Raw genomic sequence first — 144179 nt, 5'->3', positions numbered from 1 at the left:
AACTCACCATCGCCTCCCTTGTTCTCTTATAAGGGCAATGGCACCCACCTGAGAGGTGCCAGATCTGAGTTCCAGCTGAAAAAAAGCCCTGAATATTCCTAATTTCAACAGTCTTGTCATTCACTTGTGTCTGAGGGAAGATTTTTTTAAATTATTATTTCCACCCATGTCATCAAGCTCAGAGGTTTGGCTGCAAACAATATCCAAAGAAGAAGCCACTTTTGATTTGGGGATGCCGTGGCAATAATGAAGGGGAGGTTGTCTGGCAATACAAAATACATAGCTCATGACGTCATCAAGGGACAGCTGCTCATTTAACAGGACCTGACAACTCTAGATATAAACAAAGAACACGCAGAGCTCCTTTCTGGATCAGGCCAATGGTCCATCTAGCCCAGCATCCTCTTCTCAGAGCAATCAGCCCATGGGAAGTCTGAAAGCAGGACCTGAGTTCAACAGCACTTGGGATTCCCAGCAATTAGCATTCAGAGGCACACAGTAGTGGTGCTCCAGTATGAGCCAGGGGTCACTCCCAGCCCTACCTGGAGATTCAAGAATTCAATCTGGGATCTGAAGGAGCAACTCCACCTCCATTGTTGAACCTGGACACTAAGTTCCATCACTGAGGGACTTCTGGCAGTTCCCTCACTGTGAGAAGTGAAGCTACAGGAAAAGGCAGAGGGCCTTCTCAGTAGTGGCACCCACACTATGGAATGCCCTCCCATCAGATGTCAAGGAGATGAGCAACTATATAACCTTTAGAAGACATCTAAAGGCAGCCCTGTATAGGGAAGCTTTTAATGTGTAATGCTTTATTATGTTTTTATATGTTGGAAACCACCCAGAGTGGCTGGGGTAACCCAGTAAGATGGGCAGGATAGAAATTACTATTATTATTTCTAGTTTTATGACATGCTAAGAAATCCATGAAATTCCTGCTTTTCTTTCTTTTAAAAAAAATGCTGATATAAACAATTGCCTTTCAAGTGCCGTGATGGTATAAATCTTCAAAAATCTAAGAGCTGGAACAGGATTTCCATATGTGCAGAATTCTTTGTGTGAAATGAAGATCACACATTGCAGTAAAAGGAAGGTAAAGACTGGAAACTGTGTAGTTATTGGAATATAGCAAGACAGATTTTTCAGAGATTCCTGGATATTAACTTTAAAATATGGTCTTTAACTAGGGAAATAGACAGTTTAGATTGGAGATTATGCATGGTTCTAATTCACATTTGAACGAAGCCTGGAGACTCAGCACCGTTTTTAATTAAAGCTGAAATGAGTATTCACAGTAAATTTCAAATTTGATTAATTTCATAGATTCTCGTGGCATGGATTCAAGTCTGTGAAACGCAGTTGCCAAACAAACAAGAACACAACAAAATTCTGCAGTGATATCCTCACGATAAGCTTTATTTTATTTTTTTACATTTCACTAGCCTTGGAGCATTACAATTTCAGGGCTTCCTTCTGAAATGCTTTTTCACACGATCCACTGTCATCACTTGGTACTGTAATGTAGGCATGTTGTGTTTATATTCTATAACTGCTGCAGAAATTAATATGATTTCATAAACAAAAGCATTGGCAATCGAATCAATGAAACTGCCAAATAAATAACATCAGGAAGATAATCAGATTGAGGTTTTATGAAAGCTTCCATTAGCAATAAAAGTGAATTAAGAAGAAAGGTAATAATTATATAATGAGCAGGTGCAATCTCCTTTTCACAGCACATTAACACATTTGGCTCTCAAATCTAAGAGCTTCCCTATGCAGGAGATTTCTATTACCCTTTAATTGTCAAACCTTGTGTAACTTAATCAGTAGCCATCGTTTTCATTGGCGTGATGATGCATATATCTCAAAGGTTTGTGTGCCAGTACTTATTGTCTTTCATAAATGGTGAAACTGTTTGCTTGCCTCCAAAGAGTAATAAACACTGTGTAAATAATCTGAAACCTGGGAACACTTTTTCAATAACGAAAAAATAATTGCACGTTATAAAATCAATAAGGCCGGCTGACAAATGAGCCTGGTTGCACATTTTTGACACAGAGAACAGTCTAAATTTCAATTTTGCAAAGTTGTACGAAGTCCTACGTTTTGTGGCAGGGATGGAGAAACTGCGGCCATCCAGATGCTGCTCAGAAGTTGCGAGTCCTGGTAGATCAGACCAAGGATTTGCGTGGCTGGTGCTCCATTTCTGACAGCGTACAAATTTCATAGAATCATAGACTTGTAGAGCTGGAAGGGACCCGTGAGGAGCATCATCTAGTGAACTGCAAAATGTTTCATGGAAGTTTGCAGGCAGCGTGTGGAAGTAATAACATTGCTCCATTGTTTGTCCTCACTACCTGGCATTCAGGCATGTACAGTGGTACCTCTGGATGCGAATGGGATCCGTTCCGGAGCCCTGTTCACACCCTGAGTAGAACGTAGCATGCAACTGCACATGCACAGGCCACGTTTCACTGTTTCCGCGCATGCGCCTGATGTCATTTTGAGCGTCTGCACATCCGCAAGCAGTGTAACCCGGACGTAACACGCTCTGTTACTTCCAGGTCGCCGTGGAGCGCAACCCGGAAATACTTAACATGAAGCTACTTCAACCCGAGGTATGACTGTACTTCCCTCAAACATGATAGTTCCAAATAGCTGCCCTACTAATAGCCATTGATAGATCTAGATTCCATGAATTCGTCTAATCTCTTTTTTTTAAAAAAGCAAATCTGATATTTAAACAACAAAGTAGCTTTGGGAAGTAAACATAAGAGAGTTGAAATGCAGTTCCAATAGCACTACCAGTTTTGATTTCAAATAGTATTACAGTACTGGGAAGAAAAGCACTGATTCAAAGCCCTACAGGGAGAAAGCAGATGGGGACAATTTGGAATGGATAAACAGCAGGGAAAGGGTTAATTGGGTGTGGTTGTGGGTGTGCACACACACAGGCACGCACGCAGACTGTTTCTCCACTCTCAATGCTCCCTTCTCAAAACTGCTGCTCTGTTAGCTGTGAGGTTAGCGGCCACTGCCCAATCTGTTGACAGAGATTTCCATAAGTTAATTGTGTGTTTCCTAAAGAATTTTTTTGCTTCCTAGCTCCTGAACTTTCTTCTTCTTGTTGTTGTTTAGTCATTTAGTCCTGTCCAACTCTTCGTGACCCCATGGACCAGAGCACACCAGGCACTCTTGTCTTCCGCTGCTTCCCGCAGTTTGGTCAAACTCATGTTGGTAGCTTTCAGAGCACTGTCCAACCATCTCGTCCTCTGTCATCCCCTTCTCCTTGTGCCCTCCATCTTTCCCAACATCAGGGTCTTTTCCAGGGAGTCTTCTCTTCTCATGAGGTGGCCAAAGTATTGGAGCCTCAGCTTCAGGATCTGTCCTTCCAGTGAGCACTCAGGGCTGATTTCCTTAAGGATGGATGGGCTTGATCTTCTTGCAATCCATGGGACTCTCAAGAGTCTCCTCCAGCACCATAATTCAAAAGCACCAATTCTTCAGTGATCAGCCTTCTTTATGGTCCAGCTCTCACTTCCATACATCACTAATGGGAAAACCATAGCTTTAACTATACGGACCTTTGTCGGCAAGGTGATGTCTCTGCTGAACTTACCACCAAGCATTTGATGATCCCAAGTTCTGGTATCCCATGGGAAGGAGAAGCAACTACTCTTATTCCCAGCCAAGCTCCCATGAATGGGAGCTCCTGGGCAGCTCCCACTCATTTCAACAGGAGGCTGTGTGGACCGCATGCCATTTAAGCAGCATGATGACAATAAAAATGTATTGTCCCATATTACAGACCTGCTTCTGGCTGCAGCAAGTGCCTTACAACTCCTGCATAGGGAGCACTGCAGGGTGAGAGGCAGGAGAGGCAAAAGCCACATGAATAAAACAGTATCGCAATGTTTTATAATTATTAGCTGAATAATTCTCACCAGCTAGGTGAGGCTGTTAAATATCAGAGAGCAGCCAACTCATTGAAGAGAACATTTTGACTTGAATGACTTAGCTCCTAATTTTCTGCTGGTAACTGGCCTGCTTTCAAAATAATTTATTCACCCACATTGCCTGACAGAAAGAGAACACCTTTCAAAGCACAGTGCTTTAAACACTCTGGATCAGCTATGAGAACCATCTTATTAGAATTTGAGGGGACCCTTATTTTCTCTGTTGTCGTGGTTCCATTTTCATTTCTGGTATTTAGTAGCCAGACACAGGGCACTACTTTGTATAATTCCATTACTGAAAGATCTGCACATGATACAGATACGCAGACAGACAGACAAACAGACAGACAGACAGACAGACAGACAGAGATGATAGATAGATGACAGACAGATAGATAGATAGATAGATAGATGACAGATAGATGATAGATAGATAGATGATAGATGATAGATAGATAGATAGATGATAGATAGATAGATAGATAGATGATAGATAGATAGATAGATAGATGATAGATAGATAGATAGATGATAGATAGATAGATAGATAGATAGATGATAGATAGATAGATAGATAGATAGATAGATAGATAGATAGATAGAGATATAGATGATAGATTAGATTATAGATAGATAGATAAATGATAGATTAGATAGATAGATAGAGATAGATGATGATGATAGATAGATAGATGATAGATAGATAGATAGATGATAGATAGATAGATAGATAGATAGATAGATGATAGATAGATAGATGATAGATAGATAGATAGATAGATAGATAGATAGATAGATGATAGATAGATAGATAGATAGATAGATAGATAGATAGATAGATAGATGATAGATAGATAGATAGATGATAGATGATAGATAGATATAGATAGATAGATAGATAGATAGATAGATAGATAGATAGATGATAGATGATAGATGATAGATAGATAGATAGAGATAGATAGATGATAGATAGATAGATAGATAGATAGATAGATAGATAGATATAGATAGATAGATGATAGATATAGATAGATGATAGATAGATAGATAGATGATAGATAGATAGATAGATAGATAGATAGATAGATAGATAGATATAGATAGATAGATAGATAGATAGATGATAGATAGATGATAGATAGATAGATAGATAGATAGATAGATAGATAGATAGATAGATAGATGATAGATAGATAGATGATAGATGATAGATAGATATAGATGATAGATAGATATAGACAGATGAGAGAGAGAGAGATAGGTATATGCCCTAAATCAGGGGTGAGGAACCTATGGTCAAAGATGTTGATGTACTTCAAATCCCAGCAGCCCCAGCCAGGCTGACCAATGGTAAATTGTGATGGGATTACAGCAACAGCTGGAGGGTCACAGTTTTGCCACCCCTGCTATAAACTGTATGGGGGCTTAGGTATCTAAAGGACCATCTGGATATCTGAGGACCAACCTTCATGAACAGCTGTAGTCTTATTCATTTAGACACCAGTCTAAGTCCATCTTATTCACCCAAGCTTTAGCTTGAATGTTTTTTATTGATTTTTCTGCTTTGCTGCTGGGCTTTTTAAAAAACAGTACTGCTTTTTATTTTAGCATTGCTAGTTTTAGGATGTCTTACTCTTTTCTTTTTCTTTTTTAAACCATCTTCATAACTTTTTATAGTGAAAAAGTAGGGGCTAACCCAGAGTAATAATCCCTTACGCTGGAGAATATGGGGAGTGAGTACATTTATCTGATAATATATGAATTTGAGGTAAAAGGGGTTTTATGAAATTAAGCTAATTACAAAACAAGGCTTACCACCAGCCCCCTTAAGTACTCTTCTATCTATTTGTAATTATTAAAAGACCGCTGTATACTCTGAGGAACTACAAATTTCCTTTTTCAAAGCAGCACTCATAGCAAAAAAAAAAAAAAAATGGAAGCAAGTTAGTTGTTGTTTGATGGGAGGGCAGAACAGCCCAATCTGGATGGTTGCATAAATGGAGAAATTCAGCCAACAATGAGAAATGGTATTGTTTCATAACATACGTGGCTGAAAGGAAGCATGACTGAAGTTTACCAATAGCTTGGGCTTCATTATGGAAATAGGATTTAGGATAATTTTTATGGTACTTTTAAAATTGTACATACCTATAGAATAACTGTGCTTATGACTGTGACTTATATGTGTGAGGTAACACTTGAGAACGTAAAATTGTATGTACGTACTGCACCTCATTATCCTTTCTGTTGTGTATTGCTTTCATTATATTCATTTCTTTTCTTCCCTTATCTTATGTTTGTATTTGCATAAGTATTTCCTGTATTACAACAAGGGGGTGTGGAATCATGGGTAAAATAATCTATATAAGGCGCCCGCACCACTAGTCTACCCAAATGATGAAAAGTGTAACATTAGCTTTCTGTTTTAAAAGTTATTCAAGGCTCAGTTCTCTGTTTCCCACAGCCTCAAATTGTGACTTGAACTGGAAAATCAGTTTGGCAGTGAGGAATTAATGTTGCAGACACAAACTGATGTTTGAGTTTCTAAATCCTATCAAATAAGAAGACACAACATGGGGCTTGGAGAGAGAGAAAGTCAACACAGCCCATCCAGCTTCTATAAAATCAAATGGATTAAAATATTCTGTTGAAATATTTCACCCCATAAATGCATTTTCTCCAGTTATGAGAAACATTTAATAGAACACGACACAGGTACTGTAATGCTTCTGCTGGAATCAGATGAGATCAGGAGCTACAGTATATTCTATTTTGTTTCAGTGTCACGCAGCATAAATAAAGATTTGTCTTTCAATAACTTGGCAGTGTTTTGAAAGCAGCCCATCACAAATTGCTTCCATCTGTTACACACACCCTAAGGCAGTGTTTCCCAACCTTTTTTGGGCAAAGGCACACTTGTTTCATGAAAAAAATCTCGAGGCACACCACCATTACAGCCCCGTGACGTCAGCGCGCAGCGTCACGCCGGGAGGGACATGAATTGCTAGCAAATTACATAATCACCTCCTTGAGGGCTGGCTCATCTTCTCCGAAGGCAGAACCCCATTAATTAACAGCACAGACTCACACCATAGCCAAGACGAGGGGGGAAAACCTCAGTCATGCACAGTCATGCACATGTGGGGGCTAAATGAGGACGAAGACCGGGCAGAGAGCAGGGTTCAAATCACCCCACCTGGCCAGGACAATCCCTGGGTGCTCCCTTGGGCCACTCGCCTGACCCACCTCGCAGGGCTGTTGTTGCGAGGATAACACGGGGAGAACCACGCGCGCCCCCGGGAGCTCCTTGGAGGAGAAAGCGGGCGATGAATGCAATGCACGAAATATATGAGAGGTGACCAGGTTTTGCAGGTGAGGGGCCCCCGCCAGCCTCCGCTTCCAACACCCGGCGCAACGACGCCGAAGTTTCCCCCCGGGCTCGGCTCGGGGAGCACCGGTGCTCCCCCCGCGGCTCCCCTTCGCCCTCCCAGCTCTCTCTGCCGCCCACTGGGCACCCCCCTCACCTGCCAAGTCCGGAGCGCCGGTGGAAGTTGCATGCATGCATGCAGGGCGCCACGTTGCCATTGCATTGCACTGCACTCCATGCAACGCCTGCACGCATGCATTGCCTTGCACGCCTGCCAAGGGGTCTCCCCGCGGTCCGATGCGTCCCCTCCGGCGTGGATGCAGCATTGCAAAAATAAAAAAAACCCCGACGCAGCCCTACCTGGGGGGCAGCCTCCGCCTCCGCCGCTCCGCCTCCGCGGGGATCCCTGGGCTCCATCCTGCCGCCCGATCTCCGGAGGGCGCAGGCAGACTGTGCGGGGTCTGCGCGAAAGAGCCCCTGCCCGCCCGGCTGCCGCCGCTGCGCTCATTCCATGGCCGGGAGAAGAGCGCTTCAAATAAAACGCCCAGCCCGCCAGGCCACGCTGGGAAACGTAGTTCGCGCACCCCGCGCGGGCGCGGAGCCCAAGGGCGAGGGGACTACGGATCCCAGCAGCCCCCGCGCCGGGGACAGAGGAGGAGAGGCCGGGTGCAGGGATGGAGGGACGGGTGGGCGAGCGAGTGAGTGAGTGGCAGCCGCCAAGCCTTGGCTGAGAGCCAGGAAGGGCCTCCCCGGAGGAGGAGGAGGAGGAGGGAGGCGCAGAGCGGGAGGGAGGGAGGGAACCCCAGGGGTCATCTAGTGACGGCGCCCCAATCGAAAATTTGACTTTTAAAAAAAAATCTTTCAATTTTTAAATTTTTCCCGCGGCACACCAGGCAACATCTCGCGGCACACTAGTGTGCCGCGGAACAGTGGTTGGGAAACACTGCCCTAAGGGGAATGTTGGAGAACCTTATGAAGGGCACTTGAGAACCACCCAGATAGAGGTCCTATAGATTTAGATATAGATATAGTAAAAAAAAAAAAAAAAGTGTCAGTATTCCATGTGGGTTTTGACAATGTGTCAGTGATGTGTTTGATGATCAAGATAGTGAGCTATATTTTTAACATGTTCTTGGTTGTTGTTTTTTCTCCCTGTATGGGAAATGTGACCAGCCTCCTAAAGTAGCCATACTACCCATCGTAACATGATAAATAACCATCCATTTTCCAATCACAAATTCTATTCTCTTCAGCTGAAATTTTATCTGAATTCCACTGAAGTAAACAGGACTGAATTCCAGGCAACTGTTTTGCAGAACAGAGCTAGGCATTATATCATTTGTCCTGCTGTTTTCTGTAAAGTTGTGTGTTATTATTTCACTTTATAGCATATATAAAACAGAGAGAACAATTATAACAGACAGAACTTCATTTCACTGGCTGCTGCTTGCAGAAAGCAGAGAAACTCTCAGTTTGATGGTGTTGTACCACACCATACGTTGTATATCTATAGACATGGGAACAAGGGACAGGACAAGATACAGCCTTATGTCAATCATAATATCAATTCTGCCAGGGACCTGTCCTTAAGAGTCAAATGCAAACAAAGGTTCTGACCATGATCTAGTGGAAAGGTCAGTGGATCTAAGAGCTCGCTCACTGCAGCATGGAGACAGTCTACCAACAAGTTATTTTCTACACCATTGTATTCTGTAGATGTGTATCAGTGCCACCGTATCACATTAAGAAACACAACCATTTCCAGCAACGCCCACTGTTGAAGCCATGCCCATAGCTGTCAACTTTTCCCTTTTCTTGCGAGGAATCCTATTCAGAATAAGGGAATTTCCATTTTAAAAAAGGGAAACCTTGACAGCTATGGCCATGCCCACATGAAGTTACAAGTAAAAAATCCTAGTGTCCTCAGGTTCGCAAGGCAACCAAGACAGGCCACAATTGCAAAGAATAAGCTCAGTTACAGATAGGTAGCCGTGTTGGTCTGCCATAGTCAAAACAAAAAAAATTCCTTCCAGTAGCACCTTATCTGAAGAAGTGTGCATGCACACGAAAGCTCATACCAAGAACTAACTTAGTTGGTCTTTAAGGTGCTACTGGAAGGAATTTTTTTTATTTCTAAAGAATAAGCTATTTGACTCAATCAATACGCTTTCCCCATCCTGAATTCACAGTTTCTGTAACCACCTGTCAATGGCAATTATCGCTGAAAATATATCTGTATGTGTTCACCTTTCAACTGGTGAATAAACTAAAATATCTGGTGGTAAGGGGGCAGAGGAATTGACATAGCAGAGTTATGAGATACAGAAGTGTTTTAGACACCGTAAAACCAAAGCAGAGTGCATATTATTAAGTCATATCTACAGAAAAGTAGACATAAATGCTCCAGTGCACCACATTCATATTGTAACTTCTGATGTGGTCGCTGATGCCTAAATCACAGAATTCTTTCCCTTACTAAAAGTGGCAAAAGTCACAGATTTAACTAGCTGTACATGTGAACATGGGACGCGGGTGGCGCTGTGGGTTAAACCACAGAGCCTAGGACTTGCCGAATGGAAGGTCAGCGGTTCAAATCCCCACGACGGGGTGAGCACCCGTTGCTCAGTCCCTGCTCCTGCCCACCTACCGGTTAGAAAGTGTGTCAAAGTGCAAGTAAAGCAATAGATACCACTCTGGAGGGAAGGTAAACGGTGTTTCCGTATGCTGCTCTGGTTCGCCAGAAGGGGCTTAGTCATGCTGGCCACATGACCTGGAAGCTGTAAGCCGGCTCCCTCGGCCAGTAAAGCAAGAAGAGCGCCGCAACGCCAGAGTCGGCCACAACTGGACCTAATGGTCAGGGGTCCCTTTACCTTTACCTTTACATGTGAACATGGATCCTCCATTTTATACATGTTAAAGGGGACAAACACATGCTCACTCCTCATCAACGAGAACAGGATCCTCAGACTGAGTAAAAATCAGAACTGCACCTCCATTTACTGCAATGACCTTATATGCAACGTCTTCCCATCTTAATTTTCTTCATTGGAAATCATACAGAGTTAATCGTCCTTAACCTTTCAAAGCCAACAGGCTTACATGTGCTTAACTTTGTAGGGTTGTGGCAGGAATCATCAAAATTTCTCAATTGCATCCGTGCAATCCTTAGGAAATAAATTGAACAACCGAAAGTAACGCACCACATGGCAAATCGCATTTATACAATAAGGTGAAATGCTTGATAAAAATCAGCATTTGTCATACGCCAAAAGAATGTTTACAAAAGAAGTTCAAAGGTGTGGGATTTATTGAAAAGACATCTGTCTAGTGTGGCATGATAGACTAATAATAAAATAGCAACAGCTAAAATTATTTAGATAAACAAAACTAATCTGATGCTCAGAAAATATGCTTACTTCTTTCAAAATGTCCCCCCCCCCCTCATGAAAGAACAGAGAATTTGTGGCTGCTCTGCTATTCGCATTACAGTCGTACCGCAGAAGTCGAATGGAATCCGTTCTGGAAGTCCGTTTGACTTCCAAAACATTCGGAAACCAAGGAGCAGCTTTCGACTGGCTGCAGGAAGTTCCTGCAGCCATTCGGAACCTGCAGAACCCGCATCGAACGTTCGGGTTCTAAAGAACGTTCACAAACCAGAACACTCACTTCTGAGTTTGCAACATTCATGAGCCAAAACATTCGACTTGCAAGGTGTTTGGGATCCAAGCTACAACTGTATTTTAAAGCTTCTACACCATTTCTAAAGGAAATGCTACTAGTTTCCATCTACTTTCTGTGCGGCAAAACTTTCAGACATTAATGAATCTTTCCTGTACTGAAAGCTGCACAAGGAATCTGTTTATAGCCCTAGCTCCAACCACAGTGGATGGGAATCTGGAAAGTGTGATCATCCAGAATCGAAGAGCCATAAAGTTGCAAGGGGCCACAAGGATGATCTATTCCAACCCTCTGCAATGAAGAAATCTTCCGCCCATTGTTCAAATCCACAATCCTGAGATTAAGAGTCTCATGCTCTACCAACTGAAAGTGTGCATGAAATTTGGGGCATCAGCATTAAGCGGGGATGTATATACTGCATTGTTGAGCTGCCCCTGTGTCATTCTCCATGAGTAGAAAGGCAAGAGGATCTTGTTACATAGAAATGGCCATCAAACTGCAGGAGAGAGAGATTAAGCTTATTCATAAATGAGCACAACTCTTGTCTATAATAGGGAACAAAATGATTGCCCTGATCTTATTTTAGGATGCTAGAAATGTTTCAGGCAGTGCACTCCCAAACACGGTTACTCAAAAGTAGGGTATAGAAGGATCTGTGAAATTTGGTTCTCTCTGTTTCTCATTTTTCCAATGTTAAATTCAGTTTTCTACATTCTGCATCATTTTTCAAAAAAAAATCCCCAAGAAAATCATCAGCATTTCTGTATGAATTTCTCCTAACACACACTTTTTTTACGTAGTTTGACCAATGTGTACGTTTTTACAGGCCATTTCCTTACAATAATGCATTTTTGTATCTTAGTTTCACCAATATCTTCATTTTAATGCACACTTATCCCTGACATACGCATTTCTGTAAACACTGTTTGGTTAGAGAACTGCATTGCAAATCTTGGATGTGTGTGAATTTCAAAGGCTAGCTATGTGTTTTGGTTTGCATCTTGTTTTGGAAGGTGCAGATTTGATAGATTCAACTTGAAACGTGAACTGATTCAAATTTCTCCTCCATCCCTATTCAAAAGCCCTACTGAATACAGTGGGACCCATTCCCTAATAAGTGTGCTACCTTAGAATGCAAAGTGTAGTTCTTAGAGGGAGTGTGCATGTCTTTAAAAATAGCAAACACCTCGTTGTTAATTACCTTCATGGCTGCCTCCCTTCTATTTAGCACCCACTTTGGACAATAACAACATTGGAAAATGACTACATGGAACAAATACTCTTTATTCTCTAAATAATGAATCTAGTTCCTCTGACAGTCTAGGTCTGATGCGCTGATCTTTGGTGCAACATCAAAGTAGATCTTAATACAGCATGGAAGTCTTCCAACTTTGCACTGAATAATTGGAACAAAACGACCCAGGTAGTCTTCATGTAACATCAAAGCAGCACATATAATAACTTCATAAAGCAATGGAGGAGAATGAATATATTCATATTTCACAATTTATACAGCAGGTTATTTTGTTTTGTGGGTAGAATTAAACAAAAAGAATTGTGTGTCTGTTAGCAAATTCTTCTTTTTCTACGTATCTATCCTGGATCCTATAAATATAAGAGTTGTGAACATATATATATATATATATATATATATATATGCTTTCGTAGATTTCGTAGCTCTGTTCCAGTAACAAGAAGCCGAAAGCACCAGCCTGAAGATGACGAGTGAGACCTCGTCAAAACGTCGCCTAGACACCCCAACTTTTACACGGGAAGACACCCGAGGACACCAAAACCTGCATTCCTGTACCCGTGAAAATCTACGAAAGCAAATATATATATATATATACACACACACACACACACATTTTAAAGTTCATGCTGTGAACTGACCAGAAAAAGGATTTAGGGGCACTGTGGGAAATCCTGAAAGCTTGTGATATCCCACTGTATCCCCATGGCAGAGAGAGAGAGAGAGAGAGAGAGAGAGAGAGAGAGAGAACTCCTGGGGGGGGGGGAGAGAGAGAAAGAAAAGGAAGAATGGGGTGGCTTGATGCTGAAAGGCATCAACAGAAAAACAGAATATCAATCCAGAAAACATCATCTTTGGATATGATGAGAGCCGCTGGTACCCCACTGTATTGCCGCAGTACAGTAAAGAACCCAATTGGGGGGGAGCATCAAAAGAAAGAAAGAGCATAAATCGAAAGGAGTAAACTTGTGATTGTTGAAAGTATCACTTGTCAAGTCAACTAATGTGTTCATTTTCAGTCAGCCATCTTTCCATCGGAAAGGCTTTTGTTTTGCCCTGAAGGAGATGTGCATAGATTAAACCAGAATGGCATCTGACATTTTGTTGACATAAGACCTTGAGCTTCTTCTCTGCAGATATGAGAGGATTTCAAGGATAATGGTTGAATTGCGCAATCCTTGTTTGTCAGCGTTTTGCGGGGGGGGGAGCTGTGAAATGAATGTACTGTTCACATGGACAGGGAGAGCAGCCTTCTGCTCATCACGACTCGCAAGGAGCAAAAGCATGCGTGTGAGAGTGAGAAAGTGGACTTATCCACATTTCCTCTTCCCCCATTGGTTTCTACCAGGGAAAGCCACTCTTTAGTGCTTCATCGGCACAAAAGGCAATTAGAGTTTTCTCCAGATTGGTGTTTGCTCCAGTTTAGCGCTAAAGAGTGGCTTTTCCCTAGGAAAGGAGTGAGGCAAGGGGGAAACTGCTCAAACCCATGCGTAGGAAGTACAGATCAAGCAGAAAACCACTTAGACCCGTGCTTTCTAGGCACAGGACAAGCAGAACTGTGGACGAGCCCAGTGTTTCCATCCTGCAATGCCTGGTTGGAAACCACAAGAAACAAAATGATTTGCCTTGAGAGAGTCTTTAAACCTCTTTTGTTGACCACCAGAATTACACTTTCCATTTTTAAGTTCAGAATAGAGTAGTTGCTCTGGAAGACCATAATCAGGCACCCAAACAACACAACCAGTTCAACAAAGTGGATGTTGAAGAATCCTTGCTTCGACAATGATAGTCTTTGCTTGTTCCAGAACACCTGCAGCCAAGTAGGTCATTGTTGATCTGGCAACCGGCCAAGGGTGTGGTCATTCTTAAGATGGGGCTGCCCCTTTGCTTTGCTGCAAAGAAGCTCTGCCAGATTGGTACTGAACTCTGTGCTGCATGTATGCTGTGAGTTGTACCTGCTTTGCATTTGAAGCCTGCACCTTCTACCAGGGATCTAGCGGAAGTCTGTATATAATGAATCTGCCTTAAAAGGTAAAAAAGGTAAATGACCCCTGGTTGCCGATTGGAATCCCTGCAACGGAGTGAGCTACCATTGTTCTGTCCCAGCTGCTGCCAACCTAGCAGTTCGAAAGCACACCAGTACAAGTAGATAAATAGGTACTGCTGTGGCAGGAAGGTAAACAGTGTTTCCGTGCACTCTGGTTTCTATCACGGTGATCTGTTGCACCAGAAGCGGTTTTTAGTCATGCTAGCCACATGACCTGGAAAGCTGTCTATGGACAAACACCGGCTCCCTTGGCCTGAAAGTGAGATGAGTGCTGCAACCCCATAGTCACCTTTGACTGGACTTAACCATCCAGGGGTCATTTACATTTTACCTTTACCTGCCTTAATGCTTTGGACCTGTCAGTAAAGGACTGAACTGGCTGAAGAGCTGGAGTCTGACTGAATTTCTTCCAGCACAAAACTGCACTGCCACAAACCTACAAGCTTGGGGAGCTGCGCATACGCCAACAGTTTTTGCTTGGCATCTAAATACAGAGAAAGGTAGTGTCATATACCCAAAGTCCTACAACTGCATTTCTTAGGATATTTCAAGTGAAAGGAGTGTGGGCACGCTCAAGATTTTACCCATATGAAACTCCTCAACTCCAAATCACACTCTCCAAGCAAACATTGGGACCCTAGTGGAAGAGAATGCAACTGGGCTGCAAAGCTGGAGCAGAAAAGAAGGAAATTGTTAACATCAGCCATTTGACTGCTATTTCACCACTCCAAATTCCCCTTGGGGAAAGCAGGTGATTTGCTTCAGATAGACATATACACGCAACATCCAGTACCAGCCTGAGCTAAATACCTCATTATTTTCTTGTAAGATTTTCACATTAGATGTGTTGTGAGCATTTCAACAATGCAATTCATATTATGTCATACCGTCCTTCTTGGGTTCCCAGACTAAAAATGGAGTATTTTACATCCCGGTGTGGTTCAGTTTGCATTTCCTAAACTAATCCTAGCACTCACACTTGTATTTATTATGAATCAGTTTATATCTCCCTAGTTAATATTTGCTTAGAGCTTATACTGATTTTACAATATGTGCAATTTTCTGGTTTCATCTTTATCTTGAAGGATTAGATTGAACTGAGCTGCCTTGTAGTAATTTAGCTTTATCTTGTGCCATACAGTTTTATGTTCTTGTAATGGCACTTTGCTTCCCCCCCCTTATTTAATTAAATATATCTTATTTCATGAAGACAACATTTTTATTTGGGAGTTTATTTGCTTAGCAGCTGGTGCCGCAGAGATGCATTTGCCGTTAGAACATGTGTTTATTTTTAGCAATCTAGACAGGAAATTGAAATGTAGAAAGGGACATGAGAGTGGTGAATTTCGTACTGATTGGTCTTCAACAGCTTTGGCTTCTTGAGACATGCAGATAATATAACATTAATGTTACGAGCTCCTGTAATCTTAAAAAGGAGTGTGTCCAATGGAAGCAAAATAATAATTCTTAAGATGGCTAATCCCCTGCCAAAATTTCCTCAGAATTTACTATTCCTTTGCAAGTCACACAGTAGCTAAATGCTCAATGGTTCTCTCCCTCCCTTCCATTTTACAGAGACAATTGACTTTCAGATGTGAAGAAGCAAGAGTAATTGGCAATGTGTTCACAAAAGCTGATGAAAAGCTGTGTATCTAAACACAGTTGATCTAAAATGGGGGGGAAGAGATTAGATAAGACCATATGTTAGTAAAAAAGAATGTCAAGGCCAAGCTGAAGATGATGCTAAACCCAATTGGTCCCATGAAACACATGTGGTTTAGAATATGCTTTGATGCACTTCAAACACCAGCAGCTTCTTCATTAAATAATCTGTCAGATGAGGCCCAAATGCATCTTATTTGTCAAAAGCTGCAGGTTTATTTCCTTGTATTTTGTCAGAACTGATATGTATTAATGTTTCCTTCCATTCGGGCTTGTTTTAAGGGATCCTCAGCAAAGGACAGTGGACAGTGTTGTGCCATTTTAGTGTTCTACAATGTCCTGGAGCAATGCCACATTGGGACATTGTGGTAAACTTGAATGATGAAGGGCTCCTGGAGCAGAAATCTGCATGGTATTAAATCCTGCTCTGGCCGTGGAAGCTGTTCATGGATGCTACATGTTGGCACCAAGCCTGTTTCCACACCTTACTTTATAACAGTGAATGGCATCACGTAATATTTTGAAATCCCCATCTTTAACATTTCTGATTGGAACAATTAGGTTTCCCCTGCCCTCTTTTTACCCACATTTAGTGAAGCTAAAGGGACGCGGGTGGCGCTGTGGGTTAAACCACAGAGCCTAGGACTTGTTGATCAGAAGGTCGGCGGTTTGAATCCCCGTGACGGGGTGAGCTCCCGTTGCTCGGTCCCTGCTCCTGCCAACCTAGCAGTTCAAAAGCATGTCAAAGTGCAAGTAGATAAATAGGTACCGCTCCAGCAGGAAGGTAAACGGAGTTTCCGTGCGCTGCTTGCTCTGGTTCGCCAGAAGCGGCTTAGTCATGCTGGCCACATGACCCGGAAGCTGTACGCCGGCTCCCTCGGCCAATAAAGCAAGATGAGCACTGCAACCCCAGAGTCGGTGACGACTGGACCTAATGGTCAGAGGTCCCTTTACCTTTACCTTTAGTGAAGTTTCACATGGCTCTTCTCTGTGTTTACAAGAGCCCCTCCTGCATACAAGAAAAATTATTCTCATGTGATCTCTCCGGGGTCTTCACTTTCCCCCATATAGCCTCCATCAGTTCCTGGCATTCTAAGTCAGCGATGGGAAACCTATGGCCCACCCAGCACCATCTTCCCTGACCATTGGCCATAATGTCTGTGATTGATGGGAGGTGCTATCCAATAGTATTTGGTGCATCACAGGTTCCCCCTCCCTCTTCTAAGAGCTCAAGGAGTCTATTCACAATTAAGAGCTGGCTGATGGGTACATGCGATCACAGGATTATTTGACACATGATGTGAGCTGTTGCCATTAACATGTATTACGTCTGGAAAATACCAGCCGATACGGACATCCTGTTTGCTACTGTGAGAAGCAAATTCGTGAGAGCTGGCTTAACAAGTTGACGGTACAAAGTGCAGCAAGAAAAAGGGAGAGAAAGACAGAGATGATCTAAAATGTTTTTTTGACGTATTCAGTAAGAATCTCAACAGCAAACGTTGGCAATTTTAACAGAATGAAATATCCCCCCCCCCCCCGTTGTAAAGTATAAGACTGTGCCTTATACCTCTTGACTTTTGACAGGATACCTCGCGGATGGGAAAAGAAATTATAGATGTTTACTATGTTAAATTATCTAGTATTAATTCGCTTAAGAAACATAGCTTGTATTAAAGAGCATTTAATGTTTAGAGATGCAGTATTTTTGAGCGGAGGAGAGTTACGTCAAAAATATAGAATGCAAGCTTCTGAAAGGGTATGGCAAATAACCTCCTGTTTATACTGTGTATATTATACCAACCATCCCTAACCTAACCTGATACTCCCAAATGTTTTGGACTACAACTCACATCAATCCCAGGCAGAAATAGTTGGGGATGATGGGTAGTGTAGTCTAAAACATCTGGAGACCCCCCCGGGTTGGAAAAGGTTAATTTATATTTTAAGGGCCTCAGTCAAGCCAACTGTTTAAATAGCAAAAGTGGTGGTATTAACATGAAACAAGCATAAGAAGAGTGGATTGCAACCATAGCATCAAACATGGATGTGCCATTTTTGTTACGTTTGTGTTTTGCTAGTTGTGCCCCGTGTCTGCATTACACAGAAGGATGCCAGACTGCATTTTAATTCTGTGGTTCAAAACTAATTGAAGGGAGGAAGCGAAATTATTTACCACAAGCTCCGCTCGTTAACTGGCAAATGGTCTCGGCCAATTACCCTGCTAGCTTCTTCTTTCGAACCACTATGGTAATATTATCGAAATCCCAGGATACACGTCCATGGAAGCATTCAGTAACACCAATGGGAAGCTGATGATGAATGAGATTGACAGAGCTGGAGGCCTAAATGAATTTTTCATCTCACATTACTTTTTTTTCATAGTAATAATAATAAAAGATGGGAAGGAGCTTAACTAAGACTGAGCCTTGTTCTCCTGGAGGGAAAAGTAAAATATTAAAAGGCATCGCCACTGCACTGAAGAAAATAATAAGCAATTAGGACTGTAATATTTGACAAAGCACCAGGCTGAGATCAACTGTATCCTGAAAGGAAAGCAACAAAGGAAAATGGGAAGCCGATAGTAAAGATTTCTGACTACTTGCTAAGGAGAGCTCTGGGTTTCTGGTGCCTAGAGGCTGCAAAAGAATGAATGCCGTTCCCAATTTCAGGAGCTGAGGGACAGTTCAGGAAGGGGAAAGTTTGGAGGAAGAAAAAAAATAGAAATACGTATGTCTATTAGGCCATGGAAAAACTATTTTAATTTCTCATTTGGATCTAGGGTGTAATAAACAAAGGAAGATTGTGGGAATGGGATCTAACTCCTGCGCCTTTCACATCAAGAACAAGCTAAAAAAAATGTGGTCAAAACAGAACTTGGGAGAAAATGAGATCATTTAAGAGTCTCATTTGACTAGCCATGAATTCTTACATGACAGTATTATGATGACAAGAACCGTTGCCCAGCAGATGTCTTTGAATCATATGGTGAGATCACAAGTCAGTTTCAGCTGATGGTAAAATATGTTCAGCTCACACTATTTAGTGATTTCCTGATGATAGCAACTTGATATACTTAAGGAAACTGGTGTTGAGGATAGTTATCAACCTCATGAACAGAAGCTGTGAATCTTTAATGACCACTGCCATTGTAACAAAGCACCTGGTGCCATGGTGGTATAGATGTCATACTTTATCCCAAGAATTGACCCAGGAGGTCAGACTAAAGCATCAATGTTATCACCGGAATGTTATATCTGCAGCCTCTGAAAACTGGGGGTACACAAAGTGCAGTGGTGGCTGGTTCCCACTGGAATCCATAGGGTGGGAGGCAGGAATACCATCAGAGCCAGTGGCAGGCTGAGCCAACTAATGCTAATTTGTTTCCATTCTCCTCTCTGTTGAGTTCAAAACTGAGACTAAGAAGGAGTAAGCTGGACTTTCGTGAACGGTTGCAAGAAAAAAAGACCAATTCTCAGAGACTTGTGGTGTTTCACAATTGGTAGAGCTTCCTATGTACCTATATTACATATTTTATCATTTCCATTTCTATCCTGGTCCTTGTCCAATAGTCCAACTATACCATTTGGTAAGGCATAGTCTTTTATTTGGGTGGGTGTTAAGATATTTCTCAGTAATCGTGGAATGTGCCATCAACCTTGGTAGAATTTGCCTGTCTGAAATGCCCTTGTTATTTTTGAATCTGTCTGTCTCTACCCCATCCTTTCTATTTCCACCATCGAGATGGAGAATGCCACTGTTTCTTTGTGGTGCTTTTGATCTTCACCCACTATGCCATGTGCCATAGCACTGTGCCAGAGACAGCTACACTCGTACATCATGTCCTCCACCCAGAGAGCACGCGTTGCGGTGAGATCATCAAGACTGACCTCACTGCTGTTGTGGGTGGGAGCGATTGGATAGCCACAACAACACGATTGGTTGCCCCTCGGTTGCTGGGGTAATTCTGGCCAATGGGATCGTTTCATGCATTAACCAAGGGAGCTATATGTACCGCTGAACATTGCATTGAGCTTCCTCTTTTTCACCACGTGCATCAGATCACCCGCCCACCCACCCTATATTTAGGGTTCATCATGGCCTTGCTATGCCGTCGTGGGTTGTCTGTTCTTGGGACAGGGGCCCGGTAGGAATTTTCCCATTTGGCTGATTGGCTGGTGCCACTTGGGTTTCGCCTGCTGCTTAGCAAATCATCACAACTTTGTAAGGTTTGGCGGTTAGGCATTGGTTCAATGGTGGTGGTGGGGATGTGGATAGACTGTGCCTGCCCCTCCAATGCTAGGGTATTCCGTTAAAGGAATCCAGGGGCTCGTCTTGCTTTTGTCTGATCCCCTACCAGGGGTTAGGGCCATGCCAGAGCCCCTGGGAGCATTTGGGGTGAGCTCGAGTCTGAACCTGGTCCAATTCTCCCCCAGAAGGTTTTCGCTTACTGACGTCTGCCAGAGTCCCGGTGTCAGTGCTGCCCTGCTGAGGTCAGGTGCACCTAGTCAGGAACCAATGCCCAAGCAAACCACTCACGATCTGTAATCAATAAAGTTGTGGCCAAAATTATGCCAATAACTTTAAACAAAATTCTGTGTCAATTGTGTCTTTATTTATTGGGGAAGGTCTTGGGATCTTAACACGCAAGTCATTTCCCCAAAATGCCTTGCAGCCTACGTGTCAAAACAAAATGATGGCCCGGAACCTAGATATTCCTTTGGCATTAAATTCTCCCCACGTCACGGCAAACAACTCTGGTGACTCTGTGGGCAAGAATGAACTCCCCACAGACAACATGAGAACATGAAAGATGTCTGTGGATAAGTTACGCCTCATTATACTTCCAATATCCATTCCCAATCTCCCTGAAACAGAATCTTATAGCTTCTTGAATTGCCCTAGTGCTTAAGTTCAACAATGATGCACAGTGTGTGTTAGTCGCACTTTTCTATTCTTTTGAATAGAAAATTATTTCTTTGTGTTTCCTTGGTATGTAGTTGGGTTTTTTTTACCCCTTCTCCCTTTGTAATCTCCACTTTCCTCTCCCTGCCCTATTATCAGTGCATGGACTAAAATAATAACTTGACACTCACGGTATCATTTATGTTTTAAGCTTACACCTTGCTTGCTTTAATTCTAGGCTACTGATGATTTCACCTTTTTCATCCTGTCTTCTCATCACTGTGCATTTCCCATTAGGAAGAGAATCGGCTTCAGAACTCTACCCCCATTCACTGCTTGAGGCTTTGCAACATTTCCTATGCTACACCATAATTGTTCTACAGTGACCAGGCCAGAATAATAGGATTTATATCTTTTCTGTTCTTGTGCTATTCGTGGCGTCTAGCACATGCCGCTTTTCTTTCCTATACATATCAAATACTTGCTTTTTGAAGAAATTGTCTTTTGAGTCAATGTGGCAAAGGTAAATAAGCTGTCTTTTGAGTCGATGTGCCAAATCTGGCACCGTGCATTCTTATGTTCAATCAAAAGTGTTTATAAAAATAGGAGATTCGCACACACACAAACCCTCATGAAGTTCAGGTCGCCCTGGCACAACAAGAGCAGACAACCCAACAACTGGAACCCAGTTCTCTTGATATGGGAGGCATGAAGTAGAAATGATAAATCAAAATCTTTTCTGTGAAATTAATTACTAGCTAATATAAAAAGGCATGTTGTCTTTGTCCATGGAGTTTTCTTGGCAGGGATACTGGAGTGGCTTGCCAGTTCCTGCTCCAGGTGGATCACATCTGGTCAAAACTCTCCACTATGACCTGTCCGTCTTGGGTGCCCTGCATGGCATAGTTCATAGCTTCTCTGAGTTGTTCAAGCTCCTTTGCCAGTGACCTATGAAGGGGAGCATCTTAAAAAGCAGCATCTTAAAAAGCAGAGACATCACCTTGCCAACAAAGGTCCGTATAGTTAAAACTATGGTTTTCCCAGTAGTGATGTATGGAAGTGAGAGCTGGACCATAAAGAAGGCTGGTGGCGGAAGAATTGATGCTTTTGAATTATGGTGCTGGAGGAGACTCTTGAGAGTCCCATGGACTGCAAGAAGATCAAACCTATCCATTCTTTAGGAAATCAGCCCTGAGTGCTCACTGGAAGGACAGATCGTGAAGCTGAGGCTCCAATACTTTGGCCACCTCATGAGAAGAGAAGACTCCCTGGAAAAGACCCTGATGTTGGGAAAGATGGAGGGCACAAGGAGAAGGGGATGACAGAGGACGAGATTGTTGGACAGTGTTCTCGAAGCCACCAACATGAGTTTGACCAAACTGCGGGAGGCAGTGGAAGACAGGAGTGCCTGGCGTGCTCTGGTCCTTGGGGTCACGAAGAGTTGGACACGACTAAACAACAACAATATAAAAAGGTGGAAAATATATAAGTAGTAACTTACAAACCAGATTTTGTTCAAAAAATACAGCTATAATCATACACCACATTGTGCAAAACAGAGCCTAGAGATATAACCACAGTTGGCTGTGGGATAGAGATGTGGGGGGCAGTGATGTCAACACCAGGCTTTGTCCCTCTCATCCTGCAGTTGAAGCAACCCTTCCTTCTAAGAGGCATTGCGTTCACCACTGCTGAGGAAAGCCAGAAAGGCAGGAAGAGAAATGTAGGGCAAGGAGTTCACTCTTTAGCCCACTCACTAGATTTAAATCATAGAGATGTCATCTAGCTTTGGAAACGACAAGATGCAGGTGGGACAAGAACAGCATGCAGGGTTCCCATGTGTCCTAATGCACAGAGGACAATCCTCTATCTCAAGGGGCATCAAAGTACATCCTCTCTAGGAAGGCATGCTCTGTTTGAAGCGCTATCCAGTCCAAGCCTGCTTTAAAGATAAAATCTGAAGAAGGGGAAGCAAGCAGCATAACGCTGCCTACCAATGGCACCTAGACAGTTGACTGAGCAGGCACACAGGAGACCTGGCCACAGGTGTCTACTACATTTCATTTCAATTAACGTTAATTATTTCTAGATTTGCATGTTCATGTATAAAGTAGCAGATGGGTTTTTTTTAGAATCTGTGTCTACTTTTGTCCTCTTTGTAGGTGATTTGTTTCGTCTCTTTTTTTCCAGATGCATAAGTGGCCATCCTAATCACTTGCCCTGTCTTACTTCCCAGGGAGTAGCCAGACACATTTCCACAAGGAATGTCACACTGTCTTGGGCAACTCATGTCCCAACCAAATGCAGCCTGCCAGCCAGCCACCAACATCGTTTTTAGAGTAGCACAACTGTTTGGCTGCATTGGGTGCCACAACACTGCCGTAGAATGGAGCACAAGAGGCAGGGGGCACCAAATTTTAGTTTTGTACGGGGTGCCGCTGAAATTTGTGAGCCCAAAGTCTTCCTTCCTACGAGGGTATTGTAGGTAGGGAAACACATAAGCAAGATAAAACATTGTTTTTTATGCAACAACTGCAGCAAGAATATTATTGGCCCAAAAATGGAAACAGGAAGAGATCCCAACAAAAGAAGAGTGGCAGATGAAGTTAATAGACTATGCCGAGTTGGAGAAACTAACTGGGAAAATTCAGGACCAGACCTTTTTGAAAGACTGGAATAAATTTACATTGCATTTGAGAGACAACTGTAAACAACTGACATCGTTAGTAGGCTTACAAGAAGTTTTGTAAGGTTAGAGATATCAATTATTATCAATATGATGTTTAAATGGTGTATTTAAGATTTGGACTTAAGGGTAATAATAACAACAACAACAACAACAACAAAATGCAATATCAGAGTATAATTAGGAAAACCATTAGTTGAGTAGGGAAGTCTCAGGCCAGGATGGCCAAGTGGTTTTTATGTATTATATGTAAGATGGATGTTATGTCAAAAAATATTTATAAAATTCAATAAAAAATAAAAATTTGAGAGCCCAAAGTCTGTCGCTGCAGCCACATACTGTGGCTTGACATTCTGAACAGCAGACTACTGTCTGAACCTCCTCAAGAAGAGAGAGACAGCATGCAAGAGAGGGATTCTACTGTAAGCTTTAGGCCTTGCAGTTTGAGATATGAAAGAATGACCACCATCTCAAGAACTACAAGTCCCAGCATTCCAAATTCCATCATTTTCTATGGCTAGGCATGGACAGAAAATGGCAGCCGGTAGGAGAGATAAGCAATAAAATCCGAGAGAGCAGACCCTCCAAGTGTCCCTATTTTCCAGGGACAGTCCCGGATTTACAGAAGCCATCCCGTTTCTGATTTGATCCAGGAATGTCCCACTTTTCTCTTTTGCCAACTATTTTTTTATTTTCCAAATTAATACAAATCGTTACCAAATTAGTTCAATTCAGTACAATTTCGAAAACCGGTTGGTTTCCTGCTCTCCTTACAAGATATGTCCAAGATATATGTCCCACTTTTCCTTACGATGTCCCTATTTTCATCAGAGAAATATTGGAGGGTATGAGACCAATGGAGTCAGTGCTATGAAGGCAGTAGAATGTATGGGTCCCAAAATATATGTGAGTAAATGAGTTTGTTCTCTGGCGCTAAATCCAAAGGGTAACTAAACAGCTAAAGTACACAAACCCTCCCATTTTTTTCAAAAGAGAAAAGGGAATCAGGGGCTGTGTCTCTGGGATGAAAGGCAAAGAACACTTTGGACTGGACATTTGCAGATGCAGACAGAAATGGCTTGAGGTATTTATTTGGATACTGCCAATAATAAGTAGTAGTGATGTTGCCAAAAATTTGTAGTAGGTGAGTTCAAAGGTCAAACCTGATGGCTTTGAACATAACCAGGTGTGTACCGAGGCTTGCTCTCTCTTTAGTGAGCTGTGAAATTCAAACCCAGATCGATTGCTAGTTAATTTGTCATTTGTGTTTAACCCCTGAGAGTTGCTGCAGAACCAGCTCCTGGCAGAAGTAACATTCTTGCTGTTTACAGGACAGGCTGTGAGGTCAGGCTGGTGTGGTCTTCTCTTGTTGGTTTCAGAAGGTTGTTTAAGCTGCATGAATCTAGTGCACAGAGCTCCCCGACTCAGTGTGCTTTGAAATCAACATAGCGCACTGAAATCAATGAGAGCGCCAGGGTCTTCTTGATGACATGCCATAGCTCTCTGGGGCAAATTTTACATATATAATTTATTTTACATACTTTTTATGGATTTTACATTCAATTCCCCCTGAGGCTCTGAGGGGGTGTCAAATGTAAAATATGCATAATGGGTTATATACAAAGCAGCTCTAAGTGACTCATCCCATCAGTGCAAAGATTTCTGCTCGCACAGTGGAGTTATTTTCCCTGCACACTGCCTAAATTTGTTCTAGGGGCTCCCCTAACCCTCCAGAGCAGATTTTGGGAGGGAGTGGGGCACACGTGGGTGGGAGAGACAGGGAGGGGAGTGTTAGAATTCCTGCTCCATGATTGCAGTCATGGGATTTTTGTCTATCACATGACGGTGTATGTTCTGACTCCACAGAGTGGGAAATGACGGAGACAGGATGTTTGTGTTACTGTGTTCTGTGAAGTGGGACTATTGTCCTTTGTTCTTTTTCTCTTTGCTGTCTGATGCTAGAGAGAGAGGGAACCATGTTACAGTGCTCTGTGTGTGTTTATATGTAAATAAAGTAGATTAGCCAAAATGCTGAGTTGCTGAGGTCTGTTACGCATGCTGCGCAAACTCTGCGGATCCCTAAGTGTGCCGATGTCCGTTGGCATTGGTCGTTGTGATGTTCAGGCTGAAGAAAGCTTTTGAAACTCCCGAACAATTGACCAGGAGGGAGAGCACATGCAAGTCGGGCATGCGTCTCTGCCAGGGTCCTACTCGAGTGTAGGACGAGCTCCTGACAGAGAGACCCACTGTGCAAGCACAGACAGATCACATTATGTGAAATAAGTTAAAGACACAACCTTTCCTCAGCATGTCATCAAGACCTACTCCTCCCAGTGGGGCCTGCAATGCTGATGAAAACCCATGTGGCAGCAGAAGCCTTGTACACTACCTGGTTGCTCATGGCCCGAGATTAATTTTTAAAAAACAACAAGATACCGTAACTAAATTTTGTTGAAGGACCTGAATGGGGAATCTCAGGCTTGCTGAGATTATATGGTCAGTTTAGGTAAACAGTAAAAAAATAGTGAGCTGAAACCGAGCAGCTTTATATAATATATAATAATAATAATTTATTATTTATACCCCACCCATCTGGCTGGGTTTCCCCAGCCACCCTGGGTGGCTTCCAACGAAAGATTAAAAATACATTAAAACATCAGTCATTACAAAATTCCCTAAACAGGGCTGCCTTCAGATGTTTTCTAAACGTCAGATAGTTGTTTATTTCTTTGACATCTGATGGGAGGGCATTTCACAGGGAGGGCGCCACTACTGAGAAGTCCCTGTGCCTGGTTCCCTGTAACCTCGCAGTGAGTGAACCAGCAGAAGGCCCTTGGAGCTGGACCTCAGTGTCCAGGTTGAACGATGGGGGTATACTGGACTGAGGCTTTTTAGGGCTTTAAATAAAGGCCATCCTTTACCCATCCTTAATGACAATCTGTTGTTGCTGAAACCACAACGCTGAATATTCCAACTGGTGTGTTTTTAACTTGAAACAGGGCTTCCAAACCCAGGGGAATGCCTCCTGCAGTTTGGTCAAACTCATGCTGGTAGCTTCGAGAACACTGTCCAACCATCTCGTCCTCTGTCGTCCCCTTCTCCATGTGCCCTCCATCTTTCCCAACATCAGGGTCTTTTCCAGGGAGTCTTCTCTTCTCATGAGGTGGCGAAAATATTGGAGTCTCAGCTTCAGGATCTGTCCTTCCAGTGAGCACTCAGGGCTGATTTCCTTCAGCATGGATAGGTTTGATCTTCTTGCAGTCCATGGGACTCTTTCCTTATAAACTCTTATTTGGGGGCTTCTGCTCATGGCCCTAACTTGGTTCATAATGTTTTTGCCTGCCGAGCAGATGAAAGCAGTGTGTTGCCATAAACCTATAATTGCACGGTCAGCTTTTGCTGTACTCCAATGAGCTCTCCCAGTCTGAAAACCTTTTAAGAAATCATTGCTTACATCAGGTGTGAGTTTGAAACATTCGGCTGATAAAATAATGAGACTGAAGAGGACCCCGACCTCAACCTATTGCCATGTAGAAACTGGCAGGTTTTCCCACACACACACACCTTTTTCAAGTAAATGGGATGCTCACACTCAAGAGGGTTGCCACATGGGTTGTCCATCTGGCCTGGGGAAAAGCAGCAGCAGCAGCCTGTCATTTCCCTCTCCCTTAAAAGGATCTTGATATGCAGAAACCTGCAGGTGAAGCTTTTAGTCAAAACCTGCAGGTGACTCCGAACATCACCAGCTGCTAATTGCTATGGAGCAAGCCTCTATTAAAGGAATAACTGCAAGGTCTGATCCAAAAGTTGACAACCTTAGGTGCACACTGATGTTGAAGGCGTTGGTGGAATCACTGTTTCTCAGATTGTCTTATGAAAGCACTTGCAGCCTGGTCCTCTGCATATTTACGCAAAGTATATCAACTTCTTTGCTGGCAAAGAGGTAGAACATAGGGGGGAAAGGGGGATGCATTGCACATTTCTAATTCTGGCCTCACACACCACTGGCCCATCTCCAGCATGCTGCCCCCCCCCCATCCACCAGCAGCATGCAACCTTATTATTCCTCCAAAAGAATACAGCCCTCAACAGGAAGAAAAATGGTACCCCACGCCTGACCTAAATGTTTAATGCTGGTACATGGATTAAGTTCCCCCTGCTGTAAAGCAGCACAATTTATGGAACCAGCTTTTTTCATGCAAGCCACTGAGCTGCCCTCACATTTTAATAATATCCTGTCACACCTGGTGACCTGAAGGGTAAAGTCTTGCTCCCTATTAGAGACTCCATTAGCCAGGCAGTGGCTCTGAAAGACACTGTTCTTTAGGCAATCACCTCATCATGCATCAGCTGCGAAACACCTATCCCATCAACATTAGATCCCGCTAGCAGCTTGTGACCAAAATCCAGTGAGTGGCATTAAAGGCTAATTTCAAGATGATGACTGATATCAATGATTTTTCAAGCAAGGAGTGCTTATTCTTAGCCTCCTGCTGGGGATGACTCATTTACTGTTCCTCTGCTTCCTCATAATATCTCCCCCAATTAGATAGCCAAGCTGTGTAAAAGCAATTTTATTTTTGATGAAAGCTTCGGAGTTTTCTTTTTCCCCTTTCCTTTCCTTTTGCACACACCGACGAAATGAAAACGGGTTTAATGAGAGCACCCAGGCCAAGCTGTAGGTACAGCGAGGAGAAAACTCAGACAGCAGACATCGAAAGTAGGTGGATTAACGCTTCAGAAATTTCTAAATGGTGGAACAAGTACATTGTCCTTGACTACAACAATTATTATTTAATGGGGTACTTCAGCAACTGCGGCACCACAAAGGAAAGATGGAGAAAAGGGTTGTCATGTAAATAGAAATTAGCATTCCCTCTCAACAGAGATGGGGACAAAGTCTGGAGCTTCAGACTGGAATTGCTGTCTTGCTAACATGTGCTCAGGTAAGGATGGCACCCCATATTTTCCTCAGCTGAAATTCCCCCCTTGATTTTGACAGCTGAAGTTACGGCGGGGGGTTTCGTAAACAGCTGCATTAGGAACCCCTCCCCTTAACACACACACACACATACAAACATACAGAGTGTCGTTGTTTCTCTTCCCTACTGCCCTCAAAGGCTCTGAACTGCTATATGCCACAATAGTTTACATCAGTAAAAATCACCATTTGGAAATAATCTCTGGGCGTACTTAGATCAAGCACCAAAAGTGCTGGGGCAGGGGGTTGCAGTGTTTTTACAACACACAACAGTTAAGGCTCCCATAATGACTTTCCTGTAGGTAACAAAGGAGGAAGTCCCTGTCCAAAGGTTTACACCCTAAAAAGATATGGCACCAAACAGGAAGGGGTGGGGAAGGAAGAGGCAAACAAGCAGGTTTGATGGAACAGCATTGCACCCTTCCAACAGCGGTGGTAGGTCATGGCAGACCCTCCAAGTGTCCCTATTTTCCAGGGACGTCCTTGATTTAGAGAAGCCATCCCGGTTTCTGATTTGATCCCAGAATGTCCCACTTTTCCTTAGGATGTCCCTATTTTCATTAGAGAAACGTTGGTGGGTATGGAGATCTCTGATCCCCAAGCCGTCTGAAGGCAATCCTGTATACGGAAGATTATTTTTTTTAAAAAAAGTTTCATGTTTTATTATGTTTTTATATATGTTGGAAGCTGCCCAGAGTGGCTGGGGCAACCCAGTAAGATTTGTGGGGTATAAATAGTAAAATTATCATTATGGGTTCCCCCCCCCAAAAAAAATTATTAATTTTCCAAATTTAACACAACACAAAATAACAAACAAACATATAAACAAGAAAAACAAACATACATCCAAAACTTCTTACAGTTAAAAATCCAAATTGCATTCCATTATTGGGCGACTCAAATCCTTCCTAACTGATTTTCATTAAATCCCATTTTAGCAATTTTCCAATATCCACTTTCTAATAAAATTAACTTGTTCAAATTACTAACTTCCTTTCTTTTCATAATATTCTCAATCCATCATCTTATACAGTAAAATTATCATTCTGGAATGGGACATCCCTATTTTCATCGGAGAAATGTTGGAGGCCACACATCACTTTACGCTTGTTTAAAATGAATTGCATTTGCCATTTTACTGCCTACTCGTTCTGTTTGGAGGGTTTAATTTGGAGCTCTTTGCAATCTCTTTTTGCTTTAATGACCTCAACATCATTAGCATTGTTTATGAAGCACTTAAAAAGAACAGGTCCCCATACCAATGGGACAGATCCATGTTCAAAGAGATGGGCTCCCCGCTGTTACATATTGTTTTGGTCTGAGTCATGTTGACTCGCGATAATGGGTGATGCTTGTATCTCAGTCATTATTCACCTGATCCATAAGGCAGATGAAAACTCTTCACTCTGAGAGAACTGCAGTGTGTTTAAAGAGGGTTAATGGAGAGAAGTTTCCTTTTCATATAGAAGGCATTATTACTTTTGAGTGGTGCTTTTTCAATTAGCCAAAACAGCTGCCTGCCAAAGCTGCATTATCAAACCATTTATGTAAGCCGTCTGCAAAAAACTCTTGGAAAGCAGGTGGAGAAAGAGTCATTTCCCCCCCCCCAACCCCCATATACATAATGAAGGATTCAAGTCCTTGCCGATTATGTTGCTTTTAAAAACCCAGAAACAGAATACTGCATCTTGTAGCTTAAGGAAAGTGAATTGAAAATGGATTCCACTGGGTTCCGCAAAGAACAATGGTACTTTGGTTATACAGTGGTACCTCAGGTTAAGTACTTAATTCGTTCCGGAGGTCCGTTCTTAACCTAAAACTGTTCTTAACCTGAAGCACCACTTTAGCTAATGGGGCCTCCAGCTGCCGCTGCACCGCCGGAGCACGATTTCTGTCCTCATCCTGAAGCAAGGTTCTTAACCCGAGGTACTATTTCTGGGTTAGCGGAGTCTGTAGCCTGAAGCGTATGTAACCTGAAGCGTATGTAACCCAAGGTACCACTGTATGTACAATCAAGCATCACTGGATTCAATGAGATATTCAGAACCTGGTCCATTAAACTGCCTATTCTGTTGATGCTGTGATGAATTGCCGTTCACTTTGGAGACCAAAATCCAATAGTTCAGTGAATATTTTTCTGATATTGGGTGGTAAATTGAGGCAAAGCAGAGAGGAATATGACATTATCATAATCCACATTTTATTGTGCTTTTAGAATGTTTGTTGTGTTTTACATACTTTCCCCAGTTTTACCCACTGCAACAATACTGTTAGATAGCCAGTTGGTTTTTTTAGCAAGACGTGAGAGGCCAAGTCTATGCCATTTGCTTTTGGGGGACTATTGCTATCCTAATATCTAGCGCAGTCTAGGGTCATCAGCTGACCTTGAAAAAAGGTAGCCTGACCTGATCTTGTGGCATCAATGGTAGGATGAGGGGCAGAAGTCCTCAGGCAATTCTTTTGTTGACCGGATTGAGTTAAGCATCATCAAGCAAAATCTAAACACCGAATTACTATTAAAGGTATGGTTACAGGGACCAGTTCAGAACATGGTGATCCTGGCCTTTTCTGTTTGTACACAATGCATTGCTACCCCCTTAATGAGCAAGAGATTACAAAAACTGTCATAAATCTCCAGTAATCATCTCTCTTCACAAAGAAGCATTCAACACATGTTCTCCACCCCTAAGCTACAGCCCATCCCTTGAAGATGCCATTTTCCAAAATGGCGTTCATTCACCCTCCCAAAGAACCAACACACTATTTCAGGAGTTGTTCTCATCAGTTTGTTACACCCTGAAATCTATATTCTGGTATAAATTTAATGCGTGCAAGTGTGTTGAACTAAAAGTGAACTGTTCTGGAAGCTTTGCTGATGCCATTTTGGTAGTCAAGATAACCCCACAATTGATTGCTAACAATGAGCTCATGTGTGTTTATATACACTAGCTTTGATATACACTAATTGGCTTACTTTGATGTTATCCTTATCTGTGAGGCTTGGGGTCCTGGGATCTGAGTCCAGGCAGAGAAGCTAGCTGTCAGTTTGCATTTCTTAGTGCAGGAATCATTGATCTGATTTGTAGAGATCTTTCCTATTCTAATTAATTCAAGAGGGTTCTGGGAGCTTTTCCGAGTGAAAGAAACTTCATGATGTTTGGGTTATTCCTTCAGAGAAGCTGAGTGCAGCTGGTTTAAACTAGTTCTCTTATCTCATCTATGAGGTCATGCTGATTATATAAGTAGGGCCAGAAGGAGCCTTCGTTTCACTTTCTCTTTCTCTCTCTTTTCCTTCTGGTGTGGTGTTCTGTACATAGTATGCGTAGTGTTAAGGTTTAGTCTTATTATAAGTTATTGTAAGTTAAGTTAAGCCTGTTGCAACTGGATTTCTTATGGACAGTGCCAAACCTGAATGTATTACAGTGGTACCTTGGGTTACATACGCTTCAGGTTACATACGCTTCAGGTTACAGACTCCGCTAATCCAGAAATAGTACCTCGGGTGAAGAACTTTGCTTCAGGATGAGAATAGAAATCGTGCTCCGGTGGCGTGGCAGCAGCAGGAGACCCCATTAGCTAAAGTGGTGCTTCAGGTTAAGAACAGTTTCAAATTAAGAACGGACCTCCAGAAAGAATTAAGTACTTAACCCAAGGTACCACTGTATGCTCATTTGCCTTCAGTAGCAGTAAAGCTCTTCTAGATGAAATATAATTGCCTCTGATCTATTTTTGGGAATCCTGCAACATGTTTAATTTGTTACTCTGCTAACTATACATTGGAATCTACTCTGGGTCAATCCTGAGTAGACTTTCAATGACACTATCTGTAAGGTTTGTGTATTTGCCACCAATGCCCTCATGGACTGGATCCATTCCAGTCCGGCTTCCGCGCTGGTCATGGGACCGAGACGGCTCTGGTTGCCCTAACAGATGATCTTCGTAGACAGCTGGATCGAGGCGGGTTGGGGCTGCTGATTCTTCTAGATTTGTCAGCAGCTTTTGACATGGTCGATCACGAACTTCTGGACCACCGCCTTGCCGACGTGGGGATCCAGGGCACAGTCCTTCAATGGCTGCGCTCGTTTCTCTCTGGTCGGGGACAGAGGGTGGCGCTTGGGGGGGAATTGTCATCACGCCACTCCTTGGTGTGTGGAGTGCCTCAGGGTGCGATTCTCTCCCCGATGCTTTTTAACATCTTTATGCGCCCCCTCGCCCAGCTTGTCAGGAGTTTTGGGCTGGGCTGCCATCAGTATGCTGATGACACCCAACTCTATCTGTTGATGGATGGCCATCCTGACTCGGCCCCAGACACACTGATCAGATGTTTGGAAGCTGTGGCTGGATGGTTACGTGGGAGCCGGTTGAAGTTAAATCCTTCGAAGACAGAGGTCCTCTGGCTGGGACGGGATGATATGGGACTGAGGGGGCAACTCCCATCTCTTGCGGGGGTGCAATTAGTGCCAGCACCGTCCGTTAAGAGTTTGGGTGTAATCTTCGATACCTCCCTCTCCATGGAGGCGCAGATTGCAGCTATTACAAAGGCGGCATTTTTTCATCTCCGCCAAGCTAAGCAGTTGGCTCCTTACCTCTCTCGCCCTGACCTAGCTACTGTGATCCACGCGACGGTCACCTCCAGACTGGATTATTGTAACTCGCTCTACGTGGGGCTGCCCTTGAGACTGACCCAAAAACTCCAGCGGGTGCAGAATGCCGCAGCGAGACTCCTTACGGGGTCTTCGCTGCGAGATCACATTCATCCGGTGCTATACCAGCTGCACTGGCTCCCGGTGTAGTACAGGATCAGGTTTAAGGTGCTGGTTTTAACCTTCAAAGCCCTATACGGCCTAGGACCCTCGTACCTACGGGACCGCCTCTCCTGGTATGCCCCACAGAGGAACTTACGGTCTTCAAACAAAAACACCTTGAAGGTCCCAGGCCACAGAGAGGTTAGGCTGGCCTCAACTAGAGCCAGGGCCTTTTCGGCTGCGGCTCCAACCTGGTGGAATGCTCTGTCACAAGAGACAAGGGCCCTGCAGGACTTGACATCTTTCCGTAGGGCCTGCAAGACAGAGCTGTTCCGCCAGGCCTTTGGTTAGGGCGCAGCCTGACTCCCTCCTTTGGCAACCTTTACAAAACTTTATGGCTGCCATCAATCTTGATTTTAATTAATTTTTATAATGTTTTTATAATGTCGCACTATTTTGGTGTTGTTAGCCGCCCTGAGCCCGGCTTCGGCTGGGGAGGGCGGGATATAAATAAAATTTATTATTATTATTATTATTATTATCTTGTCTGGTGAAATGATGTATGCTGCTTTGTGTATAAAGACTGGATGCATGTCTGCTTGGGCACGGACAAACAATCTCCTTGCTGTGGTGTCCATGCCACACATTTATAGGCTGAGAGACCTGGAAGGCTGCATTGCTGTAAGTTTACATCTTCTTAATACAGCACTAGAAGTGATCACTCTGGCGTCATTGGCATCCTTCTTCAATACACCTGCACCCGACCTCTCCCACAAAGCCCCCTTTTAGGCCTGTGGATAGGACAGCAAGTCCCAAGCTAGGTCCTACAGGAGGATAACAGGTAGCCATTATGTGAAATGAGGACTACAGGTGTATTTTAACCTGTTAATGATGCCTACCCATATTTTCTTGTTCTACACCATGTATTCTGTCTCATTGCTGCCATGCATGGAATTTCCAAAGATGTCTATTTACAGGGACAGGATTATAGGTCCTGCCACACCTACAGGGATGGAAACCCTCAATGGTGTTATATTGCAGCAAATGGTAAGAGCTTTCTGAATGATAGGTCAACATAATGCTAATTCTCCCAATTTTTCGGGGGGGGGGGTACCATTGAGGCTGATCCACAGAAATTGTATAGCAGTTTGGCTACAGTCAAAATGAAATTCATTGACCACAGTGACATAGCAAATATACAGACTGTAGATACAGTCTTTCAGAATGAATGCAAAGTGCATTGAAATGTATCATAGGAGCTTGACTCTATCATGCGATGAATTTCCTTCTTTTTTTCTCCCCCTCCCCCTCCCAATATGCCGACAGATTTGAGGGAAACATTTTTTAGTAAGCACAGCTGCTATCAATTTGGGTAATGATAGTCCGTCACCATTTTTTGTTTTGTTTTTGCTTGTGTTTGTGCAAACAAAGCAAGCAAATTCTCTTGCAGAACAAATAATGCTTAATTTTAATTCATAAGCTACTTGTATACAATGCACGGTCAGGGCATTATTATTTTTTAAATTGCTGACCTCTATGCCACAAAACTGAAGTAGACAATTTCTGGAAACTTTTCATCGTTCCATTAAAACTCCACATAGATATATTTGTTCTGACTATTGTAGCTATGAAATTAACTCTGGTTAGTATCGCAGATTGTACCACTATATTTACCAATTTTCTGAAGAGTTCCGCATCCACTTTCAAGGTCGCTGATGTGTTGGCTAGCGAATTAGTCAAGCCAGCTACTTTTCTTTCTTTTTAACCCTCTTCTTCATTAGTCCATAGTGAAAGTTTAAATGCTGAATTCAAAGCCTATCTTTTTACCAGTTGGGGGTAATTTTATGGCTTATGCTAAAAGAACTGTGACTATTTATAACCCCAGACCTCATTAGTTGAAAAAAGGGGGGGAAACACCTGTGGCTTGGTTTTTCCTATGGCTCAGCTGAATTGCTATAGTCAGTTATAAAAGGCAGTTCTATCTTTCACGACTAAGCCCTGTTCCTGTGAAATAGTTTCTTACGAAATATCATTTAAGTTGTTCATTTATTTAAGTGCCTAGTCTGCACAAAATCCAAACACGCTTAATACCGTATTTTTTGCCCTGTAGGACGCACCGGCCCATAGGACGCACCTAGTTTTTTTTGGGGGGGGGGGGAATAAAGGGGAAAAAATTATTCCCTGCCCCCTAGCCGCGGGGGAAGCCCAAGCTTTTAAAAATGCACCTACCGTAGTTTTTAGAGGAGAAAAGGATATCTGCCCGAAGCGCGGGGCGCTCTGCTTCAGCGCGCCCCACGCTCCGGGCAGCAGGCTGCTATCTGCAGCCTAGGGAGCCCTGCGGGAACTCCCGCGGGCTCCCCAGGCTTGCTGATAGCTTCCTGAAGCCTGGAGAGCGAGAGGGGTCGGTGCTCACGGACCCCTCTCGCTCTCCAAGCTTCAGCAAAAGCCTGCATTCACCCCATAGGACGCACACAGATTTCCCCTTCATTTTTGGAGGGGGAAAAGTGCGTCCTATAGGGCAAAAAATACGTTGTGTGTGTGTGTGTGTGTGTGTGTGTGTGTGTGTATATATATAGTATATATTGTACCTAATATTAGCATGTGTTTGCTAACTGACCACTAAAAAGCCTGTGAAAGAAAGCAACATGACTTGGCTTTTGGGAAAGTTAAGAATTTAGCTGATCCTGGGTTGGGGCTAGTGGTTGGAGGAATGAGAGAGTTCCTTGGAAAGCAGGTACCTGAAAATGTGTTGCCATGTATACTGAACACAAAGAAGTCACTATCTAGAGCAGGGTCTCCAGCTGTTTTTGGACTATAACTGCCATCATCCCTGACCACTGGTCTTGCTAGCTAGGGATGATGGGGGTTGTTGTCCAAAAACAGCTGGAGACCCAAGGTTGGGTAACACTGATCCAGAGGAATGATGAGAAACCTAGTGCCCTCCAGATGTTGTTGGACTACAACTCCCATAACCTGACCATTTGCTGTGCAGGCTGGGAATGATGGGAGTTGGAGGCCACTAATATAGGGTGGGCCACAGGTTCTCTATTCCTCATCTAGAGGGTGCCTGTAGTACACTATACCATAGTGTTCATGAGGAGAGATGGGGACGAGAATGATACATGCTGAAGTGTGAGAGACTCAATGAACACGTCAAAGTGACTACAAGAGGTGAAATGCGGAAGAAACAAAAAAGCTCAAACATGCAAAAGAAATTGTTCCTGAGATACAATTTCATCCTCCATTTTGACTTGACTGCAATACTACTACTACTACTAATAATAATAATAATAATATTTTTTTATTTATACCCTACCTATCTGACTGGGTTTCCCAAGCCACTCGGAGCAGCTTCCAATACATATAAAAACATAATAAACTTCCTGATACAGGACTGCCTTCAGATGTCTTCTAAAAGGTCTGTACTTTATCTCCTTGACATCTCATGGGAGGGTGTTCCACAGGGCGGGCGCCACTACCAAGAAAGCCCTCTGTCTGGTTCCCTGTAACCTCACTTCTCACAGTGAGGGAACTGCCAGAAGGCCCTCGGAGTTGGACTTCAGTGTCTGGGCTGAACAATGGGAGTGGAGATGAATCCTTCAGGCCGTTTATGGCTTTAAAGGTCAGCACCAACACTGAATTGTCCTCGGAAACATACTGGGAGCCAGTGTAGATCATTTAGGAAAGGTGTTATATGGTCCCAGCAGCCACTCCCGGTCTCCAGTCTTCCAATGCCTCTGGAAGCTAAATAGAGTGAAGAAGGTGCAAAGCTCCAAAGATCGGCCAACAAAAATAGCTAGAGCTGATGAAGCAGCATAACTCAATAACAACTTATTTTTATTGGGCAGGGATGGTGAGCTATGGTCCTCCAGAAGTTGTTGAACTGCAACTCCAATCTTCCCTGGCCACTGACCATGTTATCTTGGGCGATGGGAGTTGTTCAGCAACATACGCAAGGTCAAAGATTCTCCACATCTGTCCTAAGGGGAAAGCAATGAAAAAAGAGTGCATGGATCCAACTTATAAATGTGAGCTAACTCACATCCTTTTTGCCCTCTCAGACCTGCTACCCTCTATGAGTAGCTAGCAAGCATTGCCTTTATGGTATTGTCTAATTGCTTTGCCATGGAACCATATAAAAAATGGCTTGCTACCGTGCCACAAAACCTCTTCACAGTTGGTGGAATAGTGATAGGGTGAACCTTGTGTTCCACCTTAAATTCAGCACTTACCATATGCCCATGAGTCCTCATCTTTCTTGCATGCTTAAAGGATAATTTAACTGGGTCAAAACTGCATACTGTGCTAGATGTGGAGTGTGTACCGAATCTAGACAATATTGTAAAAATCTATAATGGTATCTCTCTCTAAAATAATAATAATAATCTTTCATTACCAGCATGACATGCTTCTCTCCTCAGCTTAATTAATCATTTCACAGTCCATTTGAACATTCTGTCCAAGTAGCCCATGGAACAGTCCCATAGCAGATGTGATTTAAAGCCTAGAGCCGAAAAAGAGGTCATTCTAAAATAATCAAGGAGGAAGCAGAGTTTTCAAAATGGATCCAGTCAAGACTATAACATGCTGATGAAGGGTTGGGGGATTGTACAAACAAACTGCAATCTCTCTCTTTAAAAACAAAAGTTTCTTATAACCTTAATGCATATTTACAAGGCAACAAAAAACAGCGAAACTCTGCAATTCTAATCATGTCTAAATGGAAGTAATTCTGATCGAATACAATGAAGTTCAATCTGCATATAACAATTAAAGTAATGTTGTATAACATTCCCAGATTAATTTTGTTACTTTGAGCCCAGCTCTCCAATCCATTAAGGTCATATGGCATCCCCATTCTGTCTTCTGCTACATCAGCTATCCCTCCCAGTTTGGTGTCAAATTTAATGAACATCCTCTCAAATCTGTGGGCTGATTTAGCCTACAGTAGGGAGTACAGGCTAACAGTGCAATCCTAGCCAGGTTTGCCAGGTCCCATTGAGTTCAAAGGGTACCTGATAAGCAGGTATAGGATTCCAGCCTCAGTCCCATAATAGCACATAATTCCCTTCCCTATGTTATTTCATTTCTTTTCTGATATATTTTATTGATAATTCTTTCTACTGAAATAATTCTTGCCCATCTGATGTTTGCTGTAAGTCCTGTTAGAAAAGACTGGACACTTTCAGTATTTTATGCAATGTCTATAATATTAAGAAAAAGGAGCAGAAATAGTGTATTTGAACCACACTCAAGTGTCTGCAGAAAATGGTAGTTTCAAATCATTCCCACAACCGATACTTCCATGAACAGGACTTGTTCAGATTTGACTAGAGACAAATAAATTCCCTAGGTCCCCAAAAATCAAAGAAACATTCCAGACCAGTGTATTTCAACACTGTTAATAGTATGTATGATTACTTAATTGATCATTAATAAAACACCCAGGGTTGATTGACTATAATCCTTTACTTGCTTGACAACTCTAATTAAAAGCCAGTGAAAGTTCTCAAAGAGTTCATACCGTACATCTCAAGGGAAATGAATGATCAAACGTGGCTCGGAAGTAGGAGATACCCTATTTGTTTTACCTTCAGTTACATTTCGAGTTTATGGTAAATGTTAGGGTTAGTTTATGTTAATGTTACTAGAACCAAATTTGGGTGGAGGTGAAATACTAAGACACAGAAAATAACCATTTTATTGTTTTAAAAAAGAAGGATGGGGCTGGGATTGGTTGTGCAAGGACAAGAAACAAACACATCCTGAAGAATGCCACCCATCTCCACCAAACACTTTCTAATAGAATATATATATATATATATATATATATATATATATATATATATATATATATAGGAACTCAAACACTGAGATCCTGCTCTGTTCCAGTAACAAGAAGCCGAAAGCACCAGCCTGAAGATGACGAGTGAGACCTCGTCGAAACGTCGCCTAGACACCCCAACTTTTACACGGGAAGACACCCGAGGACACCAAAACCTGCATTCCTGTACCCGTGAAAATCTACGAAAGCATATATATATATATATATATAAATAGTTGTGCATTTTAAGACTTCCCCACCATGATTAGAGAGTGTTGTGTGGGGTGAGATCATTACAGCTCCCCTCCCGCTCCCCTTGTATTCTCCTTATATATGGTGTTGTAATTAATAGTTGCAGCAATATGGAGACAGTCTGGCTAGCTTTCTGAGACACTGTTTTGAGCTACAGATCTACGTAAATCTCTACAAATCAGTTTTGGACAACCCACTCTGCTCTTCAGGAATTTGTAGCTGCTTCAACCCGATCCAGACAAGGGCACAAATTGGTTCATTCAGGATTTGGCAAGATGGAGTGCACAGCCCTAATATTTCTCTCCCTCTTCCCCAAAGTATTATCCAAACTGCTGCTTATCAACATGCCTTTTTCCAGAGAGATGCCTCTTAATGCAGCAATTCCCAGGCAACAACCTTCTTGCACAGCCCCGGTTAAGGGAAGGCTCTCCCCTCTTCAGGGGAAATGAAAAGAAGCAAATGGTTGACAGCAACCAGCCAACTGGTTTTTCTTAAATGTTTAGGACTCAGAGAGAGGCAATATTCCTCTTTTTTTGAAAATCCAAAATAATCTCAGAAATCCATGTACCCTGGAAAAAACTTTTTTACGCTTCCTAAAAGTTGCTAACAATTTGCATGTATTTACATATGCGTGGAGGTTATCCCTAATTTCTAAAATATCAAAACAATCTTTTCCCTGGTTTAGCTTCCCCCCAAATCCCTGAGTGAAATTCTGTGAACATTCACTGAAGAATGTTATTCTGAAACTTGAAAGCAGTGTCATCCCTGGTTGCCTGTTTGAGAATGAAACATTCATACTGTGGGGTTTGAGCACTGGAAATGAGAAATGGAAGCTCCATGACAGGTGCTCTGGAAAAGATCCTGGCTAGGTCCTTAAAGAATTACCGCCAATCAGGGTAGACAATTCTGAGCTACATAGACCAGTGCTATGACCATACCCTCCAACATTTCTCTGGTGTAAATAGGGACGTCTTAAGGAAAAGCGGGACATTCTGGGATCAAATCAGAAACTGGGACAGCTTCTGTAAATCGGGGACTTTCCCTGGAAAATAAGGATACTTGGAGGGTCTGTATGATTTGGTCTATAAGGCAGCTTCATAAATAATATCCATGCCATGCAGAGTCTGTTCTCATCTTCAGAAACGTAAGAACAGCTAACAAAAGATCTCATTTCCCCTTGGCATCATTTGGAGGGCTTTGCATAACCCTGCTGCAAATAAGGAAGAAATTACAGGTTGGCAGATATTTGCCCATTTCTTGCCTAGGTTTAGTCCTTTTGTAAATGTTTTGTCCCGTCTTTGGCACATATTTTGACACGGTATGTGCCTTCAAAAGCTTCCAAGGCACCAATCACATTGCAGCTGCTCTTTTCTTGGCAAAGTACCCAGGAGACCTGCCACGTTAATTGGTATCCTTTCCTTTCATCTTGTCACATCAGTCTAAAGCTAATATACATGATTCAAGTTTACCCACATTTTGTACTTCCAGGGTTGTTGTGTTGGCATCCATGGAAGACTTCCTGATGTATTTATGTGTGCCTGGGCTCCATATGCTCGTTTAAACATCAAATGTCTGGAAACATAAATCCTGGGGCAAAGGAGAAGGCAGCCAGCACACAAGCAGGCCTCATGGCATTCCAGCAGATGTGTAAGGCTATAGGCAGTCAAACAACCTCCTCTGTGCTCCCATTACACATTTTCTAAGTGTGAAATTCTCATCTAAAATAGCCATCAAGAGTCTGTGTGCGGCTGTGGTGCAGAAGATATGCTGTGGTACTATCATTGCTCAGCGGTACCCACTTTGGAACACTCTGCTCTTGAATTTGCAGCGTTATTGAGCCAGGATAGTGCCATGGAGCAGAGAAGGTTTGTTCTGATACGTTTCCTTCTCCCTCTTGGCTTGCTAGCTGAAAGTAAGCAAAAACAATCTTCAGAATTACTGCCAAGTTTCATCTGATCTAGGTCAGAGTGCGGTTGAAAAAAAAAGTGCTGTGGTAAAGAGGAATGGGAGGTTGTCTGTCAACAAAGTGGCCTCAGAAATGTAGAATAAGCCTAAGGGGAGGCCAGGGAGTGCTGCACAGCAAGTGACAACTGTGTATGCCAAGTTGGCCTGGCTCCTCTAAGAACATCGTGGACTGTTTGTTTTATACAATCTTTTTGGACTTCCATCAGCACCTCTGATGATCCTCCATTCTTATCACTTATTCTACATTTCTTAAATTCATATTGCCTTTAATTATCTTAGCTAACAGTTCTCCTCATTACCTTTTTTGCAATATTTCAAATAATTCACCTTACAAAACTTCTTGCAAACCTACAAGCGTAATCTGATCATCACAATTACTTTTCAAATAGTCCGTAAATTTACACCAGTCTTCTGTGAATCTCTGGTCCTGCGGGTTTTGAATTCTTCCTGTTAATTTGTCTAATTCTGCATAGTCCATCAGTTTCATCCTCCATTCTTCTTTTGTTGGTAATTCTTCTTGCTTCCAATTTTGTGGCAATAATATTCTTGCTGCCATCATTGCGTATAAAAATAGTTTACAATCCTTTCTTTTTATATCATCTCCTACAATGCCAAGTAAAAATGCTTCTGATTACACCGTGGACTGTTTGAATGGACTGAAAAGATGGATATATAAATCTGTCAAGGTTTCAGGGTTTTCAGTTTGAATCATATGCCACAATTTTATGTATCTAGCGCAAAGGAAGAGTTTACCCCTACACGTCTTCATTTTCTGTTAGCACTGCAAGTTGATGGTATCTTGTCGTCTTTCCTTCTTTGGGCTAGTAACATCCTAGCCGCTATTGTAGCATACATAAATAGCTTTTTCCTTCTTTTGGAAAGTCTTGACCTATAATACCTATCAAGAAGGGGCTTCTGGTCTTTTAACAAAAGTTGTCTTAAACATTCTTTTCATTTCATTATAAATCATTTCCCAATTGTTTTTGATTATTTTGTGATTCCACCACACGTGATAAAACATGCCCTCCAAGATACCAACGAAAGAAGAATGGCAAGAAAAACTGATGGAGTATGCTGAAATGGCAAAACTAACTGGAGAACTAAGAGACAAGGACAACAGAGATTTCAAGCAGGGCTGGGAACCGTTTATGTTGTACTTACAGAAACATTGTAAAGAAGTGGACTCACTAGCAGGGTTTGAGTAAACACTTACAATTAAGAAAACAAGTATAAAAGTTAAGCTGAAATAATTGGGAAATAAAGCTTAAGATGCAATGTGGAAAAAATATGGTACAAAAATGGTAAGATTGCAACAATATTTAACTAAAAGATTATAAAGTTAAAGTAGAATAAAACAGGCAGAAGTAAATATTTAGTGAACCAGAAGAGGAAGCTGAGGGGAGTCATGGGAGGGGGAGGGGGAGACAGGGATTTATATATTCTTTTTGTGATAATGATTGTGTTGAATATAAAATTGTAAAACTTAATAAAAACTATTCTAAAAAAGTACTGCAAGTCGAAGGTGGGCAAAAACTAGAAGAGCAGAACACAGTTGGATGGCATGGCATGGCACCTATAAATGCAGAGCTATAATCTCTGTGCCAGTCATTGTTCACCATATCATAGTGGATGGTTTGGACCTTCACCAATCAGCAATGGGCTTGCCACTGCCACGTGTGGGGCTTACAGATTCTGGGTGCTCCGATGTGGAATGCACATGACATTCAGGAAAACCTGGTCATGTTTAAAGCATGAGCCTAACTACAATCCTTTGGAAGGAAGTTCCATTGAAATCAAATGGGAATTAGTTTTAAGCAAGTCCTTAGCATGCTTATAGTACTTGATAGAACTTCCTAGTAAACTTGGAAGCATTAAGGTAAAAGGTAAAGGACCCCTGGATGGTTAAGTCCAGTCAAAGGCGACTAGGGGTTGCAGCGCTCATCTCGCTTTCAGGCCGAGGGAGCCGGCGTTTGCCCACAGACAGCTTTCTGGGCCATGTGGCCAGTATGTCTAAACCACTTCTGGCACAATGGAACACTGTGACAGTAACCAGAGTGCACGGAAACGCGATTTACCTTCCCGCCACAGTAGTACCTATTTATCTACTTGCACTGGTGTACTTTCCAACTGCTAGGTTGGCAGGAGCTGGGACAGAGCAACAGGAGCTCACCCCATTGCGAGGATTTGAACTGCCGACCTTCTGACTGGCAAGCCCAAGAGGCTCAGTGGTTTAGACCACAGCGCCACCTTGGACCATGGTACCATTGCCAAGAAAAATTGCTTTATGAAATACAATAAATCAATAAAGAAAATTATTTCAGTAGATCTGAGTTCTAAACGCCATGATCTGAAGGCCCATGATACAGCTACTTTGCTGAAGCTAAGCTGTTCTGGATGGGAAGCTACTTGAGAACCTCAGGTATGCCAAGTGCAGTTCAAGAAATATGTGATATAAATTGACTAAATGAAATGAAATCACATTATAAATCCTAAGTCACCGAACACTACAGAAGTCAGCATGCTCAGTCAACAGACATAAAAAGGTAATCTATTAGTAGTAGAACGTGGTTGATTCAGATGGTATTATGACAGTGTGTGATCATTTGAATGTTTAAAAGCATCCTATGAACATTATCCAGTTAATAGTTACTTAATTAAAAATGATTGTCTGGTGGGCGTTCCAATATTCCTGGCAGTCCTTTGTTTGATAATGAAAGGCCAAAACAAGATCTAAGGCAGATGGCACAGAGAAATGGTTAGCAAGCATTCAAAATGGCTCAAAAGGTCAAGGTTTGTGGCCTGATAATTGGCTTACACAGTTCAGTACAGAGAAGTACAAGACAGTGTGAGAAATGGGAGGATCAAAACTATCCACAGAGACTATAGGCTAAGAAGACACACAATTGAAAGGGTAAAAAAGGTTTGGACTTGATGGATAATGCACTAAATCCCCTTGCACAGTGTTTGGCAGAAATATAAAGGACCTTGGGATTTTACAGCGGACATGTAATCAGTGTCCTTTGCTGGTAAATAGGAGAGTAATGAGATTAAATTAAGGATACTGTGCAGTTGTCCTTCTGAGAGCCAAATTCTGTGTTGATTCATATGCAAAACTGCTCCATTAAAGCCAATGGATCTCCAAAGCCTGGGAGCTGCCAGTGAGTGGAAGTCCACATTTGGGATCAAGCTGGGACATCATTTTTGTTTTCCAAATGGATATATGCTGTGAGTAACAGAAGCTTGTATCTTATCTTTGTCAAAGACAATACATGACTCAGCCAGGGATAGCCAAAGCTAAAGCCATGATTTATATGAAACAATAGAAAAGGAATTATGGTGTTATAGCTGGGGTATAAGAGTCGCATGCCAGGAGCGAGTGGGATCACAGTCATGAAAATGATATGTGATTCACTTGTATAGTGGTTTGTTTCTTTGTTTATTTAGCAACACTGTTGGCTGTCTCTCTATTGTATCCAGCTCTAAACTGGGGTTGGTATTCAACTAAGCTTTATTCAGAAATTAATTGGCCTAACTTAGACATTTGTATGTTGCGAGTGGGGGAGAGGACTGGCTCAAATCGTACCTGAACCATGCGTCAATACACTGTCCTACATTGTGGGTAGCAACATCTGCAGTTCTTTAATGGACATGAAGTTATTTGAACAGTGACCACCAAATGCATACCCTTCAACATTTCTGCAATGAAAATAGGGACATCCTATTAATAATAATAATTTTATTATTTATACCCTGCCCATCTGATTGGGTTGCCCTGGCCACTCTAGGCAGCTTCCAACATTATGATTTTATAGAATAAAACATAAAACATTATAAAACTTCCCTATAAAGGACTGCCTTCAGATGTCTTCTAAAGCAGTGTTTCCCAACCAGTGTTCCGCGGCACACTAGTGTGCCGCGAGACGTTGCCTGGTGTGCCGTGGGAGGGAGGCAGGCGAGTCGGGCGGCGAGAGGCAGGGCGGCGGTGGCGAGCACATGCGGGGCGGCAAGCGAGCTCCCTCCCACATCCCATTGCTGCTCGCTTCGGCCGGCCTACTGGGCTGTCGCAGGCGGAAGGCCTGCGCATGCGCGAGGTTTTCGTGCCTTCGGGATTCCCTTCACGCCTTCCTCCTCCCGGGTCCTTGAGAGCGCGGGAAGCGGCAGCGCGAGACCGGCGTTGAGACAAAAACGCAAAGTTCCATTCAGGGCTCCCCTTTTGCCACATCGTCTCACAGTTTGGAAGATAGCAGCTCTCCAAATTAATAGTCCTCTTTGAATAGGCGGGGCCTGAGCGTTCCACCAGTTTAGGCCTCCTGCCGGGATGTGATATGGCTCCACCTTCCTCAAGGTGGTTCTGCTTTTAAATATTTTCCACCCTGTCACCATGAGGACTAGCGACTTCTTTTCGTAAAATATAAAATCGCTGCTCCTTGCTCTCGTGAGACTGTGTGTTTTAATTCGAAAAGGGTGTTCCATGTACATTTGTACCAAACAGGCCCAGGTTGCGCACTGAATAAAGTATTTAATAATTTTTCATATTTCTGTTTACTTACTATTTCATAATAAAGTAATTATAAAATACTATCTTTGTGTTTATTTGATTCCTATTAAAGAGAGTTACTTTATATATAGTCAATATAGGCACAGAGTTAATTTTTTAAACATTTTCTAATGGTGGTGTGCCTCGAGATTTTTTTCATGAAACAAGTGTGCCTTTGCCCAAAAAAGGTTGGGAAACACTGTTCTAAAGGATATATAGTTACTTATCTCATTGCCTTGGTGGGTCACATAACTCCATACCCACCAACATTTCTCTGAAGAAAATAGGGATATCCTACCATACCCTACAACATTCCTCTGATGAAAATACAGTCATCCCAAGGAAAAGCAGGACATTCAGGGATCCAATCAGAAACCAGAATGGCTTCTGTAAATCTGGAGCTGTCCCTGGAAAATAGGGTCTGCAAATGTGTGTTTATAAATGCTGAACATTAGACTTTCTCATGGATTTGGTCATTAAATGTTTTGTCAGTGCTGCCCTAGGCAAATTTGATCATGTCCGCAATTCTGGCCGCAATTCTGACCCCACTTACCTGGGAGTAGGCTCAAATATTCTAAGTAGGCATAGTTAAGATCACTCTGTTAATTTCCTCCTTCTCTGCTCTCTTATTCAGTCTCTGGAATCTTATTACCTTCAGCTGCTTTCGTTCATTGAATGGGTGGACTTGTATGCTGATCTTCCTCCCAAATGATTTCAAGTAGCCTGGAAGTTTTAATTGGAATCAAATGAATTCAAGAGAAAAGAGAAGTCCCTTTTCAATATAGAAAAGAAGCCCATAAAAGCTCAGTGGATACTTAACTATACTGAGGGTTCTACATAATACATATGTTCTGTAGAACAGCGATAGAACAAAAGGCTACAGAGATCAGAAAGCGCTGAGAAAAGTCGGAAGGTTCTTATCCTTCATGTCTTCCTTTCTATTCCAATGATGGGTTCAAACATAAACACATGAAAGCTTTTCTGTGCTAACATCAAATAAATGTTATTTGCGCCGGTCTCTGAAGGACTGACAATAAGGTTTCCAGAGGATTCATTTGTTAACGTGGAGCTGTTTGAACAGGTAGCCTCTAACCCAAGTGTGTGCCCAGAGATCTGATGTGTGCATGTTATCAAAAGAGATCCTCACATACACCCCCCCAAAAAAGGGGGGGAACCTAAAAAGTGTTCATGAAATAGAATTGAGGGATAAGCCCAATAACAATGACTTCAACTTAAAAAATGAAACGACAGATTGCCATGAACTGGGCAAATTCTTAGATTGTTATGATCTATTTTATAGTTTTCGGCATTTCTGTGCGCTGCTCTGGTTTGCCAGAAGCGGCTTAGTCATGCTGGCCACATGACCCGGAAGCTGTACGCCAGCTCCCTCGGCCAATAAAGTGAGATGAGCGCCGCAACCCCAGAGTCGGTCGCAACTGGCCCTAATGGTCAGGGGTCCTTTTACCTTTTCCTATTCTATAGTTTATGGGTAGGACAGGTGCTTTGAATACAGAAAAGCCCGAGACCAATCACTGTCGTCTCCAGTGTAAAGAACGAGGTAAAAAGTGATGGAGAAGATTAACTTGGATACGGAAAGAGTGGGGATTTGGGGGGGGGAGAGTATTTAAAGAGATACAACCAATAAATTTCCCAAGGAGGGTTAGAAATATGAGCAGCAGAAATATGGGCAGCAGTACGGGAAATGTATAGAATGAATTGGGTGGAATTACAAAGATATATCGCAAAAAATGAATAAAACAGGAGCCATGGAGGGGAGGAAGTGGAAGTCTTTTGATATGTGTTTAACAGAAGAAACTGTAAGATGTGTATACTAAATCTGTAAAAATGCATGAAGACAACAAAGACGAAGAATAATATCTTGGTCAGGCATGGCCTACCCTCTGTTCCACCCTGTTCCCAGGTCTACATGACCAGAGACTGTGAAAATATTATATAATTTTGCCACAGCACTGCAATGTTGGACTCCACAATTGTTAGACTGAATTGAACACATTAGATTTTTGTGTCTGCTAAGGGACAACAAACTCAGTGGGACTCATGAACAGTTCATTTGGAAATACGTCCTGCAAAGTTCTGTAAGAATTACCTCCCGCTTAGGAGTGCAAATGTTTATGGGCCCCGGGCAATGCCATTGGCTTTCTATATTGCAGCAATATGTTACGTTGGACTGTGCTTCAGGACCAGTTGAGTGCTATGGATTGTTTTCCTCACTGTTTGAAAATACAGTGAAGCTGAACACGTACATATAAGCTGAAACTCTTTCGAAAACTGGATTCACAAAATAGGACTCTTTTCTCCTCCATCTTCTCTGTCTCAGATTTAATAGGTAGAGAAGCAAAGCTCTTGACTGGGTGGTGGGTAGGAATCCTTCCTCAGTCTGAGGGACACATTCCCATCTAGGTAACCTTCCAGGGGTCAAGGCTGGTGGTGGGTGGGCCCACAGGAAAAGCAGGCAGAACAGTAAATTTTGTCTCCTCACCCATCCGTTCAATAGGCTAGTTTCTACACATATACATTCCTCTTTATTTTCTATTAGGGATGCAGGAAGTCTTGCTTGAGTTCAGGGACACACTGCTGCCAGGGGTGTCAACCTGAATAAAATATTTGGGGGGGGGCAGGTAAGCCCCACCCCGCATAATCGATCATATGACACAGTGCACCCACACCATTTGAATGGCAATGTCTATCAACTTTGAGGGGACCTGGCAGCCACAAATATTTTTATTTTATTCAGGGCTGAAGCCCCCACGGCCCCTAGCAGTTGGCTCCTATGAGCCAGGCAAAAACACTCAAGGTGGATGCAAAGCAGAACCTGATAAGGGCTGTGGCCTGAGAGGATGCGTGGACTGGGGAACGTCCCAAGGACCAGACAGAGAGGTCTGGAGGACCACATGTGGACCACATATATTTATATCCCACACATCTTACTGGCTTGCCTCAGCCACTCTGTACAGCTTCTAATATATATGAAAACATAATAAAACATTAAGCATTAAAAAAACTTCCCTATACAGGATTGCCTTCAGATGGCTCAGGGGTCGGATAATTCCATACCCTCCAACATTTCTCCAATGAAAATAGGGACATCCTAAAGAAAAGTGGGACATTCCGGGATCAAATCAGAAACTAGGGCAGCTTCACTAAGAAGAAGAGTTTGGATTTAGATTTGATATCCTGCTTTATCACTACCTGAAGGAGTCTCAAAGTGACTAACATTCTCCTTTCCCTTCCTCCCCAACAACAAACACTCTGTGAGGTGAGTGAGGCTGAGAGACTTCAGAGAAGTGTGACTAGCCCAAGGTCACCCAGCAGCTGCATGTGGAGGAGTGGGGAAGCGAACCCAGTCACCAGATTACGAGACTACCGCTCTTAACCACTACACCACACTAAATCAGGGACATCCCTGGAAAATAAGGACACTTGGAGGGTCTGCCTTGTTTTCATTCACTCTTTCATATAAACTAGCTAGTCAGTTAAGAAAGGCAGACAGGCAATGCTATCGGGGGGGGGGGACACTAATATCTACAGCTGCAAATAAACATTTGGTGGTGGCTACAGGAACTAGGATAAACCTGTGGAAGAAGGACTGAAGAACAAAATGGCCTGCAGGCAGAGAGATATTGGAGCAAACTGGGGATTTTTCCGCAAAGAAGAGAAATGCAGACTTGTTCAAAAGAAAGGCAGGAGAAAGTTCCCTGAAACTTTGAGTGTTGGGGACAGCATCGATGAAAGAGGAGCTGGAAGCTGTCTGCAATATAGACACAAGAAAGGTCTGAAGCAGAGAGCAACTGTTGCAAAACATTCATTTACCACATCATTAAGGGACACAAAAATCTTCACACTTACCACCATATTTAAGACCTTGAGGCTGCTCCCCTATACACACATACAGTACCTGATTTGTCCCTTTGAGTTCAATGGGTTTTCTTCGTAGACATGATTGTTTCTCATTAAGCTTTCCCCTAATAACACTGCAGTTGGAAAAATTCCCAACTACGGGTGAATATTAGGGACGTGGGTGGCACTGTGGGTTAAACCACAGAACCTAGTGCTTGCCGATCAGAATGTCGGCGGTTCAAATTCCCGCGACGGGGTGAGCTCCCGTTGTTTGGTTCCCAGCTCCTGCCCACCTAGCAGTTCGAAAGCACGTCTAAGTGCAAGTAGATAAATAGGTGCTGCTCCGGCGGGAAGGTAAACAGCGTTTCCGTGCACTGCTCTGGTTCGCCAGAAGCGGCTTAGTCATGCTCGCCACATAACCCAGGAGCTATACACTGGCTCCCTCGGCCAATAAAGCAAGATGAGTGCTGCAACGGTCATGGGTGAATATTGGCCAATCTTTAATTACAAATGGTAATTAATGGCCAATGGTTAATTACTGCAGTTATATGTGGAACCAGTTTCATAGTGACACAGCAAGGAGAATTGCAATAGTTCTGATTTCCCTCCAGATTTCTAACCATTGGAAGTACAGCAGTGGAGATCATCCAGTTAGTAACTGAAGGGTTAGTTCTGTTATCGCTAAGTCAGCTAACCAAGAGGTACAAGAACATACTGTGGAGACAGTATTGTAGAGGTATGATATAGAGGAGAGATCTGTTTCCTTCTCTTTCAACATATGAAGAGACTGGTAAAAAAAAATGTTAATAAATTAGCACATTTGAGAGTTAAATTAAAACGGGAGCTCAGTCAGCAAACTGCAAATGCCTCGGCAGGTAGTTGTTAGGAGGTGGGGAAACTTTTCTGACACCATTTTCCAGGCAGGTTGCATGCATATCGTGAAAGCGGTGTTTTAATTGGCGCCATGAATAATGTGGCAGCTCAATAGTGCTTCTCAAAATGGGCCTAGAAATAGGAAATGCAGCTCACTTTCGACAGCTCTCCCTCTGAAGATAAACACGTCTAATTATTCCGCATGCTGGTGTGACTCTGTGGCCCTTAAATAGGTCTAAACAGCTACATGGAATTGATTTCTAGATTTTACACAAGCCAATGAGCACTACAGTTGCCTTTAATTTGACAGGTAATAAATGACAGCGCCGAAAGGCACGCAAATAGAAGTGAAGGCAGGCAGGCAGGCAAACTCATCTTCGCCTTTTGGGTGGGCTTCATCGCTTCAAGTGCCTATTTTCTACTGTGTTCCTGTCCCATAGGGCTCTGCCTTATTTCAGGTCAGACTATGCGCCTTGAGCTGACATTGATGATGTTTCGATGCCTATTAAAAATGTATTCCTGCTCCCAGGCCTCTGATGGCATTTAATCCCAGTAGGATGATAGGATTTTAACTCTGCCCTGGGTTATTAGCTGGATCTTTTACCTTTATTCCGATAATTATGGCATTTGATTGGCAGGGTCTCAAGCAGCTAGCTGCCTGATCTATTCCACTGGAGGATGCAAGGATTGAACCTGGAACCGTGTGCACAAAAAGCATGTGTTTCGTTTCCTCCCCGCAGGGCAGTTGGTGGCGGTTGCTGTATCAATAGATCATCTAGAATTAGTGTTGGTGGCATAACTCTGTGCTTTTGCAGCCTACTAGTATGGGTCTTTTTAAAAGCAATGGGGTTGTGGCAGCGCAGAGCATCTCTGACAAGAGGTATCATTCTGCCTGGTAAATAACAGAAGTTACGAACGGATGTAGATATATAGGCTTATGCATCACATTTATTATCTTTCTTTTTTCATTTGGAATCCCATTTTGAAATAGTTTTATATTTGCAATGTAGTGAAATGGGATTAAGATATAGGCTTATGAGAGTCACTTACGTGCATTTTTTAAAAGACTGCTTTAAAAAAAGAGAGAGAGAGAGTCCCTTTTCTGTCTAATATTTAAGTATTTGAAAAATGTTCCCCGTAAGACTGAAGGTGCTTGTAAGAGGTGCATTTCATCTCAAGGATGGCGAGAACTGTTATCAACAAAAGCAATGCATTTCTTAAGCAGAAGGCAGACTTTTCTGAAGAATGCTGATCCAAAGAAGGAGTTAATTGGTTTCATGGTAATTCCTCTTATCTTTGCCAGCCATTAAAGAAGTCTGGATTGCACACAAATTCATTTTGGATTTCTTTTTCTCCCGCCCTTCTTTTGGTAAAGCAACAGAGTAGAACAATTTTATACAGTGCTATTTTGCTAGAAAAAGAAGTGCCGGAACTCAGCATGAACTGAGAATGGCAATGGTGCCCACCTGAGCTCCGGTGAGTTACGAATGAAAAAAAGCTCTGATTTTATAGCACCCAAAGAGACAAAACTGTGTAGCTGTCAGAAACCATGTGTGTTTCATGGCAAAAGCAGCTGGAAATGTCGCTGTGGTTTTCCAGAAAAAACACACCCCATCCGTGGAAGTTGTTTAGATATTCTTTCTGTTAACCTCCTGGAAACAAGATAATAACTATGACAATCACCAACTCAAAAAGCAGAGATCGCTCATCCCCATCTTAATAATCAGGAATCTAATAAAAGCTGTAATTGAGGCTGTAGCTCTATACTCACTTACTTGGGAGTAAGTCCTATAAAAGTTAATGAGAGTAGGCATGTATGTGATTGCATTGCAAACCATACAGAGATTTAAAAGTCACAGATACCATCTACCATAACATCAAAAGCAAAGGTTCCTAAAGTGTAGTTTGTGGACCACCAGTGGTCTGTGAACTTCATTTGGCTGTTCCACCGTGGAAAGGTTTACAGTGGTACCTCGGGTTACACACGCTTCAGGTTACAGACGCTTCAGGTTACAGACGCTTCAGGTTACAGACTCTGCTAACCCAGAAATAGTACCTCGGTTTAAGAACTTTGCTTCAGGATGAGAACAGAAATCACGCGGTGTGGCGATCACACAGGGTCCCCGGACCTTTCACCATCTATTGAGCCCTGTGCCACCACTTTATTTCTCGCTGCCACCACCCAGGCCCTACCTGGTACAATACTGAGTCCAGTCAGGGTTAAATTGGAACATAAACTTCTGTTTATTTATTGCAGTTTAACAAGCGTGTGGTTTCGTAAACGGTATCAGTCCATTACAATCATGGGGTGCCTATCCAGACCTATAACTTCCACTACCTGCTATCACTCATTAAACCACCTCTCAAATATTTACTTGTCTTCCTAGTTCCTAACTGTTCCTGACTCAGCTTATTTCGCTACACTAACTCAACCTACCCACAGACTCTATCCCAATTCACTCCCACTCCAACCAACCACCCAACGAACTCTTCCCTTCGCCCTTCCCAGAGCTGGTTTTATAGTCCCTCTGACTCCACCCTCTGGGTTCTGATTCGGTAACCTGTTTAACTATTTCACCTCCAGCACTATCATATGTTAACGTCACACGCGGCAGCAGCAGGAGGCCCCATTAGCTAAAGTGGTACCTCAGGTCAAGAACACTTTCAGGTTAAGAACGGACCTCCAGAACAAATTAAGTTCTCTGTGTTAGCTATTATTCTCTAATCTCTGTGTTAGCTATTATTATTTGAACCCTAATTGCCATTAAACTATTTTTTTGTGTCGAGTGGGTTGTTCATTCCTAGTTAAAGAACCAAGTATGCCGCAAATACTTTAAATGCTTTATTTTTATTGTTTTCAAATAGGTGACCAATCATTTTGCAGCCTTAATAATTTATGCATAACTTAGACCACTGTATTCTCTAAATGTATGAATAATAATAATAATAAATCAATCTGCAGCAATATCCGTAAACTACTAATGTTTCATGGGCAAGAAACTTATGGTAAGGGGGGGAGTTTTCTGGCTAATAACCTGTGACCAACACAACATGTGACAATTCATTGATAGACACACAAATGAATGCCTCCAAAGCATGGCCCTGTACATCTGAAACTTTACTACGCATTCACAAATTGCAGGTCGGCACCAAGTCCACGTGAGAAGTTGTAGCACACGTGAATTTACACTTGGCTGCGGTAACACCCTAACGATCTGCTTCTTTTCAGCCCAGCATTTATTTCCAAGGAAGACAAACGTCAAGGACGTCCATTTAAAAAAGAGAAGAAAAGAGGACTTCATATTTATAAACATCACATGGCCATTGCCTAGCCAACAAATTTTCTTCTCAATTGCCCCATCTCATCCTCAACTGTAATGGTTCTAGGGGTTGCTCGTGCGTAAATCGGCACCACACCTGGCTGGGTTACCTGGGTGAACTCTTTCTGTCCGGACAGCCACTCACCCGTGGCTGTCTCAATCGCTGGCAGAATCCGTCAGTGGGCGTTTCTTGAACTTCTTCCAGCAAAGAAGCTCTTTGACGCCTAGTCTCCGCCTACTCTCCCTGCGCAGAAGCCTTCTGCGCAGGGAGGGTGTGGGCAGTGGAGGACCCGTGCTCTCCCCGCTGGTCTCCGGCAAGGAGTCATGAAGCCACCTCGCCGATTCCCCCATCTGCCCCCCCTTCTCCACTGGTGCTATGCTGATTTCCTTCCCCAGAAGATGGGCTGCTTCTCTCCCTCCCAGGAAGCTCTCCGGAATCCCTCTGGAGCCCTCCCTCTCCCTCTGGCTCCAATGGCAGTTCCCTGACATCAACAATAACAGAGTTGCCAGCTGACACCAGCACTTCAATGAATGCTTGTATCCCTATAAGTCTCCCACAACCCAGACTCCATCAAGATGTGGCTTTCTCCTTGATACATCCATGAAGAAGCTGGCAGAAGCTTCCAGATGCTTCAAGAAAGGGGGTGGAGGTTTCATAGAGAATTATGAATTCCACACATTTCTAAATCACACACAGTTACTAAAAATTAGCCTTAAAAAGTTTCCTAATGCTATATATAAAGGGACCCCTGACTATTAGGTCCAGTCGTGGCCGACTCTGGGGTTGCGGCACTCATCTTGCTTTATTGGCCGAGGGAGCTGGCATACAGCTTCCGGGTCATGTGGCCAGCATGACTAAGCCGCTTCTGGCAAACCAGAGCAGCACATGGAAACGCCATTTACCTTCCCGCCGGAGGGGTACCTATTTATCTACTTGCACTTTGACGTGCTTTCGAACTGCTAGGTGGGCAGGAGCAAGGACCGAGCAACGGGAGCTCACTCCGTCGCGGGGATTCAAACCACCGACCTTCCGATCGGCAAGTCCTAGGCTCTGTGGTTTAACCCACAGCACCACCTGCGTCCTAATGCTATATATACTAACATGTAATTATATTATCTTTCATCTAAAAACAATAACATATGTCTACTCATCCCTTCTCTTTAGTGTCTTTTGGGGGGAAAGGAACACTGAGAGCAGCAAGCTGTTTTTTTTTTTTTGTAACATTCTGCAAGGTGCCCCACATTGATGGTCTCATACAAATAATAGCCTAATAATTATTAAATTCCCAAGGAAGTAATTATGGTGGCCCTAAAGGGTTTAAATGACATGCATGATGTAAGTTGCATGTTGGTCACAAGAACTGATGCATGTAAACAACATTTCAGATAATATCTCATCACATTTGCTGATAATATGGTTTAAACATATAGAATTTTCTTTTCCTTTGTATGTGATCAACATAGCATGGTACACCAATGTAGGTTTTATTGTCCTAAGCTTTATTCCTAACATAAAATTAATTATTACTTTACCAAGTGAGAAAGTAAAACTATCAATAAAATAAAGGGTGAATAACCTATTGCTTGTTTTCTTGGAGAAGTCTTTAACTGAAGATTAGAAAGTAATTAGAGAAATTCTGAGTCATCTTGCATGTCAAGCTTCTGGTTGTTTTATTACATGTAAAATGCCATTTTGAAAAATTGTTGCCAGATAATGAAACTCTGTAATATTATCTTTTAAATGGTATAGAATATGTTAACTGCATATGAAAATGAAAAATTAGTCTGTAGGTTGACATTTTCGTGGCATCACCCTATTTAGCAATTTGGACACACACACAAAACAGAGCCAACAGGCCAACTCATGCTCCAATCCTTTCATGCCCATAATTTTAGAAAAAAATGAAATTTCCTATCACAGATGGTATCTCCTAGCCTTCTGCTGGGAATTTTAGTTGTAAGGTGTTGACATCTGCTATGATGGGAGTGTTGCATGTTATCTTAGAATCAAGGCAATTAGCTCAGCTAATCCTCTGCCAGTTACAGATTTATTTTCTGTAGTAAATTTAGCAAGGCAGAATACAGAAATTATTTTACAGATTTCACTATTTCACCATGAGAAGCTATGCCCAATCCCGATACCCCTTATTGACCTCCTTACTTGAGTGTCAATCTATATCTTCCTTTTTTCTTGAAGCCTTTGTGTCTTCTCTTGCTGAAAGCTTCTTTTGTTATTTCCCACAACAGTTGGTCTCCTTGTGCCACAGTCCTACTCTGTCATTCATATAATTCCCATTTCAGTTAAACATGTTCACAGTTATACAAGAAATCATTTTAAAACATACTCAGAGTATTACTTCTGAGTAAACATGATTAGAATTGCATGTAAAGTTGAAATTCTAAGCACATTTAGGAGTAAGTCCTAAATCTCTGAATTATGAGGGTTGCAGACAACAACATCATCAACAACAACAATTTATTTCTTATACCCCACCCATCTGAATGGGTTGCCCCAGCCACTCTGGGTGGCTTCCAACAAAAATACAAGACAAACAACAACAACATTAACATAAACAGGGCTGCCTTCAGATGCCCATGTATAACCACAGCATGTTTGCATACAAGCTGGTTCCTTCCAAGGCAGGAAGTGCTGTGTAGGCATGTGACAACCAAACAACGGTATCAAGTCAACTTTTGTTGGGTAATCGTGTCCTCCATCGTAGGGGGCACGTGTTGCTGTGAGATCACCTAAACTGCCTCCCTGTTGTGGGGTGGGACTGTTTGGATAGCCACAACACCCCATTTGTTGCCCCTCAGTTGCTGGGGTAGAAATTTGGCCTGTTGGGTCGTCTATTGGCAACCAAGGGGCTATTTAAGCTGCTGCACGTTGCTGGGAGCTCCTCTTTCTTGCGACATGCATCGGATCATCCACCCTCCCACCCTATATTTAGGACTGTTCTTATGGCCTTGCTATGCCTGTCTAGGGGTCGTCTGTTTTGGAGGAGGGGCCCAGTAGGAATTTTGCCATTTGGCTGATTGGCTGGTGCCACTTGGTTTTTGCCTACCGTGTAGCAAATCGTCACAACTTTGTAAGGTTGGTGGTTAGGCATTGAGGGGAAGTGATTGGCTGTGCCTGCCCCTCAATCACTGCTGCTAGAGAATTCCATTAAAGGAATCCAGGGGCTCGCCATGCTTTTGTATGAACCCTGTCAAGGGGCTAGGGCCACGCCAGAGCCCTTGGGAGCATCTGGGGTGAGCTGTGAGATCAAAGCCAGCTTCTCGCTCCCCCAGGATACTTTCCCTTAGTGACAATTGGTGGTGCCCAGTGTCAGTCCTGTTCCTGCCACTGTGCAGGTTCAGGTAGTCTGGAACCAATGCATAAGCAACCGCTCACATGTTGTAATCAATAAAGTTGTGGCCAAAATTAATGCCAAAAAACCTTAAACTAAATTCTGTGTCTATTGTGTCTTTATTTTGGGGGTGGTTTGTGGGGGTCTCCACACCCAAAGTATGTTTTCTCAACTGAGGTCAGTTCTCTAAGTTGTTTCTGATAATATTCTGTTTGAGCATCCCTCATACAGATCCACAGCCCTCTCTTATTCCTGGCTGCCTTTGTTTTGAAGAGGTGGGTCCTGCCTGGCTCACCATCTTCTGCTCTTGTTGCCCCAGGGAAGATGGGGAAGGGGACATCTGCGTTGGGCTGGGTTATTCCAATCCACTGGTGATTTAGGACAAGTGACAGCCCTCCTCTTCTAAGGAGACCTCAGGATTAAGGTCTGGACAGTGCTGAACCTTGACAACACAGCACCATGCTAGTCAATGCTATGAGCCAGTAATAAACACTTTTTCTCCCTGAACACCAGCTGAGAAAGCTGTTGAACGCCTAGCAAATTCTGATTTGAGCCAAGAAGTGGCAGAACATTTGTGAGAACTGACATTTTGCAGTTTGAATGGCTTTGATCCTAAGATAAGTAAAGCAAGTCCAGTTCCTCCTGAACAATATGGGATGGGATGTGCAGGACTGCTGAAAGGAGGTGACATAAAACTTCCTCCCATGAACTTTGAGAAAGTAACTTATCTCAGGAAGCAAACAAGATTTGCAGTGATTCATCTTTCTCTTCCAGCAAACTCCATGCCCCTATCCAGGGCCGTCTTCTCCATAGTTGCTAGGGGTGCGGGGCACCTGGGCGCTGGGCTCTCAGGGGCACCAGGCCGGGAGTCTGGGACCCGAGAGTTGAGTCCGGGGAAGAGCCCGCCCATCGGTCAGAGCACCACAGGGGGTTTTCTGCTGTGGGTGGCTCTGCGCCGCGCGTTCGGGGACGACCAAGCCAGTGAGATGTTGAGACAGCCAGCCGGCTCTGCCCTCCTGCACGCCTGGGACTGGGCAACCGGGGGGCGCCGGGTGGATCTTTGCACCTCGGCGCCATATATGCTTAAGACAGCCCTGCCCCTATCTCACATTGTTCAGGAGCCGCCGCCCCCAGCAGACAAGAGATGAAAATCTTCGTTTCATTAATGCTGACTTCCCTCTTGCTGACCGAAGCCAATATTTTTCGTGCAAATTAGCCTATATTATGGCATGTTGTTTTTAATGGCATTTGGCTTTGAAATTTGACAGCACTCGCATTTTTAGCCTATACATACCCTACAGCTTTTTGACCCCTTCTTTTCTAGACATCGCTCAGCTCTGCATCCTTTCTTTTCTGTCCCACAAGAGTTCTTTAATAAACAATTTGTTGTTACACCGATGTTGTTAGCACAAGCTTTGAAAGTCAAGTTGGCATTTGGTGCAAATAAATTGGTTATTAAACAAGGAATAAAAAAACACAAGCAGGGTCATAGTCTGTGTTAACCTTCGGAGTGACATTATTGCCTATGAATAGGCATTTAAAATGAGGCAATATACTTTCTGTGGAAGGCCGGATTTGTTTTGTGGAAGGGTTTAAAAATCCAGGCTAAGGCTGAACAGCTCTTTCAATGCCTGAAGTGCTCGGCATTAATATTGCCATTACTAAACTTCGAGACACGAGTAAATAAATTGTGGAGCTCCTTCAGTTTTCAGAGAGGATGGCATGGATCACTGAGCTAAGTTTAAATTAGAAACTTCGCCCTCTTCAAGAAAGGAAGGTAAGCCATCCAGGATTTCACAAGGTCTTTGAAAACTCAAGATTTGTCCCCTGTCAGGATACAATAGCACTTTTGATCGCAGTGCACCTGTGCGCCAAGCTCTTTCGGTTAGCGTGATGAAAAAAATGGAAGATGCTGGAAGGAATGATAAGAAGCTCTGGGACAGCTGCTTATACAACGGCCATTTTCCTTCTAGGCGAAAACAATGGCATGTTTTGTGAAGAATTTCTGGTACATGTATAAATCTTGGCCTGCCAGGATGTGCAAATTGGCCAACAAGGCCATTCATTCATTCATTGAATTCATATACTGTCCAATACACAGAGGTCTCAGGCCAGTTCACAGAAAAGATCACAATATATGAAAAAATAAGAATAATAACCCAATAACATGCCCCCCCCCAAAAGAGCCACATTTTAAAAGGGCATAGGATGTCCATCAGGTCAGCCAAAGGCCTGGTTTAAAAGAAACATTTTTGCCTGGCGCCTAAAGATATATAATGAAGGTGCCAAGCAAACTTCCATGGGAGAGTATTCCACAGACAGGGAGCCACTGCAAAGAAGGCCTGTTCTCGTGTTGCCACCCTGCGGACCTCTCAAGGAGGAGACACATAAAGAAAGGACTCAGAAGATGATCTCAGGGTCCGGGTAGCTTCATATGGAAAGAGGCGGTCCTTGAGGTATTGCGGTCCTGAGCCGTTTAAGGCTTTATAGGTCAAAACCAGACCAAGCACATCCATCCATACACTGACACCATTTGTGACAGCATGAGATGGGCAGAAGGATGTGGTTGTAACTGGTTTGGGTGTACATTTGCCTGTTCCCAATTTCTCCACCTGTGATGCTACAGTGATAATCATGCAAGAAGACTGCACTCCTAAATTCGAAAAAAGTGCATCTTAAGAGAAGCCAAGGCTGTAATCCTCAACACCTTTTTATTATTGGAAATTAAGTTTCACCCAAAAAATAAACCTGATTCTGATCTAAATTTAGATTGTTTCGATTATATGCTTAGAGCCGTCATTCTGTCCACCGCAACAGCTCTGCCCAGACACTGGGGAAGTAGCTCAAAAACGATGGCTGCAGTTGCATCCTTCTGATGATGGAGACAAACTCTACCAGGCAATTATTTCCTAAGGGGACAGTTAGCTATCACTAACCCAGCCTGGTGTTACAGCTGTTAGCATTCCAAGAACTCTCTGCTCCACAACCATGATCACATACTTCAGATCTCAAATTTTAAAAAATCTCTTCTATAGAATGCTTTCTCCAAAATTATTGTTACATTTTAAAAAGTTCTTTCCGCATTTGCTAACTCTGTCTCTAACCTGGAAAACGACCCACCTTTGAGAAGCAGAAAATTTGATCACCAAATTTACTGAATGAAGCAGGAAGATAGGACTAAACACAAATTAAGTTGGTCAACTCCTGACCCAGGTCAAGTCTTCCAGATCCAGAACCAGGGCTGGATCAATAAATCAAATTGACTGATAATGATCTTGGTTCTGAGGCTTGGATTTGGCCTGGAACCAACTTGATTTGCAGATGACATCTTCCTGTGTAGGCCAACCCAGTGGTTTATCCAGAAAGTGGTAGAACTGGCAGGAACATTTTTATGTTAGTAAATCTCTGTTTTATTTTAGTTTTCTTGAACAGCTGCCTCCAACTCCCATTTAACTGATACTCTTTAACTAAAAAATAATAATAATCCTTTTAAAAGATCCCTATCAAGCATAAAATTCCCGAGCACTCCATAAAATATTGCTTTTTTCTTCTTTGAATATCCACATTTTATCTTTCACTACAGTGAATAACTTTTGCATAACACCCCCCGAAATCTATGAATGATGCAAACTCAAACCAGCTATGTCCTTTTTCCGAACAGTTGCTGTGTCAATTGTTTCCACCCAATTATGCACCCAGAGAAGAAATAATCAGTGTGTTGCAGAAATTTGCCTTTGGTACTTTCCTTTTGTTTTGTGAATAAATTTTCTGCCTCTCGTGAGCATCAGATGACTGAAAAATGATGAAGCTGTTGCATAGAAAATCCCAAGGACACAGTCAACCAGGATCACTGCTGGTATAATGTAAGGAGGGCAATATTTATGCTACCATTTTTAACACATTGACCCAATTCCCCATTTTCTTGTTCAGTTTAATTCTCCTGTCACTGTTACACCCACTAAACAATGGGATCATTCCACTGAAATCAATCCGCTTTGCCTTAATTTGCACTACTAGAACCAACATCTGGGATTTAATCATCTGCAGCTGTTGCTCAAGCAGACAAGTGAAGTGTTTAGCATCACTTCCCTAAAGGGCAAAGTGGAGGATGCACCAATCATGCCTGGCTTTTCAGGGAAAGTGAGGTGAGGGGAGAAAATAAGGCAACCATGCCATGCATAGGTATCAGGCAGCTATATAGACTCCATGTCTTTAACAGAAGGGAGACTAAAGACTCCATAATCCACCACTCCCCCAATTCAGCAGAGCTCTGATTCAGAGTGGGAGATCGTGTCCTCCCTAAAAGAGGGCATGTGTTGCGGTGAGACCTGGAGACTGACCTCCTGTGTTGTGGGTGGGTTGAATTGGTTAGCCACAACACCCGATTGGCAGGTCCCTCGATGTTGGGTTCAATCTGGCCAATGGGGCGCAGTCTAAATGGATCTATTTATGCCCATGCATGTGACCCAGAGCTTCCTCTTTCGGCCACCTCTCCCTATTTTTAGGGCTTTGTGCTATTGACCTTGCTATGCTGTCATGTGTCATCTGTCGTTGGGACAGGGGCGCGGCAGGAATTTCCCCACTTGGCTGATTGGCTGTTGCCATTTGTGTTTCGCCTGCTGCGTAGCAAATCATCACAACTTGTAAGGTTGCAGATAGGCTCTGGTTCAGGTGATAGGGATGGGAGAGCGGTCTCGCCATCCCTATGTGAAGGGTATTCCGTTGAATGAATCCAGGGACTCAACTGGTTTGGTCAACCCTGTGAGGGGGTTGTGCCCATGCCTGAGTCCAGGGGGCATTTGGGTGGCGGAGTTAGCCCGTTCCCAGCTTTCCACTTATCCCGGTGACCTATGCTGGAACCCTGGGTCAGTGCTACCTGCATGGCAGGGAGCTAGTCAAACCAGAGCCTATGCAACCAATCATCTTCTGTAATCAATAAAGTTGTGGCCTAAATTCTGCCAAAAACAAAAAACTAAAATTTGAGTCAAGTGTGAATTCATATAGGGGAGAGGTCTCTGGGTCTGAACATGCAACCCTGTGCTAGCAATTGGAGAAGCAGGCAAGGATTGTACTCAAAGACTGATCTGTGTAGTTAATGTAACTTGCCTTTTACCAGCATATTATTTTGTCTTTGAGACTGCCATCCTGTACCCTAGCAATCATGGAAACTGTGGCCCTCCAGAGGGTGCTGTACACTTGTAACCATTAGCCACGCATGTTTGGGCTGAAGGGAGTTGGAGTCTGGCAAAATGTGGAGGATTGCATGTTCTTGGGCTTGCCGATCAGAAGGTTGGCGGTTCAAATCCCTGCGATGGGGTGAGCTCCTGTTGCTCTGTCCCAGCTCCTGCCAACCCAGCAGTTTGAAAGAACGCCAGTGCAAGTAGATAAATAGGTATTGCTGTGGCAGGAAGGTAAACAGCGTTTCCGTGCACTCACTTCTGTCACGGTGTCCCGTTGCACCAGAAGCGGTTTAGTCATGCTGGCCACATGACCCGGAAAGCTGTCTGTGGACAAATGCCGGCTCCCTTGGCCTGAAAGCGAGTTGAGTGCCGCAACCCCAGAGTCGCCTTTGACTGGACTTAACCATCCAGGGATCCTTTACCCACTTATCTGGAAGTAAGCCAGACTGAACTCAGCGAGACTTATTTCTGCGTAGACACGGTGCCTGTAGGCTTGTCCCGTCAACGTCGTGCATGCTTTCTTGAGTGCCACACCTTTTCAGTGTGTGTCTCATAGTGAAGTACTGTTGAAAAGTCCATTTTGGGCAGATGTGATGATTTAAAATCAAAGTGCTGTCGGAAGAAGGGCTCCCATCCACATTTGGTGCGGTGGGCCTACTGAGTATTCTCTTTGCAAACGATTAAAATGTGCTCCTCAAGGGTGGTCTCTGAGACTCAGGTTCCCTTCGCACGCTGAGAAAGAGATCAGCTAGAGACGCTGAAGGAAGATTGGAAGAAAATTATTAAAAAATTATTTTGGGAATTAGTGTAAAATTAATGAGTATTAGGAAAAATGTTGCAATGAAAATATTTGGCTTTAGTAGAAATGATATAAGGAATTATGTACAAACAAATATTAAGTTTTAAGCTTTAAGGTATTTTATGGTAAGATAAGGTTAAAATAAACTAAGGTACACTGAATGACAGAATATAGTGAAAGATGGAAAGGATTTGCTGAGTTAATTAAAAGGTTAGACTGTTAAGACAAACCACTCAATAAAAATTGAGAAAGATGGAAAGAATTTGCTGAAATAAATAACTAAACTAGAATACAAAAAGGGAGGTGTGAGGAGGTCGATGAAACAAGTAAATGAAAGATAAAGATATGGAATATTGGATGTGTGTTTTTATTGTTATTGTTGTATTGGCTTTTATGTTTTTTTCTCTTTATTATGTATTGTTATGTATGTTTTGGAATTATTTTTTCCCCTCTTTTTCTTTCTCTGTAATTTTTGAAAATTTCTAATAAATATCATTTTTAAAAAAGAGAGAGAGAAAGAGATCAGCTACTTCTCCTGAGCCCTGCCCCATGCAGCTGTAGTGTGTGTGGAAATGCCACAAGCCACACAGTTAAGGCTGGTCAGCTGTGCCTTTTTTGCAAGCTCCCATATGGGACAATTTGATTTTTGCACTTCCTTGATTGTATATCAGAGAAACGGTATCTGAAATATTGACAGAAACGTAATCTGCTCATACATATAGCTTACCTTTGTCCAGTTGTCTACTTTCCACCACAATGGAATCCTATGGTTAGCAGTGAGGATACCAGTAAGGTTGGGAAGGACCTATGCCATTAACCCTGTCCACATGGCTTTATCTTATTTAGAACACACTCCCCAATGAAATGGCGGGTGGTTGCTTCTGAATTATCCTCTGACACAACCCAAGGACTTGGTGCTTGGGGAATTGCCTAATGCATGCTCCCTGGATCACGGCTACAGACTTTTTTTACTACTGATTTATTTATAAAGGTATTATTGCACGGTTCCCACTTTCCCAGCTACTGCTGGGCGGGGGGAGATGCATTTGTCTAGAAAACCAGAAAAATAGAGGGGATGTGGATTTCATTCAATTAATGTTGCCCTCAGCTGGCATTTATCAGTGTATGGCAAATCACAAAGGCTATGGTTTGTAAAAGGGACGCGGGTGGCGCTGTGGGTAAAAGCCTCAGCACCTAGGACTTGCCGATCGAAAGGTCGGCGGTTCGAATCCCCGCGGCGGGGTGCGCTCCTGTCGCTCGGTCCCAGCGCCTGCCAACCTAGCAGTTCAAAAGCACCCCCAGGTGCAAGTAGATAAATAGGGACCGCTAACTAGAGGGAAGGCCGGAAGTGTCTGCGGACAGCGCCTATAGAGTGAGATGAGCGCACAACCCTAGAGTCTGTCAAGACTGGCCCGTACGGGCAGGGGTACCTTTACTTTTATGGTTTGTAAAGTGGCTAATAGCAATGGGCCCCTTGGATTTTTAGAATGGCAGCTCACATCTGAAAGGCTTGGGGTGGAACACACAACTTGTTCTGTTACATCCAGGCTGGTTGAGAGTGTACTGATTGCTCCTTGATGGCTCGTGTTTTAAGTTGAAATGGTCCGCAGGGCTCTCCTTCATGCACCATTCCCAGTAATCAAAGAAAATGAAATAATGAATAAGACTGCAATTAGAGTGATTCCCATTTCATAATTTAGGACCCATCTTGCTGGTGTCTTTGATTTATCTGATTTTATATTAGCTTTCTGAGATCAACTATTTTTTTTATTAAAAAAAGATTTAATTTAGGATTTTCTTTAAGAAACATTTATTTGATGGGGTGCTCTGTATAGAAGTAGAAAAATAATGACAGGCAAAATGTTATCATTTTTGGCTTTTCAGAACCACCCTCTGGCAAAGCAGATTACAATCCCTCAAATACAGTGGTACCTCAGGTTACATACGCTTCAGGTTACTGGCGCTTCAGGTTACAGACTCCGCTAACCCAGAAATAGTACCTTGAGTTAAGAACTTTGCTTCAGGATGAGAACAGAAATCGTGCCCTGGCGGCGCAGTGGCAGCAGGAGGCCCCATTAGCTAAAGTGGTGCTTCAGGTTAAGAACAGTTTCAGATTAAGAACAGACATCCAGAATGAATTAAGTACTTAACCCGAAGTACCACTGTACATCAGGAACAATACACACACGCACACACCTACTAAAGCCAATCACAATAACACAAAGAAATACAGGGTGGTGTCCAACATTGGTCATAGCCAGAGTAGACCTAGTCAAATCAATGGTCTACCTGTGACTTAACTGGATATTGCCCATAGAACAAAGTTAGCTAAAACCAGACCTTGACACAGCATTGGACACATTCTAAGTAGTTCACACTTCAGGATTTATGAGCAAAAGCATCATTGCCAGCCTCTGTTGTTCCTTTGGGGCAAAGAATGGCGTTACCACAGTGGCTCCCTTTCCATTTTGTAGAACATCTTACTCAGTTGGCTGTATTGGTATAAAACACTTTTGGCAGCCAGAAATACAGCTTTGCCATAATATAATTAGATAGAATTCTACACCATCAATCTGAGTTAACAAAGTGTTTTGGAAAAGCTGGTGGGGTGGGAACACTTTAATTTCTATGAAACTTTGTTTCTGAGCAGTCCTGGGAGTCCTCTTTTCTTTCCTCATTTCCCAATTGCTTTCTTTCTCTTCTCCCCCTGCACTTTTACCCTCACAATAAGAAATCCTCTAACGATAGAACAAGATTTATCGCTGATGCCAAAACTAAGAAAAGGGGTCATAATTTCCGATGCTTCCCTTCCAATCTCTCCTCATTGTCTCGCATAAAATTTCTGGACAAGCTTGATAATAACTTTTTTTTGTCTATACTGAAGAAGCAGCTCAGCATATTTCAGAGTCAGGATCTAACCCCACAGTATACCTTTCAGGCTGTTTGTGTGTTGTTTATGTGACCTTGTAAGCATAAGGAGCAAGTGTGCTACTTCTGCTTAGGAGGAGAGAAATGGCATTGAATTTTAAATCATTCATGAAAAAAAATTACATTTGTGATTTCAGCCTAAGAGCTAAGTTTTATGTACCGTTTTTCCTTTGAGGATGCTACACAGAACCATAAAGATCTGAACATGTTTTAAGAAATGCCCTCTAATGCATGCCCTCTAACATTTCTCCAATGAAAACAGGGATGTCTTATTTAATAATAATAATAATAATAATAATAATACCCTGCCCATCTGGCTGAGTTGCCCCAGCCACTCTGGGCAGCTTCCAACATATATAAAAACATAATAAAACATTAAACATTAGAAAACTTCCATATGCAGAGCTGTCTTCAGACATCTTTTAAAGGTTGTATATTAGGGATGCCATATTTCAAAAAGCTTTTTTTTTGGGGGGGGGGGAGTTGGAGCTATTTTAAAGGACATTTTCCAGAAAATCAACACTTCCAACATGGTTGCCATACGCCCAGGTTTCCCCTGATATTTCTAGCGATTTCCACAAATTCTGCCCAGAATAGGGAGGTCCTAAGGAAAAGCAGGACATTCCAGGATCAAATCAGAAACTGGGGTGGCTTCCATAAATCTGATACTGTCCCTGGAAAATGGGGATACTTGGAGGGTGTACTAATGCCTCTGTTGACCCACTTTGTTTAAGCTGAGTAGATCCAAACACACACACACTTTAAGGGTCAGTAAATCAGAACCTAGCAATTCTCAGAGTTCAGTAGTATGCAGTCTTCCAAGTTATAGAGAACTCTTTATCAAGCTGGATGAATGAGTGCCTGGTCTTAAGGCCACTTAAGTCTGCAGACTGAACAGCGAATGTGGAAATGGAGTTCCTATACATAACAATTACATTTAAACTGCTGCTTGTGCCAGAGGCACGTGTGGGGATGATATTGTGCAAAGCCGTGCTGGAACAAAGAAAGAAACCGAGTAGCTCCTGCTGAAAATAAATAATTTACGGTTGCATTTAACTTAATGGAAAGAGCACTGTTGTGCTCAGGTCCTGCTTTGCGGCTTCCCATAGGCATCTAGTTGGCCACTGTGGGAACAGGATGTTGGAGTAGATGATGCAATGATGATTTAGATAGCTGAGGGAGTAATTAGCCAAGCTCTTGACCTAGCTCAGTTCAGAGCTCATTGGTCTTTGGTACACTTGTGAACAGAAATACAATGGTACCTCAGGTTAAGTACTTAATTCATTCCGGAGGTCCGTTCTTAACCTGAAACTGTTCTTAACCTGAAGCACCACTTTAGCTAATGGGGCCTCCCGCTGCCACCACGCAATTTCTGTTCTCATCCTGAAGCAAAGTTCTTAACCCAAGGTACTATTTCTGGGTTAGCGGAGTCTGTAACCTGAAGCGTATGTAACTTGAAGCATATGTAACCCAAGGTACCACTGTAAATAAATATGTCAGTTATCCCAATAGCAGCAAAGGTGGAGAATATTTCAAAGGGCATACTAGGTGACAAACATCATTAGTATCCAAATTTGGCATTATATATTCTGTTGGTTGGAAGTGGGGACTTTGTTCCTTCCCCTTTTCACAAAGTCCCAACCCTTCAGTTGGTGGAAGGCCTGGACATTGTACATCTACCACTCGCCTTTCTTCTTTGATGGCTAAATTTGATATTTTCCAAATATCAAACAGGTTTGACGTATCGGTCCATTAGAAAATTGCTGAGGAAAACTTTTAAATACGGCTAAATTGTAGGGTTGGCAAAGGTCCTGTTGCCTTAGTTTAAAGCTTTGTGACATTCAGAAATTTAATGCCTGTTGTCTTCCCCATCACTGCAACTCCATGACAAGAAAAGCAACACATGCCGGGGGTTTTCTTCCCCTCTCACTATCATGCAACTGTTAAAGATGCAGCAGATTTTGTCAGGGATGGAGATGGAAACACTGTTGAACTGTCTGCACTTAGGAACGTTTTTCAAATAAGCCATAGCTAGTGGTGCATGATAGCCAAGGTTCCATACTTTGTCAAACATACATTGCTATAACAACAAAGAATAAAAAGCTGCCAGTCTTCCATCTTGTATCCACCCAGAAGAGGTGGATGCCACCTACTGTTTGGAATAAGAAGGGAGATTAGAGGTGCGTAAAGACACAGCTGTTAAGACCAGCATTTCCTGATCAGTAATGTCTGCACACACAATCAGATCAGATTGTATATGTAGTAACTGCTTTATGGTTTAGTAATGGGAGCGGGTGGCGCTGTGGTCTAAACCACTGAGCCTCTTGGGCTTTCTGATCAGAAGATCGGCAGTTCGAATCTGCATGGCAGGGTGAGCTCCTGTTGCTCTGTCCCAGCTTCTGCCAACCTAGCAATTCAAAAGCACATCAGTGCAAGTAGATAAATAGGTACCGCTATGACGGGAAGGTAAATGGTGTTTCCGTGCACTCTGGATTCCATCACAGTGTTCCATTGCACCAGAAGCAGTTTAGTCATGCTGGCCACATGACCCAGAAAGCTGTCTGTGGACAAACGCCAGCTCCCTTGGCCTGAAAGCGAGAAGAGTGCTACAACCCCATAGTCGCCTTTGACTGGACTTGGAAGAACCAGACTGAAATAGCCCTGAACATATGGGAAAATAATATCTGGAATATAGCAATGTCTGAGCGTCTCACCAGACGCAGGAGGGCAATTAAAGGCATAACAAATAAAGACACATTCCAAGAAACTTGGACCCCTTTCTTTAATTATGTTAATGATGAAAATCAAGTCCTTCTTATACGAGCTACTCAATATTCTTAATGGTGGGGTTACGTTAAGTAATATGTTTGAATGTTGACTGTATATGTCTAGAGAAAATGGATAAAACAAACACCATCAGATGTACTGCTGGATAAGTATTTAATGGTTATTGTATTTGATTAAAAACCAATAAAAATTGTTTTAATTTTTTTCAATGAAATGAAATAAATGGCACATTTATTATGGTATAAACTGCTGTGGAGTAGTCCATGGATGTGGAAGGGACCAAATTTAGCCATCTACAGAGGAAATGCCAGCTGCCAACTGAGGATAGCACTTCTCATGAAGTAGACTCCAGTTCCATGGAAGCTTTTCCTATAATAAATGTGTTAGTCTGTAGGGTGTCACAAGACTCGTTTCTGCCGCTGAAGACTCAAGGCAGCTCATCCATCTGGAAACTATTGCAAAGGAAGCCTGTGTCTTAGTGCAGGGAAGATGCACATGGTGACCAGATGTAAATCCAGTTGAAGTTCCCCCATCCCACTAGAGACTGTCTCTAAAATTCATCAGAGTATATCCAGTGGAGGAAATTCACTATTAGTTAAGCCCTTTTCCTAAGGGAAAAAAATTCCGTTTCTACCAGATCCGTAAATTAAGTCTTTAGGGTTCAGCATGGCTCACTTTACTCGTGTACACAGTCCCTTTCTCCTCTCTGTCTATTCTCATTTAATACCCAAGGCAATAAATTAAGGAAAGAGAGGAGATCTTTGAGACCAGAGTGCACATTACAAAACTGCACATATAGCTACTCAACTAAAACATAACTTTAAAAAAAAAACAACCAAAACAAAGTAGTAGCGTCTGACACCTATGCCAGGCATGTCCAACAGGTAGATCCTGGTTGATCTCTGACCCCTCAGTGATCTCCTTACAAAAAACAACAAAAAACCAACTTTGGCTTAATAAAAAAGCTAAACAACTTTACTAAAACTTTACTTTAAAAAGCTCAAGCTCCACAAATTTGGCTTCCTAAAAAAAAGCTCCACAACTTTGGATAGATCACTGCCAGTCTTTTTATGACAATCGGTAGATCACTGCCAGTTTGTTTGTTTTTAATACTGTGAGTAGATTGCAGTCTGGGACGCGGGTGGCACTGTGGGTTAAACCACAGAGCCTAGGACTTGCTGATCTGAAGCTCAGCGGTTCAAATCCCTGAGACGGGGTGAGCTCCCGTTGCTCAGTCCCTGCTCCTGCCAACGTAGCAGTTCGAAAGGACGTCAAAGTGCAAGTAGATAAATAGGTACCGCTCCGGCGGGAAGGTAAACGGCATTTCCGTGCGCTGCTCTGGTTCGCCAGAAGCGGCTTAGTCATGCTGGACACATGACCCGGGAGCTGTATACCAGCTCCCTCAGCCAATAAAACGAGATGAGCGTCACAACCCCAGAGTCAGTCACGACTGGACCTAATGGTCAGAAGTCCCTTTACTCAGATTGCAGTCTATTGGGAGTTTGATGTCCCTGTATAGCCCCAACACATTAGCAATGTTAGGGTCTGAGAAGCAGAGTTTGAAAGCAAACCAGAGCTTTCCCGGTTAGCTTTATATGTTTATGTAGCCTCTGTAAACAAGGCCAGACGGGAACAAAGTTTACTCCGATATTAGAATAGTTGTACACCAAAGGATTCCGGGGCAGGATGGGGGAAATGACATCGTGCCGAAAATCAGAGGCCACCGTTCAAAAGCAGCATTAAGGGCTAGTGGTATGAAAAGTGATTAAGCAGACAGACAAGCAAAGGACAGGGAGAAGGTTGGTTCACAACCAGCTCAATTCGTGCCTGAGCAACCATTTCTCCAGACCAGGAGCCAAACCTGAATCTAAAGCTCTGTGGAAACAGATGGAATCGTATTGGTCTCTGGAGGATTAACAGCTGCAGTACTGCTCTCTGGCCATCTACAATAAGGGTCAACAGCACAGCACAGAGCACACCAGCAGCTGTCTCTCCAGGCAAGCTACCATCACAGTGCACTGATCAAGGCTAGGGGAGCCTCTGGTCTGGAAATCCTTTGCACTTTGCAGTAAGTTGCAGGTGCTTAGGGCAAACAGCAGGTGATCTCTGCTTTCATACCCAGCTTGTGGACTTCTCAGAGATATCTAGCTGGCCACTGGAGGAAAAATGGAACATTGGACTAGCATGGGGTGGGGAATCTCTTACTTCCACCAGGGCTGGTTTCCCTTGTGGGTAATGTGTTGGGGACCAGATGTTGGTGATGGATGGGTCAGAGACAAAGTGGGTGGGGCCGTCACATGCACACACACCACACACACACACACACACACACACACACACACACACACACACACACTGTTCATCCCAATTACTCACTAGATATAGCCTGATCCGGCAAGGCAGTTTCTTATCCTATATATTCTAATATCAAACTCATATTCCAAATGCAGATCCTGATGCAACTGAAACAGGAACATCTGCAGGAGGTTTGGGAAAGCCTAATGTTTTGCAAAGTATGAAAAGGAACCCTTTAAAAGCTGAAGAGGTTTTCAGAACCCATAAATGGCCCCGTGGCTCCTGAGCAGCTGTTTTGTGTAAGGGAGGGGTGGTGATGCTGGTGGTAAGGTATTCCCCTCCCTGCCTCCCCCAAAAAGATCATGACTTGTCCAGCTGGAACCCTAAATAGAAGCAACTCTGAATTGCAACATTATTATTATTATTATTATTATTATTATTATTATTATTATTATTATTATTATTATGGTTCTGCTTATTTTCTTCTATTTGAGACATGGTAGGAATTTCCAAGAGTTTTTTTGGGGGGGAGTGGAGTGGGGAGACTAAATTCTACACTCTGAAGCCTTTATGTTGCCTCATTTAGTCCAGTGCTGATCAATGGGTTCTGTGAAGCTGCCCTAATTCCCTGCAGTCATTATTTTACAGGTGAGTAATTTATGGCTTTGTAAAGGGCTCCGGGATGTTTGATTATGTCAAAGGTGTTATTGAAGTTCAGCCTGTAGTTGTATCCTAAATAGGATGAGATTACCATGGGGGATTTGCATCGTTGGTTTTCCTAATTACTTTGCTGTAGGCACATTTGCAGGGAATGTGGGAGGGGGCAGGGAAAGAAAAAAGAAGGTTCTGTCTGGTTTGAACGCAAGCCACAGTGTAGCTACAGTCATCTATGAAAGTGACCTTCTTATAAAATATGTCTCTGAAAGCAGGCAAAACGAAGTTTCACAAGACTGCTATCTACCTCCCACCCCAAACCATGTTGGTGACTCCATTGTCCATGTCCCATACAGTGTTTGAAAGCTACTCAAGTGCAGTCTCCCATTCAGCCCTATTCCCCTTTCCCAACATGTTCTTACAGGGTTTCTCTGGTCAAAATTTGTTTCATCTTTTTGTTTAAAGTAGCCACCACCACTACCCTTAAAAAGCCCACTTCTTAAGCCAGTTTTGTTTTCTGCATGTCCATGGATGCATTCTAAGGAAATTTGTCCAACCTGCTGAAAACTAGGCTTCCTGAATGAAAGAAGGTCTTTTTCTCACTACATGGCATGGGAACGGCTATAAACCAGCCAAGCTTGCCACATCCTTCTCTGGTCACATGAAGGATGATGCTTGGTCAAAGCAAGACATTTAGCTGCATGAGGTGAAGGACAAGGACCTCGCAATTACATCTGGACTGAGAGATAAATCTTACTTCAACACTAGCAGCAGGGCAGCATCTTCCACCACACCTGAGAAAGGAGAACAGATTAGAGAACTCAGGAGAGGCTGCATGGCAGCAGAGGGAAATGTCTGGAGGTTCAGAAGGAACAGTCACTGCCGCCCCCTGAGCATCTGCTTCCTGCAGCAGTTGCATCACTCTGCCCAATGGTAGGGCCAACCCTGGGTGAATGGACCCCTGGCCGGAGCATAATTTTACATGCAACTGCAGTAACAGATGTTCAAGTGCTCCGAATGTAATTCTGTGCATGGCTCCTTCCTTCACCAAGCCACGTCAGCATCCAGCATCTGTACAAGAAAGCACATAAGATCCAACATCAGAAACAGGCATAAGAAGGAGCCATTTTATTTCATTCAGAAAGTCTTCTTTTCTCTGCAGGCTGACAAATTTCCCCCAGAAATTGTTTCCTTGCCAATTATAGAAGCAGACAACTGATGCCCAAATTATCAAAGGAAGGTTGCATTGTCAGCATGTTAATCACAGTGTTTCTTAGCAACTATATTTTATCTACAAGTAACAATACAATAGGCTGCCACACTTAACGATAAAGAGTCAAGCTGTTGATGTTAGTGATGATAATAATGAGGCGGAGGGAGACATATAGAGATGCCTAACACCTTTGATACGAAGCTGTTTATGAGGAAGAAATATGCTGCAGGTACATAAGGTGACTCTGCCCAGGAGATATTTTTCATGGACCAAGACCTTTCTAGCTTGGTTGCCCTAGCTCAGGCATGGGGAACCTGTGGTGTTAGACTGCAACTCCCATCATCCCTGACCACTGGCCTTCCTGATTGGGCCTGATGAGAACTGGAGCCCAACAAAACCTGGAAGGTACAGCTTAGGCTGCAGGATGTAGCCCTTTTACCATGACGGGAAAATTGAGGCCAAACTGTAAATCTTGAGGATGTTTATGGAAACGTATTTCCTTTTATCTATGTCCTTACTGACCGCCTCTTATGAGATTTGCTGGAGCTAATCAGAAAAAGTAAGTAAAGGGACCCCCTGACCATCAGGTCCAGTCGTGGCCGACTCTGGGGTTGCGACGCTCATCTCGCTTTATTGGCCAAGGGAGCCAATACAGCTTCCAGGTCATGTGGCCAGCATGACTAAGCCGCTTGTGGTGAACTAGAGCAGCGCACGGAAATGCCGTTTACCTTCCCGCTGGAGCGGTACCTATTTATCTACTTGCACTTTGATGCGCTTTCGAACTGCTAGGTGGGCAGGAGCAGGGACCGAGCAACGGGAGCTCACCCCGTCATGGGGATTCAAACCGCCGACCTCCTTCTGATCAGCAAGTTCTAGGCTCTGTGGTTTAACCCACAGTGCCACCCGTAGCAGAGCAGAATAAGCAACCTTCTGAACGGTGATTTCCTGACTCAGGCCCTTCTCTAAGAGACTGTGCTTCTACATTTAAAGTTGGACTTGAAGTCTGAGAGATAGGGAGTCCTGTTTTTTCTTGTTCCTGACCCACAAACTAGGGCCTTCACAGTGTGTGACTCTAACACATAGTTTGACAGTGGAATGGTCTCCCTCGGGAGGTTGTGGACTCTCCTTCCTTGGAGGTTTTTAAACAGAGATTGTCCTTTGACTGGACCTAACCATGCAAGATCATCTACCTTTTTAAAATCCTTTTTAGATGGCCATCTGTCATGGATGATTTAGCTGAGATTCCTTAATTGCAGGGGGTTGGACTAGATGACCCTTGAGGTCCCTTCCAACTCTGCAATTCTATGATTCTATAACAACATATGGTTCAGACTACTTCTTTAAGAGTAGAACCAGCATCCCCATTCAAGGACCTCTCAGCCAGAGGGCACAGACCTGCCACCATCTTCTGACTCAGAAAATGAGTCTGCTGTGTCCTTTCATCTCCCTGTCCATTAAAAAAAATATACTAAATTGAGGGCCCTTTAACCAGCCAGACACTTAGTGCAGACTTGGAGCATGCCACATTCCAAATCTGATTGAGCTGCATAAAGCTTCAGTTGCTTCTATCTTCCTACTGAGAAAAAGTCTCTGGTGACTGGTTAGCCAGGAACCTTGGAGCTCTCCAAGGTCCTGTACTCTCTGCTTAATGTACACTCCTGGTTGGACCCTGCCTGCTTTCCCTCGTACTTCCCCCAGAACTCAATATTTATATGACATGCTTTCTTAAGGCCTACCCACTCCGTGTGTGTGTGTGTGTGTGTGTGTGTGTGTGTCTTTGGGGGCATGGCAGGCAAGCCTCAGTGTGGGACAAGGTGCAATTTCAGAAATGAAGAAAATATTCCAGGATTAAAAAGGAATTTTTTCATTCAAGACTAATGAGATTGTATTTATGCAACGGGTTTGGTGTAAGTGTGGGGAAGGAGAGCCCTATATTACAAATTTGTATGGACAGGGAACGGGCAAAATATGATTCTTGTAGGTCCTATCCACAGCTAGCACCAGCTTCCAAAAACAAATCATCTGCTCTGTTGAACATGTCATCCTACCTAACACAAGAAATACACCCAAAAGGGGACAAATAAAGTGATAACTTTGAGCAGGCACTCAGAAGCCATTATCCTTCATAACAGCCATCCAAAACTTTGGGGGGAAAATTGTAGGAACACCAACAGATCATGAGAAGTAGCACTAAATGTTTTCTAGCTCATTTCAAGTGCCCAACTTACTGGTTTTCTTAGAACTCTCATCTTTTATATTATGGCAATATAATTGAATTTTTATATAAATTGACCTTCCAATATGTTTGTGAGAGAGACAGAGGGTATCTGACTGCCATTCAAGAACAGAATAATATACTGGAGGAAAGGGATCTTATATCCCTGAAGATAGGACTTCACTGAGGGTACATTCCCTCCAACTACTAGATAAAGGTACAAAATTTAGCTTCTGTTCACTTGTGTTTAACTAGTACACCTCCTAAATGTATTGTTAATCTAGAAACTGCCTCTTTTTGTTTTGCATCTACTGAGGAGCTGCTTTGTTCAGCATGAGAAATGAAACAAATTGAAGGAATAGCTGCATTTAAAAAGGAAATGTGGGATAAATCTCAAGAGTCCTAGGGACAGCCTTAAGTACAACCTGAAACCTGCTACATCCTCCCACATTCCATCTTCAAATTTTGATTAAATGCAGATTCCACAGCCTCAATATTAGCCAGCATTGGTTGCCTCTCCCCTTTGCTATCACCACTCTGCTTTGTTTAACAGCTAACTTGAGGAGGCTTTCTGGACAACTCAAAAAGTCTGCTCACTATTTTGTGACATTTGGGCAGGGGTTAATTTCAGAGCAGGCCCTGAAGGGTTGCCTACTCATTCATCACTTTTTTCAGGAAAGGCCCAGGCCTACCCATTACTTTCGTCTCCCAGTGGGAAACAAAAAGATACAACTTGTATCACTGTAAGAAATGAACACCGAAAATGTGCTTTACAGTGAAAGCAGTATTACTTACCTGGCTCATATGCTCCACCTCATGCTATGAGGAGCTTCTTCAATTTCAGTGCTTGAGAAGGAGAGAGAGCACTCTGCCAACTGTGTGACCTTTTTCTCTCAGTAGATTGTCTCCTGGTGTCCACTGCACACTGTAACTGTGCCCCAATCCCAGACAGATCTATTTCCTTGAAGAACCTCACATGCTTCCTGTGGATTGAAGTAAATGGACCACTGATTTATTAACTCTATCCTGAGCTCAACATCAATTCCTGCCTCTTTGCAGGGTACCGTTTGGCAAACAAAACTGCATAAGGAGGTTGAATGTGACCCTGATCTTCAGGCATTCTGGAGTTTGCTCTACTGCAAGTAGGTTTCGTACATTAAAATGGTGATCTAGCACCCCAGTATATTTCAGCTGTTGGTTTTATTTTGTTCTGTTCTGCAATATTTACCACATTTGTGAAGAATTCAGAATCGCCACTTGTTTACACATGTTTTCTGAGGAACAGCTTCCCCTGTACACTGTTATCCTGTCCATTTAATTGTTGTTTTTATTGTATATTAAAGGTTGTATTAAAATTGTTTTACACAGAGAGAGAGAGAGAAAACAAAAAAAGCCCAATATGACAGGCAACATGCATATCGTTTGTTATGACAAGCATCTGGTAGGTGCACCCCTGCCAACACATACTTTTAACAAGAATAAAAATAGAGCTTTTATATTTGGTTTTGTGAATGGGTGAGCTTCCTATGTTTGTGAGTCAGTGGCGTAGCGTGGGTTGTCAGCACCTGAGGCAAGGCAAGTAATTTGCGCCCCCTAACCCATGGATTTGCGCCCCCTAACCCCAACCCCCAGATGTTGCGGCCAGCCCCCCCTGCACCCCCCACGCTACGCCACTGTTGTGAGTTCCCACAATCTGGAGACTGCCACCCCTTCTGACACCTAACACCATCAAGTGCAAATCCACGGGCTGAAGGCCTACCAACAAAATTCAAAATGACTTTAACTCCTGCCTTAATGACTGATCACTTTCTTAATTTCTAGCGGACAAAACAAAGTTAAATGCTCCATCCTCAGGGTGGGGGGGGGAGAATTCCTATCCTGTTTTTTATGAAAAGCAATTCAGTAATTTGTATAAATCTCTACAAGACCATCCACAGTGATGGCTCACAACAATAAATGCATTTGCCAACCGTAAGAGTTCAACAGTTAAAATGTTTATAAATCCAACTAAAACACTCTCAATACAGCATCCTATAAGGCAACAGGAGTTGCATTCTAATTACATGAGCATACCATTTTCCTCAAGGTGGAACAGAAAGGTTTTTAGCAACCTCTTAAAATCTCAGTGGACTGAGTCTTAAGCTTCTTTTGAAAGAGATTTCCAAAGAGTTGTAGGGTCACCACAGACAAGGCACAACTTCCTTTGTGCCAGCTATACCATAAATTTCCAGAATCCCTTCTACAACTCAGATCTGTGCAACATACAGGATTGTAATACTTCTACCCAGTGGCGTAGTGTGGGGGGTGCAGGGGGGCCGGCCGCACCGGGCGCAACATATGGGGTTAGGGGGCGCAAATCCATGGATTAGGGGGTGCAAATCCATGGGTTAGGGGGCGCAAATTACTTGCCTTGCCCCGGGTGCTGACAACCCACCCTACGCCACTGCTTCTACCTCTTCCTTTTCTTCCTTGACCAAAAAGGGAAGAGAATAAAATCTGTGAATTGAACCCTATTAGATTCCATTTCAGGTGACTTGCAGTTGAGACAGTCAAAAGGTCTCAATCTTAAAAACGAATCCAGCTGCACTTCACGACATCCCTATTGTGAAGTAACCGATTGAAAAAGAAATGAATCACCATTTCAAAGCGCTGACAGTGTCATTGACAATGGCATTAAACAAAGCACATGAAACAGGCTTCAGTGTCGCATCTTTGATAAACTTAAAAGCTATAGAAAGCTTTGAAGTCTCTTAGGCATACTGAGTAGTTGCGCTTGCTTGTTGTTGCAGGGATCCAAGAACCATCAATATGAATATGAATTCTTACATAAATACACAGATATCCTTGAAACAGATATGACTTTTCATGATGTAACAGGTGTTGTAATTACCGGTGCCGATGTGGCTGCTTTGGTTGTAAGAGCTCCCTGGTCAATTCAGTCAAAGGCAAGGCGGATGTGCAAATGTTCGTGTTGCTATCAACTGGCTTTGACCAGGAAGTTCAAACAAATGTTGAACTGAAACCGGCACCTTTTTGTGTGCGGTGATTATTTACATTGGTTAGAAACATAAGAAAGCTGATGCTTATTTGAGACTTGAAGGTCTCTTCAGGTGCTTTGCTCTCCACATGAGTGACAACAGCACATGGTCTCATAGCAAAACCATGCACACAGCAGCAGCTGGTGAGGAGAGGCACTGCTGCTGTGGAGTTGTGTAGGCACTTCTTGCTAGAAAGCAGCAGGAGATCTGCTATTCCTGCTGGTGTGCCCTTGCAGCTCTGCCCCCACTGGTCAAAAATTGCAGGCAGTATTTAGAACCTAGCTATCAGCCACTTGCGACCAGGATGGCACCTGATGCCTCCGCTAGGTGAAAATCCGGACACAAAAGTTGTTGAGGGTTTTGTTTTTGATGCCAAAGCTGTTGAGCTTTGGGAGCATTAAAATAAATAAATGGACATTTAACTTTTTTTAGTAAAATCACCCAAAATGACACTGCCGACATGGATTGCCATATGCCCAGGCGTTTTGCCGATCTTTGCCATGATGCTGCTTCCAACAATAGTGTTCCGGACATATGGCAGGTGATTCTGGACGTATGGCAACCCTAATCTCCACAATCTGGAGGTGTATGCCTTGGAATTCTTGGATCTTGACTGTTTTCACACACTAGCAACACATTCTGTAGAATTCTATTGGTTACAGGGAACTAGGCAGAGGGCCTTCTCGGTAGTGGCGCCCGCCCTGTGGAACGCCCTCCCATCTGATGTCAAGGAAATAAACAGTACCTGGCTTTTAGAAAACATCTGAAGGCAGCCCTGTTTAGGGAAGTTTTTAATGTTTGATGTTTTATTGTGTTTTTAATATTATGTTGGGAACCACCCAGAGTGGCTGGGGAAACCAATCCAGTTGGGCGAGGTATAAGTAATATGTTGTTGTTGTTGTTGTTGTTGTTGTTGTTGTTGTTGTTGTTGTTGTTATATTTTATCTGCACAATCAGAATGAATTTGGGAACCAAACAGTTGTATTGAAAATTATGACTTTCAAGCCATCTGGCCCTAAAATGGCAACTAGGCATTCCGTTTTGGCAATTGTAATCCTGGTTTAAGGAGCTATTTGGCACCTAGCTATATATATGAGTTTCTAACACTGCCTGACCCAGACCTACACTGCTCCTGCCTGTCTGCTAGCACAACCGCCATGTTGTCCATGTATTGAAGGTCTGCAAGAAGCCAAATGAATGCATGCAGGAAAAGGAGAAGGCCGAGTGTGAAGGGAGAAATAATGTGATCCATACTAAGGAATGTAGCTGAAGAAAAGAAAAGAAAACTAGCCAAGAATAGGAGACTGTATTCTTACACTCACTGGACTGCAATGGAGTAAGTCCCATTGAAATGAATGGGGCTTAGTACCAAGTAGACATGTTTAGGACTACAGTGCTAATTTCTCAGGCTTCAGAACTTTGCTGCCCTTGCTAAATTCCAGAGTCAGAATGGGGATGCCAGGAAAGGCATTTGCAGCCATCATGCTTGACCTCCTGCATAAACCCACAACATAGGATCCCGGATTGGTTCTCTTTGCTCTGAATTTAGCAGTCGCTCCAGATGCTGAACAACATATCTAGCAACACATCTACCATTGCCATAAGAAATAATTAACAATAACATATTCTTTCATTTAAATTATTTTAAAACAAAAAAACCCCTCTGTATTTTGGAAAATTTATGATTTTATGGCACTGACTGAGCAGTAACAATAAGAGAGCACTGCAGATTCTCTAATTAATCACTGCATGTTTGTCATAGTGACAGCTAAAGAACAGAAAAGATTCAGTGTACCCAAGTGAAACCAGCACCAATCAATCATACAGTGATGGTAAATAAATTAATCAAAAACCACCGGGTAGCAACAAGGTTGGGAGAGGGAGAAATTAAATGCCATCTAAGAGATCATCTCCCCTTTTCTTTGTCTATACAAGCACTGCATAAGATTAGCAACCCACATCTGCTTCTTTTCTTTGTCTCTGCCAATTAAAACAGCCATGTGCCACATTTCATTATTTCTGAGTTGAAGATTACAACTCTGTTTAAAGATGAATCAAACAAGTTCAGTGGTGGTCATTATGGAATTTTTGCATCCCACTCTGCTCAGTAAAGCAGCCTTTGCAACTTATTTTTTTTTTTTTTATAAAATTTTTTATTGCGTTTCTTTTCATAATTTTATGCATTCCAAACAGTACAGAAACAAGAAATACAAGAAACATTTTTTTTTAACCAAAAAAAGAAAATACCCAAAAAGATTATAAATACTTAACGATTCAACTGTCCTTAAATCCCTTTTGGACTTCCCCACACCTTCCAGATCTGCGTTCTTTAAATTAACAATATCAGCAAATTGTTACCTTATTTCAAACCTTATTGTAACTTCCAATCATTATGTCTTCAAATTCAATATGTTGTATCTCAATTTTAACACCTTTTAATAATAAACATAATGTTTTAGTTCAGATTGTCTCCTTTTCTCTTTTATGACTTATTTTACCATTTACTTAATCCTATTTGCTAAAGCATAACATTTCCTAATCGTGCACAAACTTAAGCTTCATACAACATATAATATTTCTGCAGGTAATCTTTAAATTTTTTCCAATCCCCCTCAATTGTTTCTTCTTCCAAATCTCGGATTCTGCCAGTCATTTCGGCTAATTCCATATAGTCCATCAACTGCGTCTGCCATTCCTCCAGCGTGGGTAAATCTTGAGTCTTCCAGTTCTTTGCAATGAGTATTCTTGCTGCTGTGCTAGCATACATAAAGAAAGTTCTATCCTTCTTTGACACTTTCTGGTCTACCATACCCAGCAGGAAGGCCTCCGGTTTCTTAGAAAAGGTATACCTAAATACCTTTTTCAATTCATTATAAATCATTTCCCAGAAGGCCTTCACTTTTGGGCAGGTCCACCAGAGATGAAAAAATGTCCCTTCTGCCTCCTTACATTTCCAACATTTGTTATCAGACAGGTGATATATCTTAGCTAACTTGACTGGGGTCATGTACCACCGGTATATCATTTTCATAATGTTTTCCTTCAAGGCACTACATGCCGTAAATTTCATTCCGGTGTTCCATAACCTTTCCCAGTCTTCAAACATTATGTTATGTCCAACATCCTGTGCCCATTTTATCATGGCAGATTTAACTGTCTCATCCTGTGTATTCCACTTAAGCAGCAAGTTATACATTCTCGATAATGTCTTGGTCTTTGGTTCTAACAATTCTGTCTCCAATTTCGATTTTTCCACCTGGAAACCAACTTTTTTATCTATTTTAAAAACCTCTTGAATTTGAGCATAATGTAACCAATCCCGCACCTTATTTTTTAATTTCTCCAGGCTCTGCAACCTCCAATTGTCTCCAATTTTTTCAATTATTTCCCAATATTTTGGCCAGTAGGCCTCCATATTGAGTCTTTTTCGAGCCTTAGCCTCCATCGGTGACAACCACCTCGGGGTTTTACTCTCTAATAAGTCTTTGTATTTCAACCAGACTGCAAAAATTGCTTTTCTAACAATATGGTTTTTAAACAATTTATGAACTTTAACCTTGTCGTACCATAAATATGCATGCCAACCAAAAGCATTGTCAAATCCTTCCAGATCTAGGACATCCGTGTTTTCCAACAGAAACCAATCTTTCAACCAGCAGAAGGCTGCAGATTCATAATATAACCTCAGGTCCGGCAGGGCAAACCCCCCTCTTTCTTTCGAATCGGTTAAAATTTTAAACTTTATTCGGGGCTTTTTGCCCTGCCAGACAAACCTAGATATATCCTTCTGCCATTTTCCAAAACATTCCACTCTGTCCACAATCTGTAGGGTTTGAAACAAAAATAACATTTTCGGCAATACATTCATCTTTATAGCTGCAATTCTACCCAACAAGGAAAGTTTCAATCTTGACCAAATTTCCAAGTCCTTTTTAATTTCCAACCAACATTTTTCATAATTATCTTTAAATAAATTCAGATTTTTGGAGGATAAATAGATCCCTAGGTATTTCACTTTTTTCACCACACTTAATTCTGTTTCTCTCTGAAACCCTTCTATTTCTGCGGATGTCAGATTTTTAGTCAAAACCTTAGTTTTTTGTTTGTTCAACTTAAATCCCGCAACCCGACCAAACTCAGATATAAGTTCTAAAACTCTTTTTGTGCTGGGTTCTGGCTCTTGTAATGTCAAGACTAAGTCATCTGCAAAGGCTTTCAGTTTATATTGTTTCACTCCGACCTCTATCCCTTGTACCAACCGGTCCTCCCTAATCATGTTCAGTAGCACCTCCAGGACTGAAATAAATAAAAGAGGGGATAGAGGGCACCCCTGTCTTGTCCCTTTTTCAATTTTAAATTCCTCCGTCACCACATTGTTCACTATTAATTTGGCTTTTTGCTCTGAATAAATTGCTTCTATTCCATTTTCAAACCCCCGTCCCACTCCCATCCCTTCCAAATTTTTCTTCATAAACCTCCAAGATATGTTGTCAAATGCTTTCTCCGCATCAATAAAAATTAACACCGCTCTTGTATTCCTGTTGGTTTGCAAAAGTTCCAAAATGTCAATGATGTTCCTAGTATTTTCATACAAATGTCTACCAGGGAGAAAGCCTGCTTGGTCCTTGTGAATTACTTCATTTAGTACCTTTTTAAATCTACTTGCCAAAATGTCTGCAAATATTTTGTAATCCACATTCAGGAGTGAGATGGGACGGTAGTTCTTAAGCTGAGTCTTTTCAGATTCTGACTTAGGTATCAATGTGATGAATGCTTCTTTCCACGTTTCCGGTGCCCTCTTCCCTTCCATAATCTGGTTGCATACCTCCATCAAAGGTTGTATCAAATAGTCCTTCAAGGTCTTGTAATATTTGGAGGTAAGCCCATCCGGGCCTGGAGATTTGCCGAGTTGCATATTCTGAATGGCACCCTCAATTTCCTGTGGAGTTATTTTACAGTTCAAGATTGATCTTTTATCTTGAGTTATTTTTGATAGTCCATTTGTCTTTAAAAATTGATTTATCTCAAGCTCTTTCTGAGGCCCCTGTGCATAAAGTTCTTTAAAGTATCTGTGGAAACACTTCCTAATTTCCTCTGGTTTCTGAACCATCCTTCCTTCAATCTCTAGATTTGTAACTGTATTTAACTTTTGTCTTTTTTTCAGCTGCCATGCTAGCAGCTTTCCACATTTATTTGCTGATTCAAACGATCTTTGCTTCATTTGTTTAATTTTCCATTCAATCTCTTGATTTATCAGTTTAGAATATTGTGCTTGATGGAATTTGATTTCTCTCAGCACCTCCTTTGACTTTGGTTTGGTTCTCAATTTTTTCTCTCCTTGACGTATTTTCTCCAATATTTTCTCCTTCTTGTTATTCCAGAGCTTTTTCTTAATTGTGTTTTGTTGTATCAGAAACCCTCTCATGACTGCTTTCCTAGCGTCCCAGATCGTTCTTTTTTCTACTGTGGTGTTCAAATTTATCTCAAAGTAGTCCTTTAACGTTTTTTGGGCCTTTTTCACAATCTCTTGGTCTCTTAGTAAGGTGTCATTCATTCTCCATCTGAAGGAACCAGTTTGAGTAAGTCTAAATTCTACTTTCAAAGCGTTGTGGTCGGAGCATGTTTTTGGGCAGATTTCCACCTTTCTGGTCTTAGGTGCCAGCCCTCTAGATGTCCATATTTGGTCGATCCTTGTCCATGACTGGTGGGCCTCAGAGAAGAAAGTTCCTTCTTTACCTAGGGGGTTCTTTGTCCTCCATATATCAATCAGGTCCATATTGTCAGTCAATTCGAAGAAAGTTTTAGGCAGTCTGCCATCTGTTGTTAGATTTTGATTTTGAGACTTATCCATATATGTCGACACCACTCCATTCATATCTCCCAGCATTATGATGTTGGCATAGTCCATGTAGTCCAGCAAAGTCTCATGCAGCTTCTTAAAAAATTCTGATTTCCCATCATTTGGCGCATATATTCCTAATATCAAAATTTTTTCTCCTTGTGTCTGGATTTCAATTGCCAAGATTCTTCCTTGGTCATCCTTAAATAAAAATTTCGGTGACAGGTTCTCCTTAGCATATATCACCACACCTCTTTTCTTTACCTTGTCTGATGAAATAAATTCTTGGCCTAGTCTTTTGTTGATTAAAACTTTCCTGTGGAGCCTAGTCACGTGGGTTTCTTGTAAACAAATAATGTCCAATTGTTCTTTCTTCAATATATGAAATATTCTCTTTCTTTTTTCCGGGGAGTTTCCGCCATTTATATTCCAACTGAGTAGCTGCAGAGACATCCTGTACTATTTTGTTAATTCTAGAGTGGTGTATCTTCTTTATCCTCTGGTCCCGAGGGTATAGGCGTTAATCCGCCTCCAGGCGGTGTAGAATGAGGTAGAGGCCAAGATGCTGTTGCTCCTTTTTGGAGATCTTCTCCGTGGTCGTGCAGGAACTTTTGTAGGTCCTCTGATGTTCTTATTTTAACCTTCTTTTGTTTGTAGGTAAATGATAGTCCTTGTGGAAACTCCCACCTATAAGGAATTGCGTTATATCTCAACAATTTTGCCAATTCTGAATAGGTGGCTCTCAAGTCCAATAGCTGTTTCGGAATATCCCGGTAAATTTCCACCCTTTTGTCCTGTATTTCCAATGAATTTTTAAAATGAAGGCCTAATATTTTGTCTCTCTCTTCCCTTGATCTCAAAATTATCAAACAGTCCCTGGATCTGTCCTTCCTTACCAATCTTCCCAGTCGGAAAGCCGATACTATTTTAAAATCACTTTCTTCTTTTATGTCCCAGAACTTTGAAAATTCTGTTGTCAAAAAACCAATCAAATCCCCTTGTTCAAGTTCTGGAATTGCCCTCAGTCTAAGATTATTCTCGCGATTTTTCAATTCCACCATAGAGAGATAGGCTTGTTGTTCCCCTATCTGTTTGTGCAGAGGCTTGACTTCTTCTTTGACTTCCTCTACCTCTTTTTTCGCTAACTGTGCTATTTGAATGGCTTCCCCTGCAAGTTTACGATTTTCTTCTGTTGCACCTTGCAATTTTTCAATAGCTAGTGTATGCTGGGAAACCTGATCTGTCAATTTCTGGATCGAGGATGTAGCTTGGTCAATTTTTAGTGATTGAGTATCTACCTTTTGATTTAAGGTTGCCAATTGATCCAAAATTTGTTTCAAGACTGCCTCAGATCCTCCTGCAGCCATATCTCCCTCTACAAACTTGTCAGGCTTTTCGACTTCTACCTTTTGTGGCACTAGCACAGTTGGCACGGATGATCTGCGTCCTTGAGTCAAAGTTGTTTGTACAAGCTGTGCCTGCTTTTTTTTCTTTTTCCTTTTCTTTAGCCTCCTTGGCTTTAGCTGCTCTTGTCTTTCCTGTGCCACTCATTACATATCAAACAATGTTCAAGGTCAAATTATTTGTTGTCCCATGGGAAAGACAGATCCAGTTTAAAAACAATCCTGAGAGAGAAGGTAAACATAAAAGCTGTTCCCAGGCCTTTATATTCCCAAAGTCCTCTAGGGGGAGTGCCACCAAAACTCAGAAAAAAAAGGAAACTTTTCCGCCATTAAAGTCCCTGTTATTCCAATTTGAAAACACAATAGTCCCAAAACAGCAAAAGAAAGAGTCCTCCGGAGCTCTTTTGGACCTAAACAAAGTTTCAAAACGGTGTCTGCAACAATATCCACTCCAACTTGTTTATGCTCCAAAGTATCACTTAAGTAACCGAAAGTTTGTAACAGTTCCGCAGTTAAACAGTTTCCCCCAGGCAGCCGTTGATTTGGTATTTAAGTCTCCATAGCCCTAAACAGGAGGATTGAATCAACTTACGTTTAGGAGTCTCTTTTCCTTGCGAGTAGTTCTCTTTAAAAGCCAGTTCTATAAGTACACGAAAGTCCCACTTTAACACTTCCCTTTTCAAGCGCTTTCCGCTTCTCAAGTCCTTTGCTTTGATCTTAAAAGCAGTGCCGGAAGGCGGACTTCCTTTTTCTCGTCTCCCGGTTTCAGCCAAATTCAGTAAAATCTTTCCCGGATTTAACGTCCTTACTCACGGGTTTGTTGTTTCAGCCTGATGTTTTCAGGAAGAAAGGTCGGCGCTCATCTGTGACAGCCGCGCGGCTTCGCTCCCGCAGAAAGAGCGATACACTCACAGCACCGCTCCCCCTCCTTCACTCCGGAGCCCCTTACGGGGTCCCTTCTGCGATTTCGGGGTCGCTTCAGGTGCCCGCTGAGTCCCACGGCCACGGGCTCACTCTGCCCGTGGTTTTTCTTGTTGGGTCGCCGCTGCGCCGTAGCGGAACGACCCTTTCCTGCGGAGCCCCTCTTCAAAGATCGAAGAGAGCCGCCATCACAGTTTCGCGCCGCCTCCGGAAGCGTCCAGGCTTTGCAACTTAAAGTGGTTCCGTCCCTCAAAATTAGGCGGCATACAATTTTGCAAACATATGAGCAGAACTAGACTGTTATGACTTGTAGAAGTCAGTTGGCCCACAACCTGTTAGACTCGGGGCCACTGTCTGTTGTTGACACTAAACCACTTTTCGACCAGTGTGATTAGCAGATTATGCACAGCTCCAGCAGAGTCTTCCAGCAGAACATTATTTTCATGTTTTCCCATAGTCAGCCTTTTCCAGAGTTCCCAGGAAGAAGGGAAAGGGAAGAAGAACCCAGAGCTACCTTCTTGTAAGCCCCAAACCATAGTTAAACCTGAACCAAAGTACTGAGTGGCAGAAGCTGGAAGGACAAACTATGAAAGGTGATTGTGTGAGGTGACTGAGAAGACTGAAACCTATCTGTGAGCAGCAGCTCACATAAAGGCTTCCTTGTGATTGGGACAGGCATGTAGGTTTCTTCACTCCAAAGGAACATCCTAATATATGAGCATCTAGAGAAAAGACCAGGACATTAGAAGCAGGAGGAGGACTACATCCTCCAGTAAACTGCATGAAGGGAGATTACAATTCCTTTGCTTCTTAGAGCCTTCTGGATTTTGACAGAAACCTAGGAAATGTTGCTTTCAGGGCCAACGTATACGATACACCAGGGCTGCAATTCTATACCTGCTTATTTGGGGAAAGCCAAAATCATCATCACTGCACTTTGTACCATATATTATCTACTTGTAATCTTTAAAACAACCCTATAAGGTAATGGCTATTCTCCCCACAGTGCAAATGGGGCTGAGAGGGAGTAGTTTGCCTTAGACCACCTACAGTAGAGGCGAGATTTAAGCCAGGGACTTCCAGTTCTTCGGCTCAGTCTCTTCACCAATATGCTACCCCCAACTCTACTTCTGAGCAGATACTGTGATAAGATGGGGCAGGATTTGAATAATATCTCGAGGGTTCCCTCTCCCCGGTCATGTGACTCTAGTCAAATCAAACTTAGCTTGGCAGATTCTCTATTGTTGGGAATATTTGCAGAATTAAAGAGATAGTCACATACAGGTGATTTGTTACCATAGCAGCTAATGCCTAGAGATCCTTCTAGAAGGGAGCGTGTAATTCTTTCCCCTTCAGCCACAGTCTGTGTGAAATAGAACTACAGACTGGCAGAGTCTGAAAGAGACACAGAGCCTGTGACACGCTCCGTGTGAATATGGTTCTATAGCGTTGGGAGTGTTCCCCTAGACATCTGGTGGGGAGAAATATCTCTTGAAGTTAGTGCTGTAAACTAGGGCTGTGTGCAGTGTTCAGCCAAGGCGCAAGCCAAACTGGGCCAATCAGAGGGAATTGGGCACTGGCTGAGTTGGGTTGAGACAGCCACAGTTGGATGGCTTAGAGTGATCTGTTAGGGGACACAGGATCAGTCAGGAAGGAGAGGTAGGCACTGAGCAGGAGAACCCAGAGAAAAGGCCAGACAAAGGTAGGAGAATGGTATCACTTGACTTTCCTCCCTGCCTGGTGCCCTCTCCATGGAATTAACACCCCACAGTATTGATGGCTCCATGAATCTATTTGGGGAAGGAATCAATCCTGCAGGGTGCAGGGTGCTCCTCTTCAAAGCTCCTTTCCCTGCAGGAAAGCCACTTGTGAACCAGCACCCAGCAGGATCAATTCATTCAACTTCTGTTGTGTGGAGGCATCAATCCTGTCTGGTGCTAGGCCCTGGAGATAAGCTGCTTGGGAAGGAGCACCCTGCAAAAATGGACACCCACCCGGACACCTTCGGTTCTCCATTAGGAGGGAAACACAATGTCTCTTTACCCAGCCCTCTTCCCAGACCAATGTTTAATTAGGATTTTAAAACAAACTACTTAAGCATCAAGGGATGCGGGTGGCGCTGGGGGTTGAACCACAGAGCCTAGGACTTGCTGATCAGAAGGTTGGCGGTTCAAATCCCCGCGACAGGATGAGCTCCCGTTGCTCGGTCCCTGCTCCTGCCAACCTAGCAGCTCGAAAGCACGTCAAAGTGCAAGTAGATAAATAGGTACCGCTCCAGCGGGAAGGTAAACGGTGTTTCTGTGCTGCTCTGGTTTGCCAGAAGCGGCTTAGTCATGCTGGCCACATGACCAGGAAGCTGTACGCCGGTTTCCTCCGCCAAGAAAGCGAGATGAGCTCTGAACCCCAGAGTCGGCCATGACTGCACCTAATGGTCAGGGGTCCCTTTACCTTTACCTTTACTTAAGCATCAGTCCTGCCCCCAAACTAATTCAGGGACACATCCAGGACCAGTTGGCTGGTTTCTTGGTTGGCCCAAGTTGACCTGGTTGGGGGTCCCCAGATTGGGGACCTGGGGAGGATGGTGGTGCATACAGCAGTACTGTAAACCCAATTTTATCTCCTCCTTGCACATGTTTGTTAATAAAACTTTATAAAACCATCAGTAGCACTCAAAGGAAACCGATCCAGGGTATTCAATGGAACTTTTGAGGTCTCTCACCGCTTGGGGAATGTGCCCACAATATGTATCAGATTGTGCTTCTAGGTATGTGACTGCCACCACAAACCCAAGCCATGTTGCTGTCTCGCTGCAAGGTTGTTCTCTGCCTGTGTGAACAGACAACCATGTGGTTCAGGCCAAGAAACATAATTATCATAATCTCAACCTGCACAGTCACCGATTTATATAAGCTAAGCAAGCCAAGGGTTTCCAAGATGGTTCTGGATCATGGTAACTAGCAATATTGTTAGCATAGCATGTTAATTGGCTCTTTGGATGAATGGCTGTAGATTACCTGCAAGAGTTGTCTCAGTAGCCGGGGTCACGTTTAACTGGATCAACAGCAGAAGAGGTGGAATAGAGGATAAAAACAACACACAAGTCATCTTTTATGACAACAATTGCAATTTACCGCCATTCTTGTTGTTTGATTCAAAAGAAAATGGCTTCAATGAAAGTTCAAGGCTGGTAACCTGAAATTTTTCATAGAAAGAAATATGCAACAGTCTTGCTGAGATAAACTGCTTCACCACCACCCCACTTTTTAAACACAACTCTGCTTTATATGGTTGAGTTTTGAAGAAGTTAAGGAAAGCAATGTTCTTCGGCAGATTGTGCCCAACACTAGCAGCTTATCAGAAGAGAAACGATTCGAGATCTGTTTCCAAATTTAAATCAGAACTGTAGAGTTGGAAGGGATCCTGAGGGTCATTAGTCCAACCCCTTTAAGGGGAAGGAGATCAAAGCCAATTCTCTACACACACACACACACACACACACACACACACCGCCCTGCCCCCACTACCTACCTGCATAAATGCCATGTCATACACTCCAACATTTCTCCAATGAAAATAGGGACTTCCCCTTCCATAATGATAATTTTACTACAGTGGTACCTCTGGTTAAGAACTTAATTCGTTCTGGAGATCTGTTCTTAACCTGAAACTGTTCTTCACCTGAAGCACCACTTTAGCTAATGGGGCCTCCTGCTGCTGCCGTGCCGCCGCAGCACGGTTTCTGTTCTCATCCTGAAGCAAAGTTCTTAACCCGAGGTACTATTTCTGGGTTAGCGGAGTCTGTAACCTGAAGCATATGTAACGTGAAGCATATGTAACCTGAGGTACCACTGTATTTTACTTTTAAAAGACAACTGAAGGCTGTTTAGGGAGGTTTTTAATGTCTGACGCTGTATTGTTTTTAATATTCGGTTGGAAGCCGCCTAGAGTGGCTGGGGATAATCTGAAGGTCTGCATGTTTCTACAGCAATTGATGCCATTGTTGCTGTTGTTGTTGTTGTAAAAAAATATTAATACATCAAACCATAGAACAGTTTAATAAAATCATTCGAAAGCAAAAGAACAGTAAAAGCAGGCTTCCAGTTAAATCCCAAACGGAACAGGACTGGAAGAGGCCTTCGCACTGCAAGTTTTTATGCTGGCAGTTCTTTTGACCTGATTTCCAAAGGGGTTTGGCAGCTAGTCAGAATGAAAGTTACCTCATTCATATTCTCATGCCGCGTTAAAACGTGTAATGCTCCAGCAGGTTAGCTTTTCTACACGGGCTCCCAACTGCCCTCAGCAGTGGGCAAAGAGAGAGGGAGAGAGGGAGAGAGCAGGATAAAAAAATTACTGAGTTTCTTCCAGCACCCCATTTCTGAGTAAAGAGGGTAAAGTAAAGACTGGTGCCAAGTTGTGACAAATTATGTGTGGGGAATATTCTGATAAAGTCATCTATCTCCCTGAGAATACTTAGACAGGAAGGAAGCAATGCATGATGGAACTAAAGCCTAGCAAAAGATTCAGAAACATACTGAGAAAGATGACAGGACCCAAAGCCCTTCTCTCTTGCTTGTCATTGGATAAAATGAGGCCCACTTTAATGGAATGATGAATGCATTTACTGTTTAAAATTCTCGCCTTATTTGTAAAAGGGTATTTTCAAATTACATCGACATTTACATTTACACCTTCCCTGCTCCACCCCTTTTTAAAAACAGATTGGAGTAAAGAATAAAAGTTACACGTTGCTTCTGGATTACTGCCATAGGTTACCTCCATAATTTACATTTAGAGAACTCAGCCTGTAGTTTGTTAAGGGTGCTGAGACTTAGTAGACTCGTCCCGTCCCCCCCGACAGAGCTACATTCCCAGCACCCTTAAAATCCTACCATTCCCAGGACTTTTGGGGGGGACTTTAAATGAATGGTGTGGAGCTTGCAAGGGTACAGAAGCCTGCCTAAGCAAATAAATTAACAATCCTATGGAGCAACAGCCACTGGGTCTCCCTCATGGCCAGAGCAGGATGTGGAATGGATCTTATACCTGTCAAAGAGCATCCTCAGAGCCTTCAGGTGTCCCTATTTTCAAGGGAAAGTCCCAGATTTACAGAAGCCGTCCCAGTTTCCAATTTGATCCTAGAATGTCCTGCTTTTCCTCAGGACGTTGCTGTTTTAATCAGAGAAATGTTGGAGGGTACAGAGCCATGGGACCCCCAAGCCAAGGAGATAAGTAACTGTACAACCTTTATAAGACATCTGAAGGCAGCCCTGGATAAAAAACTTTTTTAACGTTTAATGCAGGGGACCCCAAACTAAGGCCCGTGGGACTCATTTATCCGGCCCGCGGCAACCCACCCACACTGCGCTGCACGGCTGCCCACTTCCGGGTTGGAGGAGCACCAGAAATAGCTTGTGCGCATGCACAAGTGTTCTGCGCATGCGGAAGTGTTATTTCCAGTGCACATCCGGGTCGGAGGAGGCCCGTGCATATGCCCACAAGCTATTTCCGGTGCTCCTCAGAGCCAGAAGTGCGCCAGAAATAGCGTATGCGCACACGTCTGGGCACACGCTCTCCCGCCCTCCGCGCAATCGGCGCTGGAGACACCACCCTGAGGCACAGTAGGTTTACAATTGAATATAAATATAGATGGGAAATGGCTATGTATAGTGAGTACTTATCTACTTTTAAAATTTTTCACCTATGATCTTTTTCTTTTACTTCTTTATTTTTTCTTTCTTTCTTTCTTTCTTTCTTTTCTGATATCTTTTCTTTCTTTTCACTCCTTTCCTGTGAATAGCATTTTATAGAGGTATAAATAACTGTAAATATGAAAAGAGACTAAATATTCTCTAATTTTTTTCCTTGGTTATATGTATTTTCTTTTTCTTTTGTAATTTCTTTTGTTGTAAATATGTATGTTTTCTAATTTGTACTTATTAAAAATATTATAAATATTTTTTAAAAATAGTTTACTGACCCCTGGTTTAATGTTTTATTATGTTTTTATATATGTTGGAAGCTGCCCAGAGTGGCTGGGGCAACCCAGTCAAATGGGTGGAGTGGTAATAATAATAATAATAATAATAATAATAATAATAATAATAATAATAAACATATCTATTTTAATCGGAAAAATGTTGGAGGGTATGGATCCTTGAAGAATGGGCTTACCTGGCTAACAGAACTGTCAAAACTAGCTGATCACTGGAGACAGCTGTAACAGAAAACACTCTTCAATTTCTCTTCTTATTTCCCAAGAGCTGCTGCAGCCCCGCTGGCAATCATACCAAATATGCCTGCCTCTTGAATTCTGCTAGAGTTGAACACTGGATCAAATCGAGAGCTGTGGTAACCGTCTGGATGCAGCAATCCTTGCGGTACCTCTCTTGCTGCTTTGATAAAGGGGTAATTTCATGAAAATGTCAGCCTTCAGCCTCATTAACGCCCCGCCCCCCTTCATTTTCATAGATAGATAACATCTTCTGCTTCATGTCAAAGTTAATCTTCCATCGTTTCATTATTTGGCAAAGTAAAAAAGTAAACTCTGGGGTTGTGGCGCTCATCTCGCTTTATTGGCCGAGGGTGTGGTAAGCTTCTGGGTCATGTGGTCAGCATGACTAAGCCGCTTCTGGCAAACCAGAGCAGTGCATGGAAATGCTGTTTACCTTCCTGCCGGAGTGGTACCTATTTATCTACTTGCACTTTGACGTGCTTTTCAAACTGCTAGGTTGGCAGGAGCAGGGACCGAGCAACAGGAGCTCACCCCGTCGCGGGGATTCGAACCGCCAACCTTCTGATCAGCACGTCCTAGGCTCTGTGGTTTAACCCACAGTGCCACCCGCGTCCCTATTTGGCAAAATACATGTGAGTAAAACAACCAGAAGAAGCATGGCACGTAAGCTGGGAGTGGCTTCCCCAAAATGGCCTCGTGGACCATGTTTGGAGGCCTAGCAGACAAAGTTTGGACTACAGGCAGAGGGTTCCGCACCCGTGGTGTAAAACGATTTTTGTCTTATATAATTTAAAACAAACACCACAAACAGAAGGAGCAATGCCTCCGGCCGTTGGAAATGTGATTATCCTAAAAGAAAGCACAGAAGCGGAAACATCAAATCAAGTACTAGTGTCAGTTGGCAACTTTGTTATTGTCCAGTTTGTGACAGAAGTGATAGATCGCGTTTTTCTAATTATATACCTTTACATTGACACATGAGAGATCTGTAACTGTTTGCTTGGTTATCCTTGGGTGGGTGGGTGTGCTTGTTGTACTGCTTTTAATGCAAACAACAACACCTCGAACAAATTATTAACACTATAAGAGCTAAAGGAAGTCAGAATGTTGCACAACTAATATGAACTATTCTTTAAAACAAAACAAAACAAAACTTTGGAGCTTTCCGCTTCCTAGAGTGTAGGATGTTCCCGTGTTTTTTTACTACATCAGCTTTTGTTGTTGTTTAGTCATTTAGTCGTGTCCGACTCTTCGTGATCCCATGGACCAGAGCACGCCAGGCACTCCTGTCTTCCACTGCATCCCACAGTTTGGTCAGACTCATGCTGGTAGTTTCGAGAACACTGTCCAACCATCTCGTCCTCTGCCGTCCCCTTCTCCTTGTGCCCTCCATCTTTCCCAACATCAGGGTCTTTTCCAGGGAGTCTTCTCTTCTCATGAGGTGGCCAAAGTATTGGAGCCTCAGCTTCAGGATCTGTCCTTCCAGTGAGCACTCAGGGCTGATTTCCTTCAGAATGGATCGGTTTGATCTCCTTGCAGTCCATGGGACTCTCAAGAGTCTCCTCCAGCACCATAATTCAAAAGCATCAATTCTTCGGTGATCAGCCGAAACATCCGCTTAAACATCCCTGAAAATTTACGGGTGCTTTGTTGTATCTATTTGATAAAAGTACATCTGTTTAATTACTAATGCACAATTTAAGCGGGGGAAACAGTGCTAGTCTTTAGTAGTAATACTAATACTAGTAGTATTTATTAATTTATATACTGCTAAGTGCCCAAAGAGGCTTCTGAGCAGTTTACAAAGTATAAAACCCTGTTACACAGATATTAAATTATAAACATCCATAATTAAAACACACAATAAAACAATTCCATTAAAACATAACCATCCATAATAAATAGAAACACACAGAAAAACAATCACATTAAAACAACACAGCAGTTAAAGCATGGGTAGGCAAACTAAGGCCTGGGGGCCAGATCCGGCCCTTTCAATCCGGCCTGCAGACGGTCTGGGAATCAGCGTGTTTTTACATGAGTAGAATGTGTCCTTTTATTTAAAATGCATCTCTGGGTTATTTGTGAGGCATAGGAATTCATTCATATTTTTTTTCTTTTCAAAATATTGTCCGCCCCCCCCCCACAAGGTCTGAGGGACAGTGGCCTGGCCCCCTGCTGAAAAAGTTTGCTGGGCCCTGAGTTAAAGCAACTCTCCCATGCAAAGGCTACTTTTTCCAGTCAGTTGCAATATTCAGATTTTTGTCTTCTTCACTGGCTGCATTCCTATTACCAAAACTATTTCTTTTAAACTCCACATGTGAGCAAAAGGGGCAAAAAACACTAGTTGGCTGGCATGTGCCCAAAAGCTGGTTACAAACACCTGTTAAGGAGCATTAGGAAATCACCTTTCAGTTTAATTCTAGAAGCATCACAGCCCACCAGTGAGCATATATGTTCTACAAAATAAGGGGAACTTTTTAGAGCATAAGCTTTGGGAAGAATCTATTTTCTTCTCCTTCAGGTCTACTGGGCCGAGGCTGTTTGGGGCTTTAAAGGTCAGCACCAACACTTTGAACTGTGCTCAGAAACGTACTGGGAGCCAGCGCAGATCCTTTACAGAAAGTATTCCAACAATAAGCAAAAGGTATCCACTTGTAGGTTAATTAAAAAATAAATAAATAAATAAATAAATAGATGCATATACTTCTCCTCCATATAAAGGTAAAGGGTAAAGGGACCCCTGACCATTAGGTCCAGTCGTGGCCGACTCTGGGGTTGCGGCGCTCATCTCGCTTTATTGGCTGAGGGAGCCGGTGTACAGCTTCCGGGTTATGTGGTCAGCATGACTAAGCTGCTTTTGGCGAACCAGAGCAGCGCACGGAAACACCATTTACCTTCTCGACAGAGCAGTACCTGTTTATCTACATGCACTTTGATGTGCTTTGAAACTGCTAGGTTGGCAGGAGCTGGGACTGAGCAACAGGAGCTCACCCCGTCATGGGGATTCGAACTGCCAACCTTGTGATCGACAAGTCCTAGGCTCTGTGGTTTAACCCACAGTGCCACCCGTGTCCCTCCTCTCCTACATATAGATCTGCTAATTTATCCAAGTCTTTCCATTCTCTAATTTGTGGAATAATTGAGGTTTTCTATAGTACCTACCTAGAACTTTCTTATCTGTGACTAGTAAATCCAAGATCAATAATCTAGCAGAAAGGTATCCAACTTAAGTAAGGGCTTATCCACACTTATCTATCCTCTATGCTTTCCAGGCTGTCCATGCTTTAAAGCTCTGTTCCCAAGCACTTTTTTTTTTTTTTTTGCTCTGGTGCTTTCCCGGTACTCAGTGAGAGCAAGCCGCAGAAAACCCATATTGCCTTTTGCACCTAGAGCAGGTTTTCGTGATAAGCCCAGCCTTGACCATCCTACAATGCAAAGTAAAATCAGGGCTTCTTTTCAGCCGAAACGCACTGGAACTCAGTTCCAGCATCTCTCAGGTGGCAGCCATTACCATTACAGTGGTACCTCGGGGTACGTACTTAATTCATTCCGGAGGTCCGTTCTTAACCTGAAACTGTTCTTAACCTGAAGCAACACTTTAACTAATGGGGCCTCCCACTGCTGCCGCACCGTCGCCGCGCAATTTCTGTTCTCATCCTGAAGCAAAGTTCTTAACCCGAGGTACTATTTCTGGGTTAGCGGAGTCTGTACCCTGAAGCGTTTGTAACCTGAAGCGTATGTGACCCGAGGTACCACTGTATAAAAGAACAAGGGAGGCATTCATGGTGAGTTCTGGCACCTCTTTTTCTAGAAAAATAGCACTGGGTGAAATTATAATAAAACACACAAATAAATACTTCCAAATAGTTTTGGATCTTATTTACATATTCACCAAAGAAACACAAACACACACAGGCTATGTGTTCTGAAAAACATGTAGTATTTTAGGCACTCAACAAGTTGCTGATATGTCTTCACTCAGAACAAATATATTCTCATTGCATCATGCTGCTGAACAGAAATGGCTGCTTTCAACCATTTCCCTTTTAGCAAAACAAGGGCTAAAAAAATTCCTCGAATGTTTACGGGAGGAGGTTCTGTTTTATTCCAAAGAGCCTTATATCTGAACTGAATTATAAAAGCATTTGTTGTCAGAAAGCTTTTGCTAGATGCTTTACACACAAAAAGGGCTGCAGGAACCTTTCTTGGGTTAAAGCATTAGTCAACTTAAGCATTGTTCTGGCTCCCAGCTCCTCCTAGAATGGCAATAATAATACATTTCGATTATAAAACAATTAAGTCAAATGTTCACACCTCAGTGTTTAAAGCTAATTTCTACAATTCACGTATAAGTGAGAGTGCGGCGGGTTCCCTTCCCAAAGGGATTGAGTGTGTGTAACACCCTGAAACCTACTGAGAGAGCGAGAGAATAAAAATGGAAAGGGAATGGGGGATAGGATAATGGAATGGTAATAAGGAAAAGTTAGATTTACGCCACATAATTGTCACCGAACAGCGTCTAAGTCCCTGCCGTGTGATATTGTATACGCACAATCTATTTGACCTTTCTTAAAATGTGCTAAATATAGAGTAAATGCAGCAACAAAGGGGAGAATGAATTGATAGGAAAATAAGCACAGCGGTGCCTTGAAGAGAGTGTAAAAAAAATAAAAATAAAACTCTCTAAGAGCGCTTGAAAACACATTCCCTGATTCTTCATTCTGAAGCCCAGCTGGCAGCCACTAGCTGGGCCCACCAAGAGGAATAGTGAAGAGGCATACACAGTATGAGTTTTCGTTGCACAAGGTAAAGAGACCCCTGACCATTAGGTCCAGTCGTGGCCGCTCATCTCGCTTTATTGGCCGAGGGAGCCAGCGTACAGCTTCCGGGTCATGTGGCCAGCATGACTAAGCCGCTTCTGGCAAACCAGAGCTGCGCACGGAAATGCCGTTTACCTTCCCGCTGGAGTGGTACCTATTTATCTACTTGCACTTGGACGTGCTTTTGAACTGCTAGGTTGGCAGGAACAGGGACCGAGCAATGGGAGCTCACCCCATTGCGGGGATTCAAACCACTGACCTTCTAATTGGCAAGTCCTAGGATCTGTGGTTTAACCCACAGTGCCACCCGCGTCCCTGCATAAGGAGTGGGTGAGACCAAAATCATATTCACAGCCAATCACGTGAAGCTGGTATCGAGGGGTGCATGGCTGCCACGTCCCCACACCACCCTCCCTGAGCAGCCTTGCAAGGCTCGGATCCGGGGAGGGTGGCGCGAGGAGGGTGCAACAGCTATGCCGTTTGGGGCTGGTGTTGCTCCAGCAGCAGCTGAGGCCAAGCGGGCACAGTGAACTCCATTTGTCCTCCACCCCTCGCCCCATCCACAGTGTGGGCACGTGGGCACACCTCCACACAGCAAGGGCAGCATGGAGACACACTCCACCGCTGATGCCAAATATATTTTGATGACCGTGGTGGTCAGGAATAACCCATAATGATGTTACTTAATGTGATGTGTAAAGAGTCACAATGTATAGAGAGGCTTATTAGCACCGCCAATTACAGCCCATAGCTCTGTTCCTTCCAGCGACAGTGCTGATGACAGACAAATTAAAACACTCAAATTTCTTTGCTTGGCATAAGCAACTTGACGTACGTACGTATTTATGACAGCTGATGGTGTTTGGCTCTGTATGTGCTCTCGGCTGCAAAAGTCACAGGAAAGAGAGGTATTGGATGTGTTTTCTTTGTGACCCTGCAGGACCTAGCCTGACAAATTGCTATTCTAATCCAACTGAACTTGAAGGAGAAGGAGAAGAAGAGAGAGAAGTTGGAGGAGGAGGAGGAGGAGGAGGAGGAGGAGGAGGAGGAGGAGGAGGAGGAGGAGGAGAAGGAGAAGGAGAAGGAGAAGAAGAAGAAGAAGAAGAAGAAGAAGAAGAAGAAGAAGAAGAAGAAGAAGAAGAAGATCTGAATGGGCAAGCTCGTAATAAAAAAGGTCAAGTAAAGTGACCAGATGCAACTCACAGCTTTAACAATCTCACATGTGGTATAGTAAATAACCACAGTGGCACAGGAGCAGTGCTGGACGTGCAACTTCCAAGCTGAGGGGAAAAGCAAGATAAATTCTTTCCTGAAATTTTCTTGCTCCACCAAAACACAAACCAGAGCTTGAGTAAGCAACTCTTCTCAATCAGGGGTGCCAACTTGAATAAAATATTGTGGGGGCCCCAGGTAATCCTCGCCCCTGAATTCCAGGCATATTTGAGACTCAGAGAGAATGATTCTTGGGATCCCTTCCAATTCCACAATTCTATGATTCTAAGTGTTTTACAAATGACACACTGCATATAAGTAGGATAAATAATTCAAAAGCAAAGGGTGAGGATGCTAAATAATCAGGAAGCTTCCTTCAACAGTGAAAGCTACTAGAGTGTGGCATATTTTCCCAACAGGAATCAGAAATGCTCCATTATTTTCAGCATTAGAACGCTACTCCAGACAAGGCAATATGCTTTAGGAGACAGTTTTAGTAAGGGGAGGGAGGAAGAACAGGGTCTAAAAAGGAAGATCTGGAACACCCTGGGAACGGCGAGGAACTATAAAGAGTGAGAGAGAATCAAAAATAAGGCTATATATTTGCAAGTGTAAGCACATAATGGAGCAGGCAATATGGTTAGGAGAGTAGACAAGGATTAGGTGTGTGGTGTTTTGACATATGCTTATGAACTCCAGTGGGAGGTTAAAATTGAAAGTCACAGAAATTATGTTCTCTTATCAGCAGGCAGAGGAAGGCTACATCTGCACTATGGATTTAAAGTAATATCATAAACAGTCATGACTTCTCCCAGGGATCCCTGGGTACGTAGTTTGTTAAGAATACCGAATGTTGTTAGGAGACCACTACAGTCATACCTTGTGTTGTGTTCCGCTCTTGTTACGGACTTTCAGCTTACGAACACAGCAAACCCAGAAGTGTTTACTTCCAGGTTCACTGCCCGTGCATGCGCAGAAGCACTTGATCGTGCTGAGCACACGCGGAGAAGAGGCACTTTAGTTGCAGACTTTTCAGGGTGCGAACGGCACCCTGAAACAGATTAAGTCCACAACTAGAGGTACCACTGTATTCCCCTACATTTCCCAGAGTTTCCTGGGGGTAATTGTTGCTCTGTGAGGGGACTAGTGTTCTCCCAGCAACTCTCTCCACCCTTGTCACTGAGAGCCAGTGTGGTTTAGTGGTTAAGAGCGGTACATTCATAATCTGGGGAACCGGGTTCGCGTCTCCGCTCCTCCGCATGAAGCTGCTGGGTGACCTTGGGCTAGTCACACTTCTCTGAAGTCTCTCAGCCCCACTCACCTCACAGAGTGTATGTTGTGGGGGAGGAAGGGAAAGGAGAATGTTAGCCGCTTTGAGACACCTTCGGGTAGTGATAAAGCGGGATATCAAATCCAAACTTTTCTCTTCTTCCTCTTAACAAACCACAGTCCTTGGGAAAAGCCATGATTATTTAAAGTGGTCTGATCCTGCTTTAAATCTATAGAGCGGGTGGGTCCGAAGTGAAGGCAACAACAATGGGAGGCAGGGCAACTGCATATTTCTTTTGCTAAGTGTTAGCAAAATTCTGAGCAAAATATACGGTACATGTGAGGTCTGCCTGAAAACATCTGTCCTTACCTCCTGTCCTTCCAAACCAGCCAGCCAGCCAGCCATGGCTTCCCTCCTAGAATGCCCACAGCTGATGCTATTGTTGCACGCCAACCCAGTCTCTGAGCGGTGCAAGATAGCAGGGGTTCTAGGCGCTTGCCCTTGGATTCAGTTTCCTCAGAATGAGGGACAATGGAGACTGAGGTCTGTTCTTAACCTGAAACAGTTCTTAACTAGAGGCATTGCTTTTGCTAATGGGGCCTCTTGCTGCCGCTGCGCCGCCGGCACATGATTTCCGTTCTCATCCTAGGGCAAAGTTCTCAACTCAAGGTAACTCTTTCAGGTTAGCAGAGTTTGTAACCTGAAGCGTTTGTAACCTGAGGTGTCTGTAACTCTAGGTACCACTGTATATGGTTTATTTACACAGATATACAACCTGAGCCTACGATGGAGAGGCTCACAGCATAAACATCCCAAGAGGGTCTTACTTCTCCTATAGCCACAGCCTTGGATTCAAACAGAAATCAGCCATGGCTCTGTCTCCCAGCTACCTAGCCTGAAGCTTCTCGCTCCCAGCTTGCACACATGACATTGGAATGTGAAGCTGCAGGGTTCCTTGCACTTCTGTGGATGGTTTTAGGGCCTTTTCTTCTTCTTGGGTTTAAAATAAGGAATTAAAAATCCTCCGTCACCTCAGTGAGCTGGGTGTCAGGGTTAGTTACAACAACAACAACTCAACAACACACACACACACACACACACAACCCTTCTCAAAATGTCTTTGAAATCATTCTATCCCGACCCAATTTTCAGCTGCAATATATGTTTGCTTCCATCTACAGATGGTGGAAGAAACTACTTCTCAGATGAAAATATCAGTTCAGCGCTACAACCAACCTTAGAACTGGAAGTACAAGACTCTCATCCAACATACGTTCTCTCATGTTGTGGTTTTGTGAACTACAGCTCTACAAACGAGAGCGCTTTATATGATTGAGCCATGTCCGCTTGCGCCTGTCTTAATATCTCCACAAACTCTCATTCTCTAGGAGGTTTACTTGAGGGCATTAGTTCCAGATGCTGGACTTGCATAAGCAGATCTGACATTTCAATTAGCAGCCAACTGCAAATATCATTTATTTTCAGGGCATTTCTCTATTCTCTTAGAATAATTCCCTTTAGGAAATATTTAGAATGCATGTTGAAGGTCTTCTCACCATCACCCTAAATAATAAAAATAAATAAAAATAGAGGTAAATTTATCTTCAGTGGCACAGGCATTTCGCTAGCTATCTGCTTCTAATTCATATGCTCTGCTTGATAACATTCATTTCAAGTGCTTGGCAAACTGCATGTCTGCCTTTTAAGAGGAAATCTTGAAGTCAAAAGACAGAGGGGTTCCACTTCATTATGATATTGTAAATCAGCCACAACCAAGTAGTTAAACTAATAAATACATTTGAAAACCCAAGCAGCTGGGGGTTATTCTTTCTGAATGTAGCCTAAATGTCGCACTCTAAACAGCTCCCCCCCCCCCGAATTTCTGTTGTTTTCTAACAATGGAGACTTGAAAAAAGAAAGGGTTTCTTGGCCTGTCATGGCTCTTTGCCTCCTAGTGCCCAAATCTGAAGGGGCTGGCAGATAAGTCTTCACTGTAACTAACAAGGAGTGGTATTCAACAAAGTTTTAAAGTAGACCACTGAATTAATTGCAGTGGGTCTACTCTGATTAAAACCTAGTTGAATACCACCTAAAACTTGACCGAAACCCTTCTTTCTTTTCTACAGAAAAGAAGAAGAAGAGGAGGAGGAGGAATTTGGATTTTATATCCCGCTTTATCACTACCCGAAGGAGTCTCAAAGCGGCTAACATTCTCCTTTCCCTTCCTCTCCCACAACAAACACTCTGTGAGGTGAGTGGGGCTGAGAGACTTCAGAGAAGTGTGACTAGACCAAGGTCACCCAGCAACTGCATGTGGAGGAGCGGGGAGGTGAACCCGGTTCACCAGATTACAATTCTACCGCTCTTAACCACTACACCACACTGGCTTTTAAATATAGGTAATTAGAAACAGTAATGCAGAGGTAGTAATGCAGAGGTAGTCAACATGAAGCCCTTTCGTGTTGTGAACTACAATGCTGGTTGATGGGAATTGTAATCCCAAACATCTGAAGGGCACCATATTGACTACCCCTGTAGTAATGGATGACGGGAGTTGAGCAAGGGCCCTAAATCTTCTGGGCCCAGCTCAGTCACTAAGATAACATACAACAACCTTCACCAGCACCTCCAGATCTTGTGCAGCTGCAACTCTCTTCATCCCTGACTATTAGCCATGCTGGCCGGGGCTGAGGATAGTTGGGAGTCCAATAACATTTTGAAGGCCGCTTGCAGCTTTTGCATATTTTCCTAAATGGAAGAGCTTTGTACGTAGGCAATGTTTAATATCTGATGAGACCCTCATTCGTAATTTAACTCTGGGCAGCTACATATTTGTTCTTGCTAAAGAACAGCAAATGTAGGAACTAATAAATTAAACTGAAGTAAGCCATCCTGTCAGCTTTCACCTCAGTCTTTTCACCTCCTCAGTCTGGAAACTGAACAAGCATAATTGAGCAAGTCCTTTGCCTCAGTCCTACTTTCTAGTTTTAATATTATCTTCCACCTCTTCTCTCCCCCTGCCCCCATTCAATTGACCATCAGAGAAGCTGACAGAGGGTGCCTTAATGAGCCACGATTTTTGCTCAGATCATTAGCTGCCCCAGAAAGAAAGTTAATGAACCCTGTGTATATATAAAGACAAAATCAGATTTTTCTTTAATAGCCTCCATACCGAGAGCATCATTTTAGATTAGTTTAATCCCTGGATGATTCACTCTTGAGTCCCATCATTTTTTATTTTTTATTTTTGTAGTCAGTGGTGGAGAACATCTGTTCATTAAGTGTACACGGTCAATGTTCGGAGACGGTGTGGAGGGATTGATGGCGAAAGCCTGGAGAAAGAACATAAGCCATCTATTTCAAAAAAGACTTTTGGAGAAAAGGAGTTGTCTTTAGATTTCTTTTTTCACAGGAATGAGAAAGGGATTCCTCCTGCTGAACACTTTGTGCCCCTGAAACAAGTTGAAGAATGAGAACTGAATTATAGCAGTAGCTTGCTGCAGGAACGGTACCTTTGCCCATGTTTCTTCATTCATCAGGAGCTGTGTTTAAATAGAACGGTGGAGGAATGACACAAGCTCTTTCCATCCATCACACAACTCACCAGCAGTATGAGCCACAGACTCCACATAAGGCGTCACTAACACAACACATGTGGCTGCATGTTGTTGAATTAAGGGTAGCAAAATCGCAGGTAAGAAGCTCAAACCATATATATGACTGACAACCTTTGGAAATTAAACCAATGCCCAGATTTAAACTTTCAAAAACTTTACTTGCAGAAACTTATAGTTACAGTGGTGCCTTGATTTTGAATTTGCCGTATATTTTGCTCTATAAGACTCATTTTTCCCTCCTAAAAAGTAAGGGGAAATGTGTGTGCGTCTTACGGAGCGAATGCAGGCTGCACGGCTATCACAGAAGCCAGAACAGCAAGAGGGATTGCTGCTTTCACTGCGCAGCGATCCCTCTTGCTGTTCAGGCTTCTGAGATTCAGAATATTTTTTTTCTTGTTTTCCTCCTCCCAAAACTAGGTGTGTTTTGTGGTCTGGTGCATCTTATAGAGCGAAAAATACGGTAATCTGTTCCAGGAGTCCTTTCAACTCCCGAAACGGTTCAAAAACCAAGGTGCGGCTTCCGATGGGCTGCAGGAGCTACCGAAAAATGTTTGCAAACCGGAACACTCACTTCTGGGTTTGTGGTGTTCAGGAGCCAAGCCGTTCAACTAGCAAGGTACCACTGTACAATCAAATGTTCATCCAAGCATGGGCTGACAGCCTCTTCTTCTAACTTCCAAACAACTGTATTTTCCTCTCTTTCCAGAGCTCAGCACTCAGCCTTCTGTATCTCAGTTAGGCCATGCCTTGCAGCTTTTAGGTGAGGTTTCCACTTTTACCTTCTTCTGCAGCTTTGCTCTCTTTCTTTCAAGCAGAGAAGAAGCACTCCAACACTCTATTCAACTTAGCAGTATTCACAGTGGATTCTAAAGCACAGTCCTCTTGCTTCACATAAAATGGAATCTATCCGTCACTAGATACCTCCCATCTGACCAACGTTAGCCAACCACAGGAGAACTACTAAAGATCTCTCTAGAATTCAGTTGCCGATCAATCAAATTTAAACACATAGTAATGCATACAAGCATTTACAATTTCAGTGAATTAAATTACTATACTTAACTCATGTGCACCCACAAAGGCCTTCTCTGGTGTCCACGGGGTCTCCTCCCCCTGTGAAAATTATGATGAAAAGAAGCATTCTGTTTAGGCAACATATAAGAAGGCAGACCTGATTAATCTAACCTCCGTGGAAGCAAATCAGGGGGAATGCTCAAAAATAAGTTAAAAACAGAAATGTAGGCAAGAAGGAATCTGTTGTGGAAACTATAGATACTCAGCTTAAGAGAAGTCTTTGACCTTAACACCTTAACTAGGAATCCAGAGCCATGAAAATATCTATTATATTAGCCAAATTTGCCTTACCTAAACTGTATTAAATCTGATCGGCAGAAGCAATGATGACAGACACCATGTTTGTTACTTTCCTGCTTCACAAGCAGCACGATAAAGACAGGGGAAGTAATTGAATATTTTTCACCTTGTTAGACTACTTAACAAGCTAGTTGATTGCATATTGTACCTTTAAAAGACAGAAAGCAGGGAGGAAGTTCCAAGACAGAAATTTCTCCAAGATGTGAAGATGGCATGATGCGGGCTGTAGAAAGATGAGCTAGGCTGGCAGCTCTTTAAGCTTTCAGCAGCAATTAACTTTTCAGCACCCTTCATAAAGCTACATGGAATTTGGATACCATTTGATTCAGAAAAAGAAACTAATCCATGCTGTTTTATGCAACAATTTCAGCCTACAAGTGTATATTATGCAAGACACTTTCGAGTTTCCAGTCACTGGACTGGGAGTTGGGGGGCGGGACCAGTGACTGGAAACTTGGTCGGATCTCCCCCACTTTGCACATAGCCATGGGTTTTTAGTGCTAGGCAACCTTACTCACCACTAGGACTGGGTGATATATTGATACACCACCCAAAACCAGTTTGAAGTCCATATTGTGATATTGGTTTCTTGATTTTTGACCTGGCAATATATCACAAATTGTGATGTGTGTATGCTGTGCGGAAATCACAATGTGGGGAAAACCGTGAAGCCAGCCAGTGCCTCTGCATAGCTCCATCCTTATTTCAGACACTGTGATATCAGTATATAGTGATGTTCAGCTGGTGATATATCACAAAGTTGGAAAGCAGATATTGCCCAGGCCTACTGTCCATTTTGGTATGTAACGAAAGGTAAATTTAATCTCTTTTATATTATATGCCAAATGGCTGTGCGCCCACCTTTTACTTCTGTTTCATTAGAATAACACTTCCCTTGCAAATAAAATCCTTTCCCCCACTCAGCTGTAATAAACATCATTTGAATTGACTTCTTGTTGTGGGTATGAATTTCTGGGTTTTGAAACCGTTAGGTGTCTTCTGAAAGCATTGAAGGGCCATATGTGAAATACTAACTCGTACACACATTCCTAGAGACTTGTGCAACAATGATCAGATGCTACTGAGACATTTTTAGGTGGTGGCCAAAAATAGCCTTAAAATTGCCTTGTTTTTTTTAAGCATTTTTCTACCGGTTTAGAAAGTGTTATACTTGTTGGACCAGCCTTTGTTGGGTTATCCAAGGGTACTCTTAATCTCTTTCATGAAGAATTGGCTACTTCCCCCTGAAATGGAGGCAGTGGGATCACGTTGCCGACAAACGTCCATATAGTTAAAGCTATGGTTTTCCCAGTAGTGATGTATGGAAGTGAGAGCTAGACCATAAAGAAGGTTGATTGCCGAAGAATTGATTCTTTTGAATTATGGTGCTGAAGGAGACTCTTGAGAGTCCCATGGACTGCAAGATGATCAAACCTATCCATTCTTAAGGAAATCAGCCCTGAGTGCTCACTGGAAGGACAGAACCGTCTGAGCTGAGGCTCCAATACTTTGGCCACCTCATGAGAAGAGAAGACTCCCTGGAGAAGACCCTGATGTTGGGAAAGATTGAGGGCAGGAGGAGAAGGGGACAACAGAGAATGAGATGGCTGGACAGTGTTCTCAAAGCTACCAGCTTGAGTTCGACCAAACTGCGGGAGGCAGTGGAAGACAGGAGTGCCTGGCGTGCTCTGGTCCATGGGGTCACGAAGAGTCGGACACGACTAAATGACTAAACAACAACCCTCTTTTAAATATAGGAGGCATTGGTAAATGCAATGAAGCATTGGAATTGCAGAGGTTCCAGCTCTGTGGTTAAATAGTTCAGGAAAGGAAGAGTGGAAAATATATTGACCTGAGACTCTGAAGAACCAGAACCAGTGCTATTTTTAGAGAGAGAGAAAGTGCTGGAACTCATCATGAATGTTCTCTTATAATGGCAATTGCACTCACCTGAGAGATGCTGGAACTGAGATCCGACTGACAAAAAGCTCTGGTCTTATTCAGGTTTAAACCCATCATACCTGCCTGATCAGTATACCTGTATATTTTCTAACATGTGTTTGGAAACCAAAGTTTGTTGCATCCACAGCGTGTAATTTATTTAAGAAATAAAATATTTTTAATTACATTTTAACATTGATTCATATTTTTTATTATTAAAAAAAACAGCCAGAGGGTATTACTATAATGGACTTATTTATTACACCAAAATAAATAAATGGAAATAATCACAGTAAGCAAAATAGTACACTGGTGTTGTTACCAGACTTAATTTTACTGATATATTAAACACAACTCCTTTCTTACTTTCAGTTTAGCTTTCCTAGTATTTTTGCATTGAGTTTTGCTATCCGAATGTTGAATAAATTGAATAAATTTATAACAACAGTGAGTATTCTTTTTATTATTTACTGCCCCAAACCAGAGCTTCTTATAATGTGATATGTAATTAGCTACAATTTACATTTTTGAATGTATGCTACGATCGATCAGGGCTGTTCAGCTCCTCATGAAACTTGAAACATCTTCTTGACAAAATGACTCTACAGAATTTGTTCGGACTCAAACTCCTGTCTGGAAACCAATGTCCCCACTGTGGAAGGGCGTGTGGAACCAGAATTGGACTCCACAGTCACTTATGGACTCATTGTTAAAACCGTGTTTATGGGAGACAATCTTACTCGGCTACAAGTGATCGTCAAAGAAGAAGGAGAAGGTCGCAAGCGTAGCATGGCAGACCACAGCATGTGTTCCCAATAACACCACTGACCACATCCTGGAAACTGGGAGTTTTCGAAGGCAGTAGCCAAACCAGCCATGAATATGGGAGGCATGGTTTGATTTACAGGGGTCCAATGAACACGTGCTATTTCTCCATTCTCTCTAAATTAATTACAAATCAGATGGGAGGCAGTTCATGCTTCCCTAAGTAAAAGTCACCAGAAGCAGCAGAAAAACAGGGTCCGTAAAGATGAGAGAGGAATTGGGAGCTATTCTCCTTCTTTTCAGATGCTATTATTTATTCTGGAGCACTAAGCCAGACTCTGGGCTACAAATACAACATGAGAAATACCCGATAATGCAGTCTAGAGTGAGCATTTGTATTACATCAATGTCTTTGTCATTCTAATAGCAGAATATCTTACGTGCAGGAGCACAATGCATTGCATTTTGCTAATGTATTACGCTGGTCACTAATCTGTTGAGAAGGTCATGTACACATTTTCTATGAGCTTTCATTATTGCCTTCTGTATAGTATTGATAACCCAGTTTCTGACCCAGTCTCTTACTTCTCCATTCTTTCAGAACAGTAATTGAGGATTGGGTGTTTTTTATTATTATTACAAAATATCTCATATTAATGCCAATGAATAGGGCTTTATTTTTCCTTATACCTAACCAGGGCAATTTATTATAAAGTATTTTCACCTCCCTATCTCCTGTTGTTGGTTTAGGTATTGGAGCGCTGTTGTATCCTTTCTGAGGGTGTTTAACAGTTGTTTGCAAAGTTGTGTGGGTTTGGTTTTTTTTTAAGGATTAATCACAGCCAATTATAATTATGCAACTGGCAGCATGAGGTGCTTGATGCTTAAGCCACATGAGGAACGTTAATTCAAAAGGGTGTCTGAAATCAAAGGTAACGTTCTCATCCACATTTCAGCAGCTCAGAAGGATGAATCGTTTTCCTTATCTAATCTAATATCGAAGTTTTGCTGGTTATTTCTCAGAAACAATTTTAAAGCACTAAAAATATGGTGTTTCTTTCATCATGACTTTCCTCCAAATAACTCAAGGTGGCACACTTCGATTTATCTGTGATACAGTAATAATTATTAATTAATTATTAATTAATTGATTACTTAATAATCTTCTATTATTATTATTTCTTTAAAAAAACACCAGCTTCATTGTTTTCTCCTGCTCTGGAGGGTAGGACAAGAAGATTCTGACTAAACATCAGGAAAAAACTTTCTGATGGTAAGATCTGTTCGACAGTGGAATAGTCTCCCTCGGGAGGCTGTGGACTTTCCTTCCTTGGAGGTTTTTAAGCAGAGGTTGGATGGTCATCTGTCATGGATGCTTTAGCTGAGATTTCTGCATTGCAGGGGGCTGGACTAGATGTTCTTTGGGGATCTCTTCCAACTCTACAATTCTACGATTCTTTGATTCTCCGATTCCTGCCTTCCTATGGATTGACTGAAAAAGATGGTGCTGACTTTAAAATCACAAACCATTTTATTTTAATGTTCGTCGGCCACCCATTTTTTTTCCTTACTGTCCTGAAAAAAGGCTTCTTTGTGAATCAGCCCATATTGAATTAGCCTGTTTAAAGATTAGCAAAATCAAGGGAAAGGCATTCGTGGAATAGGAATTATGTCCTGTTCTTAAAAAGATGGGAATGAGCTGTCACACATGCAACAATTCAATGAAAGGGGAGGAGAGCCTTGCTCCATGTGAGACCCAGCATTCTCTTAATTATATTTTTAACACATGCAAGTCACTCTGCATATTCTGACCTCTCGTCCTCAAAGGACAGCTTCCCTATTCTGCCTGCATTCATTAAAGGCCTTTGCACACATTCAAATAAAATCAAGTCTTCATTTCCACGAGACATCTTCATGCTTAATCATTCTGTACAACAGGAATTGCAATTGGCATGCTAATAATTCATCGAAATAACCTGGGAGTTCAGGATAATCTTTCTACTATATCTTTATCAAAGAGTAGCTTATTATTTATCCTTATAGCACTGGGCGAGCATTACCCCAGAATCCTTGGGCATCTGCCAAGCTCAGAGTGCCCTGGCAGATGCCACTCCTAATGCCTGCTTGGGGCATCCATAGATATAGATATATTATGCTGGTGTTCTGAGCTTCACTGGCTGACTGGGTCTAGTTCACAGTGTCCCTAGCGTAGCATTACTCAAGGGCAAAAGGGTAGCTAATATGGCCCTCCAGGTTTCTCTGCACTACAATTCCTATCATCTCTATTGGTCATGCTGGCTAGAGGTGGCCAGAGCTGGTGTTCAAGAATATATGGAAGGCCACAGCTTAGCCACCCTTGCTCTAAGGAATTGTGGGAAATTCAAAGGGCAAATAGAGCCCCCTAGTGCTGCCTACTGTTTTGCTCAGTTACTAGTTGAACCATCAACAAATGAGACGTTGTCTTCTTCTTCTTTGGCAATCACACGTAGCCAAGTAAGATTGTCTTCCATAAACACGGTTTTAACAATGAGTCCGTAAGTGACTGTGGAGGCCAATTCTGGACCCACACGTCCTTCCACAGTGGGGACATTGGTTTCTGAGTTGATCATGGTGTGGATTTACCAAGTGTGCCTTCCTCCTAGCACGTTTCTCCCTTGCATCATGAGTTTGAGTATCTTCAAAGCCCATGACACCTTTGGTAAAGGCTGTTCTCCAACTGGAGCGCTCACATGCCAGTGTTTCCCAGCTGTCAGTGTTTATACTACATTTTTTATTAGATTTGCCTTGAGACAGTCTTTAAACCTCTTTTGTTGACCACCAGCATTACACTTTCCATTTTTAAGTTTGGAAGAGAGTAGTTGCTTTGGAAGATGGTCATCAGGCATCCACACAACATGACCAGTCCAACAAAGTTGATGTTGAAGAATCATTGCTTCAACACTGGTGATCTTTGCTTCTTCCAGTACACTGATATTAGTTGGCCTGTCTTCCAAGTGATGTGTAAAACTTTTTGGAGACACCGTTGATGGAATCTTCCGAGGAGTTGGAGATGGCATTTATAAGTGGGCCATGTTTCACAAGCATATAGAGGGCCCCCTCAACGCTAGAGCCAACCACACTTTAGCATATCACGCTAGCCACATTTATTTTGGCAAATGGAATGCAAGCTATAGATAAGGTATGCCCCTGAAACGCAACAGAAAGCCCGGATAATGCATTCTGGGGGAGAAAGCAGATTGCGGGAAGCATTTCATATACATGTTGTGCTCAAAATTCTTGGCGCATTCATTGTTCCACTTTGAGTATGCCTGCTTTGTGGGTTTATCACAGGTGAGTTCTAAGCATAATAAAAATAACACTTAACATTTCTATGGATGCTTTCAAGTGTTCAAACAGCTTTGTGTGCATTGTTTAGTTGTAAGCTTTGCCACAAAAGTAAATCAGTGTTATTGCCCATTACGTGGCAGATAGGTGGATTGGGGATGAGAGAGAGAGAGTAGCTTGCCCAAGGGCTACCTATTGCCTTCATGGCAGATGTGAGCTTTGATCCAGGGACTTCCTGATTCATAGCCCCCTGTGCTACAGCAGCTGCCATGTAGGAATCAGCACAGACAGTTGATGTAGCCACCTCATGAGAAGAGAAGACTCCCTGGAAAAGACCCTGATGTTGGGAAAGATTGAGGGCACAAGGAGAAGGGGATAACAGAGGACGAGATGGTTGGACAGTGTTCTCGAAGCTACCAGCATGAGTCTGACCAAACTGTAGGAGGCAGTGGAAGACAGGAGTGCCTGGCGTGCTCTGGTCCATGGGGTCACGAAGAGTCGGACACGACTAAACAACTAAACAACAACAACAGGATAGTTTTGGCATTCTGTGTGTTTCTGGTAGAGTTCCTATGCTTTCAAGAGTTCTATGAAATACTATGAAGGAGGGTGGATACTCCTTTTGAATAATAATAATAATAATAATAATAATAATAATAATAATAATAATAATATCCTGCGCTCCCCAGCGAAGCCGGGCTCAGAGCGGCTAACAACAGTAAAAACAACACAGTTCCTTCCTGCCACAGAGCCATTAAATAGTGTCAACTCCATCTTAGGGAGATTGTGATTCTCCTCTTATAAAGTTAAGTGCTGATTTAAACAGCAGCATTTGGGGAAGTTTTAGTGGCTGTTTAGGGAAGTTTTTAATATTTAATGCTGTATTGTTTTTAACACTCAATTGGGAGCCTCCCAGAGTGGCTGGGGAAACTCAACCAGATGGGCAGGGTATAAATAACAAATCATCATAAATCATCATCATTTGTACCCAGTGATCCCCAACTCTCCTTGGTGTAATGGAACATATAAATCTATTCCTGTATGAAGGAGAGAGATTTATTCCTTTTGTTATTAGACCTGCCCAAATAAAAGATAACCGTCTCATCCCAGCTCATTGTAAGGAAAAACAATATTCCTGCTAACGTTTTTCCCGGGTCAAAGCAGACTCCTGCCCAGCTACAATGACTTGCTGTTGCTTCCGCCACAAATCATCCAGAAACAATTCAGAGGGACGGGAGCCTCTAGGAACTAGCTTATCGCTGTTGGCAGCAGAAAGATTATCATAATCCCCCATGAAACCATCAGGGGAGAGAGGTTAAGTGGCTAGACAGCTTTCACAACACACTCTCGGCAAACCTTAACACACACACTCCAGGGGGGAACCCCCTAAAAGAGAGGTATGGGATTCCCCCCCCCCACACACACACACCATTCACTTTGAAATGAGTGACTTGGAAACACAGGGGTCTTTGTAGAAAAAGCACATTGAGCTAGCACAGAGCAACGAAAGTTCAGCTAGTGATTCTAAATGGCCGAGATTTTCCCAGGATAAATTTGTTGGTAGCGGTGGGTGGGTTTATGCCGTTTTAGAGTTTGTCATTTATACACTGCCATGGGATGCTATGGGATGGAAGGCGGTCTAAAAGCACAACAATAAATAGCAACATAAAAACGAAAAGAGGGATACAGCTTTGCTACAGAAGTTAAGCAGGACTGCTGTTAGCACTGCCGGGGAACCGAAGCTGAGCTGCTGTTTTGAGGTCTTTAAGTTCAGGGCAGGGTATAGATGTAGCATGTTAAATAGGCTTCCCTTTGCACACTTTTAGCCTGTGCAGAGAGGCAGTAGCCCACTGGTACAGCTCTGCCTTGCATGTAGGACTAGCACCTGTGAGATCTCCAATAGCAGGTGATTAGAAAAAAAACACTGTCTGATGCTTTGGACAGCCATTGCCAGTCAAATAAGATAATGTTGTTGTTTAGTCTTTTAGTCATGTCCGACTCTTCGTGACCCCATGGACCAGAGCACGCCAGGCACTCCTGTCTTCCACTGCCTCCGGCAGTTTAGTCAAACTCATGCTGGTTGCTTCAAGAACACTGTCCAACCATCTCATCCTCTGTCGTCCCCTCCCTCCTCCTTCTGCCCTCAATCTTTCCAAACATCAGGGTCTTTTCCAGGGAGTCTTCTCTTCTCATGAGGTGGCCAAAGTATTGGAGCCTCAGCTTCAGGATCTCTCCTTCCAGTGAGCACTCAGGGCTGATTTCCTTCAGAATGGAGAGGTTTGATATTCTTGCAGTCCATGGGACTCTCAAGAGTCTCCTCCAGCACCATAATTCAAAAGCATCAATTCTTCGGTGATCAGTCTTCTTTATGGTCCAGCTCTCACTTCCATACATCACTAAAAATAAGACAATACTAATGGTCTAAATCAGTAGGTGAGTTGCCACAAATCCCTCCATGCTCTGAAACCATACAGGAAGGGTTCACAGAGCTGCAACCAAGTGTTTGGAAAGGTTCATGGAAATATGTCCCTTTGATGTTAGCAGAACCTGTGGTCACCAAATCTGTTCATGACCAGGGTGCCTGTTGCTAAAGGAGCAATTCATACAGGTGCCGTGCTGGTTGCATCCTCCCATTATATTCAATTGCAGGACCATTGACAAGAGAGGGGTGCTAGTAAAAAGATTTGTGGATTGCCTTTTTAAAAATAGCAGCCGAATACAGGGGCAAGGCCAAAGGTCAGAACGCCAGCTTAGTAATGTGATTTATATGGACAGCAAACTATGCAGCCCTTGGGTCACAAAGCTCCCCTGGCTTTGTGGCAGTGACAAGGGAGGTACGCAAGCCTGGCTTTCCATGAAACTGCCCTCCTACTGAAGGAGAATCATTAGGTGAAGTGTGGGGGTGGGAAGGGGACCGGGCATGCCCTATCTATAAGCCCCAAATCCAGGATTACCTGGAACTATCGGAAATCGACAGGCGTTTATTGACATCCTGGAGAGTGCAGTACTCAAAGTAAAAAAGAAAGTTTTTGGATAGTGTGTGTGTTTTTGACGCAGTGCGTTGCTCCCTGCAGCAAACTGCACATTTGAAACGCCTGTATTTTCTGCATGGGCATGGGCAGAATGGCTTCTTACTGCAAGGATGTAAAAATGATTCTTACACAAAGAACATTTGCTTCCACATACCCTCCAATGTTTCCCCAATGAAAATACGGACGTCTCATTCCATAACAATAATTTTACTATTTATATGCTACACATCTTACTGGGTTGCCCCAGCCACTCTAGGCAGCTTCCAACATATATAAAAATGTAATAAAACATTAAACATTTTTTTAAAAAAAGCTTCCCTAGACAGGATTGTCTTCAGATGGCTCAGGAGTTGGATAACATATGAGAGTGCTGGAGGTGAAATAGTTAAATAAATTACCCAATCAGGACCCAGGGGGTGGAGTCAGAGGGACTATAAAACCAGCTCTGGGAGGGGCAAAGGAGTTCCTTGGAAGTTGGGTGGTTGGTTGGAGTGGGAGTGAATTGGGATAGAGTCTGTGGGTAGGTTGAGTTAGTGTAGCGAAATAAGCTGAGTCAGGAACAGTTAGGGGCTAGGAAGACAAGTAAATATCTGAGAAGTGGTTTAGTGAGTGAGAGCAGGTAGCGGAAGTTATAGGTCTGGATAGACACCCCATGATTGTAATGGACCGATACCGTTTATGAAACCACACGCTTGTTAAACTGCAATAAATAAACAAAAGTTTAGGTTCCAATTTAACCCTGACTGGACTCAGTATTGTACCAGGTAGGGCCTGGGTGGTGGCAGCGAGAAATAAAGTGGTGGCACGGGGATCAATAGACGGTGAAATGTCCGGGAATCCTGTGTGATCGCCACATTCCATACCCTCCAACATTTCTTCAATGAAAACAGGGACATCCTGCCATACCCTAACCCAGGTGAAGGTAGCCCCAAACCCTCAGTGAGTTTAGGGACCTCCCCTGCAGGCAACGACAGGCTCTGGATGATTGAGTGGATGGGGCTAATAGTGGCTCTAACAGTCAAGAAGGCAGTTTCTGCACAACCTTTAGGGGGAAGTTAAGGGCAGATGGGATTCATGAACCTGGAAAGGTAATTCAGCTAGGAGAAGGAAAACTCTGATCCTAAACTTCTGCTGCCTTGTGGGATATCTTCCAGAGAAGTAAAGGAGTAAACCCTACTCAGGTCTGGAGTGGAGCCCCTAAGGCAGTTGGAGGGCACCTTGTACGCCTCCCTCTGGCTACTACTGCAGCCAATCTGGTGCCAAATGTATTGCTCTACTTTCCTTTGGACCACATCAAAGAGGCCGGGGTGTGTGTGTTGTCATCTGGGCAGCTGAGGACCGCCATACACACCGCCCAGGCTTGTCTCCCAGGGAGCTCACTTGGGTTCCGCTAATGCAGCTACACCCCTGGAGGCACACTCCACTGTCTTTTGACTCTACCCAATGGTGGGGTCGGCCCTGGATGGAATGCAAACCTGGACAGATAAGTTAAGTGGAAAATATTGAAGATCTATAAAGGGCAGGTTTCCAAACACAGGGAAAGTAGGACACCAGCTTCCTCTCTTTTCCTCATCTTTACCTCTTTTAAGGACAATAAGCGCTATTCTTTTTCTGTGACTCACTGGAGTGTTCAGCACCTAAAAACAAAGTATGCATTTCTGTCTGGTACTCAAATAATATATTTCTGCAGCCTATACATAAGCAGCTGATTAGACACAAGTCAGAACAAGAACGAGTACAAGAAAAAGCCTTGTCAGAGCCATGTTACGTCCTCCCCCCCCCCGCCCCCCTCTCAATTGACAAGCTTTAAAAAGCAAGGGAGGTTGTTATGAGCTGCCTTGCCAAGTTGGCTTTAGCAAGCTATAGGGCAGCACCGAGCCGTACGTTCCTAAAAGGCAGTGATAAGCCCTTCTGTATTGAATGTGAACACTCTGCAGACAGGAGAATAGATGCTCCAGAAGTCAAATCCCCGCAGTGGGGGATTTGAGGGATTTGGCAGCAAATCTGCATTGCAATTCCAGGCTCTCTCTCTTTTCCCCCCCTCGGGGAGCCCACAGAACCCCACCAAAGGAAGAGACTCTCCCCTGCCACTGTCACTTTGCCAGCAACACGAGAGACAAAAACCTGGTGCATGTCACAAATAAGTATCTCCTTTCTGCATGTCTGCCTCATCACTGACAATGACTTACCTGCCAAGATCCTGCAGCTTGCAGTCTTAACGCTGTATATAAATTCCAAAAGACACTGGGCCTTTAGAATTTCTATGCAGTCCTTAAGGGGACAAGTTCCTGCAGGAAACCCACAGGGCAAAGCCTGGTTGTTTTTGAATTGCCTCCATTGTTTGCAGAGCTCCATGGCTCACTTACTGGGAGAAGGCAGACCTTGCATAACTAACACATCAGGAGTCATTAGTGAAGTACCAGGCTAATAAGCAAGACTGTGCTGTTCCTTACAATGTTAACAGTGCACAGACTTTCCAAATGTCCCTGTTTTCCAGGAACAGTCCCAGATTTACAGAAGCCATCCTGGTTTCTGATTTGATCCCGGAATGTTTTGCTTCGGACGTTCCTATTTTCATTGGAGAAATGTTGGAGGGTTACATACCCTTCAACATTTCTCCAGTGAAAATAGGGTCATCTCATTCCATAATGATAACTTTACTTGGGTAAAATTGGGTAGCTGTACTACTTCTCCCACTGCAAAGCAAATAGTGTCTACGCTGAAATAACTGAATCAGATACATTTGATTGGCCTACGAAATACCCTCCAACATTTCTCCGATGAAAATAGGGATGTCCCATTTCATAATGATAATTTTACTATTTATGCCCCACCCATCTGACCCAGCCACTCTGGGCAGCTTCCAATATATATAAAAGCATAATAAAACAATAAACATTTTTTTAAAAAAACCTTCCCTAGATAGAATGGCCTTCAGATAACTCAAGGATAGGATACCTCCATACCCACCAACATTTCTCCAATGAAAATAGGAATATTCTAAGGAAAAGTGAGACATTCAGGGATCAAATCAGAAACCAGAAGAACTTCTCTAAATCAGGAACGTCCCTGGAAAATAGGGAGACTACCGACAAAAGAAGAATGGAGGATGAAAATTATTGACTATGCAGAATTAGATAAACTAACAGGAAGAATTCGAAACCTGCGGGACCAGAGATTTTCAGAAGACTGGAGTAAATTTACGGACTATTTGAAAAGTAATTGTGATGAAAAGATTACACTAGTAGGTTTGCAAGTTTTGTAAGGTGAATTATTTGAAATATTGCAAAAAAGGCAATGAGGAGAATTGTTATTTAAAGATAATTAAATGTAATATGAAATTAACAAATGCATAATAAGTGATCAGAATGGAAAATCATCAGAGGTGTTGACGGAAGTCCAAAATTATTGTATAAGATGAGAAGTTTTGTTGTATGAATGATAATTAATATGTTAAAATCTAATAAAAATGTATTTTTTTTAAAAAAGGAAAATAGGGACACTTGGAGGGTCTGGAGTTATGCGACCCCAGAGCCAAGGAGATAAGTAACTATACAACCTTTAAAAAACCTCCAAAGGCAGCCCTGTATAGGGAAGTTTCTTGATGTTTAATGTTTTATTATTTTTTATGAATGTTGGAAGCCGCCCAGAATGGCTGGGGCAACCCAGTCAGATGGGTAGGGTATAAATAATAAAGTTGTTGTTGTTGTTGAATGAGATGTCCCTATTTTCATCAGAGAAATGTTGGAGGGTGAGAGTGCATACAGCCATTGAATTTGGTGGAGCTTACTCTCTTTTTTGGGTTGGGGATAGAAACTCAATTCAGGTTGTATTCACGTGTATGTTTGCACTTTCTGAGCTGATACATAAACCAAGACACAACCATCATTTGAAAGTTCCACTTCTCCAAATTTTGCAAAGCAGTTTTCCAGCCAAGTATTGTGTTCCAAAAATGCATATGCTGGGCCAGAGGTTCTGAAACTGTGGCCCAAGCACCACCAGTGGTCTACAAGCATCATAACATAATGTTCCAGCCAAAGCCTTTGTTTGCACTTGTAATGGGAATTGGGGTTGCTCGTGCGTAAGTTGCCTCTACTCTTGGCAAAGTTGCCTGTTTAAACCTTTCCCTGGCTGCACAGCCCCTTACTCCGCGGCTGTGTCAGGCACTGGCAGAATCCGTCAGTGGGCATTTCCTGAACTTCTTCCAGCATAAAAGTTCTTTGACGCCAAGTCTCCGCCTAGCCTCCCTGCACGGAAGTCTTCTGTGCAGGGTGGGCGTGGGCAGCGGAGGACCTGTGCTCTCCCCGCTAGTTTCTGTGGAAGAGTCCTGGAGACATCTCTCCGAAGCCCTCCCCTGCTCCCCTTTCTTCCTGGTGTCACGCTTAATTCCTTCCTCAGTGGATGAGTTCCCTCTCCCCCTGCTGGGCCCTTCTCCGGCATCGCTGGAGAGCCTTCCCTCCACTCCTGGCTCCGATGCCAGTTCCCTGACAGCACTATATTAATAGCTAAACCGGAAGATGGGACTGGGCTGCAAAATTATTTCTGGAAAAGAAATCATGGTCTATGTTAATTGGTAAGAGTTCATACTGTGTTTTATTTTCATTAATTGGTCTTAGTCATCTTTGTAGTACTGTTTATTTAGTTAATAAGTCTGAAATCCTGCACTTTCTTCTTCTTCCGTTCCCTAATAAGTTACAAAATTTTAACAGAATTGTCTTGTGTGCCTTTCTTGCTGATCTGAGTCTTTTTTGTTGTTATGCCATGCTGAACACTATAATAAATTTTAATTTAAAAAAAATCCTGTACTTTCTTAGCCGGGAATAAATCCCACTGAACTCCATTGCAGCTGACTTCTGAGTAGAAACGTCTAGGATTCTACAGTGTGAATAGTTCAATCTCTCAAAAGCTGGAGACTCAATGCGCTGACACTTGATTCGGTTTTTTAAAAACCCGCACATCCAAAATTCCAGCTAAATTTAGAGACCTATTGGAATGACTGTACTTTGGTCTTGACTCCAGTCACATTTTTATTGCATCTGCCCAATATTAAAAAAAAAAGTCTTAATGCTTCAGGAATGAATTGCATCAACTTTTCTGACACCGAGCCTATTGATGTTTCAGCTGAGCTCTTTAAAAGAAAATAGCTTCTGAAGTGCCGGCACTCTATATTGTTCGTGCAAAGTTTGATCTGATATTGGTAGTGCGGGGAGAATGATCTTTCAAACGTCCCTTTTGATGTATATTGTGACTGTGATCCCGTCCGAATGGTATTTCCAATGGACGGATGCCCAATCGTAGTTAATGGAGCTTATTTTCAAAGGGAAAAGTGCTTAGCCCTGGGGTAGCCCTGCTCAGCCATCCTTGGCCTCATATCATGCAGGGGAGAACGGGGATATGTTAGCTGGCTCTGCCCCCGCTGTCGAATCGCCAACAATTAATCTGGCACATTGGAGGGTAAAGGTTTGCAATAGGGGTGGGAGGCTGCTGTGCTCCTGGAGACTCCCTGTGCGATTTAAAAAGGAAAAGGGACCCCTGACCATTAGGTCCAGTCGCGGACGACTCTGAGGTTGCAGTGCGCATCTCGCTTTATTGGCCGAGGGAGCAATTTAGAACCCTGCAAAATCTCAGGGTTCAAAGTCACCTGGGGGAGTCTGCAGAGGTGCAAATGATGCTCTCCATCTCAGCCCTTCACGTTCCCTAGGGCTATTAAGATCCTTTTTTGCATCCCCATAGTTGATGTGATCATACCTTCTGTAATGGTTATATGGGGTTGCTCCTGGCTGGGTAGCCTGGTTAAACCTTTCCTGGCTGGACAGCCCTTCACTTCGTGGCTGTTCAGTCGCTAGCAGAATCCGTCAGTGGGCGTTTCTTGAACTTCTTCCAGCAAAGAAGTTCTTTGACGCCAAGTCTATGCCTACTTTCCCTGCGCGGAAGTCTTCTGCGCAGGGTGGCTGTGGGTAGCGGAGGACCTGTGCTCTCCCCCATCCGCCCCCCCTTTATCCCTGGTGTTACGCTGATTTCCTTCCCCTGCTGATGAGTCCCCTCTCTCCCTGCTTGGCCCTTCTCCGGCATCGCTTGGGAGCCCTGCCTCCACTTCTGGCTCCGATGTCAGTTTCCTGACACCTTCCAACATTTATCCAATGAAAACAGGGTATGATGATGGTGGTGATGATGACTTTATTATTTATACTCCACCCATCTGAATGGGTTGCCCCAGCCACTCTGGGTGGCTTCCAACATATATAAAAACATAATAAAACATTAAACATAAAAAAATCACATATACAGGACTGCCTTCAGATATCTTCTAAAAGTTGTATGGTTACTTATCTCCTTGGATCTCATAGTTCTCTGATGAAAAGAAGGAGGTCCTAAGGAAAAGCGAGACATTCCAAGATCAAATCGGAAACCTGGACAGCTTCTATAAATTAGGGACTGTCCCTGGAAAATAGGGACACTTGGAGGGTCTCTATGTTGCGTCTTTTCTGCTCTTCTTTCTGTCACAATACTCCTACAGTTGTTTGGGTGTTGTTCATTTAAATTGCCATCACATTTGTGTGTGTGTGTGTGTGTTTAAAAAGTCTTACTCTCATTGTTATGCAGAGTCCAGACCCCCCATTTGATTCAAACTCCAACCACTTGGAGTGAGGCCCACTTGGAGTGAGGCCCAGCCAACCGCTAGATGCCTTTCAAAGTCAGGGTGAAGTTAGATGTGAGGTTAAATGACATATGTCTTTGCATTTAATGTGCAAGCTTTAAAAATAGCATTAGTGGGAAAACAAATAATAACTATTGGGATCACAGCTGGCACAATACCCTCCAAAATTTCTCTAATAAAAATAAGGACATCCTATTCAATAATAATAATAATAATAATAATAATAATAATAATAATAATTGTACACCACCCATGTAACTGGGTTGCCCCTAGCCATTCTGGGCGGCTTCCAACATATATAAAAATGTAATAAAACATTAAACTTTTTTTTTTAAATCCCTGTACAGAGCTGCCTTCAGATGTCTTTGAAAGGTTGTATTTTCTTGGCTCGGGGATCGCAGAACTGCATATCCTCCAACATTTCCCTGATGAATATAGGGACATCCTAAGGAAAAGCAGAACATTCCAGAATCAAATCAGAAACTGGGACAGCTTCTGTAAATCTGGGACTGTCCCTGGAAAATAGGGGCACGGGGGCGGGGGGAGGTCTGTTACTGGGCCCTTGAAACCAGAAAGTTGTATTTTCAAGACTCGTCCTGTTCCTGTAATTTGTTTTAACTGGTTTACTAGTGAATTTTAATGCACTAGCTACCAATTAGTTTCCAGGCCCGATTCAAAGTGCTGCTTTTGACTTATAAAGCCTTAAATGGCTCAGGACAGCAATACATCAAGGACAGCTTCTTTCCATATCAACCTAACTGGATCATGAGCACATCTTCTGAGGCCCTTCTTCGTGTGCCTCCTCCTCGAGAGGTCCAGAGGGTGGCGACAGGCCTTTTTTTGCCATGGCTGCCCTTCTGTGGAATGATCCCCCCAGGGAGGTTTGCCTGACGCCTTTATTATGTACCTTTAGGAGGCAGGCAAAAACAGTCCTCTTTAACCAGGCCTTTGGTTGATTGACATCCATGCCCTTTTAGAATGTGTTGGGGGGCGTTATTGGGATCCTGTGCACTGCCCTGAAACCTGTGGGTATAGGGTGGTATACAAATTTAATTAATAACAACAATAATAATTTTATATGGTTGCAACCTGCCCTGGGACCTGCTGGTGAAGGAGGGTAATAAACTGAATAAACACACAAGGGATTATTTCTGGTTTTCCAATGTTCAGCAATATAGGACGACACTGAAAAGAAGGATAGGGCTGCTTGAATATAAAGGAATAAATTTCATTTTACATACTTGTAAAAAGCTCAACATGGATTAAAAGCCATATAAGCAAACCTAGTAGTGTCAGTTGAGAGTAGTGTCAGTTGAGTGCTGGTGGTTGCTAGGTTGCGGAGGTCCTTGTGACACGCCCTTCATTGTGACACCTCTCTCTGCTGGCTCCTTGGTCACTAGGGCTCTAGAGGCATAGCGATCTCCTTTGGTTTGATCATACAGCAAGTTGGATCCTCCTAACAGAGGGTCCATGTTGTGTTCAGCCCCTGAAACTCTTCCCCAACTGGCTTGTGGGCGGGGCTTGCCCTGCTTCAAGCTGGTGGTGCCAGTTTTGCCCCTGGCCTTTAGCCACTCGGCATCGTGGCATAGGTCGGGACCTCCTTTTGCTTCGCGCTGGCGAACACCCGTCCACCCACCCGTTAATTAGGTCGTGTTTAGCCTTGCTTTGGACTTCGGTTGGTTGCCTGTTTTGGAACGGGGTCCGGGTAGGAATTTTTCCCAATGTGGCAGATTGGCTGTGGCCACTTGCTTTTTGCCTACCTCTTAGCAATCGCAACAACTTTGTAAGGTTTGGCGGTTAGGCATTGGTTTAGGGGAATGTGGGGAGGGGAAGTGCGGCCATCACCTGCCCCTCCAATGAATAGGGTATTCTGTTAAAGGAATCCAGGGGCCTGGATCTTGTCCGAAGCCCGGAGAGGCCATGCCATGAACCCCGGGAACCCCAGGGGTGAGCACCAGTCAATATACACTGATGGAGATTCCCCTACTGGTTGTTTACCCTTCCAGGCTTCCTGCAGGGTGGGGCAGGAGCCAGATATAGTTTTGATACCAATGCCTATGTCAATACCAGTCACATTTGTGTATTCAATAAAGTTGTGGCCAAAATTTGCCCATTATAATTTAAACTAAATTCTGTCTCCACTGTGTCTTTATTTTCATGAGGGATGGGTTTGGGGGCTTGAAGCACAAGTGAGAGAGAAAGTGGATGGAGATGTACGTAGACTTTCTCATCAGCATCTGCATTCTGTGCTGATAATGCACCACGGCAGTGCTTGGGAACGTTTAAAATAGGGAGGTCCTAAGGAAAAGCAGGACATTCCAGGATCACATCAGAAACTGGGACAGCTTTTGTAAATCTGGGACTGTCCCTGGGAAATGGGGGCATTGAGGGGGGAGGTCTGTTACCTGGCCTTTGACACCAGAGAGTTGTATTTTCAAGACTCGCCCTGTTGACGTCCAATGCCCTTTTAAAATGTGTTGGGGGGTGTTATTGGGTTGTTTTTGTTTTTATTATGTATTTTGTATTTTTATATTGTGATCTTATCCTGTAGACTGCCCTGAAACCTGTAGGTATAGGGCGGTATACAAATCTAATTAGTAACAACAACTATAATAATTTTAGATGATTGTAACCTGCCCTGGGACCTGCTGGTGAAGGATGGTAATAAAATGAATAAATATGCAAGGGGTGATTTCTGAATCAGCAATATAGGACCAAAGAGGCAGAGAGGTAGATTAGATAGCTAATGCTCAGTAGGTGCAGGAACAGTGGAAGCTTGAATATAAAGGAGTAAGTTTCATTTTACATACTTGTAAAAAGCTGAACGTGGATTAAAAGCCATGTAAGCAAACTTAGTAGTGTCAGTTGAGAGTAGTGTCAGTTGAGTGCTGGTGGTTGCTAGGTTGTGGAGGTCCTTGTGACACGCCCTTCACTGTGACACCTCTCTCTGCTGGCTCCTTGGTCACTAGGGCTCTAGAGGCATAGAGGTCTCCTTTGGTTTGATCATTCAAGCGAGTGAGAGGGAAAGTGGATGGAGATCTAAGTTAACCTTCTCATCAGCATCTGTATTCTTTGCTGATAATGCAAAGGAAACATTTAAGAGATTAAGATCAGGAATAATTTAAATGCTTCAGCCAGCCCTTCTGGGCATCTTTATGACTCCACCCACTGTTTTGTAACATCAAATGAAGGGAAGTGACTGTGGGTTCTGCTTACACTTTAGGAAAAGGAAAACTAATAACATGTCACGACTTGCAAAAGGGCGTTCTTTCTGGGCTAGTGACAAAAGAGTCACTTGCTAACTCGCCATGGGAGCATTAAGCATGTCCTCTGGAGAGGGTGATATCTTGCAATGTCTTCCTCCTCTTCCTGGCTCCCAGGGCCCATCTTTCAAAGGACAGCCAAGGTACAAAACCCTTCAGCAGGCTGATGTTTCTTCTATAGTATTATTAGTATGTGGTATTTGATGTTTCCCTTTTAAACATCCCTTCTCCACATAAGCAAATCCACCTCTTTCAATGAGATGATGAGAATTGTCTTATAATATCCAGAGGGTGCTATTCTGGCTAGAGTATTCAAGCACTCTCTTCACAGGATACCCATTATAATATGCCTAGGAAAGTGAATTCATCTTGAGCTTTGAGTCCTGAAGGCCCAAACCAGTTTAGGGATTTAGATCAGGAGAGTACTGTGAGTCCTCTTTCTCACATTTTAACCCTTTCTTCTTGTTTTGGTCCTGAGGAAAATCTACTCTTCAAACCTGGTATCTGCATTGAGAGGAAACCCCCCATGGGTGCCAATCCTGCACACTAAGTGTGAATGAATATTGAGGCTCTTGTCTGTTTTCGGCCTACCAAATATTTGAGAGATAGCTTTATGGCTCCCTCTTGGTCTTATTCAGTTTTCTGAACCATTGCTTGGTTTTCTAAGGCTACGTTACAAACTTGCCCCATAAAAACACTTGACAGCTATGAATTCCTTCCGTACGCCCTCACATTTCCATCTGACTCATTTATGATATTATTATCTTCCTGAAATCATTTGTAAACTGTGCGTGATTCATGCCTGGGAATTATTTCATCCTACTGATGTGGGTGGAGTAACCTCCCCCACCCCCTGTTAAGAAATTCACCAAACATTCCACTTCGATGAATATGAAGCACAGAGCCTAAACTTTGCAATTGTCCTTTTCTTGATGGATATTCCATTCTGGATTTTCTGTACCCAGCAGGAGGTTGAACTGGGTTCAGTTGGGCTCCCTCCAACAAAGGTGTGGGTGGCCTAACACTTTTTGTACGACAAGCTGAGATTGGTTTTCAAATGAATTACTGCCCTTTGATTTTGAAAGTTATTTAGGGTGAATGGGCATCGCTGGCCAACCTCAGTCTCCCCTTGGCCTGCCTACTTACAACCAGTCTAGCAGATGACACTGCCCGTCAGTTCATGTTGGTGCTTGCCCCTTGTAGAACTCCTCAGGGAGACGAACGGGGACAATACTAGAATTAGATGGCTGTACCTGCCATTGGGCTCTCTACCTTCTGCCTGTCAGGAACTGGCTGGATGAGGAAGTGTGGTGGGAGCTGCCCACCCAAAAGCCCCCCCCCAGAAGACGACAACTTAGATTCCCAGGTGGTGGTGGGAAACTGAAGAACAGTCTGTAGAAGGATGAGCTGGGAGGTGCAAGAACCATGGGGTTTGAGCAATCAAGAGGGGAGCCGAACTAGAGGACAGTGCTGTGTTGTTAATTTCTGTAAATAAATTGTATTTTGTTCCTTCCATGTGTGTGTCCTGGTCTGTGGTTGACCTGGCCCGTTGACAGCACATTGACACTGCCCTGCCAGTCCAAGTGAGCGCCAGACACTATTGTATTGGTGGTGAGATTTCTTCCTCCCAACACGCACAACTTACAGAGGACAACCACTGGCAATGAGAGACTGGTGTGCAGCAAAAGAAACGGGGAGATCTGATTATCTGAACGTACTGGTCTGGAGGTCTACCATGTTCTTCAAGTGAATGGTAAGTTGAGCACATGAGCTGCACTCTGTTACTTTGGGATGCTGCCTCCACTCTATGGAGTGGGCATAGTTCTGATACCTAACATGTTGTATACCATCCACCTTTTAATTGATTCATACTCGGTACTTTCCAGTAGCCTGGAGCGTTCGATGGGAAGATGGGAGACCTTTTGTGTTATACTGTGATAATCAAATGGGAGCAGCCGTTATGGAAACAGCAAAGGGTGGTTCTAAATGTCATTCATATGATGCAAAGGCTGCAATTCAGGATCCAAAAAAAACATTGCTTTTAAAATTGTCTAGATGATTGTCACTGCTTTGGTTGTGCTCTATGTGAGCAGGAGCCTTCAAGGTTTACAGCTGACCCTTGAACAGCACATTCCCTTTTTGCTGCAAACCTTGGGGGCTAGTAGCATGGGCAACTCCTATGTTTGTCAGGAAGATAGTGGGGTAGAAGACAATGCATAATGCAGAAGTCGCCAGACAGAGAACAGCAGAGTGCCGTAATTTGGATGTTGGTAGACATGTACTTCCCGAAAAGACATATTGCCATGGATGAACTTTCCTTCTCTTGTAAATTTCTGTGCTGCAATCTGTGGAGACTGCTCTAATGCCCCCCCTCCAATGGCATTAAAGTGGACAACTTTGTGTTGGAATTGGAAATGTCTACAGATGTTTCAGAAACAATCCATGAATAAGATAGTAGACTTCTCTTGGGATGCAGATCAGGAGAGTGCTCTGGGTCCCATTTCTCTTTCTTTTCTAGGCTTTCAAGACTGCAAAAAGTCTTATCCCGCTTTGGGAAAAGAAGTAAGGTCTCACCCCTCCCAGAGACGTACCCCTCCCTTTCTCCCTCGCCTTCCTGCCTCCCAGGGCCCATCTTTCAAAGGACAGCCAAGGCACAAAACCTTTCAACATGCTGATATTCCTTACATAGTAATATTAGTCACTAAGGTTGCTTAGAAAAGGTCTTTCTGCAACTCTCTGAGGCATATTTTGAAGTTCAGATAAATCAAAATAACTTTTGGGACAATGGATGTTTGGGAAAACTAAGAAGAGTACTAGGGGAGTAGATTCCTCTTGGCTTCTCCTCGCAAATCTTATGCTTTTTGAATACCCCTCCAGCAGTTCATTTTGACGTCCAAAGTTTTGTTTCAGTGAAATTCAACTCTGCCCTGTAACCTTACACTGCCTGATTCCATTGAGTAGCAGCCACTGCAATGCCTACACTAGTTGTGGGAGGAGAGCCAAATGGCAAACTGACCTTATGTCATGTTGAGATTTCTACTGTTTCAACAGACACAAGAGCAATATACAAGAAGCTGCCTAAGGTCTTTGGAGGCCAGAGGTGGCTCTGCCACCTTTGATGGCAGAAGAAAAGGTTCTTAGGGATAGAAGGTGACAGTCCCCTTTGTGTGTTGGCAGTGCATTGTAAGATTGGGCAGTGCTTGCTAAGCAGGCAGTTATTTAGGAAGGCTTTTCTTTAACCACTTTCCTAACTCGGCAGTTGAAGATGTCTTCTTGTGCTCCTCCCCTGACTTTGAGTTGACTTGCTTCTGTTGGTCTGCCTCTATCTAAACTCCAGATTGAAATGAGTTTAAAGGAGGAATAGACATGAAGGGCAATATAGAAATTTAATAAATAATAAAAATATTAATATTAGCAGACAATAAAGCTCCCAGTGGCTACCAGTCATAATACTTTCAGAATCAAATAAAGCCCAGTTTTGCCCATTGCTTGGCATAATGGCCAGAAATGGCTGGTGCCCTTATCCTGCCTGTGAACTGCTGGTCTGGTCCGGCAAGGCTGCTCTAGTGATATTATATGTGCTTTGCCAGTTCTTACAAATGTTTACATAACAGATAATGATAAGTGGAAAGTTTCTGAGTGGGGTAAAGCCATAAAGCCACTTTCAAAGAAGTGATGCCTGGGTGGCACAGCTGTCTGATAGGACTATACCTTGCGATGTTTGACCTGGATCTGAATATCCCTGTTGAACTGTTTTCAATCACTCAATCAATCAATCTTTATTACGGTCCTGAGACCCAACAAATCGTTACAAAGCAATGCACAATTCAGACAGCCCACCTCCAGGTTAAACAAGCATTTTGTTCAGACTTAAAGATAGGGACCATTGGTTCTTGCAGCCACTGATAAAAACTTTGCCACTGCTAATGTTCTAGCATTTGTCCGGTCTTCCAATAGGAACCTGACATAGTGAGCCTCTGATTTTCCCAGGAAAGGTACCAGCAAGGGTAATATCAGTTCAGCTTGCTCATATTTCGCACAGTGCAGCAAAATATGTTTTATAGAGTCGATGTCTTGAGCACACGAGCCAAGTCTGTCCTGGTAGGGAACTCCTCTCAACCTGCCATCCAACACTGCAGAAGGAAAGACTGTTAGTCTGGCTTTGGAGAATAACCTTCGATAATTTGGTACTGTCAGGTTTTTAATGTAAGGTGTTAACTTAAAGACATGCCCATATTGTACTCCAACTGCCAGCGGACTACTGACTGTGTGTGATCGAGATCACAAGTCACTGTGTGTATTATCTCATAATCTTTGCTTTAACGTCTTTTGGGCGCCTTCATAATAAAGTTGGAGGAGGTGACAGACCAATAGAGGTGGCTTTTCTAGCCATGGTTTCCTGCCATTTGCTGACAAACTCCTCATTTGTCAGGTGTTGGTACAAACCCTTCCCTAGATCCAACACTGAAATCCTGAGCCAATGTTTTAGGACAGCCCACCGTTGAACTGTTTTCTCTCTCAGCGTAGAGTGAACCACCCTGAGACCTGTGGGAATTGGGCGGTATATAAATTCAATGAATAAATAAATTCCTTGCTCCATATAATAGGACATTTCTGTGTACTGAGCACATGCGTGGGGCACACAGAAATCAGTACAGGTGTCCAGGCATGAGCAGAAAGCATTCCAAAAAGGTTCCCACACCTGCTACAGCTAAAAGCAACACAGCTTGGCAGACACAACAATATGCTATGCCCGATGTCCTGTGAATTAGGAGGACATTCTTATGTCCCCCAGAGGATTTACTAGCACCATGGATTCTATCCTAACATCTAATAATGTGCCAATTAACCAAGATACCTTCAGGATAATTCCCAGAGCTGAAAGTGACCACTTTCCACTTGAGTTATCTCTGACATCATTCGTTTCTCCTGCCTTTCCTAAATTATTGGATGAAACGGAATATCTGATACTTGGAAATACAAAGTTAAAATGGAATGCACAGGTCCAAGAAAAAAATATTCAGATCCTGGATTCCCATTAATTTGCTTTATTAAAGGGGGAAATGTTGTTAGAAACAGGAAACATAATCGGACTTTATGAGAACATAATCAACCGAATGAGCCCACTGATGACCACAACTAGTGTGATAAAAAACAAAGTTAAAGACAGAAGGACATTCTGTGCACCTCTTTCACAAATCCAGGCCCAGATCCCCATTGCTTACTGGCCTGAATCTGCAATCATTTTGCCACCCAAGGTGAAAATGGAATTTGCTGCATGAAGGGGGCTTTGCAGCTCAAAGGCTTCAGCATCATAGCATTTACCAAACCTTTACCATGAAAGATGCAAGCTCTGCTTGGCCTTCAAGGAGTATCGTTTTACCTGGCTAGCAATCATTTTTAGGTCGTTTTGAAATGAACCAACCATCTGCTCTGCATTTTTGACAGATGAATGGTTATTGCTCAAATAATTTTCTCTGACACATAAGATACTTATTTTTAACAGCTCGTTCTTGGGGGCTCATTCTGATGTATCATTTCGTGCTTACACAATTAATTCTGAAAGTCATCCTGTGAATAATACACACATGTTGGAAAGTTATGGCAGAACGGGTTAAGAGCTGGCTTAACTTTTTCTTTTCCCCAGCACTGATGCTGTGAGCAGATCCTAGCAGTCTGTTAACAGGATTCTGTCCAAAAGTAATTGTTTGAGCTCAAAAGGGTAAGGTGGGGCTTTTTAGCCCTTCCCACATGTACCTTCCTGCATCTGCCAGCACCTGCTATTCACCCATCGTTCCTGTCCAAAAAAGAGGCCTGATCTGAAAACATGTGGTATAACTTTAAGGGTCATCCCAAAGGATTTTGCTGCCTGAGATGGACAAGAGATGCTCCCAACATCCCCATTTCATATGCAGAAACAGATCAGACAATCTTACTTCAGCACTGCTTGGCGGGGCAGCAACCTCCACCGTACCTGAGGGCAATAAAATTGCTCAAGAGGTACATGGCAGGTCAAGAAGGGACTCACAGCTTTGTCCTCCAACAGCTGGGAACAGCCAGGGTTGGGGGGGGGGTCATGCCGCCACTGCCATTTTCCCCCCTTCCACACATCCAGCATCCACTAGTTGAGGTGGATTTCACCCCACCTTGCCTAACTGAAGGGCCAGCCCTGGAATTTACACAGCCTTGTTTGCACATGCATGCCCATCACTTATTCACTGTTAAATCCAACTCCACCAACAGACTTTTCATATCACCTCATCTTGCTTCCGACGCAGTCTTTCTCACTGCAGTCCATCCACACACAATTCACCTCAAGGGTATGTTTGTTTGTTTGTTTTTTCCCATCCTGTGCTAATTAGCTGACCAATGCCACCAAATGTTTGTGTTAGCACCAACGCCACCGTCATAATTAGTTGTAACCAGGGCTTTGTAACCAGGAACTCACCAGAACTCTGTTCAGGCGCCATTGTCATTCTTAGAGAACAAGGCAGGGGTTCGTGGTGAGTACCGGCACCTCTTTTTCTTGAAAAATAGCACTGGTTGTAACTATTTGCTCTCCATGTTCTTGTTGCATTTAATACAGGCATAGGCAAACTCGGCCCTCCGGATGTTTTGGGACTACAACTCCCATCACCCCTAGCTAACAGGACCAGTGGTCAGGAATGATGGGAGTTGTAGTCCCAAAACATCTGGAGGGCCGAGTTTGCCTATGCCTGATTTAGTATCTCACAGAACTGGTCGCCCCAAGAGGTGGGGTGAGGCAGCCACGTCAAGCAGCACCCTCCAAGGCGTGTGGCCCCCATTCTGCCACCCCCCTTTTGCCGCTTGGTGTCTAGGCGCAAAGAGGGATGCATTGCATAATGCCTCCCCTCCAGCTAAGTCAGGGAGAGGGGAGGTAGTCTATCGCCCAGCTTTGCCTAGGGGCAGCAGGGGAGATTCCCCTCCACCCAGCAGTGTAGGCGGCCTCTCCTGAAGGGAGGAGCCAATGCAAAGCTCTGCTTCCAAGGGTGGGAGAGCATCCTGAAAGGATTGTTCCCCCCGCCCAGTACGGGAGTGTCCACAAGGGCTTCCCATGAAGGAAGAAAAGCTCATACAATGTTTGCCCCCACAGCAGGACATTTTACCTCAGGGGCCAAAACGCCTCAGGCCGTCCCTGCTCACTCAGCTACAGGTGCACCACTATGCACTTATATGCTTGACATTCCAGCATCTGATGGGGGCTGCAGTACATGCTACAGTGGTACCTCGGGTTACATACGCTTCAGGTTACATACGCTTCAGGTTACACACTCCGCTAACCCAGAAATAGTGCTTCAGGTTAAGAACTTTGCTTCAGGATGAGAACAGAAATCGGGCTCCAGCGGCAGCAAGAGGCCCCATTAGCTAAAGTGGTGCTTCAGGTTAAGAACAGTTTCAAGTTAAGAATGGACCTCCGGAACGAATTAAGTACTTAACCTGAGGTACCACTGTAGTCCATATAACCCCACCATGCTAAATGGGGGAGTTGGAATTGGCCCCTTAGTCTATAATAAGTCTTCCAAGAAAATAAGAGTTCTCATGGTCATTGCTTATTGCAGAAGTTACACATAAGCAAACCGGTAGCATAATTATACTATCTGATGGTCACCTGCATAGTAGGAAAGGATGGCCCCAAATTTCAGCCATTTACCCTTTTTTTCTGTAACTAAAAAAAATCATGGAATAAAAGAAATCCCATTAAATCTATTATTTGGTGGGCTGTGATCTACAAAAGCTCTTTCCGTAATAAATTCGTCAGTCTTTAACGTGTGGTGAGTCTCTTTGTCATTCAAGTGCCAAGGAAACCAATTGATAAGAAATCAAATTATGTGCAGGCCCCTCTGTGAGCTTGTCCTTACTTATTTTTCAGCACCTGTTTTTGCCCAGCTGTGAAACTTCATTTACCTTTTCATCAGGATACAGGATTGGTGTGCAGATCACAGAGATGGTTGTTTGAAATACGGAAAATGAAAAAGATGGCATCGAATATTTATTTTATTTGTTTGGTTTAAGGATTTATATGCACCCCTCCACTTCAGTATAACTATTTCCTGTGTGGTTTACAGACAAAAGAATGAAATACAAAGTAAATAGAATACAGGCTGCAACAGCGCTGAGAACCAGAAGACAACAGATAAATGGTGCCTTAAAAAAACAGCCCTGGTTGTTTAGATCTTTGTTTATTAAACATCTTTGGTGCAAATAGCTCCCCAGGGCAGGTAAACAAAGCATGAACTTAATACAAATCTTCAATAAAAATCAATAAAATGACAAACAGCAGCAAATAATACGGTGCCAATAAATAAATAAAGGAGAGTTTTAAATATAAAAATCACAATAACTTGATGTTTTCTTATATTATACTGTGTTTCGCTACAGATTTTTCTCTACACTGCCAATGGCAGGGAGGACAATGGGCCCTGAAAGGCTATTTTAAAACGTTTAAAAGAGATGATGAAATATATTATAATGTCTCAATGGATCCAAAAGCTAAAATATCTAAAAGAGAGAAGAAAAGGCTTAGCCAGGTGCTGAAAAGAGAGCAATATGGTGCCAAGTGAGCTTCGCTGGATGCCACAAACACAACAGACTCTCTCTTTTTACAACATGCAAATGGGGAAACCCAGATATTAGCATCGGTTGTGATCTCCTGGACTGGTGAGGGGGGAAAGGTGATTTAACAGATTGCAGGGACTGATAATACACTGCGTAATACACTGTGGCGCGTAATACACTGTGGCTTCGTTGCAGTGCACATGTAGTTGTCCATTTGCTAAGCAGAAACAGCCCTGGTCTGTATCTGGATGGGTGCCTACATGGCAATGTGCTGCATAAAAATTCTCCCTTAAGGGACATGGGTGGCGCTGTGGGTAAAACCTCAGTGCCTAGGACTTGCTGATCGTAAGGTCGGCGGTTCGAATCCCCGCGGCGGGGTGAGCTCCCGTCGTTCGGTCCCAGCTCCTGCCCACCTAGCAGTTTGAAAGCACCCCTAAGTGCAAGTAGATAAATAGGTAACGCTTACAGCGGGAAGGTAAACGGCGTTTCCGTGTGCTGCGCTGGTGCTGGCTCGCCAGAGCAGCTTCGTCACGCTTGCCACGTGACCCGGAAGTGTCTGCGGACAGCGCTGGCCCCCGGCCTCTTAAGTGAGATGGGCGCACAACCCTAGAGTCGGACACGACTGGCCCGTACGGGCAGGGGTACCTTTACCTTTTAAGGAATGATAGCATGAAGGGTTTTCAAGGTCAGCACCAACACTTTTCTAAGCTGAGCTTAGAAATGGACTGGGAGCCAGGCAGAGTTGAGAGGCCTAGGGAAATTAAAAGGTCTTTCTGGCAACTAGGGGCAAGAGAAGTACCCCTATGCTCAACTGTTAGGCTCTTTGTTGGGTGAGAGGAAATCAGAAACCACCATCAGGAAGTAACAAGGAGGGCAGGTTAATGGATGGGAGGCCCTCCTTCTAGTCAGAGGTTGGTGGCAACCGTGGTGAGTTCACTGCATGCACATGCATCCAATCTGAGTTGGCAGTTCAGGGGTTGGAGAACCAATATTTCTAAAAACCCTAAAACTAAAATACTTTGCTTCCAAGGGGGGGGGGGGGATACTGATTAAGTAGGGCAGGGGTCAGCAACCATTTCCAGCCATGGCCCGGTCCACCATCCCCCAGACTATGTGGTGGGCCGAACTATATTTGTGGGGGGATGAACGAATTCCTATGCCCCACAAATAACCCAGAGATGCATTTTAAAATAAAAGGACACATTCTACTCATGTAAAAACACACTGATTCCATACCGTCCGCGGGCCGGATTGAGAAGGCAATTGGGCCGCATCTGGCCCCCGGGCCTTAGGTTGCCTACCCCTGAAGTAGGGTGTCCTTACTCAACTCTCCTTTATTTAGACTTATCTTCTCCTGATTATCAAAATATAACCAATTCAGGACACAGAAGTTAGCATGAAGATATAGTGGACCTGATTGTCCCCCCTACAGACACATTTGGTTGCATTATTTTGCCTGTTTGAGTTGCATGACGAAGCTGGTCTTAGAAAGTACATGATGAGCAAAATAGAAGGAACCATGTGGACAGCCAGTGGTCTTCTTTTATTGTATATAAGTGATTGAGATCAGAGAGAAGCTGGCTGAGCATGTGGACCATGTAGATAGCTGTTTATTATTATTATTATTATTAGCTGTAGTAGTAGTTTACTGCCTGGCTGTGTTTGTGTGAGAGATGGAGAACGTGTATGAGTGTTAATGCATAGCCCTTGGGGATAAAAGAGAAAATCTGCAATAATCCCTTTTACCCCAGGGTATGTGTCTCAGGTGGAGAATGAGAGTGCTTGTTGTTCTTGTTTTGGTTGGTTGTTTGCAACAGATGAGAGAATGAAGGGGTTGATGGCACCAAATGTTGAATAAAATGAAATTCTTCAGCGTTCTCTTGGCTGCTAAGTAATTGTTCCACCAACTGTGCAAATGCGGTGAAGAATCCCTCCCAGGCACTTCCCCCCCTAAGCAAATAAAATAATTAAAATTAAGCATTTTCTATTTTGTCTCTGTGGAAAAGGGAGAGGTAGAGGTATTTTCCTTTTACTTTTTCCAACCTTGCCCACATTTTCAAAGAGCTCTCTGCATGTCTCCTGCAGCCTGAGCCTATATCTATCTGCTCAGAAGTAAGGCTTGTTTGTTTGTTAAATTTGTATACCACCCTTCATCCGAAGATCTCAGGGTGGCGGTTTACAAGATAAAAATACAGGATAAAATGTTAAATGGGGTTTACTCTTAGGGGCAATTACACTGGAATGCAGTTTCACTCACACTGTTGCCCAGCAAAGTCTTTGCTAAGAAAACACTAAATTATATCTTTTTATTATTACTCTGTTCTTTAAAGTGGTTGGCTGGTTATCTACATAAATACATATATATACATAAACAACACCAGTTACCTGGGTGAGTATATATCTAAGAAGCAGGGCTTTTTTCAGCCGGAACTTGCTGGAACTGAGTTTCCAGGTGGCAGCCATTGTCATTATAAGATAACAAGTGATTCATGATGAGTTCTGGCACCTCTTTTTCTAGAAAAATAGCACTGCTAGGAAGCATACTCTTTTATTTTTCAATACAGCTGGGAGTGACAGCTCTCTCCCCGAGTTGCTTGGGAGAGTTAACTTAATGGAGAAGGAGTCTTTTTTAGCAATAGTAGGAATAATATCTAGTGATGCTCCGCAAATCCTGGCTGTAATGAAAAAGGTTCTGGAATAAGTCCACCACCATTTGAGCTGTGCTTCATTTCCTACCATCATTTAAGCCCTTATCTCTAATTCTAATTGTTTGAGAACTGCATGTGGGTACTTAGTGATCAAAGAAGTGTACTCTGCAGATGCCCCCCTACTCTTTTAATAATGTTTTATTGGTCAGAGAAAGCATGGGCAAAAAGATAGGTATTTACAAGACAGGAAACCACCGACCGGTGAGCTTGACATCGATTCCAGGAAAGGTCCTAGAACAGATAATTCAACAGAACTTAGAAAAGGATGCTGTGATTACCAAGACCCAGCAAGGGGTTTCTCAAAAACAAAGTCATGCCAGACGAATCTCATTTCTTTTTTTGATGGCGTTGCAAGCTTGGTGGATCAGGGGAATACTGTGGATGTAGTGTATCTTGATTTCAGTAGGGCTTATGTCAGGGAACTGACATCAGAGCGAGAGGCGGAGGCAGGGCTCCAGAGCGATGCCGGAGAGGGGACCAGCAGGGGGGAAGGAATTCAGCGCAACACCAGTAGAGAAGGGAGGGAGATGGAGGAACTGGAGACTAGTTTCCAAGACCCTGCATCAGAGACTAGTGGAGAGAGCGCTGGCACACCCCTGCCTTCCCCTTACTTGCGCAGACGAGTTCCGCGCAGGGAAAGTAGGAGGAGACTTGGCGTCAAACAGCTCTTATGCTGGAAAAGGTTCAAGAAACGCCCACTGACAGATTCCGCAAGCGACTGACCGGCCACGGAGTGTGGGCTGGCAGCCAAGGCATGGTGAACCAGGCAATCGAACACAACTAGCAGGCAACTTACGCACAAGTAACCCCTTACAACCATTACAGCTTATGACAAAGTGCTCCATGATATTTTTGTGAGGAAGCTGGTAATATGGTTGATGACTCTTGGGGTCCCTTCCAACTGTACGATTCTATGATTCTAAGACACACACAAAAACTAAATCCACTATAATTCAGTACATTGTTATCTAATACTTCTATTTTTAAGCTCCTTTTGTTTCGTGTTTCGGTTTTTTTAACTTTATTTTGTTTAACTGAAATACTGTCATTAACAAAATTAAAACAGAAAAAAGAAAAAAGACAACACCAAAAGGTGTTCTGGATAATGAAAAGTTAAATTTGAGCTAGGGTGGGTGGGGTGAGAAATCCAACATGCAACAGGAAGCAAGCCTCCTTCACATTTAAAAAATGTGTGTTTAGGGGGGGGGGGGTTGCAATTGATGTGTATGTATGTGTGAAGGGATTGCTGAAACTGACTGTTTATGTGGACTCTGCTTTTATATGGCCTGTTGTGCCTTATATGGGAATGTGCATTTTTCTTATCTGTTCATTCGTGGAATATGGTCTTAATTTGTGATAACTGCCTTGCCCTTCCTGTGGGAAGAAGGAACTCCATTGTGTTTGCGAAAGATGGCATGTCTTTTGTCTGAGGGGCTCCATGGTTTCCTGTTCCCCGCTTGCGGGGGAAATGTCAGTTGCAGGGCACCCGTTGATAAGGCTACATCTACAGGTAACCAGCCTGGAGGCATCAGTCTAAGGCAGAACTCCTGAGGCATCAAAGGCTTTTATACACCTGAGGGAGAAAGGTGCAAGAAATGCATATTGGGAGGATAACAAAGAAATCTAGGATTCTAACTTTAAGGATAGAGGATTGTCTGCAACTCCTTGTTTGTTCTTTGCTTCACTGGGGATATGCTGGTTTTCTGTAACTTTTCCTTGAGAAACTGGTCCTATTAATTTTGTTGTTTTGGGATCCTGTCATCTTATTTTTAACACCCCCATGCCTAAAAGCCATAGACTAAACAATCTTGAAAGGCTTCAGATGGACCTCAGGAAAGCGTTAAGGCTGATTGGCTGAAGGGCAAACTTGTAGAAATAAATTCCCCTTGTATCTGGTGACAGTGACAGCTGTCTAAAGGAAAAGGGTGGACTGAGTAGAAGGGAATGCCACTCAGACTATATGTGACTCAGGGTGGTTGGGAAGTGGCCATCATAGGGTGCAATCAATACATGATTTTGGAAACTTATGTCATGTGGTACAGCTTAATTTATAAATAAGAGATATGGACTCATAGAATTGTTGAGTTGGAAGGGATCCAGAGGGTCATTTAGTCCAATCTTCTGCAATGCAGGGATCTCTGATAGATTGTACTGTACATGACAGATAGCCATCAAACCTCTGCTTGAAAACCTCCATGAAAGGAGAGTCTGTTCCACTGTGGAAAGCTCTTACTGTCAGAAAGCTCTTCCTGATGTATAGTCAGAATCCCATTTCTTGGAGCTTGAAAACAAGCTTGAACCATGTGGCAGCCTTTTAGATATTTCAAGATGGCCATTGTATCTCCTCTCAGTCTCCTCTTTACCAGGCTAAACAACCCCATCTGCCTCAACCGGTCCTCATAAGAATCCTTGATCCTTGATCATCTTGGTTTCCCTCCTCTATAAGTGTTCCAGCTTGTCAACATCCTTCTTAAATTGTGGTGCCTAGAACTGGACACAGTACTCCAGGTGTGATCTGACCAAGGCAGTATAAAGCAGAACTATGACTTCCCTTGATCGGACACTCTGCTTCTGTTGATGCAACCTTGAATAGCATTAGCCTTTTTTTACTGCTGCATCACACTGTTGACTCATGGTCTACTAAGACCCCTAGATCATGGTCTACTAAGACCCCTCAATTATTTTCATATGTACAGTTGGCAATCCAGGACCCAGTCTTGTCCAGAAATCCTACCTGGGCTTTCTTAAATGGAAGCTCTTTCCACAGCCATAGATGTGCAGAAAGTAATAGCTTTTTTTTAGTCAAGAGACACTGTCACTCTGCACATGTGTAATGGCACACATTTCTTAATAAGTGCTGTACAGGTCCTATTGTGATGTAAACAGCCAGATTAAAAATTACAGCACTACAAAGTCAAAATGTTACCATTTGCTGCTGGGTTCAAGGATCTGTACGGAAGAAGAGTCTGGCTCTTTTGTACTTTTCAGTTAGCGCTTCTAAAGCTTGGGTTGAATTACGTTTGGACCTTTGAGCCCAGGTAAAGTCAGGAAGACTTGGAGGAACTAACTGGTTGCTGGGAGAAGCCAGCTACTCTGTTAAACGGACAACATCAGGGCAGATAATTGAGCATCAATTAAATTTTGCTTCTCATGGTTGTATGGATATTCCTCATTATTACTCTAAGAAATCATGTACATGCATTTTAAATCAGCCTCATTGCATTATTGTTTTAAGAACATTGTGGTTTAAGGCAAGTAAATCTGCAAGTAAATTAGTAAGTCAAGCGCAGTTAAAACGTTCAGGCAGTGAAATAAAATCTTTGGGCATATTCTCTAGTAAGTGAAGCCTCGGTTAAACCATTCAGGCAGTGAAATAAAGTATTTGGGCACTAACAACTCTGCTTCTGGATTGACAAGTTTAATTGCTTGGCCAAATGCACGTGTGGAGTTGATGGGTGGCCTTGTGGCTTCTCGATTCACTATTCTTGACAGATCTGTGTGTTTTGACTCAATTCTCTTGTCAATGATTCACTCACCGCCCTTAAAACTAATCTTAGCTTTACTATATATCAGTCTAGATTATGGGAGATGGAAAGTGGAGTGTAAGATCATCTATTGTCGGGGGGTTGCAGGGCCTGCCTGCATTTTTAGTTAGAATTCCACCCTGATTCCATTTCACTCCAAATTTATGCCAAAGGCCTGCAAAATCTATTTCTGCAAGTGCACATTACCCCAAGGATGAATCCCCAGCTGATTTCCCATATCAGCTGCATCAGGTGAGTGTACCTTTTATAAACTGTTCGCCTAAGGCTAAATCACCTTATTATGCACGCAGCGGAAAGAAGATTGCTGGCCAAATCTCTTTTGACAATTTAATTGATAAGTTCACCTAAATGAAAGCAAGGAAGAAGACATTCAAGGAGGCTACCAGGTAAAATATCAAATGATTCATTAATTATTATACTAAGGGACTTTCTGTTTTAATTGTGCAAATGTTCTCATAACTTTTGCTCCTTTTTGTCTTTTTGTACAAACTGTCAACTTTCATAGAAGCTATTATTGTAATATCCTGATGCTGTGATGCGTTTGCATTCCATTAAAATAGGTTTCCCTGGTGACTTTGCATTCATGATCAACAATGAATTGACCATGATGAAACGCTACACACTTGAACATATAGGGCACTTATTCTGTTGCTGTTCCATGTACTTAAAATATACTGCGTTTCCTATTGAACACATTTAGGAGGAGGGTCCAAAAAGTTAGCACTCCTCTTCCTCTGCCAGTGCCTCCGATGTTCTCAGTGTTCTGTTACTACTGCCAAGCTCCTGAACTAAGCTCTGTGCTTCAGGGACCCTCTCTAGTCCATACAGGGAGAAGAGATCCTTAAAGTATTGAGGTCCTGAGCCATGTAAGGCTTTATAACTTTGTCCCACAAAGACTGTAATTGCTAAGTTTTGCCTAGTAATCCTGTTGAATTGTTGTGTGTGTGCCTGTATTTTTAACTTTTCTCCTAAAGAATACCCCATGTTAAAACAGCAGCAGCAGCAGCAACAACAATTGTGCACCTGCTGTTCTGGAAAACACCTCCTATGTCAGTGACAGCCAACCTTGTGTCCTTCAAATGCTGTCCACACACTTACCAGGGAACAATCCCCATGGAATTCAGTGTGGTTTACTTCGGAGTAATGTACACTCATTGTGACATGAACCCAGGCTCAAAACTGTGATAGCAGGGCCCTTCTTGAAGCAAGGTAAAACCACTGGGTGTCAAGTATCAATAAAACTGCAATGTATAAGTGCCCACTGTTCTTTGCTAAGGAGAAGGATAGGGAGAAAACCAGAAAAGGTGAGGGGGCACACAACTTTTATCCCACCAGAAGAGCAACTGTGATAACAGGGCCCCCTTCTGAAGAAAAGTAAGATACTTTCAGATTTTTCAGCTGCTGTTTGTAAAACTGCAGTGCTGAAGTGTCCGCAGTAACCTTGAGATGGAGGAGGATGGGAAGAAAATCAGAACTTGGCTATGTCTCCATTACCTCTGTGACCTCCTAGCACCCACTAGGTCCAGCGGTCACCAGTCACCACTGCATGTTTCTCCAGATTTGTTCTAAGGCTAATTGCTTCGAGCCCAGGTAAATAAGATAACAGCCAACCCTGATGGCAATATTTTAAATGACAAGTCCAGAAGGGCAAAAATTTCTTAGAACTGGAAATGTTCAAAGTGTGTTCGGAAAAAAAAGTTATGTGGCATGTTTTCATATCAGTTAATTGAACTTATATTATTTTAACAGCGACCGCCCTAGAGTATTAAATATTTACAAGCAGGTAACGTATTAACTGTGCCAGCAAGCAACATTAAATAATCATGCATAGGTGACAAATTAACTCAGCCATTGAGCAGCATTAAATAACCATATAGGGATGACAAATGAATTGTTCAAGGTAATAAATTTGAGAACTAGCTACAGCGCCAAGAATATCCCCAGGAATAACCCCCTTGTCCTAATTTTTTTTTTAAATAAAAAAAAACCATTTCTAAAAGCACATTGAATACTGGTCTAGTTAGTTTATATCTGAATATTTCTGAAAGCAGCCTTTAAGAAGCAAGAAAGCAAAGAGTTGGCTCCATAGAACTGCACAGGGCATTCCAGGCCGATTCAGTCTCCAACCAAGATATGGCACTATGTTGGTAGCACACGTCAATTGTGCAACATGTTGCAGCTACTACTAATTTGCTCAAAGGAAGGCAGGCCTGAGAGTAACACTGCACATATCTCCCAACTTTTCAAGGTATGTGGTGCTGTATTGCCCTGTTTCGTTTTGTTTATTTTACCTGTTTTACCGTGCCCTGGTATTTATAGAAATGAAGGACAAGTTAAAAGGGCAGGTTAATTTCTAATGTCACATTTGGGACATTTGCCCTTTTACTGGGGTATAGGAAGGTGGTAGTTTTATCCCAGTGGCCTCTCCTTCCACATAATGGATGGAAGGAAGTGCTGGGTGTTAGGTATATCCACAGAACATAGCTTTGTGGTCCTGGGATATTTGATCACAAATGGAATCCATGAACCAAAGTTTTGCATGTACCCCAGTGTTGATAGGGTACTGGGTAGCCAGTGTGGTGTAGTGGTTAAGAGCGATAGACTCGTAATCTGGGGAACCAGGTTCGCGTCTCCGCTCCTCCACATGCAGCTGCTGGGTGACCTTGGGCTAGTCACACTTCTCTGAAGTCTCTCAGCCCCACTCACCTCACAGAGTGTTTGTTGTGGGGGAGGAAGGGAAAGGAGAATGTTAGCCGCTTTGAGACTCCTTCGGGTAGTGATAAAGCGGGATATCAAATCCAAACTCTTCTTCTTGATGAAACGCAGCCCGCTTGGGAGGTTCTTCTCAGCTTTCCCACTTACTTCAATGAAGGTGGGCAGCTTCTCTCTCTCATGACCTTCCTGTTAAAGTGAATGGAGCAGCCCTCACAAAGGGGATGCTGTTGGTGCCCAACAGAGCTCCTGCACTCATATTAGGAATCACTGAATCACAGCAACGATGCTTTTGCACAATTTTTACAGATGAATACGTTTCACAGAATCATAGAATTGTAGAGTTGGAGGGTATCATCGAGTCCAACCGCCTGCAATGCAGGAATCTTCGGGAAGCGGCCACTTCCCCTCCAATCATGTCAGACACTGGGTGATGTCATCAGGTGCAAATATCATACTACAACTGTCAGGTCAGGGGCACAATCCATTCCTTCACTCCTTCCTTCCTTTGGAGCAAATCCCACAAGCACAACTGACATCAAACAGAATTTGCAGATAATGCTTAACCAAGGATCTGAAACCATGGTTAAAATTAGGGTTCAGATCCTGGATTAAGAAGAACCCGGGTTACTGTAAAGCACAGTTAACACTGGTGCCAATATTTTACTTAATCGTGGTTAAGGCACAGAATCACAGAATTGTAGAGTTGGAAGGGACCATGAGGGTCATCTAATCCCTGCCAAGGTGGGGTTCAAACCCACAACCCTGAGATTAAGTTGGAATTTTGGGTGCATCTCAAACTGAAAAGAGGGACTTGCATTGAGTTAAGACAGACAGAGTGAGGAACGTCCACATTCCTTGGCTATACCCGTATACCTGTATTAGTGTCTATATGCTGACTTCTTTCTTTGTTGTTTAGAGTGATACCTCTTCGGTTGCTTAGTGTTTACAGCTTCCTCCTCACACTTATCTCTCAGACCTCAAGATAAGAGGTCATCTCCGTATCCTCAGAAAGAACAGGCCTGGTTGCCTTGTTCTTCTCCAGGCTAGTTAGACTACAACTAGAGCCCTTTTCCATCCAAGTTATGTATTTCCTACCATAAACAACTTGATTATTTCCTTACCTACAAGCATTTCTGTGTGTGTGTGATTGCAACAAGTGAAGCCTACCCTCTAACCAAATTTGCAGGCCAGACACTGCACACTTTGCATACTAAAGGGTTTCAATAGGTAATTGACTCAGTTATCCCAATAAGGCAGAAGGAGGAATTCACTCTAGGGAGGCCAGGACAGAGCTCAAGTTCCCAAGAATAGTTCCTGATTTCAGAACAGGTTTAGTCATATGCCGGCTAGCAATGATGAAGAAATTTGATTCTGTTTGCATTTAAAGGTGAATTTGCCTAATTCACACTTACTGAAAACAATATGCAAATTGAAATGCAGGTCATCCTTCAAAATTTGCACTACTCTGAATTTTCCGATGCAGGTTTCCAACCAAGTAATGAGTAAAAAAAAAATCTATATTAGTCGAAAGTGTGTATAAAATGTATATATAGGAAAAGAACATGGAAAAATCCATTATATATGGAGAAATAGATTGCAAAAGATGCGTATTTTAGAAGAGATTAACACTAAAATGCTGGCAGATTTTCATGAGGACTATATATATATATATATATATATTTGGAAACAGATGTGTAGATCTGAAGAACTGAAGACTAGAAAAACGAGAAACCAAAATTGATTGTTTTGCTCATCCCATTCTCATTAGCCTCTAGTGAAATGTCTTTAGCCACTGCATAATTAACAGTAAATGCACTTGCAGAAACCTTGTAAAAACACAGCAGTTACTAATTGATACAGCAACTGAGAGATAAAATGCAGCGTTCCCCCCAAACTCCTTGGATGACCATTTTTTGGCAACAACAGATGAGGTATCTGCATGATTTTTGGCACGGCAATAATTAAGGCCACTGTGTCCTGTAGCAATGCCAATAAATAATCACGGTGGCTGCAGTCCTAAAACCACTTACACTAGAGTACTCCCACCTGTGTGCTCCAGAGTGAGTGGTCTCAGCAACCCAGTTTATGAGTGTCATTTATATTGATTTCAAGGAAACAGGGAGACGTTGGGAGCCAGCAGCTACTTCTGCCAAGGCTGCAGAGGGAAAAACAGCACAGACTCGAGTCAAAATGGTCACAGCTAATGGGGATTTGGGCAGTTAGTCCTCATCCAGGCACAGGTTCCTTTACAGCTATGCATGTAATGGAAGTAACTTTTACAAACCTATATACATTCACTTCTTCCTTTATGGTTTGCTGTTAAGCTTCATTCTCTGCTAAGATGTTTCCCCCCTCTAAGTTTGTATTTCATAAATATAACATTAAGGCTGCAGTCCTAAACTTATTTACCTGAGAGTCAAACTCTTCAACATTTCACTGATGAAAAGAGGAACATCCTAAATTATTATTATTATTATTATTATTATTATTATTATTATTATTATTAATACAATAATACCACCTGGCCTATCTGACTGAGTTGCCCCAGCCACTCTCGACGGGTTCCAACATATATTAAAAACATAAC

The sequence above is a fragment of the Podarcis melisellensis genome (assembly GCF_964234715.1).
Source record: "Podarcis melisellensis genome assembly, chromosome: 3".
Lineage (NCBI taxonomy): Eukaryota > Metazoa > Chordata > Lepidosauria > Squamata > Lacertidae > Podarcis > Podarcis melisellensis.
This window is presented reverse-complemented; position numbering follows the sequence as displayed.